At 34.4% G+C, this 144,179-nt stretch overlaps 4 protein-coding genes and 2 pseudogenes across 5 annotated transcripts; 4 read left to right on the top strand and 2 right to left on the bottom strand.

Moving 5' to 3' along the window:
• The first annotated feature begins 4,762 nt into the window (after positions 1-4,762).
• Positions 4,763-9,300, top strand: LOC120180032 (annotated as a pseudogene).
• A 73,392-nt stretch (positions 9,301-82,692) lies between these two features.
• On the top strand, positions 82,693-87,395 carry LOC120180015. The gene is made up of 15 exons (XM_039185451.1): positions 82,693-82,886; positions 83,129-83,206; positions 83,336-83,385; positions 83,474-83,527; positions 83,852-83,904; positions 84,400-84,472; positions 84,815-84,876; positions 85,060-85,128; positions 85,494-85,599; positions 85,721-85,791; positions 85,897-85,997; positions 86,356-86,451; positions 86,551-86,618; positions 86,707-86,752; positions 87,206-87,395. Exons 1-15 carry the CDS (start codon positions 82,818-82,820, stop codon positions 87,293-87,295), a joined length of 1,086 nt encoding a protein of 361 aa, XP_039041382.1. The 5' UTR covers positions 82,693-82,817; the 3' UTR covers positions 87,296-87,395.
• A 1,145-nt stretch (positions 87,396-88,540) lies between these two features.
• On the top strand, positions 88,541-92,225 carry LOC120180007 (tRNA (guanine(37)-N1)-methyltransferase 1). 2 transcript variants are annotated; one of them, XM_039185443.1, is made up of 11 exons: positions 88,541-88,739; positions 88,827-88,924; positions 89,016-89,120; positions 89,232-89,294; positions 89,514-89,587; positions 89,924-90,449; positions 90,527-90,649; positions 90,820-90,963; positions 91,299-91,405; positions 91,622-91,696; positions 91,842-92,225. In XM_039185443.1, exons 1-11 carry the CDS (start codon positions 88,645-88,647, stop codon positions 91,929-91,931), a joined length of 1,500 nt encoding a protein of 499 aa, XP_039041374.1. In that variant the 5' UTR covers positions 88,541-88,644; the 3' UTR covers positions 91,932-92,225. The 2 variants fall into 2 exon arrangements, with proteins under 2 accessions (XP_039041374.1, XP_039041376.1); XM_039185445.1 differs by having other exon boundaries at positions 90,527-90,619; positions 91,842-92,224.
• A 1,045-nt stretch (positions 92,226-93,270) lies between these two features.
• On the top strand, positions 93,271-95,462 carry LOC120180016 (glucan endo-1,3-beta-glucosidase 8-like). The gene is made up of 2 exons (XM_039185452.1): positions 93,271-93,738; positions 94,324-95,462. The coding sequence occupies exons 1-2, from the start codon at positions 93,380-93,382 to the stop codon at positions 95,450-95,452; spliced, it is 1,488 nt and encodes a 495-aa protein (XP_039041383.1). The 5' UTR covers positions 93,271-93,379; the 3' UTR covers positions 95,453-95,462.
• Positions 95,463-113,585: 18,123 nt separating this feature from the next.
• Positions 113,586-116,027, bottom strand: LOC120180029 (annotated as a pseudogene).
• A 1,421-nt stretch (positions 116,028-117,448) lies between these two features.
• Positions 117,449-119,464, bottom strand: LOC120180013 (protein PGR-like). Its single transcript, XM_039185450.1, has 5 exons — positions 119,263-119,464; positions 119,057-119,170; positions 118,442-118,664; positions 117,790-118,038; positions 117,449-117,654 (listed from the first exon to the last, which is right to left on the bottom strand). Exons 1-5 carry the CDS (start codon positions 119,406-119,408, stop codon positions 117,523-117,525), a joined length of 864 nt encoding a protein of 287 aa, XP_039041381.1. The 5' UTR covers positions 119,409-119,464; the 3' UTR covers positions 117,449-117,522.
• Between the last annotated feature and the right edge of the window lie 24,715 nt (positions 119,465-144,179).

The raw sequence follows: 144,179 nt of genomic DNA, 5'->3' as shown, positions 1-144,179 counted from the left end.
TTGGTTTTGGTATTCCGCGTACTTCACGAGCGGAGCACTCATAGGAGGGCTAAACTTGGTAAACCTAGAATCCTTGGAAGAACTTACATGGAGCGACAACTGATGACTTTAGGAGTAAAGTTTTGTCTAATACATGTTTTGGAACTACAAACTCAAATAATGTAGATCTGTTATGGAAAAATATGGAAAATTCCATCAGAGAGGTGGGCAAAAAAACCCTTGGGTTATCGATAGGGAAGGCCAAGGAACATAAAGAATCATGGTAGTGGAACGACGAAGTCCAAACTAAGGTGAAGACAAATCAAACTTGCTTCAAGTCGAGAGCTAAACAAAGATACAAGGAGGCAAAGCGGGAAGCCAAGAAAACGGTGGCTAAAGCAAAGGATAAGGCATACGAGGAAATGTACAAGAGATTAGACACCAAGGAAGGACAAAACACATCTTCAGGCTTGCAAAATCCAGGGAGAATAGGAAAAATAATCTAGGTAGCATTAGGTTTATTAAGGACAACAATTGTGTTCTTTTAGTGAAAGATCATGATATTAAGAGGGTTTGGGTAGTTACTTCTTTGGCTTATTTAATGACGGTGCCTCTTTCTGTAGAGATAATATCGTTGATGGGTCAAGCGACCATCATACTACGACCAATGACTGCCTTACAAGTATGATTGGGTTTGAGGAAGTCAAAATGGCTCTAGAAATATGGGCAGGGACAAAGCTATCAGTCCAGATCAAATTCCTATCACTGTGTGGTTGGCCCTAGGAGAAGAGAGAGTTAAGTGGTTGACCATATCTTTAATATTATTTTAGAGACTACCAAGATGCCAGAGGAGTGAAGAGAGTCTACAGTGATAATCTATAAGAATAAAGGAGATCCCCAATGTTGTGGCAACTACAGAGGTATTAAACTACTCAGCCATACCATGAAGCTATGGGAAAGGGTGATAGAGGTTAGGTTGAGACAGGTTACTAGGGTTTCGGAAAACCAATTTGGCTTTATGCCACGCAGGTCTACTACGGAGGTGATTCATCTACTTCGACGGCTTATGGAGAATATAGGGAAAAAATAGAGATCTTCACATGGCGTTCATTGACCTTGAGAAGGCGTATGATAGCGTTCCCCGTGATACGATCTGAAAGACCTTGGAAACGAGACAAATTCCATCAGCTTATACCCGGGTGATTCGTGATATATATTGTAGATCTACTACACACGTCAGGACTATAGTTGGCGACACCGAGGCATTCCCTATGGAAATCAGACTCCACCAGGGGTCGGCTCTTAGCCCTTATATCTTAGTCCTAGTTGCTGAAACAAAAACTGAGCTGAATAGTAGACTGGCTACCTGGAAGCCTATTTTGGAAGAAAAAGGTCTAAGGATCAATATTGAAAAGACAGAGTATTTATGTTCAAACTTCAGTGGGAACCAAAACGATGAAGATGTAGAAGTATGCATAGAAGGACACGTTCTCCCCTCAAATGATTGTTTCAAGTACCTAGGGTCTATGATACATAAAGATGGGGTGTAGATGATGACGTTACACATCGTATAAAGGCATGATGGTTAAAGTGGAGGGCTGCTACTGGAGTTTTGTGTAACAAGAATGTGCCTCTAAAACTTAAGGGAAAATTTTATAGAATGGAAATAAGACCAGCGCTGCTGTATGGATCAGAATGTTGGGCAATCAAGAATGATCACGTAAGGAGGATGGAGGCCGCAGAAATGAGAATGCTTCGATGGGCATGTGGTAAGACTCTGTGGGATATGACACCAAACTCTTCTATTAGGGTGTCCTTGGGAGTGGTGCCTGTATCCGAAAAATTGAGGGAGGGAAGACTACGGTGATTTGAGCATGTCATTCGGCGACAACCGTCGGATGCGGTCAAGAGGGTAGAGTCGATTACAGTCGACGGTGCCAGAAGGAGAGAACGACCAAGGTGGAAGTGGGAAGACTGCTTGAGATCTGATTTAAAGGATGTAGCCCTTACCGAGGATATGACCTCTGATAGGAAAGTATGGGGACTTAATACTAGGTAGCCGAGTAATGAGGGTCACACCCACATGGTGTATCATCTCTGTCTTCTTTTAATGCCTTTGTAGTAATTTCCATGACTTCTACTTTTTATATGTTTATGTTATTGGAATTTAAGAAGGCTTAGAATTAGGGTGGCGGAGTAGTGTTGCCTTAGTTTAGGTTTTAACACATTTGACTTTAATTCCTTCTCGTACCTTGCTATCGTTGACTTTTGTGTATCATTTCTCTTCAGGTTTCCTCTTTTTAAATTTAGTCGGGTCTTACGTTTCTGTCTATATGCAGAGATTTTTACGCAGGGATTATTCGCATTACAGACGCGCATATGAAGACTGCATATGAAGACTGTTCAAAATTTATTTTTATTTATTTATACATGCATTACATTTTATTATTATTTTAATTTTCTGACTGACGGAGGTCTTCCATGGAAGCTGCTCTCAACCTGTCGTTGGAGGCAGCCTACTACCTTACCTCCCCCCTACCCCATTGCATATGGGAATATGGATTTGTTGTTGTTGTTGTTGTCATAATCTTTTATTATTAAATAATTACATGTCATAATTCCGTTATAAGATTAACAGCCAAGTAACAAAAAAAAGTTCATGTCTTAAATTCAGTGAGCAAATTGAAACATTAAAAGTAAGATGAGTGAAATAGAAGAAAGTAAAATTCACTGAGGAAGAGTGTAATTTGCCCAATAGAAAAGTTAACCTACGGGCGAGAAACATTCAATCACGCGCTGCCACGGAAGCGGTTAAATCACACTCGACATATAGTAAAAAAAAGAAAAGAGAGAGAGAGAGAAGAATCTGTTGCACGTACTTTATTTCCTTGTGTAGCCAGGAGTTGAGCACCCAATCTTGCCTTTTCAGTTGAACGAACAAATCAAACGCGGTCTCACTTCAACGCGTGAGTCACCTCGGAAAAAGTTCCCTGTAAACTACAAGTATCACTAAATTTTAAGTTATTTCACCACGTAACTTTAAAATGCTTCAATCTAAACACTAAATTTTAGTTTCGAGTTTAATTAAAGTATTAAACAGTTAAATCGTTTACAGTTAGATGACATGCTTGGTGCTATGTGAAAGTAAAAAAAGTAAATTTTTATTTCCCCTCATCGATCATTATATTCTTCATAAAAATTAAGTTTTTCACTCATTTTAATCATTATCAGAAATCATCGTTCTCCTATTTCTTTTATAATTATCAAAACAATTTATCTCATTATCCATTATTGGTTTATTAATTTATATTTTCTTAAAATATCTTTAAAATTTATGAAAACAAACACAAAAAATTAATTATTTTGCAGTTTAAGAGCTTTCTCAATTTTGATATGATTATTCAAAAATCTGAAAAAGTAAGAAACATTCCTTTAAGAAGATGAACATCATACATCGCAATTAATCTCATCAAATGACCATCAAAAGAGATTGGAGCATTACAACATTAAATAATTAGATGATTTTTTTATTAATTTCATAAAAAAATTAATTCGGAGAAAAAAGAGTAAGATATGAATATTTTGATATCAATCTTACTACGAATGATGATTAATAATGGTAACGATTCAATAGCAGTGACAAATGATGATGAATTGATGATTTTATGTAGGGATTATATTGATACATAAATTAAAATTTAGTGCTTAAAATTAATTAGTGACAAAATCAATATAAAAACTAAAATTAATAGAAAAAATTGTCATGTCATCACACTCTTAACAATTTAGCGACATAATGAGCTAATAGAACTCGAAACTAAAGTTTAATATTAAAATTGAAGTAATTTAAAGTTAAGTGGTAAAAAAAATATACAGCCTAAACTTAAGTGGTGTTTAGTATAGTTTACCCAAATTTATTTAGCGTCAAAAACTCAAAAAGTTAGCAACTCTTACAAGCTTCTCTCTTCAAAATCCAACTAACACGCAGAGACAGAGACTCCTCGCCTTTATTTTCTCATTGTTTTCCTTTGGATTCAATGACAATATATATATTTTTGGGGTTTTGGCTCTGTTAAAACCCTAATTTCTCCCTCAATCCTCGTTATACGAAGGTACTTTATTTGCTCCTAGATTTGTTTTCTCCCTTTTTTGTATTTTTAAAAAAATTATCAGATGATTCAGATCCGTATTCGTTCGAGTTGCGGGCTTCTTTGCTTCCTTTTGGGTCTGTTAATATAGTTCATGTATATGTACGCATAGCGGCTTTGAATTTACGATCTTTTATTTATCCTACATTTGATCTTTACTTATTTTTGAATTATTGTTCCGGTCTTATTTGGTTTCTTTATCCGTTAACTTATTGTTAACTTCACAGGCATTGTTTGTATTTCGCTATTCAAACGAGCTTTACATCCTGGATTTTGTTTCTGCTTTATTTTATTCTCTTTCTACTGAGTGTTGCATGGCGTAAAGCAATCAATTTTTTGTTTTTAGCTTCTTAATGTAACTTTCAAATGTGGTGGAAAAGCTGGAAAGTTCCTTTTTTAGCCCATGGATTATGCTTTAATTAAAATGTATAAATTTGTTTTGGAGTGAAGCTTTCAATTCGAAGCATAAAGAATGAAATTTTCTTCCACACATAAGTAGGAGGAAAGCTTTTATTGCTCTTTTTTTGTGGGTGGTGGTGGTTCATTAATGATTGGTTGATGATGTAGATTAGGAACTAGTCTAATATTGATAATTCACTGGTATGCTGAATGTTGAAGTTGATTAATTTTGACAGGGGAGAGCTAAGGTTTGCGGGTTTCAACATTTAAATTATGGATTTAGAAGATAAATATCTTGCTTAAGGTATAATCTTCATATTTTCTTCTGTTTATTCTCTAACTTCATGTTCTTATTTCTTTATCTGTTTCTTATGTAACTCGTGTTCTTAAATGGGATTGTTTGTTGAAGATGGTTATATCACTTTAGCTTCACTTTGTTTGTTTTTCATTGTCATTTCTAGTGCTGAAATAACTGATTCTGGACCTTGAGAAATGATGCTTTATGCATCTTGGATTAAAAGGCTCTATAAAGTGTTTATTGAGGCTGATGAAATGGCTTGTATGCAATGGAAAACATTGAGAACCATCTTAAAAAAAATGCGTTCCCGACATTCTCCCTGGCTTCCTGTTTCACATATATATTATGTTACAGTGGATGGTATCATGTTCAGTCATTTGATTTTGATTCTTCCCTATAGTTCCGTGAAAGTTAAACCTCTTTACATATGTTCTTATTTAATTTAAAGTTTGATGATATACTTATGTACAAGGAATTTATTACCACGTGTTTATAAGTAATATTGGTTACAGCTATGCTCTATTGGTAGAGTTTTCTAAGATGATTGTGTTTTTTATGATTGATCACTAATCAAGTTACTAATCTGACACTCTTTGATAATTCAAACCTGTTTGAACCATTGACTGCTTGTATATTCTTTAGATGATCTGATTCAATCCTATAAAATCTGGTCCAATTATATATATATTTATTTCCTTTATGGAGCTTATAAAATATAAATGATTCTCTTGAATCCTAATTGTATTGGATGACTAGGGCTGCTTTGCAATCCTCTGCTGCAGCCTGCACCATTTTCTTATTCTTTCCTTTTGCTGTCAATTTTGTTTCATGTGTGTTATCTTATGCACAAACCATTTGAAATTTCTAGTAAATTCTATGAACATCTGCTTCACTTGGGATGCTATCCTATCATTCTATTTAAAGTTCTACTTTTCTTTCTTTAGTTACATTGCAGAATGACCTTATGTTCAAGATCTGATATGCTCGCATGCAGATAATTATACCATGGGTCCCAAATATCTGAATTTTTATTTGTCTGAGAAGTCTTTTTTAAAAGAATGGACCAGAATTTTTTGTTTTCACCACTTTTCTTTCTATTTTATTTTTTTAGTAGAAATAGGATGCATTGCATCTCATCATGGATATATATATATGTCTGCTAATTCTCAATGAAAATTGTAGGAGTAAATAAAACTAGAGCATTCAACAGCCTAATCTGGGCTGATTTCATTTTTGTTATTGTTCCTTTTGTTTCTAGTTATTTTAGCCTTCAAATTATTGGTACTGCTGTCAGTGCTTAGAATTTAGATACAAATTCCTTGAACTTGCATAGTGTGTCTAGCTCTGTTTATATGCTGTTCATATGCTCTTTTCTTCTTTTTCAATTTTTTCCATTGACTTATTGAAACCATTCGGTTAAATTCTATCTTGGTATTTTTCTTTTGAGAGCTAATTGGCAGCTCTCAATAGCTAATTTGGATAATGAGTTAAAAGACTCCAACTTTTATCATGACTTTTCCCAATAACACAAGTCTTTAGAAAGAGATCATTTGTGAGAGTTACAGATGTCAAGGGGTTGAGAATAGGACCAAAAAGTATATCAAATGGTAGCCCCAAATCTTAGGCTACTTAATATTGAAAGGATGACTCGTAATTGGGGTTGGGGGTTTGCCGGGAGAAGAGGAAGTATATTTTATGCCTATTGACATGGAACACCGAAGCTCAGCTTCTTTCACAACATAATTTATCCACAATATTAGTAGTTTTTCTTATGTAAACTGTCTTTGCAAACTCCAATGTGTGGACGTATATTTTCCTTACCTTAAAACCTTTGTTTTAGTTCCTACCAAGTATTTTCCATCTCACCAATTGATTTCTCACGTTTTTTTTTTCTGTACAGTTTTTGGCTTACAAAGTCTTTCTTCAAGTGTGCAAAGCCATTTAGATGATGCTTCAAGAAGTTCAGAACTCCTACAAGAGTTCCTGAAATCTGGTCCAAGAAAGGAGCTTCTTCGAACCTGTTCTGATAAAGAACAAGAAAAATTTAGCTTCCTCAAAGAGCAAAATGACTGAAGCTTTAAAGTTGTGTAACAAGCTAATCAAGAAGTCAGAGTTAAGAAAGGCCTCAGCCACTGCCAACAGTCAGCCTTCCTCTAGGAAACAAACCAGAAAAAGGGAGAACCCTATGAGGGTGCTTCTAGCTTCTGAGCAGCCTTCAGATAATGGATTGTCTAACGCATGGACCTGTAAAAATTCTGCTTGCAGAGCTGCTTTGTCCATAAATGACACATTTTGCAAGAGATGCTCATGTTGTATCTGTCACTTATTTGATGACAAAAGGATCCCAGTCTTTGGTTGGTATGCACCTCTGAGACTGGTGAGGGGAATTTTTGTGGGTTGTCTTGCCATATTGAGTGTGCGCTTCAACGTGAAAAGGTTGGGGTTGTTGATCTTGGCCAATTAATGCAGCTCGATGGTAGCTATTGTTGTGCTACATGTGGTAAAGTTTCAGGTATACTTGGGTAAGTAACTGGCTTGAATCTCATGCTTCATTCATTTCGCTGGGCCTTAGTCTTACAATCTGCTCTTATTTGCATGGAAGTTATACGAGCCATGTTTCAAGTGGTTGACTTCTTAATTGTTCAGAGAATTTACGTGGTTTCCATGTTTATCACCATGTCAGTTTTTCCTAAATTTGATGTTGAAACTGATTCAACTTGATGAACTTGGTTTCAGAGAATATACTACGTACTTGTTATTCAGCACGGGCTAACAGGATTGTGTGGTTTGTTTGCTTCTGGCAGATGTTGGAAGAAGCAACTAAGTATAGCTAAGGATGCTCGCCGCCTGGATGTACTTTGTTATAGAAATACTTGAGTTACAGACTCCTAGATAAGACTTCTCGCTTTAAAGAATTGCACGAGTTTGTGAAAGACGCAAAGGCTAAACTAGAAGCAGAAGTGGGCACTGTGAATGGGGTTTCTGCTAAAATGGAACGGGGAATTGTCAGTAGGCTTTCTGTTGCTGGTGATATACATAAACTATGCTCTCTTGCAATTGAAAAAGCAGATGAATGGCTTACAACTCTTAACACTAACCCGAAGTGCCAAGGTTAGAAGCAGTGTCTTCTTCCATTTCTTATTGATTATTTTGAAATTAGTAACAGTTTTTTTTTTTTGAAAAAGAAGTTGGTAACAGTTTTTTTAACATATGGGCAGATTCACGTCCTTCTGCTTGCAGGTTTCTTTTTGAAGAAATAACGTCGTCATCTGTTGCAATTATTCTGATTGAAATGTCTACTGCTCATCTAATGAGATTGAGGGCTATAAGCTCTGGTATTTCAAGAGTAGAGACAAGACACATACAAAAGAACCTATCTGTGTCTTTCCGAGAACTCAGAGAAGGATTTCAATAGCTAATCTGCAGCCCTGTACTGAGTATACCTTTCGTATTGTTTCTTATACTGAAGCCGGTGATTTGGGTCATTCTGAGGCTAAATGCTTTACCAAGAGTGTACAGATAATTCACAAGAATCCTAATTCAACCATTGTCATGAATCACAAGAAAGATAATGCCCTTACTGAAGGAAGTTCTTCAGGTTCAAAGGAGCTCACAACAAATGGCTCGTCTGTATTTAAGGTTCGAGACCTTGGAAAGATCATGCGTCTTGCTTGCGCTGAAGAGCAAGGCTACCTTGAAGGGTTTTGCAGCACTGATATAGACAAATGTCGAGGAGCAAGGGAAATTGTCAAACCTGAAACTCGAGAACACGATCACGTGCCATCTGTTTCACGTGAGCTAGACTTAAATGTTGCCTCCGTCCCTGATCTTAACGAAGAACTTACACCTCCATTTGAATCCTCCAGGGATGAAGACAATGGTTGCACTTTAGGACAGGCTGTGGAGGCAGATGATGACGCTGCTTCACATGAAATAGAGACGAACGGATTAGCAAGATCAAACGGCAGTGGTGATTCCCAGACCTGGACTAATGGACCTACTGGGGAAGTGCCTGCCGTTGATTCCCATACAGAGTTGTGCCGGAAAAGAGTTGCAAACTCAAATGAAGAGGCACATGACTGTGATAGCACTCTAATAAACAGTTCACCATTTCGAATCTCAAAATTTTCTACTTCCTTGGATGAGAATTTTGAGTCCTGTGTGAAGATAATCAGATGGCTAGAATGTGAGGGTCATATTAACCAGGAATTCAGATTGAAACTACTAACATGGTTTAGCTTGAGGTCGACGGAGCAAGAACGTAGGGTGGTCAACACATTCATTCAAACCCTGATCGACGATCCAGTAGCTTGGCAGGCCAGTTGGTTGACTCGTTTTCAGATATCATATCTAGCAAGAGGCCACGCAATGGATTCTGTAGTAAGCTGTGGCACTAAATTACTGCTCGGCATTCTAAACTACAGGATTCCAAAGATCATGCGGCAGAAAGATTTGGCTCACAGATTGCTGGCAGGATTCCCAACCTTCGACATACAGGCCTAGGTTGTCTTTTTTGAAGCATTTTTTTATTTCCTAAACATCCTAGTTACATTTGAAGCAGTAGGCTGTTAATCATGGAGAAAATATTTAAGCATGGACAATGGATGCTTTTATTTTTGCCTTCTTTAATTCGAAGAAGGGTATATGTATTATTCTGGAATTTTATCTGCTTATGAATTTGTTCTCAAATTTTGCAAGACCCTGGCATTTTGCACTGTACTCTCTGCTGATTTGGTTCTCTTGTTGATGACTCTCTTTCTTGTATGCACTATGCAGCACAAGGCCTGACCCTCTCGAATTACAATGTATTATCGAAATAGAGGGAAACAAAAGCGGGGCAACGCTGCCAAGTTTTCTTTCGGACCTTCGGCGGTTGTACCTATATTAAATTATATATTTTAAAGGGTAAATTACACATTTAGTATCTAAACTTTCAATTTTTTTTCAAATCATATCTAACGTTTAGTTTTGTTTAGTATCTCACCGTTAAAAACTTAACGGATGGGCTAGTTGGTCGTCACATCTATCAGCATATGAAGTCCAAACTTTTCACGTGATTTCGGCCTCCATTTCATTGGAAAAATGCCTCAATCTCCCCAATCGATGATGGACACTTCGACTTCTTCATCCTTTGATCTTCGTCATGAACCGTTTGATGGGCATAATTGGACTATGTTCGTCGACTCGTCGTTCTGTCATGGTCAGCCGTTTGGATTGGTCGTCCGTCCATTGGAGCTATGCCCCGTCACCCCCTCTATTTAGTTTTTAACGATGGGGCACTGAAATGAAACAAAAACTAGACATTAGGTATGATTTTGAAAAAAATTGAAAGTTCAAGTACTGAAACAGACAAAAACTTATAGTTTAGATAAATGCGTAGTTTACCCAATTTTAACTCTTAAATCTTATATATATAACTTAAATTGTAAATTACATTTTCTTGACAATGTATAAATTAAATTTTATAACTCATATCAAATAATCATATATATATATAATTTTGTATGTTATTTTCAAGTTATCATCACCTACAACACAATCCCTTTTCCCTTGATCAATGGGATTCCAATCTAAAATTTTTGTATCTTATATCTGTACCTATTTTTTGGGGGGTTGTCATTATTACATCACCCTGATGTAGCCCTTATTATAATTACAATTGACACCTCTGCTATGGGATATATTATAAAAACTTTATACTAAGAATATGGATAGAAATAAGTTGAGTTGGATTGAATCTTTTATCGATTCGAATTTAATATGAGTATCTATTTTAATCCGTCACTCGACATGATTTAAATTTAGAAAGATTATACTTATCAAAAATCAAAATAAATTTTGAATGAAATCCGTATTCAAACCAACTCGATACAAAGTATATATATAATTTTTATATTTATTAGATAAAATAGTGACATAATTAAAAAAATATATAAATAAAAGTATCATTATAGTTATTTATGAATATAATATATAAGAGATAATTACACTATTGTCTAAGATCTTTACTATTGTCTAAGATCTTTGGACATAGATTTTTTTATACTAAACTCGAACTTATCTCAATTTTATCCTTTGAAAAATCAAACATAAACTCAAAGTTTTAAAACATATGATCCTGATCATATCAAAATTTATTAGATCTAGATTCCATATCTATAACTAATTAAAAATTTATGTTTAATAAAATTCCAAATTCAAATGTATAATAATCTAATAGGATCTCAATCTTATCCATTCCAACCAAACTTTGCTTATTAAATCAATAATTTAATGAAGGCATGAGGTGGGAAGTGAAAAGGGATTGGATAAAGGAAAGTATCACATATAACAGTTTAATATATAGTTAAGGAAATATATTATCAGAAATATTATTTTTAATATATAGTTAAGGAAATATATTATCAGAAATATTATTTTTTTTAACATTTTCGGTAAAAAATTATCTAAAACATTATTATTTCTATCGGAAATGTTATTATTGTGTGTTTTACCGGATTTATTAACATATCTAATAAAATACTACCTAAAATATTATTTTTTATCAAAAATATTAATATTAGACACTTTACTAAAAATATTAAAATAATAATAATATTTTCGATATCACACTTCATTAACTATATATTAAAACTATACGGGATAACTTCCCATTGGACAACGTGATGGGGCAGACCAAGTTTTAAAAGAATGAAAAAGGTTTGTCTTGGACGTATCCCCCAATTTATACAATTTGTCCAAAATTCCAAATCCACAATACGACAAACGACTCCTTTTTGAGTTTTTATGGGTCAATTACATATTTAACACATAAACTATTAGTTTTAGTCTATTTTAATACTTAAACTTTTAATTTTATAAAATTATACATGATGTTTAATTTTCGTTTCATTTTAGTACCCAACCTTTAAAAATTTAACACGTTTAGTACTTAAACTTTCATTTTTTGTTCAAAACTTAACGTTAAATTTTGAACAAACACTAAAATAAAACAAAACTAAAGTTTTTAATGACGAGATACTAAAATAAAACAAATATTAAACTTTAGGATGATTTTAAAAAATTAAAAGTTAATATACTAAAACGGGTCAAAACTGATAGATTAGACACTAAGCACATAGTTTACCCTTTTTATTAGAGTATTATTTCTTAAATTATTTTAAAAATAATATTTATTCATTTGTATCTGCAAAAATATTTTTTATTGAATAAGTAAAAACAATTTTTATGTGTTTTTATATAATTCCGAGCAATAAATATGATAAAATATGTTTTTATCTTGTATAACACGATGAGTTTATCTAATAAAATATTATTTTTATATTTTTTTATTGCCTTTTAGCTCTAAGGCTTTGTGTTAATTAATTGGACCAACTCAAGTCGCACCCTTGTGGTTTTGGTGGGTGAGTCTCTCAACGGAGATTTTTTTGCATGCACAATGACTCGAACATGAGATCTTATTAAAACGATATCAAGTTGTTTACCACTTAAACCGATCCCGTTAGTATAATTTTTATAAATAATTTGATAAGTTATACCAAATTCCATACTGATTCTCCCATGCAGGGCACGGGGATAGATAGCCAATAGTCATGCTTTCTATTAATGCGTGGGTTTGTGGTTGGCAAGCATGCATTATAATTGGTTCATACGATCTTTTTATTATATACAATATAAACAAAGGTCATAATCTTGAAAAAAAATGTAATTATTACATGTTCACTGATTTATAAAATTTGAAAAGTTAATTTAGTTTTTAATGAACTTTTAAAGGATAAAACAACTTCTAATTATCAAACTTAATTTTTTTAAAGTACATGAGTGGTCCCCGACTATAGGGTATTATTTTATTGAGTCATCCGACTATTAAAATTAATAAAATGGTCCTCTGACTATATAACGTTTTTAAGTCCATTGACTATTAAAAATTACAAAATGATCACTCAACTATTATTTGTGTTCCAAAGTCATCCTTTTTAAAAATATTGATGGCAATTTTGAGTGTAAGTTATCTTGCTAACTAAGATAAGATATAATATGATCCAAAATTCTCAAACTACCATCAATTTTTAACGAAAAATGACGAGTTTGAAAAACAATTAATAGTTGAGTGACCATTTTGTAATTGTTAATAGTTTGGGGACTTAAAAAACAATTTCCTATAGTCAGGGGATTATTTATAACTTTTAATAATTGAAGGACTCAATAAAGTAATAATCTATAGTCGAGGGCTCATTTATGTACGCTGCCCTATTTTTTAACGTAAACTTTAAACTTTGTTTTGTCTAATCGAGTCGAATCTGAATTGGGAATCCAGAACCAAGACTAAACAACTCGCTAATCTATATAACCAAACCTATACCGACGGCAGCCAAAAAAAAAAAAAAAGCTTTTAGCTCAGGTCTTTCTCTGTCTCTGGTTTTTCTCTGTGGATGATGGTGGCACCAGAAACGAGCCTGGCAGCAGCCATGAAAGCGAAATTAGTGGGGACCGGCAGTGAGACAATGGTGCTGGCGCACGGGTTCGGAGGAGACCAATCCGTATGGGACAAAGTCCTGCCTTGCTTTACACAGCATTACCAGGTTGAGGTCTTCGACTGGACCTTTTCGGGCGCTGTTAAAGATCCCAACCTCTTCGATCCTTTGAAATACTCTTCCTACGACGCCTTTGCCGATGACTTGATTGCTCTCAGGAAGAGCTTCACTTGAAACCCTCCGCCTTTGTCGGCCATTCCTGTACGGTATGATCGGTTGCCCTGCTTCCATTAAAAGACCCCAGCTTTTCACCAGGCTTGTTCTTGTATCAGCTTCTCCTAGGTATTTTCATTTTCCCTTTTTCCCCCTCTCTCACGGCCATAGATTTTTAATCTGAATATGAACTCAAGCCTCTCCTTAAATTAAATGTGACACGTCACATGACCCAAAATTTAGGACATGACACTTTAGGAAAAAAAAAATGATCACTCGACAAAATTTAACTAAAAATTCGTTTATATTTTCTCGTATCATCTTAAGAATTCAATTATAATAAGTTATTAAAAATATCAAATTTATAGTATTTACTGGACAATTTTGTTTTTCTATTTATGTTCATCATATTTCCAATCTCACTGAATTTTGATATAAAATATTTGAAGTGTTTCATTTTAATAAAATAACACACCTACATATTTTTTTTAGGATGGCATGAATGAACCATATAACCAACATAAAATTATACTATATATATATATATATATCAATAATTGATACGGTTAACCAATAGGGATTGTTCAAGTGGTAAGCATCTTGATATCGCTTAAGTAAATTCTCAAGTTTGAATTCTTTTGTATGCAGAAAATCCTTACTAGAAGACTTACCCACCAAAACAAGGTGTACAATGCGGGTCAGTTCTAATTAGTCAAAATGAACCCTTAGAATCAAGAGGGCAAAAAAAAAAAAAAAATGATACGGTTCATACAATTACGTATCGGAAAGTATATTTCTTTCTATTTTCTTCTATATTCTGCTTTGGCATTTTCATATAACAAGCCAAAACAAACTTCATAACTCTAATTTTTGTAATATTATAAGTATATTATTATTATTATTTTTTTTTTATTTTTTTACAAGAAAAAATATTTTAAATGACGTTGGAGTCGGCCTAAATATCAAGTTTGATTCAACTCGGTAGCTGGGTTATCAATTCTATAATGTCTTTGTTTATATATAAATGCGTTTAACATCAACATTATAAATAGTGAACCACATAATTATGTTTAGGTAAATTACACGAATGATCATCTAACTATAGGGTATTGATTTATTAAGTCTATCGATTATTAAAAGTTATAAAATGATTCTCTGACTATATTAAGTCCATTGATTATTAAAAGTTACAAAATGTTCATCCGAGCTATTCATTATGTTCCAAACTAGTCATTTTTCATTAAAAATTGACGATTGTCTAAGCTGAGTGTTAACATGATGACTAGATATGATAATCGTTTGAAATTCTAAGATCATATTTTATCATATCATATTCATCATGTTAACGTTCAGCTCAGAATACCATCAATTTTTAACAGTAAATGACGAGTTTGGAACATAATGAATAGTCGAGTGATCATTTTGTAACTTTTAATAATTGAGAGACTCAACAAAGCAAAATTCTATAATTAGAGGATCATTTTATAACTTTTAATAGTCGAGGGACTTAATAAAACAATACTCTATAGCTGGGAGATCATTTGTGTACTTTATCATTATGTTTATATATTCATACTAATGTATTAAAGTGAGGAGTATATAGAACCTTGTTAAATTATGTTAAAATTATCTTTTTAGTCAGAATTTATAGGTAATACAAAATAATTATTAAACTTGTCGAATGAATATAAAATAGTCATTGAATTTATCAAACTATTATAAAATAAACATTAAATTTATTATTATTTATAATATCACAATGATTAGTTTGTAATATTTGAAAGTTTGACAATGAAAAATACTATTTTAATATAATTTAATAACATCTAATAATTTAAACTTTATTAAATAAAAGTTTCTAATTATTTAATTTTGATATTAATTAATACAATATCCATAGTTTCCTTAAACTATGAAAAATCATATTTTATTTAATTAATTTTCATTAACTTATTAATGCGAATTAATTATATTCACAATGTTTAATTTTCGTAGATACATTAACATATGATTACGAAGGTGGATTGGACGAGGCGGTGATTGACGGTATTATATCGAACATGAATCCAACTACGAGAATTGGACATCGAATTTCCCAATGCTCATCGTCAACAATTCAGATTCGGAGTTGATCGAAAATTGAGAAATTGCTTGAAGAGGACGAGGCAAGAGTTTGCCGTCCCTTTAGCGAAGACGGTGTTTCGTAGCGACGAAAGGAGCATCGTCGACAAAGTTACCACACCATGCACTATTATTCAGGCCGCAAATGACATTGTTGTGCCCGGTTCGGTCGCCAACTACATGAAGAAGAAGATTCGGTGGAAGTCACGGTCGAGATAGTCAATACCAATGGCCATTTCCCTCAGTTGACTGCACATCTTGAGTTCCTTGCTGTGCTTGCTAGAGTTTTGGGCTTTGAAATTTGATTCAAAAATAGAGAAGAAGGGATAAGGTTAAAAATAGAGAAAATCGCCTCAGTGACCAAAAAAAAGTTATAATATACGATTTTAACCAACTTTTTTTGGATTTGCCAAAATGACCAACAAAATCGCAACGCGAAATAAAAATCGCAACGCGATCCCCAGAATCGCAAATCAGTTTCCAGAATCGCAAATCAGTTTCCAAAATCGCAACGCGATTCTTGAAAATCGCGATGCGATAGTACAAATTCGCATTGCGATTTTCCATAATCGCAACGTGAATATGAAAATCGCAACGCGAACACATAAATCGCAACGCGTATCCGTAAATCGCAACGTGTATCCGTAAATCGCAACGCGTATGGGTAAATCGCAATGCGTATCCGTATATCGCAACGCGTATCCGTAAATCGCAACGATAATACATAAAATCGCAACGCGTATCCGTAAATCGCAACGCGATATTTAAAGCGCCATTATAATCGCTACGCGTATTTTATTTTCAAATTACAAAAAGAATATTAACAAAATCCCGTAATCGCAACTCATAACCTAAAACCTAAAATCACAACTCAGTCCCATCTCCATCTCTCACTCTCTACGGCGAAGAAATCCGTCCCCATCTCCGAAGATTTCCGTCCCCATCTCCGGCGAAATCCCTCACAACCATTCACGGTCAGAAATCCCTCACAATATTCAGAAATGGAAAATCAACCTCCGAGGGTTAGTTTTTTAATTATTTTTATTTTGAAATGTTTGCATTATTGTAGGTTTTTCATATTGAAACTGATGATAAGTTTACTGGTCATTTCAATAATAGATTAACCATTTCACTTAGATTTCATTTCGCGTTACGATTCTGTCGTTGCGATTTTCATTTCGCGTTGCTATTCTCGTTGCGATTTTCAAGTTAGTATTTGTCTTTGTCTTTGTTCTGTCTTTTGGTTGAAGTAATGCAATCCATTCAAGTTTCAATTTGCAGAAGAGTCGCAACGAGATAAATGAAAATCGCAACGAGAGAATGACTGTCGCAACGAGAGAATCGCAACGCGAAATGAAAATCGCAACGAGAGAATCGCAACGCGAAACCAAAATCGCATTGCGATTTTCATTTCGCGTTGCGATTCTCTCGTTGCGATTTTCATTTCGCGTTGCGATTCTCTCGTTGCGATTGTCATCTCGCGTTGCGATTCTCTCGTTGCGATTTCATTTCAACCAAAAGACAAAACAGTGTTGCAAATTTTAGTTTCAAGAATAAACTACTACTTTTTATGTTTATTGTTTTTGGTATATCTTCACAGTGTAGTTTTTGGTATATCTAACTTGGTATGTTATGTTTTTGTAGAAATTTTTTTCGGCTCAATTGACCTTGAGAAATAAAGTCAGCCTGGCCACTACAATTGCAAAGAAGCTTTCACCTGCTCAAAGACAATTGTTTGAGGAAACCTGCTTCGGGCCATGGCTGAGAGTACAGCATCCAGGTGGAGATGCTAATTTGACCCATTTGTGGCTTCAGACCATGACATCAAATCTACCCGACAGTATACAACGTGGTGAGGAGAGATATGGTTTCATTTTCCACCAGCGTATACTTGCTTTGGGCGGAAGGAGTTCTGCTTAATCATGGTCTACGATTCGGACACGATGATGTAGGCCGGTACACTCGTCATATCGCCCGCCCATCATGGTTATCCCGGGTTTTTCCGGATGAGTCAATGGAGAAGCCGAACCTACATGTCGACGACCTGAAGAAATTATTTAATAAGAAAGCTGGTTTCACTCGGATGGAAGACGTCGATGTTGTCCGAGTATGCCTTCTACTACTTGTGTATGCCGGCTTTTTAGGCAGAGAGGCCAGACAACCTATTCATCGGGAGCTAATAATATTGGTAGAGGACCTGAATGCATGGAATCTGTTTCCGTGGGGTTCGTATATATGGAAAGCTACCTGGACTAAGTTGTCGTCTGCCTTTGATGACCGCAAAAGTTTGCGGGGCGATGGGTCCAATACACTTTGTCAGGCTTTGTTTGGGCCTTTAAGGTAAGAATTTCTATATAATGTTTCTAAAATTATAATTAATTATTTAACAATTACTAATTTTGTTATTATTGTTTGTAGATTTGGATATTCGAGGCTTTCCCCAGCATGCGTACATATGCAATAAAAACGTCAAATGATATTCCCAGGGCTATTTCCTGGAAGAGGAAAACTCTGTTGGATTGGGAAGACTTAATACCATATGCCACAATAAATAATGTAAGTTAACACAAATACTTTCATATAATATATAAACAAGTTATTAATAGTAGACGTTTAACTTTGTTTGAGTTTTTATATTTTAGGAGGCCAACATTCCATTACAAAGACTGACACCCACGGAGGAAGAGCTTGCCACTGATTGGTGGCAAGCTAGTCAGAATTTTTTGATGGCACGGATGATGAGCAGCATCCACTTCCTCCAATTCGAGAGCCATCACCTCACCTAGAGCCATCACCCGATCGACCCGACTATACATCTCTAGAACGAGAGCCATCACCTATCCCGTCACATCATCGAGCCTCTTCTCCACCATCACCTCATGATAGGCGACCGGCAAAGATGCCACGACTCCTATCTCCCTGTTCTCCACCTCCACCTCAACGGGATGAGTCAAGGGAGTTACGGATGAGGTCAATGCCTTGCGTGAGGAGATCGGTACTCTACGCGATAACGATGGTGCTGGCGTGTGGAGGTGTCAACTTTACGTGGTGAGGTTGCCGCTCTACGTGAGATGATAGTATCGTTGCAGAATGAGGTTCATACTCTACGCAACGAGGTAAGTTTAAGATTTTCCATATTTAACTTAATGATAAATTTACTCGTAATTTCACTTAGATTAGCCATTTCACTTAGATTGCTTAGTAATTTATTCGGTTGCTGCCAATTCTACTAAACTGTGTATTCTTTAAACTGTGAATAGTATTGTCTTTGTTTTGTCTTTTGGTTGAAAGTAATTTGTTCGGTTGCTGCCAATTCTGCTAAACTGTGTATTCTTTAACACTGTGAAATGTATTTGTCTTTGTTTTGTCTTTTGGTTGAAAGTAAATTTGTTCGGTTGCTGCCAATTCTGCTAAACTGTGTATTCTTTAACACTGTGAAATAGTATTTGTCTTTGTTTTGTCTTTTGGTTGAAAGTAAATTTGTTCGGTTGCTGCCAATTCTGCTAAACTGTGTATTCTTTAACACTGTGAAATAGTATTTGTCTTTGTTTTGTCTTTTGGTTGAAAGTAAATTTGTTCGGTTGCTGCCAATTCTGCTAAACTGTGTATTCTTTAACCTGTGAAATAGTATTTGTCTTTGTTTTGTTTTGGTTGAAAGTAAATTTATCCATTCAAGTTTCAATTTGCAGAAGAAGAAATAGTTTACTTTCGCAACACGAAACTTAAAATCGCAACGCGAAACCAAAATCGCAACGCGAAATGAAAATCGCAACGACAGAATCGCAACGCGAAACCAAATCGCAACGACAAGATCGCAACGCGAAACCAAAATCGCATTGCGATTTTCATTTCGCGTTGCGATTCTTTCGTTGCGATTTTCATTTCGCATTGCGATTCTGTCATTGCGATTTTCATTTCGCGTTGCGATTTTGGTTTCGCGTTGTCATTTTAAGTTTCGTGTTGCGAAAGTAAACTATTTCTTCTTCTGCAAATTGAAACTTGAATGGATTGCATTACTTCAACCAATAACAAAACAAAGACAAATACTAACTTCAGGGTATTAGTTTGAAACATATTTTTCTTTGTTATCTGATGCATTTTGTGAACTATGATAGAATAATGACTTGGGTGAATACAATGCAAGTTTGAAACATATTTGTCTTTGTTTCACTGTTTAAATATCATGTCTGTTATTTACTGATTTTTGTATTTAATTATTTAGCGGCCCGATAGAGTGGATGCTTTACGTCGGGTTATGCTTGCACGACGGAGTTCACGCATCAGACAGCGTGCACGTGCTATTAAGTCTCCGTACACCCCAATAGTGCGAAGACATCGCAAGAAGAAGCCCGACTCGCCTGTCATCCCTCAAGAGTCCACTCCTATCGTTGAAGAGGCCCCCCATATCATTCCTCGAGAGTCCCCTCCCACCGTTCAAGAGGCCACTGTCATCATTGAAGAGGTCCCTCCCACCATTCAAGAGCCCGATTCACATGGCGTCATATGTAGGCTTCTTGAGAAACCCTCTGACGTGCCGGACATGATGGATTCAAGTTGGCTCTCGTATGAGTTACCGGCCAGTACCATACCGGTATCTGAAGAGGAGAGGGAACAACTACCGGACACAATTTTGGATAACACCCTTTGGGCTAAGACCGCAGTTGATTTTTATCTACATGAGCGGAGCAAGGGGTGTTTCACTGACATATGCAAGCTCACGATGATATCTTTTTGTTGCTTGAACGGCCTTGGTGGGGCGTATTATTAGGGGTCGAAGACAATGGCTATTTCGATGGGGGGGGTAAGTCTTATATTTTTCTTATATTTCAATTTGATTAATTTTTTTTTTAAATTTATGTAAGTCACTAATATATGTTTTTTTGTAAAACAGCATATCGATGCGTGGGTGACACGTCTTCTAATAATAAGAAAACTTAAGAAAAATAAAAATATACGATATACAATAATGCCGACGTCTTTTCACGCCGTTCACTTGAAGAATGCACGAGATGAATCATTTGATTTGGGCAATGGACAAGCTAAACTTTATCCTGCATGGTGGGAGGTCGATAAGGTTAGTATTTATTTTAGATTGAGTTTAAAGGTTTTATGAAATAAGTGCGCAAATGAATGAATTATTACTTATGATTGCAGGTGTTTATCCCTGTTTTGGAACGTAAACATTGGATTCTCGTCGAGCTTCAGCTCCATCCCTTAAGACAATAGGTATGACAGCATGAATTACATATCATTGGCTGATTTAAGAGATGTTATTAAGGGATGGAGCTCTCATTTGGCTAAATTCTTGGATGCGATCAATTATTGGACTCGTTCTGGAAACAAGAAGCCAAAGAAGCTCAATATTACAGTTATTAGAGACGAGACGCGCCACAACAAACGAGCGGAGCCAGAGGAGATTGTGGTCCTCTCGTATGCTTGGCGTTGGAGCGTTTGACGACGGGAAGCATCAAGTATCTACCTCCCACCGATAGAGATAAAGCTGCAGTAGGCTTGTGGTTTCGGCATTATATGGCTAAATCGATATATACGAGACGCTGCCTACCTGCATCCGCGTTATAAAAATGTCCATAAACAATTGGTAAGTTTATATACTTATAAATGAAAATGTTTGGTTAAGTAACTAGAATTCAATAATTTGCTGTTTGTAGGTTTTAGATGTGTAGAAAGTGTTGTTTGAACAAATGTTTGGTTTCTGCAGGTTAATCTCAGAAGTGAACTGCGTGAAATGATGTCGAGCTGCAAAGTTGATTCAATAGTTTAATTGATTGTTTTTTGATTGTTTAATTGATTTGTAAAAGTTGATTCAATAGTAGATGATCGGAAATAAGAATTATTGCTTATTTTTTGATTGTTTAATTGATTTGTAAAAGATGATTTGTAAAAGTTGATTTGTGTAATTGATGCGAACATAATTCTATTTGTGCTTGTTTAATTGATTGAAATGTAATGGTTGATTTTGTTGATTTCAATCTGCATTATGTTGAAGGCAAAAATGACTATCGCAATGCGAAATGAAAATCGCAATGCGAAATGAAAATCGCAACGAGAGAATCGCAATGCGAAATGAAAATCGCAATGCGGAAATGAAAATCGCAATGCGTTTATAATTTCGCATTGCGATTATCTCGTTGCGATTTTCATTTCGCATTGCGATTTTCATTTCGCATTGCGATTCTTTCGTTGCGATTTTCATTTCGCATTGCGATTTTCATTTCGCATTGCGATTTTCTCTTCGCATTGCGATTTTAATTTCGCATTGCGATTCTGTCGTTGCGATTTTCATTTCGCATTGCGATTTTCATTTCGCATTGCGATTCTCTCGTTGCGATTTTCATTTCGCATTGCGATTTCATTTCGCATTGCGATTCTCTCGTTGCGATTTTCATTTCCGCATTGCGATTTTCATGTTGGGATTTTCATTTCGCGTTGCGATTGTATTTCCGTGTTGCGATAGTCAAATGCATGCCTAATAGTGATAACAACTGAATAACAAGAGTTGGTTAAGTCAAAATGGTTGGCCTGAGTCATTAATTCAACTGAAAATGTTAAAAGTTCACACATAAAATCCACATAATACAACGTTTGCATTTAAAAATCACCTAAGTTAACAGTCTCAAAAGGTGAAGCCAATCGTGATTGGGATTTTAAAGATGATTGCCTTTTGCTTGACACCATATGAGCTTTGGATTTGATGAGGATCCATATTTTGGTAGAGGAAAAGATGATTTTGATGGCACTGGTGATCCACATGTCAACCTTGTATGACCACTTTCCTTGCACCGACTACATGTCGATCTTCTTCTCTTCACCCTTAGACGGTATACGATCGTGACTTTTTGGTCGGCCAGGTAGCCTTCTGTCCATGGCTGGTGGCAAAACTGTTTGTAAGTCATCTGGTATGTCCCACTCAGAAGGATGGAATAGGGTAGACAATCTCGGCATAAGTCTGTCGATAAACTTCTGTAGTGTAGCAATCCATAGCGTATGCGCTTGAATCATCTTGGTTTAAATGAAGAGCAACTTTTATAACATGGCCACACGGATAACCAGATGTTTGCCATTTCATACAACTACACGTCTTTGCATTTAGATCGACTAGCCCATTTAAGTTATTATCCAGTACTTGAAACAAAGTGTTTGAACATGGTTCAACTCCATGACGTTGACTTCACAACACGTTTCGTTATCTTTTTTTCAGTCCATGGTGTAACACGATGTTCCAAGTTCCTGTAAATTAAATAAACAATACTTAGTAAATATATAAATATGATAAGTTACGAATTCAAAGAAATAATACCTGCATGGTTTTTTTTTGTAGTACCACTGTTGAATAGAGGCTCGAAAAAACTCCATTAACATAGTAATGGGTAATTTCCGGGAATGACGACTTAGAGCGTTGATTGATTCTGCACTATTAGACGTCATGAAACCATATCTTGCTCCAAGTTGATGTACTCTTGACCATCTTTCAAACCCGACATCTTCTAGTGTTTGAGCACACTGAGGCAAAACACGTCTTAAACAATTTATATGCTTATTGAAATCCACTTCCCGATAAGCTTTTACAGCCTTCCAGTATGTCCATTTGTGCTTTTTTATACAGCAGACCTTGATTTTAGATTTCTATACAGCAGACCTTGATTTTAGATTTCTATACAAATGAACACCAAAGTCCATGAAAAGCATCTGGGAAACACCTTCTAACAGCGTTGTCAATTGAGTTTGCCCTATCGGATATGATTGTCAGATTGCTAATAGGACCTATGCAATCCCTAAGATGCCCCATAAACCATGTCCATGAATCAGAGGTTTCAGATTTGCCAACCCCGTAAGCTATTGGCAATATCCCATTGTTAGCATCCATGGCTACTGCTAATAAGTTTACTCCAAGGTATCGACCTTTCAAATGTGCTCCGTCAACTATAATAACTGGGCGCATGCAAGTAATAAACGAACGAATCTACAAAATATATACACAAGAAATATAATCATTTAAATGTGAAATGCATGTAACTAACAAAAATGAGTCAACAAAATTATATTGATTTACTAACCGTAGCACCAATGGCGATAAACAGCAACTCAAAGCGTCCATCTCTATCTGTTTTGATATGAGTTACCGACCCAGGATTTTTCAGCTTTAAATTGTGACAATAAGCCGGCAGTTGGGCAAACGATGCTTCTGGCGACCCCCTCAACAATTCCAAGGCATAACATTTGGCTCTCCAAGCTTGAGAATATGATATACTAATCTTGAACCGAGCATTCATGTCAGTCATAATTTCATGTCCCCGATATACCCTGCCATTCAAAAACATTAACTCAGCCAGAAAACCACCCAACACCTTTTTGTTTGCCTGTCTATGGTGAGGAAAAACTTGGGTTCTTGAACATGTATGTTATCAATAAAAGTCCTAACTTGAAACATTTGCAATCTTTTATTCTCTTTGCAATCATACGCCACGTACAGTTTTTGTCAATCATACACCTTGTTTCGAAACGATCTTTGCTTGATTTGTTAACTTTTAGTTGATAGCCATCTTCCACACATTTCGTATATAAAGCTATCTTCAAGTCTTCCTTTGTATCAAAACAATCATCTTTCTTGATACGAATAACTTTTGTGTAACAATCAACTGCTTTCTTTATCAACTCTTCTTCCGGTATCTGAAGTAATTCTGGCATATTCCAGTTATACGCCGTGGCATTTTCTTTTCTTCGGGGACTTTTTCTTCTTCTTTTTCTTCTTCAGGATTATATGAATTACAGAATGGATGTTCAACATGTTCATTCACAGTCGTAACTTCCTCCTCATTATCATCAACATTACATTCTTCGGCAACGGCTGTTTCATCATCAAAATTCGGGTATTGACCAATATCAATATCATTACACGCATGGTCTGTTTCTTCTTCTGAAACATCATCAAAATCCGTGTATTGACCAATATCAAAGTCCGGATATTGACCAAGACCAAATTTCGAATACTGACTAGTACTCACAATTTTTCTGTTGGCTCATCATCGTCTAACTGGTCAATACGAAAACCGGAATTTGGTGCTGAAAGTTGATTGGGATTTGGATTAGAGAAAGGTTGTGGGTTTTGAGAAAAACTTAGTTGATTACTACCCGCTACTGACCCAACAATACTACTTCTAGGTTCAACAACATACAATGTAACATCATCTTGTGAAACACTAATGTAAGCAATGAATCGTTCAACATCTTCATTGTCGGTTAACAAATAAACTTTACCATTTCTCTGATAAGATAGCCTAAATCCACTTAGGGGCTCTAAATTCAATTTATTTGAAACACGTAGCATTAGAGTTTCATAAGTTAACTTTTGTAAAGACAATTTTAGTTGAAGATTCATGGGTAAAGACATATATTGTAAAACACCATGAACATTATCCCATGACCCTCCAAAACACAAATCTATCCAAACATGATCAACATTAGATGATTTCATGGTTGTAAATTAATTTACTAAACAGACGAGCTGCGAAACTAAAACCTGTTGCCGGATGGGAAGGATGTCGTTGGATATAGGAACGGATGTCGCCGGAGAGAGTGATAGATGGAGATGGAATGAGTTGCGATTTAGGGATTTAGTTTATGATTTCAGTGTTATATACCCAAATTTCAGTGTTGTGATTTACAGATTCTCGTTGCGATTTACGGATTATCGTTGCGATTTACAGATTCTCGTTGCGATTACGGATTATCGTTGCGATTTACGGATACGCGTTGCGATTTACGGATTATCGTTGCGATTTACGGATACGCGTTGCGATTTACGGATACGCATTGCGATTTACGGATACGCGTTGCGATTTACGGATACACGTTGCGGTTTACGGATACGCGTTGCGATTTACGGATACGCGTTGCGATATACGGATACGCATTGCGATTTACCCATACGCGTTGCGATTTACGGATACACGTTGCGATTTACGGATACGCGTTGCGATTTATGTGTTCGCGTTGCGATTTTCATATTCGCGTGCGATTATGGAAAATCGCAATGCGAATTTGTACTATCGCATCGCGATTTTCAGAATCGCGTTGCGATTTGGAAACTGATTTGCGATTCTGGGGATCGCGTTGCGATTTTTATTTCGCGTTGCGAATTTGTTGGTCATTTTGGCAAATCCAAAAAAAGTTGGTTAAAATCGTATATTATAACTTTTTTTTGGTCACTGAGGCGATTTTCTCTTAAAAATAAATTCTATGGTCAGTGGGATATATTATATTATATTATATTATATTATATTATATTATATTATATTATATTATATTATATTATATTATATATATATATTATATGTGTGTGCACTGTGTGTGGGGTTGGCCTTTTGTAGAGTTTCGATTGGTACTATTAGTTTAGGGTTTAAACTTCAGTTTGTATAAAGTTGATTAGTATGGTTGTATATGTAATATTTATAAAATTACAGAATTGCGGAGGATGAAATCAAAACGGCGCTCAAAGTATTTATCTTAGGGTTAACTATCTGGGTGATCAATTATATTTGTGTTTTATATATTTTTTTTAATGATTTTAAAAAATATAATATATGATCACTTTCGTTTTTATTTAACTAAAATATAGTTACTACGAGTTAATTGTCATTAAGGGTCCTTATGTTTTAATGTAATTGATTTTTTAGAAAATAAAGTCTGGAAAATGAATTACAATTTCAAGAAAATGAATTCTAAAAAGTATTTTCTAGTATTTGGATGATGTTGTGTAATTCATTTTTCACTGTTTAATAATCTTTACTGAAAATATTTTACGGAATTTGTTTCATTGTAATTTTTTTATCTTTTATTTTTAATTGATTTAATTTTAATATTATAAAATTAGTTTTTTTAAAATTGTATATAATATAATACTTTATTTTTTATAAGTACACCGAATTAGTTTAATTTTATTCATTTTTTCTATAAGATTGCATTATAAATATATTCTTTTAGATTTGATAATTTTTATGATTCTTATTTAATGAGATTTTTAATATTATCTTTATATTTTAACAACAACAACAACAAAACCCTATTTTCATATGCAATGGGGTAAGGGGAGGTAGGATAGTAGGCTGCTCCTAACGCCAGGTTGAGACCAGCTTTCGTGGAAGACCTCCAGCAGTCAGAAAATTAAAAATAAAGATAAAATGCAATGCAAGTATAAATAAATAAATAAATACATAGTTGAAACAGTGTTCATATGCAGTCTACATATGCGCGTCTGTAATGAGAAGTAATCCCTGTAAATAAATCCCTACGTAAAAAGCTCTGCATCAGAAAATGTTGATATAATCTCTAAAGTTGCACTATTTAAAAATTTATTTTCATCAGAAAATCTTTATAAATAATGGAAATTGTAATGACAAAAGAAATAAATTGTCGTTTTTAGGTAACTTTGTAAATTTATTCCCAAACAAAACCACCTGTACAGAATTCAACCTACAGACTGAACAACATGTACAAATAAAAAGAAAACAGTATGCTCTACCAAATGATGCAAAGTACAACCTCAACGCCTGCAGTAAAGGCATCAATGTCATAATGCGACTTGAAAGATTAAAACATCACGAACCATAAATAAGATTTATTTAACCCTCATCGTCATCGACGATGTCAATTGAAGAGTTAAAGTGAGGATGCATTACTTCCACTTTAAGATAATTAAAAAAACCAATGAGACGAAATAGTCTTGAAATATAATTGGTAAAGGTTACATGTCAATTTTCTTCGAAACTACAAACTTCACTTTCATCTATGAATGAAGAATTCAAGAGTCATCCTATCATCACTAAAGTATGAACTCGTAACCCCCAAATCCGATTTAAATGAAATCCGGTGGGTTTGAGTATTACACGAGACCACCGAAGTAGCTAACCCAAAATTTTTCTTAAAAAGATTTTAATTTCCAAATCATAATTCATCACATGAAACGCAATAAGATAGAAATAGTCAAGTTTACAAAACCGGGGAGCTCCCAAAATAAATCTCCAAAATAAATCTCAAAATAAATCTCAAAATACAATAATGCAAGAGTTATGTCTCGGATAAAAAAGGGTCTATGAAATAGATGCCCACTAAGATAATCAAGACATACTCTGCAACTGTTGATAAAAAAGGGTTGACAATAATCTCTCGAATCTGGCACCTACTAACCTACGAACGAAAACAATTCCGAACGTTGAGCTACGAGCTCAGTGCCACATAAACGACTGTACTATACTACATGCATTCATTAACTACGAATACTTAGCAAGTTAAGTCATGCTGCAACGAAATGCATCAAGCATAGATCATAGCATAATATTACGTAACAATACTTCATATGAAAGCATAATAAGGCTTGCTATTTGATCACAGAAGTGCCTGAGCACTAATACTAAAGTGCCTTTAGAACTAATACAAAAGTGCCTTAACACTAGGGGAGAAATTCCAGATATCTCTACTCACATATTTGAATAGCACATGCATACGCTCAAGTGACCTAGGTGTCCTAGTTGTTTCCCGAGTGTCAAACAAAGGCTAGTTTTATGCCGCATAAATTAATGTTGTTGTTCTCAATGATTTCAAATAATATTCTCACTTGTAGTCTTATAAAAGAAATATCGATGCCCTCATAACCCCTTTTTCAAGCTAATAAACTTAATGAACTTTTTTGCCCAAATCTAGAGCAGCATAAGAATTTCATAAACACAAGCATGTTGAAGACATGTTACTAAGCAGTAGGTACATGCATGATCTAGATCAAGCGCTGTATACTTAAGGCCTAGCTATCCTATCATTGAAGTAGGGACATGTTTTCCCTAAATTCTCTACTAAGGGCTTAGCCATCAGTACACCTCTAAAGGGTCTCTAACCCTACTGACTGTATATGATGTTCATCATCTAAATGCAATACTGACGTTCTTGTGCATTATTTGAATGCAACACTAACTCTGCTATGCATTATCTGAATGAGATACTGAATATGCTACGCACTATCTGAATGCAATACTGAATTTGCTATGCACTATATGAATGAAATACTGATACTATTATACAACACTCAAGCTGTGGCTAACATTATGGCGCGGCTGAGGGTTCTACATCTCGGAGCTCACACACCCCTTTAGCCTGTCGAAATACGCTTGGGTGCTTGGGTGAGATCCAGAACTGTATCGAAAATGTACACTTGGCCCCTCGGATATATGGGGTGAGATCTGAAGCTGCATCCGAAACATACACCGTGCCAACTTACTCCGTCGAGTCTTAGGGCATCTGCACCCAATTGACATATAAAGTGCCTTGGCATTGACTAGTATATACCTAGACATACTAAAAAATAGGGAAATCGCCCTACTGCTAAAGTAACTTAGGTGTCTTATCTGTTTCCCGAGTGTCACACAAAGGCTAGTTTTATGGCATCTTAGTTGCTACTGTTTCTAGCTCTTCTAAGTTATTACTGATATAGTTTACTATTTTCCCTAGTTGCTATCTCGTTTTTCCTCTAATCTAGAATGTTATACGAAGGTTTATTAGTCTGTTACTACTGATAATCTGCACTGATCTGATTGTTCGCTATTTAAGGGCATTTTAGTTATTCTCTGACTCCAGAGAAGTCTCTACACATTTCGGGACTTCATGACGATTATTGTGTTTGTTGGTTACTGGCTGTGATGCTGGCAAGCTCGATATTTAACTTGGGTTCATTTATGGGTAGTGAAACTTTATTCGCTATTACTATGCTTTCCCTCAATTCTTCCTCAAATTAAAGGGGGTAATTGTATGTCCCACAGTCTTAGTCGTTTTTGCGGTAAATGGCTCTGCTATTTCATAATCTGATTATTTGAGCGTACCGCTTACCAGTACATCCTGCGTAATGATCCTCCATCCATAAATGCTTACTACATGCTCAACTAAAGATACTTGGATGCATTACGCCTGCTTTGGTCACTCTGGTTGTAACCCATTCCCACGAATGTCTATGGGCCCTTTTGGCCATTTACGTCCATCACAGACTAATTTTTATCCTTACGGACCATCACTAGCTCTTACGAACCTTAACTGAATCAAATCTGATAATCTGAGATGGGTAGCATCGATTCTCTACTTGTAATATAGATACTCTAGGGTTAAGTATCAATACTCCTATGAGTATCGATACCAAAAATGTATTATGTTACTGAAATAGTGGCTCAATATTGATACTGTCACCATGAGTATCGATACTGTAAGGTAAATATCGATACGCTCTTGGAAAAATTGACTTTCTCAACTTGATATCCCTAATTTTTGCTCTATTTCATCCAATATCGATACTCGAACATTGAAATGGTTATTTTAGGCTAGGGAAAACACCTAAAATTACTCTAAAGATTATAGTTTGATTCTAAATCATGTACTGATGCTGTGGATAGTTATTTAGGGTATTAAGGTGTCATAAAACACTTGTTTTACAACAAATTCATGATTTATGGCATGAATTAAATATGAAACCCTAAAATGCTCAACTACCAAATCTATGCAAATTCTTGAAATCTATGAAAGCTTAATACTCCAAAGGATTAGAAATACACTACCTTGATTATTGAATCCCGAAATAAAGTTTATTTAGCTAGTAAACACTCTCCTTAAAGCTTCAATAGTATAACCCCTCTTTTTTTTTGTAAAAATAAAAACCCAAAGTTTGAATCTTCATAACGATGTTGCTGGGGTAGTTAGGACGAAAATAAAGTATGAAAAATGTAAGAAATGGTTTAGAGGACTCACATTTGACTTATGGAGTTTTAAAAGGAAGAAGGAAGAAATGGGAAAAAAAGGAAGAAAATGAAATGAGAAATATAAAAGATTTCATCCTTTTAAAAGAAATTTATTTATAATGCCTCACTAAGTGTATACTTAGCGTGTGATGATTTTAACTCGTAGGTAAAGAAGAGCAAACGAAGTAAGAAGCTGAACTTGGTATTAATCAACCAAAAATAATTATAGGTATCAGTAATGACATCCTATTATTTTAATTTCCTAGATGGCATGTATGCGAAAAAGATATGCATGCGATATATTATTATGAATATAAATATGAATCTAAGATATGTGAGTAAAAATTATATTTTTATTAGAATAAGAAACTTTTTAAATTAAATGATTATCGATAATTTATTTTATGATAGAAAACATTATAGAACAATCTAGTTGATGCCTAAAACTATTATTGATTTGGGTGATCTAAATATTATATTATGATTTTACATGACTAATTAATTATATTGAAAGGATTAAATTGGATAAGTTTTAAAGAAGCAAATTTCTATTGATTTTTCAACTATAAAATGTCTGTAAATGTTATGTTACATCTTTGACTTGTATTCGGGTACATATATAGGTTAAGGATGCTATATTTATTGGTATCAGAGCTGTATGTTTAGACGATTCTTGGCCTAAATCAAGTCAATTTTTTGTTGAAAAACATATACTTGCCATTAGGATGTCATCGTTACTGTTATGATGTTTAAACAATTTGATTGAATACCACTACTTACTAATGAAAGTGAATAAGTGAATAATGATAGTAACGCAGTTAATTATGATGCTCATGTTCAGTAGGATTATAATAATGCATTGACACGATAGGAAGTGCCAGTATAAGATTAAAGAAAATGACATTCTGATAGAATTTACCCTAAGTGACATCGGTACGACTAACTCAGTCAGAGTGTGACAGTGAGTCATATTTGTAGATAGTAACTGTCTGTTAAAGATTTAAAGTGTTGAGTTTTGATGGATTTAATAGAGTTAACTAACGCAGAAATAATTTCCATGTTTAATTTGGATCGTTGGATGAAAAATGGCAATATTGAAATTTTAGAAAAGTTGCATGGGCAAAGTTGTAAAGGGTTAATTAATTTGTTGATATTTCACTTTATAAAGATAATAAGGGTTATTTGGCTTGGTATGGATGTAATTATCAAGTTTCATTAATGGTAAATTTGTTATTTCTCATTAAATGAATTTTATATTCATATAAGCTTAAATACATGATAAACTAACATGAAAATTGGTTATCTTTCTACTCCATTTCGTGGCCTTCATACCCTAGGTAAAAGAATTTTTATTTTTCATTTTAAGCCAATTTATTAGGTTTTTGGATTAAGACGTGAAATAGAAAATTGTTCTATTCGATGAGCTATATCATTTGGTACCATTATTGCATGCTAATATTGCTTGAGTTCAAATATCCCAAATTCTAGGGTTTATGGAATTGATGATGGATTTTGAGGATTTAGAATAATTTCCAAGCTTGTTTGATGATTAAATCAAGATCAAACCTCATAGAAATGCATTTGGTAGTTTTGGCCTAACCCTAAAAATCAGGGGAAGTTGTGATTTGATTAAATTTGATCCGACCTTTGATTGTAGAGATTTTATAAGGTTGAATAGAGGTTGATTTCATGCTCGAATTGAATCAAAACCAATTAAAATCATGGAACCCTAGACTTCTACTATTCAAAATTGGCTTTGGAGGATGAGAAAAATTATGGAAAAATTATGTAGGGGCGGGAAACGATGTAGGAAGTATTCTACAAGTCTTAGAAAAATTTAAGGACCATTTTTTTATAACACTTGGGGGACCTATTTAGTAATTATGGAATATGATGGGATGTATATGTAATGGTTCAATAGTTGATGTACTATTCTGAAAATTAATGTTAGAGTGTTAAAATTAATGTCAGAATGTAAAATTGGATCGTTTTGGAAACTTGGTAAGTTTGGTGAGTAGTTTGGAAAGTTTGTAGGGTTTAAAGGTAATTAATTGATGTCAGAATGTGAAATTGGATCATTTTGTAAACTTGGTAAGTTTGGTGAGTAGTTTGGAAAGTTTGTAGGGTTTAAAGGTATTTATGAAATTGTAAATGTACTAGATTGATTATGTTGATTCGATGCTGGAATTTTTAGTATTGAATTTGAATTGAGCGAAGAGTAAAAGACCATTTTGAATGAAACAAAAAAGCTGAGATGAATTTTAAAAGAATTCATAATTTGTGGTTAAAAATGAAAAGTTGAAATTGTTATGTGAAGTTTGATGAATTTAGATAAAAAGGGAATTGAATGGTCAATTTGAAGTATTATGATCAACAACTATGTTGTGAAATGGAATTAGTATCGAATGAGCATCGACAGAATTTTAGGAAATTATTTTCTATTGTGTGCCTATGTTATTAAGATTTTAACATGTTTGCATTTGTATATGTTTGTAATGATGCTCATTTAGATTTTATGTTTGTAATGAATTTAGATTTTAAAAACCAATTGGTCTAGTGGGATAAGGCACTAGGTCCCTTAAGCAAGGTCAGGGGTTCGAATCCTGGCGTTTGTGAATGGAGCAAACTGGGTTGGGAGGGTCGCCCTCACCTCTACAGTACCCGATCTGGATTGGTTGGTCAATAGATCAGATACCAATGATTAATTCAAAAAAAAAAAAAAAAACTAAGGAAAAGCTTAAGGATGGAATGTGAATTTCTAAGGAAGGTTTACAAGCTAAGGACATCAGGTGAGTACAAATTTAATTTGTACTTGTGTTATCGAAAAAACATTGGCTTGCAATGAGCCAGTAATGGAGTTACTATGGTAAGAAATTACTCCTAATTGTTATATGTTTTATGATTCATGCATATTTTTTTCATTTGGTGAGCTAATAGAATTAGTGAATAAGCTGGAAATGCAAATTGGTGAAATTTGCCAGGATTTGTGATCAGAATAGTAAGTTTAGAAAATCATCAAAAATACTACAAAAATAATTAGAGGATGAATCTTACATAGTTGGATACGTATATTATTCTAGTTTTGTTTAAAACAAATGAATACTAATTTCGAGGAGTATACAAAAGGATAAGAATTTGTAAGCGATGATAGGTCAGAAATCAGGGTAGCAGATTCTGCTCAAAACAACTTCTGTAACTCAGCTTTGAAAATTCATTATAAATTATACAAATTGAACTAGAAGAAGTATATTATATGATTAGATTCGTATTTGAGTATAGTTTTCAGTGGTATAAATGTAATAATTTTTAAGTGTGTAGATTAATACAAAATAATATTTCTTTAAAAGTAATGCAAACTGCCAGAGTAGTAATTTACGATAAATTTTGTAAACGAAGTAATCGAAAGCGAAGGAATAAACCTAATGCTTAGTGAGGCTTATATTTTGGACCTATAAATAAAGTGTCAAAGTGAGTGCATTATTTATTTAAGTTACATCTAACTGAGGAAGACTTGTGATAAGTCAGCCTCACATGATTTAAAAGAAAAGTTTGAATTAAATTATGAGATATTTCCATACTAATTAACGAAATGATTTATGATATATTTGGATAATAATTATCCAATATTTTTTATATGACATTTTATGAAAATATATTTGAATGAAATTTCTAAAATGATTTTTAAGCAAGAACAACTCAAAGTATGCTATGTGATATCTGTATTTTTAATTATGGATGATTTCAGGTATGAAATTCAGATATGGTACATTTGGTACATTCTTAATTGCACCGTTGGTACAAAATATGATTGCACTTGGAGTGCATAATCTGAGTTTGATGAAAGCACTGAAGTGCTTATTGCGTATACTCGTCTGACTCATGTACCTTGCATTCTCATAAATATACATTGGGCTATGAATCTGAAAGTAAAGTTATGGATATGAAAGTAAAGCTATGAATATGAAAGTAAAGTTATGAATCTGAAAGTAAAACTATGAATTGAAAGTAAAGCTATGAATATGAAATAAATTTATGAATCTGAAAGTAAAGCTATGAATCTGAAATAAATTTTGAATTTGGAAAATTCTAAATCTGAAAATGAAAGTTCTGAAATATATCCGAATGAAAAGAATATGACGTGATTATTATGTTTGATATTGATTATCATGGTTTTGACAAAATCATGAGATGTTTTTAGGTTTCTGATAAGGAATAGTGGCTTGAATAAGTTGGTTGAATATTTAATGATTTTATTTAAATTCAAGTTTAAAGTTATAAATTATTATAATATTATGAAGTTGTTTTATATATGATATCACTTTAGTTTATTTATAATGCCTCATTAAGTGTATACTTAGTGTGTGATGATTTTCACTCGTAGGTAAAGAAGAGTAAACGATGTAAGGAGTTAAGCTTGGCATCAATCAACCAAGAATAATTATAGGTATCAATAATGACATTCTATTATTTTAATTTCCTAGATGGCATGTATGCAAATAAGATATGCATGCAATATATTGTTATGAATATAATATGAATCTAAGATATGTGAGTAAAAAATTATATTTTTACCAGAATAAGAAACATTTTAAATTAGATGATTGTCGACAATTTATTTTAAGACAAAAAACAATATAGAACTATCAAGTTGATGCCTAAAATCGTTATTAATTTGGGTGATCTAAATATTATATTATGATTTTACGTGACTAATTTATTATATTGAAAATTTGATAAGTTTTAAAGAAGAAAATTTGTACCGATTTTTCAACTATAAAATGTCTGTAAATGTTATGTGAAATCTTTGATTCGTATTCGGTACCCATACGAGTTAAGGGTGTTACAATTATTGGTATCAGAGCTGCAGGTTTAGCCGATTCTCGGCCTAAATCGAGTTAATTTTATGTTGAAAAGCGTATACATGCCATTAGGATGTCATCGTTACTGATATGATGTTTAAACAATTTGATTGAATGCCACTCCTTATTAATGAAAGTGAATAAGTGAATAATGATTATAACGTAGTTAATTACGATCCTCATGTTCAGTAGGATTATAGTAATGCATTGATACAATAGGAAATACCATATAAGATTAAAAAGGGACATTATGATGGAATTGACCCTAAGTGACATGGGTATGGCTAACTCAGTTAGAGTGTGATGGTGAGTCGTATTTGTAGATAGTAACTGTCTGTTAAAGATTTAAAGTGGTGAGTTTTGATGGATTTAATAGAGTTAACTAATGCATAATTTGAGGTAATTTTTAGAATGGATTGATTACCCCTATTATGTCATAATGAATTATCGCTTAAAACGATTGATTTTAAAGACTCCGAGGAATTTTGAGATATTAGTTGTAAGAAAAAGAGTAAATATGTTTCCTAATGTGATTATGGTAGTAACTATTACGAAGTTATTGCTATACGGTTGTTAAGCCTTCTTAGTAGATGAGATGGATACTCAAACTTTCATAGTTAAGTTGAAAGATATTCCAACTGTTTAGGAGTATTCAAATGTGTACCCATAAAGGTTACTTGGATTACTTCCTGATGGAGATTTAGTATAAATAAAATAATATAAAGGAGCTATCTGATACTACGTTTATTTCTATTACCTCGTATTGGTTGGCTCTGATTGAGCTCAGAGGCTTAAAAGGTATAGTTATTAGAATTATTAAGATCCAGTATTTATAAGACCAAGCGTTCATCTAGGGTGCAACATTATTAATTGTGAAAAAGAAAGATGAGTCTATGCAATTATGCATGAATTATTGTCAGTTAAAATGAAATAATAGTAAAAAAGAAGTATCCTCTTCTAAAAATTAATGATCTATTGAGCAGTTAAAAAGGTACATTAGTGTTTCTCAAGTCGGATCTCATATCTGGATATTATTAGTTAAAGATAAAGAAGAAGATCTTCCTAAGACAATTTTTAGATTTCGATATGAACACTACGAGTTTGTTATAATGTCGTTTGGTTGAACGAACATTCCTGCGACACTTATGGATTGGATAAACTGAGTATTTCAGTGATACTTTGATTAATTGGTGGTAGTGTTCATTGATGTTATTGTGATTTGTTGTAAGACCAGGGAAGAACACGATGCATGTCTTTGTATAGATCTTCCAGCTATTCGGGAGAAATATCATGCTAAGTTGACCAAGTATAAATGTTGGTTGTCTAAGGTTGTATTCATTAGCCATGTGGGCTCAGTTGAGGGGATAAAAATATATATCAAGGAAGCACGAGATATAGTCGAATGATAAAGTTCAAAGAATGTTTTCCAATTTCAAAGTTTCTTGGGACTTGTTAGTTATTAACGAAGGTTCGTGAAGAACTTTGCAATGACAGACTTCCCTTTCATCAAGCTGCTAAGTAAAGACGTGTTATTCACTTTGATTGATAAGTGACAAGAAAACTTTGAGATGTTAAAAGAAACTGACACAAGCTCTGACGTCATTATAATCATAATTTGGAAAAGATTATGTGATTTATAGTAATGCATCTCATAATGGTATGAGATGCATGCTTATGCAAGAGGAAAAGTTAAGGTTTATGTTTCAAAGCAACTAGAGAACCATGAAAGAAATTATCCTACCCATGATTTCGAGTTGGCAACAATTGTATGAAAATAAAGGAAATAGATTGAATTCCTTAAAATATGATGATATGCTTACTAACTATCACTAGAAAAGGCTAATGCAGTGACAAATATAATAAAGCTGAAATTTGTTCTGAGAGTTTTGAATGCAAGATTGTCTTTAAAGAAAGAGTGTTTTAATTGTAGAATTAAAGTTAAAGCCTATATTGCTAGATCAAGTAAAGGATTCTCGAAGAAAAGTTGATAATTTTTTTGACAAAAAAAGAACAAATGGAAAAAGTTGAAACCAAAGACCTTGAAGTTAAGTTTGATGGATGCTTGTATTATCGAGATTGGTAGCATGTATGAAAAGAGCTATCACCGAGTTTGTTTCTAAATGTCTGACATGTCAACAAGTTAAAGTAGAGCATTAAGCGTCTTCTAAATTGTTGTAACCGATTTTTATCCCTTATTGGGAATGGAAATGAGTTACAATGGATGTTGTAACAGGTAAAGTTATTCAAGATAACCTCAAGATAGTTGTTGATCAACAACAGTCAATTTGAAAAGAAAAGAGGTTTTCCATTAAGTTGGTGATAAGTATTTCTTTAAGTATCAATAAGATTCATATCATGATATCATATCGGAGAATATTAAGATTCAGTCAAAGTTTGAGTTATAAAATCAGTACTTATTAAAGTTTGCTAAAGAAATCAAAGGCTGAAAAAGCTAACTAGAAAATATAGTAGGATATGAAAAAGTAGTATATTCATCTGTTTACATCATCTGTGTATTGAAAATTCGAGCATGAATTTTCTTAAGGGGAAGAATTGTAATACCCCAAAATTTTAGTTAGTGACCAAAATGTAAATTTTTAAAAATTTAGTAGCCAAAGTATAAAATTGGGAAACGTTTAGGGGCATAAGTGGTAATTTTCCCAAAACAATTATTTCATAAATTTGATAGTTTACTCTAGAGAGTGGGGTTTTATTGAAATCAGATTCTTGATCCGAAATTGGTGTTAAAAACTAGAAATAGTTAAAGTCCGGTAAATATTCGGTAAATCAGATCGAATAGAAATTTTGAAAAAATTTGAAGGATGACAAATTAAGCTTAAAAAATATTATTTTCACATTTTAAAATGATGGAAAATAATATGGAGTGTTGGATTTGAGAAATAATTTCCATGTTCAATTTGGACTGTTGGATGAAAAATGGCAAGATTGAAATTTTGGAAAAGTTGCATGGGCAAAGTTGTAAAGGGTAAATTAATTTGTTTATATTTCAGTTTATAAAGATGATAAGGGTTATGTGGCTTGTTATGAATTTAATTATCAAGTTTCATTAATGGTAAAATTGTTATTTCTTATTAAATGAATTTAATATTCACTTAAGCTTAAATACCTGATAAATTAACATGAAATTACATGAAAACTTGGTCATCTTTCTATGCCATTTCGTGGCCTTCATACCCTAGGTAAGATAATTTTCATTTTTCATTTTAAGCCAATTTATTAGGTTTTTGGATTAAGATGTGAAATATAAAATTATTCTATTCGATGAGCTCTATCATGTGGTACCATCATTGCATGCTAATATTTCTTGAGTTCAAAGATCCTAAATTTTAGGGTTTATGTTCATATTAGGGTTTATGGATTTGATGATTAAATCATGATCAAACCTTCTAGAAATGCATTTGGTAGTTTCAGCCTAACCCTAAAAATTAGGGGAAATTATGATTTGATGAAATTTGATTAGGGATTTGTTTTGTAGAGATTTTATAAGATTGAAAAGAGGTTGATTTCATGCTCGAATCAAATCAAAACAAAGTGAAATCATGGAACCCTAGACTTCTACTATTCGTCCTTAGCTTTTGAGGATGAGAAAAATTATGGAAAAATTATGTAGGGGTGGGAAATGATGTAGGAAATATTCTACAAGCCTCAGAAAAATTTAAAGAACATTTGCAATTTTATGAAAGTTGGGGGACTTATTCAAAAATTATGGAAAATTATGAGATCTATCTGTAATGATTCAATAGTTGATATACTACGCTGGAAATAAATGTTAGAGTGTTGAAAATGATGTCAGAATGTGAAATTGGATCACTTTGGAAACTTGGTAAGTTTGGAGAGTAGTTTGGAAAGTTTACAGGGTTTAAAGGTAATTATGGAATTGTAAATGTACTAGATTGATTATGTTGATTCTATGATGGAATTTTCAGTATTGAATTTGAATTGAGCAAAGAGTAAAAGACTGTTTCGAATGAAATGGAAAAGTTGAGATGAATTTTAAAAGAATTCATAATTTATGGTTAAAAATGTAAAGTTTAAAATGTTATGTGAAGTTTGATGAATTTAGATAAAAAGGGACTTGAATGGTCAATTTGAAGTGTTATGGTCAACAACTATGTCGTGACATTGAATTAGTATCGAATGAGAATCGAAAGAATTTTTAGGAAATTATTTTCTATTGTGTGCCTATGTTAGTAAGATTTTAACATGTGGTTTGAATTTGTATATGTTTGCAATGATGTTCATTTAGATTGTCTTCTTGAAATCAAGATCAAGCAATATTAAAGCTAAGGAAAAACTTAAGGATGGAATGTGAATTTCTAAGGAAGGTTTACAAGCTAAGGAGACCAGGTAAGTGTAAATTTAATTTGTACTTATGTTATCAAACAAACATTGGCTTGCGATGGGCCAGTGACAGATTTACTATGGTAAGAAGTGACTCCTTATTGTTATGTGTTTAGTGGTTCATGCATATTTTTTCATTTGGTGAGCTAATAGAATTAGTGAATAAGCTGGAAATAAAAATTGGTGAAATTTGCCCGAATTTGTGATTGGAATAGTAAGTTTAGAAAATCATTGAAACTTTTACAGAAATAATTAGAGGATGAATCTTACATATTTAGATACGTATACCAGTCTAGTTTTGTTTAAAATAAACGGATACTAATTCCGAGGAGTATACAACATGATATGAATTTTAATCAATGATAGGTCAGAAAACAAGGTAGAAGATTCTGCTCAAGACAACTTTTGTAAGTCAGCTTTGAAAATTCATTATAAATTGTACAAATTGAACTAGAAGAAGTGTGTTATATGGTTAGATTCATATTTGATATAGTTTTCTGTGGTATAAACGAATTTTTTTAAGTGTGTATATTAATACAAAATAATATTTCTTTAAAAGTAGTGCAAACTGCAAGATTAGTAATTTACGATAAATTTTGTAACCGAAGTAATCGAAAGCAAAGGAATAAACCTTATGCTTAGTGAGACTTATATTTTGGACCTATAAATAAAGTGTCAAAGTGATTTCATTATTTATTTAAGTTATATCTAACTGAGGAAGACTTGTGATAAGTCAACCTCATATGATTTAAAAGAAAAGTTTAAATTAAATTATGAGATATTTCCATATTGATTAACGAAATGATTTATGATATATTTGGATATGAAATATCCAATATGTTTTATATGAAATTTTATGAAAATATATTTGAATGAAATTTCTAAAATGATTTTTAAGAAAGAACAACTCAAAGTATGCTATGTGATATCTGTATTTTTAATTATGGATGGTTTCAGGTATGGAATTCTGATATGATACATTCAATACATTTTGTATCGCACCTTAGTACAAATGATATGATTGCACTTGGAGTGCATTATTTGAGTTTGATGAAAGCACTGAAGTGCTTATTGCGCACACTCGTCTGACTCATGTACCTTGCATTCTCATAAATATACATTAGGCTATTAATCTGAAAGTAAAACTTTGAATCTGAAATAAATTATGAATTTGGAAAGTTCTGAATCTGAAAACGAAAGTTCTGAAATATATCTGAATGAAAAAAATATGACATGATTATTATGTTTGATATTGATTAACATGGTTTTGAAAAATCATGAGAATGATGATTTTTAGGTTTCTGATTAGGAATAGCAGCTTGAATAAGTTGGTTTGAATATTTAATGATTTTCTTTAAATTCAAGTTTAAAGTTATAAATTATTATAATATTATTAAGTTGTTTTATATATGATATCTCTTTAGTTTATTTATAATGCCTCACTAAGTGTATACTTAGCGTGTGATGATTTTCATGCGTAGGTAAAGAAGAGAAAACGAAGTAAGGAGTTGAGCTTGACATCAATCAACTAAGAATAATTACAGGTATCAATAATGACATCCTATTATTTTAATTTCCTAGATGGCATGTATGCGAATAAGATATGCATGTGATATATTGTTATGAATATAAATATGAATCAAATATATGTGAGTAAAAAAATATATTTTTATCAGAATAAGAAACATTATAAATTAGATGATTATCGACAATTTATTTTATGATAGAAAACATTATAGAATTATCTAGTTGATGCCTAAAACTGTTATTGATTTGGGTGATCTAAATATTATATTATGATTTTACGTGACTAATTTATTATATTGAAAGGATTAAATTGGATAAGTTTTAAAGAAGAAAATTTGTACCAAATTTTCAACTATAAAATGTCTGTAAATGTTATGTGACATCTTTGACTCGTGTTCGGGTACAAATACGAGTTAAGGGTGTTACACTCTGTGTATCCTGATATCCTATTTTACCTGCTGAACATAGGTAACTTGTAACACCCATAACTCGTATACGTCTCGAGATACGAGTTAAAGATGTTACATCAATATTACAGACCTTCATTTTTCAACTTTAAACTATTTCGTTAATCGTGTAAAATCATAAAATAATATTTAATTGTTCAAAACAAATCTAGTTTTAGGCAATAATTAGACAATTTAATGTTGTTTCTTAAACTATTTAAAATTTTGTAAACACTATTATTTAAAAACCATTTTAATAAATTTTAAACATAAACTCAGATATAAGTAAGCTAGCTAAATAAAATGGTCCTAGTTACAATTATGCCATTTAAAATAAAACTGATAAAACAAACTAACTGACATGATATACATGCCACTAAAAAGTCAGAGATAAGATGTCTTACTGATACTGATATTAGGTATGATTTACTGAAAAAATGCTCAAGAGGCTTCTAACTTCACATTCATTTCTCTATCTAAACCTATACATGAAAATCATCACGTTCTAAGTAAAACCTAGTGAGATAGTAACATAGCTAAAGTAATATAAAACATAAATTTTATAAAGTACTATAACATAAAACTGTAATTTAAATAAAAACATTTAAACTTTCAAACCAAGTTATTCAAGCTGATTTCCTCTTGAAAACATGAAAATCGTCATCTCATGATTTTATCAAAAATCATGTAACTCAACATCAAATATCATAAACAATTCATATTCTTTTCATTCGTACATATTTCATAACTTTCATTTCATTTTCATATTCTTTTCTTTCATATACTTGTCATAATTTTCATCTCTTTACTTTTATAACCCAATGTATATGTAAGAGAATATAAGATACGTGAGTTGAACATAAAATGCGCACTGGGCACTTCACGGTGTCAATCGTAATAATCATTATAAGATGCATTCCAAGTGCAAATAATAACTTGTGCACCAACAGTGTAATTCGTAATGTACACAAATGTACCAACCAAAAGTTCAATACGTAATGTACACGAATGTACCATAACTTGTCTTAACTTGAACTTGACTCAACTTCCTGACATGCCAAGTGTACCTACGACTCTTAGGGTGCATTTGGTTCACGAAATGTAAGATTACCAGTGGGAATGTAAGATTACCAGGGAATAGAATAGGATTACTGGGAATGTTGTATTTTGTGTTTGGTTGGTTTAGCAGGAATATAAGATTACCGTGTTTGGTTAAAGGAATAAAAGATTATTGTAATGTATATTTGACCAAATTTTCCTTATTATATATATTTTTTAACAAGTTGGAAAATTTTTATATATTTTCTTTAAAAAATTTAAATTCATAAAATTTATATATATATTTTTTACAAAATGTAAAATGGTTTAATGAAAGGGTAAAATTTTATTTTAACCCCAGAACTTCATATAAAATTTTAATTATAGGCTTTTTTTGTAAATCTAAAATAGTTTAAGGATAAAATTTAACCTTCGTAGAATTTTTTTTATTCAATGACAGAAGAAGGATATTTTTGAAAAAAATAATTTAAGGGCATTTTAGTCCAAAACGCCGGTAATCCAACAATACCTAAGGAAAGGGAGGTAATGACATTCTAGGTAATATATCCCAAAAAATCTACTATTGGTAATAAAACATTACCGGGAATGAGATTCCCAACCAATCAAACATGGGAATGTGGATTCCATTCCCATGGGAATCTCACATTCCTTGATCCAAACACACCTTAGTTCAACATACAATGGGCTTTCATATAATAACATATTCATTTAATAATCAACATTTCCAAACGAGAGCATTTCAACTTATGGTGATAAAAATCTTACATTGGGCAGTTCATACCCCAAAACCATTTGTAAAACTTTTAAATAAATATTATGGAAATAATTCATATTTAAATTAGAAAACGTACTTTAAAATAATATGAGGTTAACTTATAACAAGTCATTCTCATTCAGATTAATTAAATAAACTAACTGTACTCACTTTGACAATTTACTTATAAATCAGAATATATGCCTTACTAAGCTTTAGGTGTAATCCTTTACTTTCGATTGCTTCAACTACAAAATTTATCAAAACTCCATACTCGGGCAATTTGCATTACCTTCAAAAAATTATTATTCTGTATTAATATATGTACTTAAAAATTATTCCATTTATACCAATGGAAACTAGACTCGAGTATAAATCTAACCATATAAGACACTTCTTCTAGTTAACTTGTATAATTTATAGCGACTTTTCAAAGCTGACTTACAGAAACTGTTTTGAGCATAATATGTTGTCCTATTTTCTGACCTATCATCGATTAAAAATTCATATCTTTTTGTATCCACCTCGAAATCAGTAGTCGTTTGTTTTAAAAGAAACTAGACTGGTATACAAATAGACTGGTATACAAATCCAACGGTATAAAGATCACTCTCTAATTACTTCTGTATAATTTATGGTGATTTTCTAAACTTATTGTTCAAATCATAATTTCTAGGCAACTTTCCCTAATTAGCATTCTTAGCTCATTCCATAATTCTATTAGCTTATCAAATGAACACACATGCATGAATCACAAATCACATAATATTTAGGAGTCACTTTTTACTATAGTAACTTCGTCACTAGCTCATCGCAATTCGATAACATAAGTACAATTTAAATATGCACTCACATTTGCTTTACTATCGAACCTTCTCCATGATAATCTTCTCAATCCCGCACTTTTTCCTCCCCTTTTGAGTTACTTAGATCACTAGATTTATTGTGGTTTGGCGATGTCATATAATAACATAAAACATTCAAATTATATGTTAGTATCGTACTAACATAATCTAAACTTAATAATATAAAAGTCTATAGAAATAAAATCGATACTTAATTGATATAAAACTAAATCATATTTTCATAATAAATTTAAAACATTCCAAAATCCTCATTCTATTTCATAAATATTTATTTTCATCATCAACCCTTCAACTTTTGCCCATTTCACAATCAAGCCACCAATTTTGAATTCTTTTTAGAATTCATATCAACCTTTCTATTTAATTCATAACGATCCTCCAACATTATGATCATTTCACATAATTTACTAAAATTTCCAGCACCTTGATAATATACTCACATCAATCCTCGAATATTTGAAAACTTATAATTTCATCCTCAATTTCTTTAAACTTTTCAAACTCAATAATCCACTCTAATAAACTTGTAATTTGATCCAAAACCAATATGTAAACTAAAAATCAACATGCTAATAAAATTTCCAGCGTTGAAATTTTGTTAACAAAATAATACCATCACATTTACAAACTTACAATCAAGTCTCTAAATTCCTAGGACCTTTCGAATTTAACCCTCAAATTTTACCAAATTTGTAATTTGGTTCCAAACAACTTTCTAACTTAAAATTCCAACATTTCAAATATTCAACATTGAACACCCACAATTATTTATGCAATAATATCCCACATTTCTTAAAACTTGTAAAATAACCCTTTTCCTATTTCAAGCCTCCAAATTGATCTCTAGAACACATATAACACTTCTAATATCAATTCTAGGCCATAGAAAAATTTTCAACAAATTTTCCTAATTATTTCCCTATGGCCAAAAAACATAAAGTAGCTAGGGTAAACTTTTCATTCAATTTCAAGTATGAATTCAACCTCCTACTATTAAATTCATGCTAAATTTCACTGGTCTAAAATATGGAAATAATATTTTCAACCTTTATCTAACATCCATCAAATTTTCTTGAAATTTTGATTCGATCAGATTATCCGATTTCTATACCGAACTTTATCGCTTTAGCTTTTAATACAAATCTCATAACGAAAATCTGATTCCCAAATAAATTATTGTTTTAAGACAAACTATTCATTTAACGGCTAAAATATATAACTTTTCAAAATCATATTTTTGGTCCTTAAACTTTTATAAAGTTTATACTTTAGCCATTAAACTTTCAAAACTTATATTTTAGTTACTAACCAAAATTTGGGGTATTACAAACTCATCTAGCTATACCCTAAGATCTTATAGCACTTGCCAACACTGTCTCGATACCAACTACTGAAGATATTATGATAATTCTTGACTAACATTGATCTCTATGCTTATGCTGCGCAACTCTAATTCAATATTCATCCACAGTACCTTATTGTTTCTCATTTACTTTACGACTTACATACACTCTACTCACCTGATCGAGCGCACATAAGGTGCTCATAACTGGAAATCGACCATTTGTCGAATGAAACTAGAAACAACTGGCTCTCCCTTAGAGCATGCCTCATAAAGTGGAGATTTGTCGCAACTGCACTCTGATTAAGGATTTTGAGACTCCGCGTCTGACACTCACTATCGCTTACCACTACTGAGTTATTTGATGACGGCCATCCCTAGTCATACGATGCTTAACAAACTTGACTTCCTTTAATCTGAACCACCCAAAATCTACGATACTATGCAACGTTGCGTATTGTTGGGTGTGATATATAACTCGCGCTAATATACCACACGAAGAAACTACTGACGAGGCTTAGCTCACATAGCTGATTCACTTAGTGTTCAAGCAAGAAGACAACTTGGTGACGCCTGATGGTTCAGTACACCTCGAGACTCACAACTCACTATAACACCTATAGTACCTCTAGAATATGGGGTGAAATTCCAAAACTGTTGCATTAGAATATACACATGCTAACTTACTCCCTGCGAGTACTTGAGGCATTTGTACTCAGTTAGTAACTGAAGTGCCTTGGCACTTGCTGAGACATATTCTGAGTTTTCTGATAACCGGGTGATCGTTGTACTAGAAAGAGTAACCTGAGTACTCTTAACACTATCATGGAGATCTCTACCTCCAAGACTGAACCTGGGATTACTAATTCTCTGCTGGTCGATCATACGAACCCTCTATTAATGATGTAAAGATTTCCTTATAGTATTGTATCTAATTTTGACAACCCACAAGAATATGCCCCTAGGGAACACATAAAGGTGAAAGATTCTAAGGCTAAACATTTTCTTTGAGTTGATCTTCAACTCAACAAGGAACAACCACCTATTCTACTGACTCTGAATCTTAAAATCCTGAGGTTAAGCAACACTTGTGCTAACAACTTCCCTTGGGTCGACTATCGATTCTGATCTAAGCCCTTAATGACTACCTAAGGTAACCTTGTTTAATCCATTAAGGTCTACCTACTAGCCACTTGGATCCGTACTTTTGGATTATCTATCCAACACCTCATTTGCAACATTAATGTCTTGACCCTGACTCTCTAAAATATATCGAACTGAATAGAGAACTGGTCGATCTGCTTCACTACTCTCTTATTTGAGCATAGAACTAACACCTTCCTGTGAAGGTTCTTTATCACACTGAACAGCTGGGATCACATCCCTCAATCGAACTAAAATATCACTCCTTGAACTAGGGTAACCCCTTACCACTTGCATCAAGGATCCACATCCATAACACTCCATTAAAGCTTAAAGCACCTTATTCGCTGATTTTTGCCACAACGCTTGCGCTCTAGATAATCAAAAACTCTATTGGAGCTTTAAAAGCTCTCCATTGATAGTGGAACTAACTGTCTCATATTAGACCCTATAACTGACCTATAACTCAGCTAGAATGACTGTACTAACATTACTCTTCTCTTCTCACTCGAACCTTTGGTTCTCCTGGCCACTAATTGAGATAGATCTACTGATACACAAGTCCTTAAACTCAAGGTGCTTGACTCACCCAATAACTCATCCTCGTGCTCTATATTGAAACACTCTAAGTGGGTCTACCACTAACTGCACACTGATATCCAAATGAAGCCCCTCAAGGGACCTCTTACACTTTGAGGACTCGGTCACAACCAGGCTGGAGCACAACGACTCCACCTAAGGGGGTCATATCTCTCGTATTCGTACACTAAGCGATCTCTCTAACTAGATGATGAAATTGCACTATCAAATCATCCATACAAGACTCACTAATATACTTTCTCTTAACTCGCCAGGAAACTGATTCCACGTAGGCACCTCTGGCTGTAGGGCCATTTCTAAAGTCTTCCATCAATAATAATATTCACTTGAGCGAAACGGTGATGCACTCTCTAACTTACCCTCATGGGTAAGGTGAAGTTGCATCAAGGTCTTTATGGTCTCTCTCAACATTAATCGACTGAAATCGAGTCTTTATCACTTGAACCAAAGGAGTCAACTGTCTGATACCTCCTTAGCCTCTCTACCGGGGATTCTGTTGGCACTAACGTACCTAGGTGGTTAGCTAAACCGTATGCACTCTAAGAATAACACCCACTATCTCTCTGGGAGTAGGAGTTATACCTCTAAACAAGGTTGTCTTTACGACACCCGTGCCCGACAGAACTCGAATAATCTTTATCCTTGGTAGTAATCCCTTACTGACTTTATCGGGGTTCCAAACTTATACAAGTACTTTCTGTATCTAGGGGCATGTATTCACTGTCACTTTACTAAAACTGACCATTGGGTCATAGGATCGACTCAACTTGATGCTTTGATACCACTAAATATAACACACTAAACTCAATTAGGCCTAAAAAGTCACATTAGGCTACTGAGGTAACCCTTGATTTTTAAAACTTGTTCATTTTTTTTCAAACACGATGAATTGTATCATAATTAAACATAATAACTGTTATAAAATATTTGACAAAACTAGAGCTCTGTAACACATAATTTAAATCAAAATAATACAAATCTGAATTTAATAAACTGAATACATGAGTAAGGTTCTATGAATAGATATGTACGCTAAGCTACGGTACAATACTCTAAAGGAGATGCTAGAAGTCCTACTGAAACGGTGCTCCATGAGCTGCTCATGCTACTAATATGCTAACGAAAAATATTCGAATACTGAGCTTATAAAGACCAAAATATAATCACTAATCTAGAGCAGCATAAGAATTTCATAAACACAAGCATGCTGAAGACATGACACTAAGTAATAGGTATATGCGTTATCTAGATCAAGTGCTACCCAATTGAAGCTTAGTTGTCCTATCACTGAAGTAGGGGTCTCATACTTTCCTAAATTCTCTGCTAAGAACTTAGCCATGAGTATATCTCTAAAATGTCTTTAACCCTAGATACTATATCTGATACGCATTATTTAAATGCAATACTGACGTTCATGTGCATTATCTGAATGTAACATAACTCTGATGTGCATCATCTAAATGCAACACTGACTCTGTTGTGCATTATCTGAATGCAACACTAACTCTGCTATGCATTATCTGAATGTGATATTGAATCTTCTATGCACTATTTGAATGCAATATTGAATCTACTATGCACTATCTGAATAAAATGCTGATACTACTATGCAACATACAAGTTATGGATGACATCATGGTGCGGCTGATGGTTTTGTATCTTGGAACTCACACACCCCTCTAGCCTGTCGGAATACGCTTGGGTGCCTGGGTGAGATCCGGACACCTAGCCCCTTGGATAAATGGGGTGAGATCAGGAGCTGCATCTGAAACGTACACCCCTCCAACTTACTCCGTCAAGTCTTGGGGCATCTGCGCCCAACTGGCATATGAAGTTCCTTGGCACTGACTGATATATACCCGAACATACTAATAAACAAAATAATCGCCCTACTGCTAAAGTAACTCGGGTGCCATGTTTGTTTCTCGAGTGTCACAAAAAGGCTAGTTTTATGACATCTTAGTTGTTACTATTTCTGTTATGAGTTATTACTGATCTCGTTTACTATTTTCCCTAGTTGCTATCTCATCGTCCTCTTATCTAGAATGTTATGTGAAGGTTTATTAGTCCGTTAATCTATATTGAACAGTTGTTCACTACTAAGGGCATTTTAGTTATTCTCAGACTCTAGAGATGTCTTTACATGTTACAGGTCATCACGACGAATATAGTGTTTTTTAGTTACTTGTTGCGATACTGGCTAGCCCGATATCTAAATCAAGTTCATTCATAGGTAGTGAAACTCTATTAGCTATTACTACTTGTTGAATCTATATTTTGATATAACAAATAAGGATAAAATGTTTGTTGGACTAAATTGAATTTATTCAGTTTTTCAAAAATAATTCAAAGTCCAAATAAATTTGAAAAATATGTTTTAAATATTTTCTAACTTTGTCAAACTTTTAAATATTATTTTAAAGCTCAAAACTCTTGAAATTAGCCAAAAATCCTTGTCAGTCTCGAGACCAAAGTTCCAGTAGACGTTAGAGTTTTGAAACTTCACAAGAGTTTCAAAGTTTTCCTTGTAGTTTCAAAACTTTGTGTATCAACAACTATATTTTTTTAATGTTTTCATGCTCAGTCTCGAGACCAACTTCATGACCTCGATACCAAAGTTGGAGGTGAGCATTTAATGCTCAAAATTAAGGCTTCCAATGACTCCATATCAACCCAACGGTTAGAAACGGATAGCAACTCATTCCAATGTATAAAAACAAGTTAATGACTCTTGAAGAAGGTCACAACAACTATCCAAGCAATCCACATAAAGAGAAAAGCTACTTCAGTCTTATTTTTACCTTTCTCTTGTAAATAGAGTGTTTGAGTGAGCTAAATTGTGTAAACACCTTCCTTTGAGAGGTTTATTGTTTATAATTATTTATCCTTTTGTAAAAGGGGCCTTGGTTCTATCTTAGCAATTGAAAATATAGGTATTTGTAAAGTTACTCTTGAGCATAGAAAAAGAAGAACAAATTAGTGAATTTGTTAGAAAATCCTTAGTGTGGAGCTAAGGTAGTGGAGACTTAGTTCAAAAGTAGAACCACTCTAAATCTTGTGCCTAATATCTATCTTTCTTTACTCCAATCCCTAAAATTTTTATATGGCAAATTTACACTCTCTTGGATGTTTTCAGTTGATTGATCGAGCCTAATAATTGATATCAGAGTGGGTCAATATTTTCAGTTTAACAACCTTGTTAAGAGCATAGGAAAACTCTATCAACCTCTACAATCAATCGATAAAGATGGCTTTAACCTTCAGCTCCTACTACATTGAAGATTCTCAACCGATCAACAAGCCACCTTATTTCAATGGAGCAAATTATGCCTATTGGAAGAATATGATGATGCTCTTCATTCAAGCAAGTGATCTAGAGGCTTGGGACTATATAATGATAGGTCACTCTACTCCAATCAATAAGATAGAAGATTGGAGTGAAGAAGAGAATAAGAAGTTCCAAAAAAATGTCAAGGCCATGCACATTCTATTTTGTGCATTAGGCTCGGATGAATAAAGAAGATTTTTTTATTGTTCAAATGCTAAGGAGATTTTGGACAAGCTCTAAGTCACTCATGAAGGAACCAATGAAGTAAGGGAAACAAAAACTGATCTTCTCAACCATAGCTATAAAAATTGCAAGATGAAACTGGATGAAGATATCAAAGCTATGATAGATAGATTTTTCGTGATTGTCAATGGCCTCAAGGGATATGGAGTGATCATCCCTAATGAAAAACTTATGAAGAAGATGATTTATTCTCTTTCAAAATCTTGGCTATCGAAAAAGACGACAATTATCAAACTGAAGAACCTAAAGTCTCTCCTCTTGATGAGCTTATTAGTTCCTTGCTCACTCATGAGTTGATGGTAAAAGAAGAGGATCAAGAAGAAGAAAATAAAGAAGAGAATAATAAGAAAAAGAATGAGGTAAAAATCATCTTCAAATCCACTTATGAGAATAATCAAGAATCAAATGAAGATGTCGATGAAAATGAAGAGATGACCAAGCTCTTCAAAAGATTCAAACGATTCATGACATCCAAAGAAGATAAGAAGCATGAATCAAGCAAGAAGAAAGGTCCCTTGGTGTGCTTTGAAAGCCAAAGGACAGGATATGTCAAGTATGAATGCCCTCTCCTAAAGAAGAAGGGATCAAGCAAAACAAAGACATTTGTGACAGCTTGGAGTGATGAAGATGACTCCAATGATGAAAATGAAATAGCTAACTTATGTCTCACGACGATCGAAGAAGATTCAATGGTAACTTCTAACTCTTTGATTTATATTCTTATTCAATTAAAGAGTTACAAGATGACTGTGATGAGTTGTATTTGGAATTTGAGATAATGAATTCAAATATAAGAAATTAATTTCAAAATTAAAAGTTGAAAAATGATTTGATTTTGAAAGTAAAGTTTGATTTTGAAAAACAAAATAAAGTTTTGAAAAATGATTTAAGCTTTCAAAAATAAAAATCAATGATTTAGACAAAGAAAATTTTAATTTAAAAGTTAAGCTTGAAAGTTAAATAAAAAAAAATTAATTTCTCAAAACAATTCATCATGTCTAAAAATGGAAAAATGCTCACATTGCCATTTCTATGGTTAGAAGGAACATACTTGTCCTTTAAAACTTAGATTTTTTTTTAAATTAGGCAAGTATGGGCTCCTATGGGAAAAATGACAATAACACTAACAATCAAGGATCCAAAGCAACTTGGATACCAAAATCCAAATAAATGTCTCTTGTAGGTGTGTGAAAGTAATGATGACAAAAGTGAATAAATTCAAATGCTCTAGCCACACAAGATGAGGAATGGGTAACCTCTAAACATAATATTTTTTTATCTTACATTATTGGTTGCCTATTTGTTTTATGCATGCATGAGTTTTTAAACATAAATGATTATTTGTTATTTCTTAATCTCATGTATGTTAAAATGTATTATGATGAACATTTTAAAGCTTTTAATGTTTTTCATAAATTTTTGTTCATCATAATGAGTTTTGGTCAAATTTGTTTTTCATGTTGTATTAAACAAAATTTTCTTATTTTTGACCTTAACTTTAAATGTTTATGCATGTGATTTTATTGCAAATGATATATCTCTAACAATTGATATCAATTTTTCAAATGCATAACATTTTTTAATAAATTTATGCATATGAACTTTAATGTCTCATGTTAATATTGCATAAAATATTTTAGACTTGGATTTATTGAATTTCATGTGTTACTAACATTTTTGTTCATCTTTGTTGAAATTCAATAGTTTTTAAGTGTCAATTTTTTAAAGTTAAAATGTTTTTGGAATACATTTGTTGAGGGGGAGCTTTTGATTTTTTTTAAAATGACTTTTTTGTTAAATTTTTTACTTACTCTCCATTGTTATTTTGTACCTTAAAGGTTGAATTATTTTTGATATAACAAAAAGGGGGAGAAGTATCGGTTTGAAAAATTCAATTTCAAGAATGAAATAGGGGGAGCTTAAATATTTTCCAAATTGTTTCTCCTATTCAACCCTTGTTTCAATAAGGGGAGTTTTTTCCAAAAACTATTTTTCAAAAGTTTTGTTATATAAAAAAAAGGGAGATTGTTGAATCAATATTTTGATATAACAAATAAGGACAAAATGTTTGTTGGACTAAATTGAATTTATTCAATGTTCTAAAAAACAATTCAAAGTCCAAATAAATTTGAAAAATATGTTTTAAATGTTTTCTAACTTTTTCAAACTTCTAAATATTGTTTTAAAACTCAAAACTCTTAAAATTAGCCAAAAACCCTTGTTAGTCTCGAGACCAACATGGCAGCCTTGAGACCGAAATTCATGTAGACGTTAGAGTTTTGGAACTTCACAAGAGTTTCAAAACTTTGACAAGAGTTTTAAAACTTTCCTTGTAGTTTCGAAACTTCAGGTTTCAACAGCTATATTTTTAATGTTTTCATGCTCGGTCTTGAGACCAACTTCTCGATCTCAATACCAAAGTTGCATGTGAGCATTTAATGCTCAAAATTAAGGCTTCCAACTGCTCCATATCATCCCCAATGGTTAGAAATGGCTAGGAACTCATTATAACATATAAAAAAAGTTTAGGACACTTGAAGAAGGTTACAACACCTATCCAACCAATCCACATAAAGAGAAAAGCTCTTTCAATCTTATTTTTCCTTTTATCTTGTAAATAGAGTGTTTGAGTGAGAAAAATTGTGTAAACACCTTCCTTTGAGAGTTTCTTGTTTATAATTATTTATACTTTTATAAAAGGGTCTTGGTTCTATCTTAGCCATTGAAAAGATAGAGATTTGTAAAGGTTACTCTTAAACCTAGAAAAAGAAAGAATAAATTAGTGAATTTGTTAGAAAATCCTTAGTGTGGAGCTAAGGTAGTGGAAGAAGACTTAGTTGAAAAGTCAAACCACTCTAAATATTACGTCTATTGTCTATTTTTCTTTACTCCATTCCCTAAAATTTGTATTTCGCCAATTCATCCCTTCTTGGCAGTTTTCGATTGATCGATCGAGCCTAACACTACGCTTTCCCTCAATTCACCCTCGAATTAAATGGGTAATTGTATGTCCCATAATCTCAATCGTTCTTGCAGTAAACGACTATGCTATTTCATAATCTAATTATTTGATCATACCACTTACTGGGACACCCTGTGTAATGATCCTCTATCTGTGGATGTTCACTACATGCTCAACTGAAGATACTTGGATGCATTATGGTTACCCTGGTTGTAACCCATTCCCACGAATATCTTTGGGCCTCTTTGGCAATTTATATCCATCACAGACTAAGTTTTATCCTTACGGACCATCCCTAGCTTGTACAGACCTTAACCAGATCAAATCTGATCATCTGAGATGGGTTGTATCGATACTTGTAATATCTATACTCTGGGGTCAAGTATCAGAACTCCAATGAGTATCGTACCAAAAATCTATTATGTTGCTAAATGGGGCTCAGTATCGATACTACCACCCTGAGTATCGATATTGTAGGGGAAATATCGATACTTCCTCGAAAATCCCTAATTTTTGCCCAAATTCATCCAGTATCGATACTTGAACCTTGAAATGGTTATTTTAGGCTTAGAAAAGCACCTAAAATACTCTAAAGACTATAGTTTGATTCTAAATCATTTATGATGATCTGGGTAGTTATTTAGGGTATAAAAGTGTCATAAAACACATGCTTTACAACAAATTCATGATTTATCGCATGAATCAAACATGAAACCCTAAAATGCTCAACTACTAAATCTTAGCAAATTCTTTGAAATCTATGAAAGCTTAATACTCCAAAGTATTAGAAATATATTACCTTGATGATTGAATCCTGAAATAAAGGTTCTTTAGCTAGAAAAAATCTCCTTAAAGCTTGGATGATAAAACCCCTCTTTTTATTACAAAAATAATACCCAAAGCTTGAATCTTCATAACAATGTTGCTGGGGGTAGTTAGGATGAAAATGAAGTATGAAAAATGTAAGAAATGGTTTAGAGGACTCACTTTTGGCTTATGGAGTTTGAGAAGCAAGAAGGAAGAAATGGAAATAAAAGGAAAAAATGAAATGAGAGATATAAAACCTCTCATCCTCTAAAATGGGTCATTATGCTTTTGGGGTTTAAGATTTAGAGTTTAAGGTTTAGAGTATCGATACTCCCAGCTTGAAATCCCTAATTTTACCACAATTCATCTAGTATCAATATTGTTCATCCCAGTATCGATACTTGAATCTTGAAATGGTTATTTTAGGCTCGAGAAAACACCTAAAATACGCTAAAGACTATAGTTTGATTCTAAATCACGTACTAATAATGTGGGTAGTTATTTAGGGCATGAATGTGTCATAAAACACATGCTTTTAACAAATTCGTGATTTATGGCATGAATCAAACATGAAACCCCAAAATGCTCAACTACTAAATCTTAGCAAATTCTTGAAATCTATGAAAGATTAATACTCCAAAGTATTATAAATATACTACCTTGATGATTGAATCCCAAAATAAAGCTTCTTTAGCTAGCAAACACTCTCCTTAAAGCTTGGATGATAAAACCACTCTTTTTCTTACAAAAATAAAAACCCAAAGCTTGAATCTTCATAACAATGTTGCTGAGGGTAGTTAGGATGAAAATGAAGTATGAAAAATGTAAGAAATGGTTTAGAGGACTCACTTTTGGCTTATGGAGTTTGAGAAGAAAGAAGGAAGAAATGGAAATAAAAGGAAAAAAATAAAATGAGAAATATAAAACCTCTCATCCTTAAAATGGGTAATTATATTTTTTAGGGTTTAGGATTTAGAGTTTAGGGTTTACAATATCGATACTCCTAGCTTAAATCCTTATTTTTACCCTAATTCATCCAGTATCGATATTATTCATCCTAGTATCGATACTTGAACATTGAAATGGTTATTTTAGGCTCGGGAAAACACCTAAAATACTCTAAAGACTATAGTTTGATTCTAAATCATGTACTGATGTTGTAGATAGTTATATAGGGTATTAAGGTTTCATAAAACACATGTTTTACAAAAAATTCATGATTTATGGCATGAATCAAATGTGAAATCCTAAAATGCTCAACTACTGAATTAAGCAAATTCTTGAAATCTATGAAAGTTTAATACTCCAAAGGATGAGAAATACACTACCTTGATGATTGAATCCTGAAATAAAGCTTTTTTAGCTAGCAAAATCTCTCCTTAAGGCTTAGATGATAAAAACCCCTTTTTTCTTGTAAAAATAAAAACCCAAAGCTTGAATCTTCATAACAATGTTGTTGGGGTAGTTAGGATGAAAATGAAGTATGAAAAATGTAAGAAATGGTTCAGAGGACTCACCTTTTTCTTATGGAGTTTGAGAAGGAAGAATGAAGAAATGGAAATAAAAGGAAGAAAATGAAATAAGAGATATAAAACCTCTTATCCTCTAAAATGGGGTAATTATGCTTTTGGACCTTCCTCATTTTTCTAGCATTCAAAAATATCTTTTTATGACCAGTTGGGCCAATTCTAACCTAATTAAATCCAATGACTTAATTTAAAAATTTTGCGGGGTCCATTTACCTCTCGGGAAAACCCGAAACTGCTAGCCATGAATTTAGGGTGTTACATATACTACCCCGAGTATCGATACCAAAATCAGCTTGGATGTTTCAAAATAATTCCCATTATCGATACACTGATAGGGAGTATCGAAACTCTACCCTCGATATCGTTACTCTCATGAGTACCGATACAAAAAATGGCTACTAGAATCTGTAAATTGTTCCGGTATTAATACTACCCATCGAGTATCAATACCTACTATGTAGTATCGATACTACTAGCCTAAAATACACTCTTCTTAAGGCTATACGAAGGGTAGTATCGGTACTGTTCATCGAGTACCGGTACCCCTACTTGAAAATATCTTATTTAGTCATGAAAGTGACTTCTTAAAGAGGTATTTCAACACAACAAGGACAACATGAATTTGTGACCTACATGTGGTAGAAAGGAGTTATCTATGTGTTACTTAACTCTAGCTGATGGAAGAAGGCTCCAAGAATCACCCAAGCACTAACATGTCCTTGTTTTTAGCCTTTGAACACTCTCCCAAATCTTCACTAATCATAAGAAAACAAAGGGATTAAAATCTCGTTTTAAAGCTCTAAGTAATTAGAAATATGTTTCTAAACACTTTGAACAATTTAGAGACACTCACAAGCCTTAAAACAAAACCTCTATAAAACTATACTTTGGCCACCATGGCCAAACCTCAAGATTTTGAGTTAGAAATGAAGCTCTAAAGGAAGAGATTACCTTTCTTACCTTTAACAATTCGTGATGAGAATGTAAGAAAACAAAGTTTCTACCTTTGGGAGTTTTGAGAGAGGAGGAATGAGGAAGAAAAGAGGAAGGAGGAAGAAAAGATGAAGGAGAAGAAGACAAAGTGTAAGCTATTCCCAACGTGAGTGACACAAGCACAATTAAGGGGAATCAACTTTTGAATCAAACTATGGGTCAATTACTCCCTTTGTCTCCCTCATTTTGCCACAAATTCAAAAATACCTTTTTTAACATCTTATGGGTTTTTCCTTAAGCCCAAATTCTCTTTCTCTTGGCCCAAATAATTTAATTAGCCTTAATTAAGCACTCTTAGCCCAACGTTAATACCCGAAACTACTGTCGCTATTTGTGAGTACTATATATGGGTGCAAAAATATATACAAGAATACACAATCGAATAAGTAATACAATGATAAGTGAGTATCGTTCTCCACCGGGATTGGGGGAAATCAAATAAGTTTGTCACGACACTTTACTTTGTCACCTAAGTAAAGTTAGTGATGGTATTTGCCAATTAAAATGTTGTGGCAAAATGAATGGATATTGTGGAAATTGTCTGATGGTGATATGGTAGTAAATTGAGATGTTATGGCAAATTGAATTGTGCTGAGTGCAATCAAATGAAAATGTAAAGGCAAAATAAAATGTAAATACTGGATTTGCTTATAAGAACTTTAGACTCCTCACACGACAAGCTACCATGGGAATGAATGATAGGAGTTACTTAAGAAAATCTAAGTCTACTTCTCAGAATGGTCTTACTTTATGCCTTATATGCCCGACAGAGTTTACTAAGGGTGCCCTATGTTATCTCTAGTTAAGGGACTTGACAGATTTAAGATGCCTTGGCAAAACCGATTGGCGTTAGCTACTACAGGGATCCTATTGGTCCAGATAACAATATATGTCTCGGCAATACCTTTTTGCGGCAATATTAACATCTAACCTATCGCTCATGCACAACTCCCTTTAGTCTAATGAAATCCTAGCCTTATCTCTAAGGTGGATTAGGCCTAGTTACTATCTAGAACCCCTTGCTTATGTAGTTCCTCCCTAGTTTCTCTCGAATACTAAGGATATGTACTTAGGCATTCTCTCGAACACTAAGTAATCACCTAAGGAATGGCTACTCTCATAGCTCCTACAACCTTAAGGCATTAAAATTCATAAGCAAAACAGATTATAACATAGAAAAACAATCATTGATCAAAGTAAATCTTAAATATTCAAAATAAACTCCCACCAAATAGGATTAGTTCATGGTAGGGTTCGAAATAAGCAAGCACAAAGCAAGTTAATCTGTTCCTTACAACCCAAAAGATAAATATAAAAGCAAAGAGCAAAGGGAAGGAGGAAAAGCCTTCGACGTGCACTGCTGAAGCTTCCCTCGACCACCACGAACTGTCCCAACGATCTAGCTCCTCTCGGACTCTAGTTCGCCACTCCCTCTAGCTTGTCAGCAGAGGAATGCCACGGCAAAAACGATTGACAAAAAAGAGAGAACTTTTTCTCTAAATTTTTAGGCTCTTAGCGACTGTCTAAAATCTCCTCGTCTCATTAAAAAGTCAGGCTTCATCTTCTATTTATAGGGGAGAATAAACCTAGGGTTTTGTGTTAAAATTACATTAGTACCATGAAGTTCATTCCTTTTGTGTGAGAGTTGGTGCAAAAATGGTAACTGGCCCCTCCATTATGGCTGATTACAGAAAACACTTTTTATTCCATGACAGCTAGCTCTTACTAAAAATATATTCTTTGACTTTTTCTGCCCAAAATGCCGTCTGAGATGTCGCGACAATCGCATTTTGCTCAGTAGTCTCATCATGTCATGGAAATTCCCTTTTGCTTATCTTTTCTCCCAAATCCTGCACATCATTAAACAAAACACCTTCCCCATAACGCAACACTGATTACAAAATAAAATGAGGCGACAAACAAAATTTCACCACATGCAACTATATGCTCCTAAATGCATCTATATGATCCTATATGATCTCTTAGACAGTTAATAACTTAAGTGAAAAGGTCCCAAATATGACCTTTTTACGGAGTTATCACACCCCCAAACTTAAGCTATTGCTTGTCCTCAAGCAATGGAATATTATTAAGCAAAATAAAAATACCATGGCAAGTTCAGAAGCAGAATAATAGTATGGGATAGAATTTCAGCCCTCAGAACATTTGGCTTCAACATGCTAGACTAGTTTGAGAAATCATGTACTGTCCCCTAGGGCAAGATTATTTGTGTGGGTGTGTGCGTGTTTGTATCCAGTCCATGCTTAACAAACCTAAAAATTTTCTAAGCAAGTTTTCTTGTTTTGCCACGACATTTACAATTTTTACTCCCACATTGTTTTCTTTTACTTTTTGCTTTTTTTTACACTGCTATGAGGGGAGTCAGCCCATCACACCTACCATCCCACACTCTAGGTGAAAGGGAGCATACCTTCCACCCCCGAGCTAGTCAAGTAGAGTCATCCCGTGACTACTTTCATTCACTCATATACCATAGTTTTCATTTATTTTTTTTAGTTTCCAGGAAATGCCATGTCATAGCGGAGTGTCCCTCTATAGATATGCCGAAGCATTTATTCACAACTTTAATTTTTTTTACAAAGTGAGGTTTTCATCGATTATGCCAAGACATGCAAGAGTTCTCTTATAAAAAATTTCTAAGTTCCTTAAGCATGAAAAACATACAATCATGTATTCAAAGGTTTCAAAGAAGCAAGTCCTAGATTTGGTTCTATCATCCTCAACAGTCATGTACATTCAATCCTAGCCATCAAGAATTCATCATCATCGGTCATCCTTAATTTATACCAGAAAACCAATTCAATCACTTACTAATGTCATGACATATTCATTCTACTAATACTATCATGCAATGATTTAAGAACCCTACCTCCCCCAAACTTGAGAGAAGCATTGTCCTCAATGCTAAATTAAAACTAATAAAAATCTAAACTACATGCTATGAAATTCAATGCAATGCAAGGTACCTTGACTTTACGCTTGTGGTGGTGCGGCGGTCGTACGACGTGTGCGCTTTTGAAATTATGTGGGGCTGGAGTGTTCATGATTTGATGCTGGTACGGTTGAAATCTGGATGGACCCTAACCTTGTAAATAAAAATAAAATAGTAAATTAAAAGGAAATTGAATAAAAACAATAACAAAATAACCATTTATTTATGCACAGGAGTAAAACTAAAATGCCACGGCATCCTTAAGATGTCTGGCCTGTATCAACTTCATGCAAGAGAAGTGCAATCTTGTCACACAATGGTGAGACTCCTTGGTAAGCCTTCAGGCGCTATCCATTGACTTTAAAGATGGGCCCATCGTCCATGTTCTTGATATCAACAGCGCCGTACGAGTAAACATGGTGGACTTCGAATGGTCCCGACCAACGTGACTTTAATTTGCCCGGGAAGAGTTTGAGCCTAGAGTTAAACAACAACACTTTTTGGCCCACATGAAAATGTCGTGGCAAAAACATTTTGTCATGCCACTTCTTGTTTTTTTCCTTGTAGAGCTTGGCATTTTCATATGCTTGCGCTCAAAACTCCTCCACTTCATTCAGATCGAGCAATCATTTCTCCCCAACGAGTTACACGTCAAAGTTTAGTTTCTTTATCGCCCAATATGCCTTGTGTTCTAGCTCAATTGGTAGGTGACAGGCTTTTCCATATACCATCTTGAAGGGCGACATTCCCAAAGGTGTTTTAAATGCCATCCGGTATGCCCAGAGTGCTTCATCGAGTTTTAGGGACTAATCTTTCCTTCGAGGGTTCACCACCTTCTTGAGAATCTGCTTGACTTCACGGTTGGACACTTCAGTTTTCCCATTTGTTTGTGGGTGATATGCTGTGGCAATTTTATGTCGCACTCCGTATTTCTGTAATGCCTTGGCAATTAGCTTGTTATCAAAGTGGGTGCCCTCATCACTGATGATGGCTCTCGGTACTCCAAATCGAGTAAAGATATTCTTGTGAAGGAGCTTGAGTAGCGTCTTAGAGTCATTCCTCGGTGTGGCAATAGCTTCAACCACTTGGATATGTAGTCCACCGCGAGTAAAATGTATAAGTTTCCAAAATAGGATGGGAACGGTCCCATAAAATTGATGCCCCAAACATCGAATAGCTCTATCTCCAAAATATTTTGTAGCGGCATTTCGTGTTGTCTGGAAATGTTCCCAGTACGTGGCATCTGTCGCAGGCCTTGCAAAATTTGTAGGCATCCTTAAATAGAGATGGCCAGTAGAAGCCTGATTGGAGGACCTTGGCAGCAGTCCTCGCACCTCCAAAATGCCCTCCACAGGGTGCTATGTGGGAATGGTGTAAGATATCACATTGTTCCTCTTCGGGGACACACCATCGAATCATTTGATCGACACATTGCTGAACAAGTACGGCTCATCCCAAAAATAGAACTTGGCATCATGCATAAACTTTTCTTGCCCTGACTATTCAATTCATAAGGAAAAACACCACTAACAAGAAAATTAACAAGGTCAGCGTACCACAGAATTGCCGTGGAATATAAAATTTTCTCATCAGGGAATTCTTCCTTAATATCAAAAATGTCATGGCATTCTGAAATATTTTCTAGCCTAGATAAATGGTCTGCAACCTGGTTTTTAGTACCTTTCCTATCGATTACCTCTAAGTCGAACTCCCGCAACAGTAATATCCACCTAATAAGTCTAGGCTTGGCATCTTTCTTGTTCACTAAGTATTTTATAGCTGAGTGATCGGTGTGAACTATGACTTTGGTGCATATCAAGTATGGCCTAAACTTGTCAAATGCAAATATCACGGCAAGTAATTCTTTCTCAGTGGTAGTATAGTTCAATTGTGCCTCATTCAAGGTACGACTAGCATAGTAAATGACATAGAAAATTTTACCTCTTCGTTGCCAAGCACAGCTCCCACGGAAAAATCACTTGCATCACACATCAACTCAAATGGTGATGTCCAATCTGGGGGAACCACAATCGATACAGAGATAAGTCTTTTCTTCAGCTCTTTGAATGCGCCATGGCATTTCTGATCGAACACAACGGCTGGTTCTGTTGCAGCAGGGTGCACAAGGTCTTGGATATTATGGAGAAGTCCTTGATGAATCTTCTATAAAATCCAGCATGTCCAAGGAAACTCTGAATGCCCTTGATAGAATTTGGTGGGGTAACTTCTCGATCACCTCGATCTTTGCTTTGTCCACCTCAATGCCCTTTACAGAAATTTTATGGCAAAGAACAATGCCCTCGATCACCATGAAGTGGCATTTTTCCCAGTTCAGCACGAGATCGACCTCCTCCTATCACTTCAATACCTTCGCCAAATTACCGAGGCATTTTTGAAAATCATCTCCAGAAATGAAAAATCATCCATAAAAATTTCAGAAAGTCCTCAACCATGTCTGAAAATATGGCTTACATGCAGCGCTGAAAAGTTACCGGGGCATTACAGAGTCCAAAAGGCATTCTTCGAAAAGCATACGTGCCATAGGGACACGTGAATATTGTCTTCTCTTGGTCCTCCGATGCGATGGCAATCTGATTATACCCCGAGTATCCGTCCAAGAAACAATAAAATGCTTACCAGCAAGTCGATCCAGCATTTGATAGATGAATGGCAAAGGGAAATGATCCTTCTTGGTGGCCTTGTTGAGCTTGCAGTAGTCCATGCAAATCCGCCACCCGGTGACAGTGCGTGTAGGTAGTAACTTGTGGTCTTCGCTTGCCACCACAGTCGTGCCTCCTTTCTTTGGCACACATTGGACGGACTCACCCAAGAACTATCCGAAATAGGGTAAATCACTCCAGCGTCAAGCCATTTGAGAATCTATTTCATCACGACTTGCTTCATGATTGGATTTAATCTTCGTTGTGCTCTATGGATTTGTCATGGCATTCTTCTAGTAGGATTTTATGCATGCATATTGTTGGACTTATTCCCTTCAAATATGCCATCGTCCATCCTAACGCTTTCTTATGCTGTGACAAAACACTTAACAAACTATATTATTGGTTAGTAGTAAGGGCAGAGAAATAATCACATACAAAGTTTTATTACTACCCAGATAAGCATATTTAAGATGATGTGGCAAATTCTTAAGTTCTAGGGTAGAGCATGTTGTAATGAGGGCTTGGGAGGAACAAACTCTTCAAAATTCAAAGGTTCAAAACGCGTACCTAGGCTAGCTTTAAGGAAGCTAGCCTACTGTTCCTCGGATGAAAAATCATTAGGCTCTCCGACCTCTAAGTCTTCCAATAGCCCCTCATCAGGTCCCAACTGAATGAAATTATCCTGGCAAAATTGATATGCTTCTTTTATAATTATTGTATCCACTTCAAAAATGCTTTGGCATTCTTCAGAATCATCCATGTACTTGAGAGATCGGAAGAAGTTCACAGAACATGTTGATCGGCCACTCGCATAGTCAACTCTCCCCTCTCGCAGTCTATGAGAATATGAGCGGTTGCTAAGAAGGGTCTCCCGAAGATTATGGGTGCTGTGGCATCGACCTCACAGTCCAGAATCAGAAAATCAATAGGAAAAACGAACTTGTCAACCCTCACGATGACATCTTCGATTCGTCCTTTGGGACAAAAATGCGAACGATCGGCTAATTTCAAGATAACAGAAGTGGGTCTCGCATTTCCTATCCCAAGCTTTACAAAGATTGACTTATGCATCAAGTTCACGCTTGAGCTAAGGTCACATAATGCCTTCCCAATAAATTTGTCTCCTATCGAACATGGGATGATAAAACTACCCAGATCATGTCTCTTTGGTTGCAGCTTGGTTAATGAAGAGCAAAATTCTTTTGCCATGGCAATTGTCTCGTACTGCTCAACTTTTCTCTTCTTGGTCACAATCTCCTTGAGGAACTTAGCATATGTAGGCATTTGTTCCATAGCCTCTAGAAAAGGAACATTGATTTGAATTGACTCAGAATGTCAACAAACTTTCTGAATTGGATATCTTCATTATGCTTCTTCAGTTTTGCGGAAAAAGAGGTGGGGGTCTGGCTTCCTGTACTGACGGGGTGTGAACAGAAGTTGCCTTGGCATTTTTATTTACCCCCCTCAATTTCTTTACTTGACGAACCCTCAGCCTTATCCTCTTTCTTTGGTGCTTCTTCCGGTACTTCTTGATCAACTTGTACAGTTACAAGGGGTGAATCATCCTTTTGTCTTCCCCCAAACTTATCTTCGACATTATTTTGTGTACCACTTCAGAGAGTTAGCACACTGCACTGTTCTTTGCCATGAGGTTTTGTGACTTCAGTGTCACTCAGCAGATGTCATGGTACATTCTTGTAATGCCGCGACAATCTGACCAACCTGACTCTCTAATGCCTTCAACGACGAACTATGGCTTTGGAGTAGGGCTCTTTGGTTTTTGATGGAGGTTGCATGGTCTTACATCATTGTCTTCGTTGTTGCTATGCACTCTTGCATAGTGGCCTCCAAAGAACTGGTGTTAGATGAAGATGGTCCTCCCTTGTTAGAATTATGCCATGGCATATTCGATTGATAACCCTGGGAGTCATTGAAATTCTGCTGCCGAACCGGTTGATGAGCATTGTTGGTTCCTTAGTTTCCCCATGAAAACTTTGGATGTTGATGCCATCCCGGATTATATGTATTAGAATAGGGGTTGTTGTTACCTTGGTTGAAGTTGCCTATAAAGTTGATGGATTCTTGATTGGTCGGGCAGTCACTCTCATTGTGATTGCCGTGGCATAATAAACATGCTGAATGGGCTGCCTTCACTTCTCTCACCTCATTTGGCCTTTGCAAGTTCTTCAACATGTTGGTGATAGCAGCAAGTTGGACGGACACCGAATCTTTAGAATCTAACTCGAAAGCTCCATGAGATTTTCGCCCAACGCCAAGCCTTGTGGATAGAAACTGATAATCATTAGTGGCAATCCTATCCAGAATGTCAAATGCTTCTGCTGGTGCTTTATCAAGTAACGTCCCATTTGCTGAGGCATCTAGCATCATCATCGTGGGTGCATTAACTCCATTATAGAACATCACCACTTGTGTCCAATCCTGAAAACCATGATTCAAACATTTGTGAAGCAATCCCTTATATCGATCCCAGCATTCATACATCGACTCGTCACCAGCTTGATGAAAAGAAGCAATGTCGTTCCTAAGTTGGGTGTTCATGTTTGGAGGATTATACCGCATCAAAAAATATTTGCACAGATCTGTCCATAATTCCATTGAACCCGCTGGAATGCCACTCATCCAAGCCCTTGATCGGTCACGCAGAGAATAAGGAAACAACTTTAGTTTCAAAACATCTTCGTGCACTCCTTGTTGGCAAAAAGAATCGCACACCTCCAAGAAGTTACGAATATACTGCCTGGCATCTTTATTTGGCATGCCCCCGAATTACCCTATGAAATTTAGCAAATTGAACATGACAGGTTTGAGATCGAAGTGGGCTGCCTGAATTTTCTGGTGCCATAATTCCAGGACTTAAGTAATCCAGGATCGGGTTTAAGTGATCACGAATGGCATGAGATCGGGCTACATTCCCAGCAATTGGAATTGCCCCGGCATTCTGATCTTCCTTATGGCCAATGCCTTGATTTCCGATTTGATACATATTTGCACGTTGAGCACGCCTTCTTTGCCTAAAAAGCCTCTCGATACCAGGTTCAACTGGTTCTAATGGCTCGTTTGAATGTCTTCTGGTAATATATCGCGAAAAACCTGAAATAGATAAAGAAAATAAAAGTAAATCTATCTAAAAAAAGGAAAAATAAACAAGTAAAATAAAAATGCTATGACAAAACAAATTAACTTCCAGTTACCAATCCCCGACAACGGCGCCAAAAACTTGTTTGCTATTTGTGAGTATTATATATGGGTGCGGAAATATGTGCAAGTATACACAATCGAACAAGTAATACAGTGATGAGTGAGTATCGTTCTCCACAGGGATTAGGGGAAATCAAATAAGTTTGTCATGGCACTTTACTTTGTCACCTAAGTAAAGTTAGTGATGGTATTTGCCAATTAAAATGATGTGGCAAAATGAATGGATATTGTGGAAATTGTCTGATCGTGATATGGTAGTAAGTTGAGATGTTATGGCAAATTGAATTGTGCTGAGTGCAATCAAATGAAAATGTAAAGGCAAAATAAACTGTAAATACTGGATTTGTTTATAAGAACTTTAGACTCCTCACACGACAAGCTACTATGGGAATGAATGATAGGAGTTACTTAAGAAAATCTAAGTCTACTTCTCAGAATGGTCTTACTTCTATGCCTTATCTGCTTGACAGAGTTTACTAAGGGTGACCTATGCTATCTCTAGTTAAGGGACTTGATAGATTTAAGATGCATTGGAAAAACCGATTGGCGTTAGCTACTACAGGGATCCTATTGGTCCATATAACAGGATATGTCTCGACAATACCTTTTTGCGGCATCATTAACATCTAACCTATCGCTCATGCACAACTCCCTTTAGTCTAATGAAATCCTAGCCTTATCTAAGGTGGATTAGGCCTAGTTACTATCTAGAACCCCTTGCTTATGTAGTTCCTCCCTAGTTTCTCTCGAATACTAAGGATATGTTACTCAGGCATTCTCTCGAACACTAAGTAATCACCTAAGGAATGGCTACTCTCATAGCTCCTACAACCTTAAGGCATTAAAATTCATAAGCAAAGCAGATTATAACATAGAAAAACAATCATTCATTAAAGCAAATCTTAAATATCCAAAATGAACTCCCACCAAATAGGATTAGTTCATGGTGGGGTTCGAAATAAGCAAGCACAAAGCAAGTTAATCCGTTCCTTACAATCCAAAAGATAAATATGAAAGCAAAGATCAAAGGGAAGGAGAAAAAGCCTTCGACGTGCACTGCCGGAGCTTCCCTCGGCCACCACGAACTGTCCCAGCGATCTAGCTCCTCTCGGACGCCTAGTTCACCACTCCCTCTAGCTTGTCAGCGGAGGAATGCCACGTCAAAAATGATTGACAAAAAAGAGAACTTTTTCTCTGAATTTTTAGGCTCTTGGCGGCTGTCTAAAATCTCCTCGTCTCATTAAAAAGTCAGGCTTCATCATCTATTTATAGGGGAGAATGAACCTAGGGTTTTGTGTTAAAATTACATTAGTACCCTAAAGTTTATTCCTTTTGTATGAGAGTCGGTGCAAAGATGGTGACCGACCCCTCCATTATGGCTGATTGTAGAAAGCACTTTTTATGCCATGACAGCTGGCTCTTACTAAAAATATATTCTTTGACTTTTTCTGCCCAGAAATGCCGTCCGAGATATCGCGACAATCGTATTTTGCTCAGTAGTGTCATCATGTCATGGCAATTCCCTTTTGCTTATCTTTGCTCCCAAATTCTGCACATCATTAAACAAAACACCTTCCCCATAACGTAGCACTGATTACAAAATAAAATGCCACGACAAACAAAATTTCACCACATGCAACTATATGCTCCTAAATGCATCTATATGATCCTATATGAGCTCTTAGACATTCAATAACTTAAGTGAAAATGTCCCAAATATGACCTTTTTACGGAGTTATCAACTACTAACCCGATTTTTGGGGTGTTACAACTCTCTTCTTCTAAAAATAATTTTGTCCTTGAAATTTACCTGATTCGAATAAGTGTGGGTATTGTAGTTACACAGCTTTTTTCATTTCCCAAGTTGCTTCCTCCGCTCCGTGATTCCTCCATAGAACCTTAACTAGAGGAATCACCATGTTCCCCAGCTCCTTGACCTCTCAGGCAAAAATCTATAATGGTTACTCAATATAGGACATGTTTGGGTGCACCTCGATCCATTCCAACAGAATCACAAGCGACAGGTCTGATCGGTACCTCTGAAACATGAACACATGGAACACATTATAGATAAGCTTCATCTTAGGTGGTAAGGCTAGACGATAAGCTACGGGACCGACTATATCAAGAATCTTGTAAGGCCTAATAAAACGTAGGGTCAATTTTCCCTTTTGGCCAAATTAAAGAACCTTTCTCCAAGGTGACACTTTAAGAAACACCTTTCCGCTTACACTGAACTCGATGTCCTTCTGCTTTATATTCGCATAAGACATTTGTCTGTCAAAACTTCCTTTAACCGACCCTAAATCAATCGTACTTTATCCTCTACCTCTCGAATAAACTCCTGACCAACTAACTTCTTTTTACTAAGTTCGGTCCAACACAAGGGAGTCCTACATTTTCGCCTATACAACGCTTCGTAAGGCACCATCTAAATGCTGGAAAACTCGACCAATGGAAGGTGATCATCCCAACTACTTACAAGATCAATGATGCAACAGCGCAATATATCTTCCAAAATTTGAATCACCCGCTCTGATTGTCCATCCATCTGAGGCTGAAAGGCAATTTTAAAATGTAACTGAGTACCAAAGCTTTGTGCAATGCTTTCCAAAATCTTGAAGTAAACCGCGGGTCTATCAGAAATGATTAAAGTGGGTACCCTATAAAGTCTAACAATCTCCCAGATGTAGAGCTACACTAACCTTTCCAAAGTGAAATCTATTCATACTGGTAGAATATGGAAAATTTGGTTAGTTGGTCCACAACTACCCAAACAACATCATGCTTTTGACGAGTCCTCGGTAACCCAATAACGAAGTCTATGATCACCTATCCCATTTCCATTGAGGTTTTTGAATTGACTGGCGTAAACTGGAGGAAACCTGGTGTTCCGCCTTAACTTTCTAACAAGCTAAGCACTTGGATACGAATTCATATACATCTCGCTACATACCTGATCACCAATATAGGTGTCGAAGTTCTCGGTACATCTTGTCACTTTCGGGGTGCACATAAAGTGGACTACAATGGGCCTCACTAAGGAACTTTGCCTTCAGCTCCGTATTAGCTTACACACAAAGTCGATTTTGGAAATACATCACATCCCCATCTCTCAACTCAAATCCCGGTAGCTCGCCTCGACAGACTCACTATGTCCTAACCATCAAACGCTCATATATCGTATGTAAATACTTTACTTTATTAACAAAATCTGGCTCAACTCAGAGTTCTGCTACTAAAACTCCATCTGGGGTTAAGCTTATCCTAGCTAATAGCGCTCCAAGGTCTGACATCGACTTGCAGTTCAACGTATCAAGAACCACATTAATTTTTCCCAACTGATAGTCTATGATGCAATTATAACCCTTAAGTAACTCAACCTAATGTCGTTATCTCAGATTCAATTATTTCTGAGTAAGCATATATTTAAGGCTCTTTTGGTCTATGAAAATGTATCACTTTTCCCCGAAGAGGCAATGCCTCCAAATTTTCAAAGCAAAGACTACTACGATAAACTCTAAGTCATAGGTGGGGTAGTTACATTCGTACGATTTAAGCTATCACAAAGCGTATGCCACTACCTTTCCATCTTGCATAAGGACACACCCTAGTCCATTTAACGAAGTGTCACTAAACACGATGTATTTCTTTTTAGGATCGGGTTGTGCTAGGATTGGTGTCTAAATAAAAATTTCCTTTAACTTTTCAAAGCTATGATGGCACTGTTCATTCCAAATGAAAGGCTCATTTTTAAGAAGTTTGGACATAGGAGCGACAATCATGGAGAATTCTTTCACAAACCGACGGTAATACCCGACAATTCCAAGAAAACTATGTACCTCGGATATGTTCTTCTGTTGCTCCTACTCTAACACAACTTGAATCTTTTAGGGATCTATTTGAATACCCACAATGATTACCATGTGGCCTAAAAAGGATACTTTGGACAACCAAAACTCACACTTATTGAACTTGACATACAACTGACGTTCCTTGAGTGTTTGGAGTACAATTCGAAGGTGGCAGTCGTGATCATTCTCTAAACGAGAGTAAACTAAGATGTCATCAATTAATACAACGATGAACTGGTCTAAGGGTGGAACACTCGATTCATCAAGTCCATAAAAGTTACGAGTGCATTTGTAGTCCAAATGGCATTACTAGGAATTCGTAGTGCCCATATTTGGTCCTAAACTCTATCTTGGCCACATCACCATTGTTGACCTTCAACTAGTAGTAACCTAACCTTAGATCTATCTTGGAGAATACTCTGGCTCCTTTAAGTTGATTGAACAAATCATCAATCTTTGGGAGCGGATATTGATTCTTGATCATTAACTTGTTTAGTTGACGATAGTCGATGCATAGCCTCATCAAATCATCTTTCTTCTTTACGAATAACATCGACACTCCCCATGGTCATAAACTTAGATGAATGAACCCTCGTTACAAAATTTTATGAATTTGAGCCTTGATCGCTTTTATCTCAGTCGGTGCCATGCAATACGAAACGATGAACACTAGGGTCGATCCGGGTAACACTTCGATGCTGAACTCCAACTCACAATCTGGAGGTAATCTGGCAACTCCTCAAGAAATACCTCGAGGTAGCCTCTCACAGTGTGAATGTCCTCGAGCCTTGGGCTCGAAACTCGAGTATTCATCACATGAGCCAGAAATGCATCATAACTATGACTAACCAATCTTTGTGTGCCTAACCCTGAGATTATCGTAGAGGTACCACGAAATATGCTACTTGCCATCACCACTTTAGTACCATCCTCACATCTAAGTTTGAGTTGCCTAGCATTACACTTTAACCTCACATCATGCTTCGTCAACAAATCTATTCCAAGGATCACATCGAACTCTCAAAAGGGTAGCACCATAATGTCAGCGGAGAAGACTTAACCTTGAATTTCTACTGGACACCTACGGTGGACCTTGTTCATAAGCACATCAAGTCCTAAGGGGCTCGAAACTCTCATCTTAGCCTCAAGGTCATCGACCGGAATACCCTACTATTGGATAAGCTCATGAAACAAGTATGAATGAGTAGAACTATGATGAATCAATAATGTAACTAGAGATTCATAAATAGTAAAGATACCTGAGATAAAATCTATTGGCTCGTAATCCTCATGGGCTCTCACTACATACTGCCTCGAAATGACCCTAACCTCAGGATCGACTACAAGTCGGGTAGTACCCCTACTCTGTTACCCTGATGCTGAGCTACCACCTCTGAGGACAGATCCTCGGCCCCTCTGAATCGACTGCGTCTATCTTTGGGAGGCTGGTGGCGCAATGTTGCATGCCTCAGGGCAGTCTCAAACAAAGTGCTATAGTGACCCACAAATGAAGAAAGCCTTTGAAACTCGGTAATACTCCCCTAAATGCCAATTGCCTTAATACTTGCACTGTAGGGGCTATGACCCTCTACCAGAACCTCTGATGCTTGCCACCGAGACTGGTGTCAAAGGTGTCCTACACTGCTCTAATCCCTAGATATGCCTTGAACTCTGCCTAATCCTCATAGACTATGATGGTGGGGACATTCTCTCTCCTCGGGAGTCCATGGTTCTCTTGTTCGAAGACTGAGATGGTCATACAAAATCTAGTACTATCTGGCTATGGCCTCCCAAACTACTCATCAAATTGGCCCTCCTCAATAAAACCTTCTCAATCGCCTTGGCCTAACGGGTCAGCTCTGTAAAAACTCACGGGGGATTAGTAGCTAACTGCGTGAGGATGTCAATGTAGAGTCCCTGTCTAAATCTCCTACAATGGTGGTCTTCAGTCGCCACTAACTCAGGCACATAGCGACTCAAACGAAGGAAGTCGCACTGATACTCCATTACAGATCAGTCTCCATAGACAAAATGGGTAAATTGGTCTCTAAAATCGTTAGTATGTGCCTCCCCAGTATTATTTATGTCTGAACTCCTCCAAGAAATGCTCACATGTTGATCTCGTCGAATCTCAAGCTAACTCGACTGTCTACCAGTAGTTGATGACATTACCCTTCAACAGGGCGATGATGCACTCGAGCTTACCCTTTAGGGTAAGGTGTAATGTTTTAGAGTACGGAGGGTCGCACGGGCCCTAGTCAACGGCTATCGGATTATCATCTCTAGTACCATAAAATTTTATGGTCTTATAGCATCAAGTCGTTTTATAAGTGATCATGGGTGCACGGTGGTGGTACGGGTGCGGAGGTGCAACAGGTGCTCTCAAAATAGCTCGAGTGATGTTCCTAAGGGAATCTATGATGTTCTAAAAAAGGTGGCCTCATCATCCCTGCGCCTTCTGGGATGCCATATCCTCAGAGTCTAAACAAACTCATCGGTAGTATCTCTGACGAGTAAAACGTGACTCTCATTGTGACCTTCTTAGCTGTGAGCTGGGACGTCGGCCATATCCTACAATGTTCAAAGAAGTGAGTTATTATCTTAATTCCAGATAACCAAGTATACTAACACTCTAGGGGCATGTACATCACTGACTCTAGCCCGCGGGGTCCTGGGAAGGACTGAACCTGACGCTATGATACCACTAAATGTAACACCTAAATCCTATTTAAACGAAACCCGATGGCTTTGAGTATTATATGTGACCACCGATAACCCAAATTTTTTCTTAAAATATTTTAATTTCCAAATCATAATTCATCACATGAAACGAAATAAGATAGAAATAGTTACAAAACAAGGGAGCTCCCAAAGTAAATCTCAAAATACAATAATCCCAGAGTTATGACTCGAATACAAAAGGGTCTATAAAATACATGCCCACTAAGATATCAAGTTACTCTCAGCTGCTGATATCTGAAAATCTGATTGGCCGACGATAAGCTCTCGAATCAGAACCTACTAACTTGCAAACGGAAACAATTTACTCTACAGCATTGAGCAACGAGCTCAGTGCCTTAATACTATATTAAAGTGTCTCAGCACTTATACGAAAGTGCATTCGAACTGATACAAAAGTGAGGCACTGAGGGAGAAAATCCAAATATTTACTTACATATTCGAATAGCACATGCATACGCTCAAGTGACCTAAGTGTCCTCATTGTTTCCCGAGTGTTAAACAAATGCTAGTTTTACACCACATAAATTAATGTTATTCTCAATGCTTTCAAAAAATATTCTCACTTATAGTCTTATTAAAGAAATCTTGATGCCCACATAACCCCTATTTTAAGCTTACAAACTTAATGAACTTTTTTGCCCAAATCAGGATGCAATACCGATACTAGGTTTGTCAGTATCGATACTGTCCTGTGGTACCGATACTACCTCGAGTATTGATACCAAAATCAGCTTTGATGTTTCAAAATAATTCCAGTATCGATACCTGATAACTCTGTGAAAATGCCATATTTAAGACATTTTCACTTAAGTTATTGAGTGTCTAAGAGCTCATATAAGATCATACAGATGCATTTAGGAGAATATAGTCTTATTAAAGAAATCTTGATGCCCTCATAACCCCTATTTTAAGCTTACAAACTTAATGAACTTTTTTGCCCAAATCAGGATGACAATACCGATACTAGGTTTGTCAGTATCGATACTGTCCTTGGTACCGATACTACCTCGAGTATTGATACCAAAATCAGCTTTGATGTTTCAAAATAATTCCAGTATCGATACCTGATAACTCTGTGAAAATGCCATATTTAAGACATTTTCACTTAAGTTATTGAGTGTCTAAGAGCTCATATAAGATCATACAGATGCATTTAGGAGAATATAGTTGCATATGGTGGAAATAAAATTTTTTGTGGCATTTTAATTGTAATTGGTGCTACGTTATGGGGAAGGTGTTTTGTCTGATGATGTGCAGGATTTGGGAGCAAGGATAATCAAAAGGGAATTGCCGTCACATGATGAGATTGCTGAGCAAAATGAAAATGCCAACTCGGACGACATTTTGAAAGCGAAAAGATGAAATATGATATTTCAAGATCCAATTGTCTTATAAATAGGAGATGAAGCCACCAGATTTAGAAGAGAGACTTTACAGCCTTTTTGAGCTTAATTTCAGAAAGAAAAACGTCTCTCCTTTTTCATCATTTGTTTTTACCATGGTATTCCTCCATTAACAAGCTAGAGGAGTGGCGAGCTAGGCGTCCAAGAGAAGCTAACAAGCTAGGGCAGCTCGTGGTGGCGAGGGCAGCTACGACAGTGCACGTTGAAGGCTTTTCCTCCATCCCTTTCCTGTTTGCTTTCATTTATCTTAGTTGGGTTGTATGGAATGAATTAATTTCATGCCTTGTTGTTTGGAATATTCAAACCCCACTATGAACTAGTCTTATTTGGTGGGAGTTCCTTATGGATAATTAAGTTTTTTTAATGGACGGTTGTTTCTTGCATGCTGTTATTTGTTTTTCCTATGATGTTTAATGCCTTAAGGTTGAAGGAGCTATGAGAGTAGACATTCCTTAAGAGAATGCTTAGTGTTCGAGAGAATGCCTAAGAATCATATCTTTTAGTGTTTGAGAGAAACTAGAAAACATAAGCAAGGGGTTCTAGGTAGTAATTATACCTAATTTAAGCTTAGACATAAGGTTAGGATTTCAAACGACTAAAATGGGTAATGCTCGGTCGAAAGGTTAGATGCTAGTGTTGATGCTGAGTAGTATTATTAAATTAGATGCTATTAGTATTACCGTGACATATTATATTATCTGAACCAATAGGATCCCTGCACCTACTAACACCAAGAGGTATCGCCAAGGAATCCTTAACCTGTCGAGTCCCTTGACTAGAGATAGCATAGGGAACCTTTAGTAAACTCTGTTGGGCAAGTAAGACATAGAAGTAAGGTCATCCTGAAAAGATAGACTTAAGTTTCCTAAGTGACTCCTATCATTCATTCCCATAGTAGCTTGTTGTGTGAGGAGTCTAAAGTCATTTTAATTAAATCCAGTGTTTACATTTTATTTTTCCTTTTCATTTTAAATTGATTCCACTATACTCAATTTAGTTTTGCGATGACATCTCCATTTGCTACCATATTACATTACACCATCATTTCATTCCCACCGACATCCATTCATTTTGCCACAACATCTCATTTGTACATACCATCACTAACTATACTTAGGTAAAATAGATAATTGCTTTGATTGAACTTATAAATTCATCCAATCACTGTGGTTGCGATACTCACTCATCACTGTATTACTTGTTCGATTGTGTGTACTTGCACATATTTTCGTGACCATATTAGTAGTCACAATTCGCAGACAGGCGTTGTCGGGGATTGGCAACTGGAAGTTAATTAGTTTTGTCATATAATTTTTATTTTACTTGTTTATTTTTTATATAGTTTTACTTGTTATTTTCCTTGACTTTTTCAGGTTTTTCTTGGTGTATGACCAGAAGACACTCTAACGAGTCATTAGAACAAATTGAACCTGAGATTGTGAGGCTATTTAGGAAAAGAAGTCATGCTCAACGTGCAAACATGTATCAAATTAGAAATCAAGGTATTGGTCATGAGGAAGCTCAGAATGCCGAGTCAATTCCGAATGCTGGGAATGCAGCCAAACTCATGCCATTCGTGATCATTTAAATCATATATTGGACGACTTAAATCCAGGAATCGTGGTACCCGAGATTCAAGTAGCCCATGTCGAGCTCAAACACATCATGATCAATATGTTAAATTCTATAGGGTAATTTGGGGCCATGCCAAATGAAGATGTCAGACAACATATACGTAACTTCTTGGAGGTGTGTGATTTATTTCGTCAACAAGGAGTGCACGAAGATGTATTAAAGTTAAAGTTATTTCCATATTCTCTGTGTAACTGAGGAAGGGCTTGGTTGAGTGGTGTTATAGCGGGTTCGATGAAGTCTTGGACTGATATGTGCAAAAGTTTTTTGTTGCGGTATAATCCACTGAACATGAACACCCAACTGAGGAACGACATCAGTTTTTTTCGTTAAGCTGATGACAAGTCAATGTATGAATGTTGGGATCAGTATAAAAGATTGCTTCGTAAATGCTCAAATCATGGTATTCAAGATTGGACTCAAGTGGTAATGTTCTATAATGGGGTAAATGTGCCCACGAGGATGATGATAGAAGCCTAAACAAATGGAATATTGCTCGATAAATCACCTGCAGAGGCATTCGACATTCTAGATAGGATTGCCAACAATGATTATCAATTCTCATCTACAAAGCTTGGAATTGGGCGAAAATCATATGGAGCATTCGAGTTAGACGCTAGGGATTCTGTGTCCGTCCAACTTGCTGCTATCACCAATATATTAAAGAATTTGTAAAGACCAAGTGAGGTGAAAGAAGTGAAGGCAACCAATTGAACATGTTTTTTATGACATGGAAATCACCATGAGAGCGAGTGCCCAACTAATCAAGAATCCATCAACTATGAAGGAAACTATAATCGATGAACCAACAACCCCTATTCTAACACATATAATCTCGGATGGCGTCAACATCCAAACTTCTCATGGGGAAATAAAGAAACCAACAATGCTAGTCAGCCCTTACGCAACATAATTTCAATAACTCCTAAGGTTTCAAATGATATGCCATGGCATAATTCTAACAAGAAAATGCCATCTTCATCCAACACTAGTTCTTTGGAGGGCCACAATGCAAGATTTTATAGCAACCACGAAGACCATGCTGCAAGACATGTAACCTCTATAAAAAACCAAGAAGCTTTGCTTCAAAGACAAGCTATCTATGAGGGTATTGGAGATTAGGTTAATCAAATTGTTGCAGTATTACAAGAACATCAACAAGGTCATCTGTCGAGTGACACTAAAGTCACCAAACCTCATGTCAAGGAGCAATGTAGTGCAATCACTCTATGGAGTGGCACCTAAATCAATGTACAAGGCAAGTTTGGGGGAAGACCGAAGAATGATTTACCCCCTGTAACAGTGCAAGCTGAGAGTGAAATGCCAGAAGAGACACAATAGAGGATAAGGATGAGGGTTCATCTAGTAAAGCAACTGAGGTAGAAAACAAAAATGCCTCTTGAACGGATATTAGGGGTTAAATTAAATTGCCATCACACCAGACGACCAAGAGAAGACTACGTTCACGTTTCTATATGCACTTATGCTTTATAGAGGATGCCTTTTGGACTCTGTAATGCCCTGACAACCTTTCAACGCTGCATGCAAGCTATATTTTCTAACATGGTTGAGGATTTTCTAGAAATCTTTATGGATGACTTCTCCGTTTCTGGAGATGACTTTGAGAAATGCCTCGGCAGTTTGGTAAAGGTACTCAAACGATGTGAGGAGGTCGATCTCGTGCTAAATTAGGAAAAATGTCACTTCATGGTGACCGAAGGCATTGTGCTAGGATATAATATCTCACATAAGGGCATTGAAGTGGACAAAGCCAAAATCGAGGTGATTAAGAAGCTACCTCCACCAACTTCTATTAAGGGCATTATGAGTTTCCTTGGACATGTTGGATTCTATAGAAGATTCATCAAGGACTTCTCCACGATATCCAAGCCCTTATACACACTGCTGCAACAAAATCAACCCTTCGTATTCGATAAAAATTGCCATGGCACATTTACTGAGCTAAAATAAAGACTTATCTCTACATCCATCGTAGTTCCACCCGATTGGATCTATAAAAGGAAAAGGGAAGTGATCATTCTTGGTGGCCTTGTTTAGTTTGTGGCAATCAATGCATATCCTTCATCCAGTGACAATGCGTGTTGGTAACAACTCATTGTCCTTGCTAGTCACTACAGTCGTGCCTCCCTTCTTTGGCACACATTGGACGAGACTCACCCAAGAACTATTAGATATAAGGTAAATTACTCCAACATCAAGCTATTTAAGGATTTCTTTCATCACTATTTTCTTCATGATTGGGTTTAGTATTCTTTGTGGCTTTATGGATTTGCCATGGCATTCTTCCTGCAGCATCTTATACATGCAAATGGTGGGACTTATCCCCTTCAGATCCTCCATAGTTCATCCTAACGCTTTCTTGCGCTGTAAAAAAACACTTAACAAACTACAGTCTTAGTTAGAAGTAATGGTAGGGGAAATAATAACAGGTAATGTTTTACTACTACCTAGGTAAGCATATTTAAGATGTTGTGACAAATTCTTTAACTCTAGGGTAGGTGTATACTGTAATGAGGGCTTAGGAGGAACAAACTCATCAAAATTAAGATGTTCAAAAATGTGTACCTAGGCTAGCTATGAGGTAGCTAGCCTGCTGCTCCTCCAAAGAAAAGTCATTGGGCTTCTCGGTACTTTCTTCTTCAATAAGCCTCTCATAATTTTTCAACTGAATGAAATTGTCATGGTAAAATTGATCAACTTCTCCTACTATCAATGAATCCGCTTCGAAAATGATCTGACATTCTTCAGACTCATCCATGTACTTGAGAGTACGAAAAACATTAATGGTGACACATTGGTCGGCTACTCTCATGGTGAGCTCACCCTTCTCACAGTCAATAAGAATACGCTCGGTAGTTAGGAAATATCTCCCCAAGATTATGGGTGTTGTGGCATCAACCTCGCAATCCAGTATAAGAAAGTTGATTGGAAACACAAATTTGTCCACCTTTACAATAAAATCCTCGACTCGCCCCTCGGGACGAACATGGGTGCGATCGGCTAGTTGCAAGATAACAGAGGTGGGTCTCGCATTTCCTATTCCAAGCTTCACGAAGATTGACTTAGGCATTAAATTCACACTTGAGCCAAGGTCATGTGGGTGACCCATAATCTTGATGTTTTTACTTACATATTTAAATATCACATGCATACGCTCAAGTGACCCGATGTCCTCATTGTTTCCCGAGTGTCAAACAAAGGTTAGTTTTACACCACATAAATTAATGTTGTTCTCAATGGTTTTAAATAATATTATCACTTGTAGTCTTATTAAAGAAATCTTGATGCCCTCATAACCCCTATTTTAAGCTTACAAACTTAATGAACTTTTCTGCCCAAATCAGGATGACAGTAACGATACTAGGCATGTCAGTATCGATACTGGCCTTATGGTATCGATACTACCTCGAGTATCGATACCAAAATCAACTTTGATGTTTTAAAATAATTCCCAGTATCGATACCCCGATAGGGAGTATGAGTACTGATACCAAAAATGGCTACTAGAATCTATAAATTATTCTAGGTATCAATACTACCCCTCGAGTATCGATACCTACTATGAAGTATCGATACTTATTAAATGAGTATGGGTACTACAAGCCTAAAATTCACTTTTCTTAAGGCTATATGAAAGGTAGTATCGGTGTTGTTCATCGAGTACTAATACCCATACTCGAAAATGTATTGTTTAGGCACGAAAGTGACTTCCTAAAGTTCCTTACAAGCCCCTCTAAGGCTACCAAATATTTGTTAAGTCTTATCGGGTTTATTAGCATCATAAAGAGTCATTTCAACACAACAAGGACAACAAATTAGCATGCTACAATTAAAATCCACCAAGACCCATTTTTCACCATGAACACAACAAGCAAGCAAAACGTGACATATGGTAGATAGGAGTTATCTATGTGTTACCTTAACTCTATTGATGGAAGAAGGCTCTAAGAATCACCCAAGCATAGACTTATCCTTGTTTTTAACTTTTGAACACTATCCCAACTCTTTCACTAATCAAAGCAAACAAAGGGATTAAAATCTCTTTTTAAATCTCTAAGTGATTAGAAACATGTTTCTAAACACTTAAAGATTTAGAGACACTTTCAAGCCCTCAAACAAAACCTCTCTAAAACCCATACTTTGGTCTCCATGGCCAAACCTCAAGATTTAGACCTAGAAATGAAGCTCTAAGGGGGAGATTACCTTTCTTACTTCACAAATCCATGTTGAGAATACAAGACAACAATGTTTCTAACTTTGGGAGTTTTGGAAGAGGAGAAATGAGGAAGAAAAGATGAAAGAGAATAAGACAAAGTGCAAGCTCTTCCCAACGTGAGTGATACAAGCACAATTAAGGGGAATCAACTTTTGATTCAAACTATGGGTAAATTACTCCTTTGGTCTCGATCATTTTGCCTCAAATTCAAAAATATCATTTTAACACCTTATGGGCTTTTCCTTAAGCTCAATTCTCTACCTCCTGGCCCAAATGATTTAATTAGCCTTAGCACTCTTAGTCCAACTTAATACCCGAAACTACTAACCTGATTTCAATGTTACAAACCTTCACACCTTGACAATATATATATCAACTACAAATAATTTCAAAATCACTATATACATTATCAAAAGTTTTTCAGCAAGCATCCAATCGTATGTTACTCACTAAATAAGCATAAAGAAAATATATGAAAGTATCATCTGGACCAATATTAATTGGTGACATTGTTGTCACTTTTTTATCTTTGAAAATTTACACAAACTTAAACATCAACAACAAAGCATTCTGGTTAGCCATCACACCAACAGAAAGAAAAAGAAACAAAGCCAAAATCATGAACATATTCCATTATTCAACGTTTTAAATTTATAAGAGAATTGCTTACCCAAATATTTGAAGGATACACCATATAAAAAAAGGATTCAAACTAAACAATCAACTCAAAACCTTTTTTATTACACTATAATAGTTGATTGAAAATCATTCAACCACCGACAAAAGTATCTAGCAAGCAATAATCATAGAAATAATTTAATTAAAACAAAGAAAATCATAGACAAACTACTGAACATGCAAATTTAGAACATATTAAACTAATAAAACCATCAAAAGATAGTTTTTAATGAACCACATAGATATGCCGAAAAATGAAAGAATCATAATTCAAACAAAAATCCACTTTAATTTAAGTTAAAAAGCACAATTGAACCAATCAAACAACTACAATCGTAAATTAAGAAAATAACAAAGATGAAATGAAAGAAAGTTACCTTTCAAAACATGATATTCAGACAAATTGAAGAATCAACATAAAAACCACAGAGAATTAGATAACTCTACTCTACCAAGAATCTTATAAGTTCAAGATTAACACCTAGCTAACACAATTAAACTCAAAATCAGATTCATGCTCTTTGATTTCATGGGTATTTTTTCAGTTGGGCTAACAAAGAAGCATCTCAATGATTTTAGAGAAAGATGTGAAATGTCTATGGCATAAAAGGTGGGATTTTGAAGTTTGGTGGAGATTAAGGATTGTAAAATTAGGAATTTGATGAATTTGAAGAGAATTCAAAGGGATCTTGAATTTTGATGGGTTTGAAATGTTGAATTGCTTTAGAATAAGAGTTTTAAAAAAAATAGAGGGTATGAAAGATAAATATTTACCAGTTGTTACCATCAATAGTGAAAGAATGATGTGTTGCTGCCACCGACGATGAAAGAATGGAGATGTTGTTGCCACAGACGGTGAACAAGAAAGAAAGTGATGGAATGACTTTGTGAGAAGGTAGTCAGGAAGTGTGTGTAAAATAACTTACCGAAAAAAAATTTCACGTGCGACAGTCTTAATATACGATTAAGAAAATGTATTATCAGTTTTATTATTATTTTTTTTAACAAAATCGGTAAAAAAATTACCGAAAATATTATTATATCTATTGGTTTTGTTTTTATTTGGTGTTTTACCAGTTTTGTTAACATATCTGGTAAAGCGTTACTTAAAATATTATTTTTCTACCGATTTTTTTTATTATTAGGTATTTTACCAGAAATATTAAAAAAATTAATGTTTTAGGTAAAAATAATAATATTTTAGATAATCTTTTACTGATTTTATTAAAAATAATAACAAAATTGATAATATATTTCCTTAACAGTATATTAAGAAGATAAAACTTCCCGAAAATAAAAGGGTAAGTCATTTTACGAGAAAAGCTTTAAATTTTCCGGTTGACTTGTAAAATAAATTGCTTTGACGCAATTTATTTTACTTTGCCAAACACAGGAAAGTAGGTATATCAATTTCCGTAAAACCAAATCCCTCAAACAAACCGACCTTAAATATCTTTGTATAATCACATATTTAATCTTTATTATTTATATATTCTCTCAATTTAGTCATATTTTTAATAAGTTAAAATAAATTTAATCATCTAATCTAAATGATGTCAGATCACTTGTATCATGTTTCGTGTCATATGTTATCATTCGATTGGATGATAAATTTTATTTTATTTTAATATATTTACTAAAATATTTTATTATTAACTTAATAATAAATTAAAATAAAGTTAGTCCTACAACTGAATGGTGACACATGATATCATTTGATTAGAAGATTAAATTTATTTTAATTTATTAAAAGTATGATTAAAATGAGAGAATATGTAAATAATAAGGACCAAATGTGTAATTATACCAAATTACCACATCACCTAATTAAAGGTAATTAACATGTGGTGACCACATCTTAATTAAATAAATACGAAAGTGACCATATCTTAATTAAAATAAAAACGAAAGTGATCATATATTATTTTTTTAAAATTAGTGAAAAAATTGAATAAAATACAAACATAAGTGATCAATCATGTAATTAACCCTTTATTTTAATATTCAGTTAACTCATTTTTATTTTTCTATTCCCTCCTGTTTATAATTTTCTTTTGCTTTGACCCCGCGTTCCCTCCTCTATATTTCGCTTATTTTATTACAGCTCTATCCATTTTTGCACTCAATTCGCCAACGTTTCCGCCGGTTCTCCGCTGCCGCTCAACCGGAATCTTTCGGGACAGATTACGTGTGGAAGCATGGCTTGCTATTCCGAAACTCCTTCGCCAACTATCCGAACTATTACCATATCTTATGACGAACTCAAGGTGAGTTCCTAATCATCGTTGTTCGCTGAGTTGGCTCGTTTTGTTCTGGATCTCAAACTGAATTGATCACGACCATGTGGTATGAGGTTCTTAGTGTCCTTTTCCTTTTCCTGCAGTTTCTTGGCAACCAAACAGAGTTATTGATTAGATTACTGGATTTTGCGTGTACGTATGTGCATGCGTCAGATTTTATTACGGTTATTGTTTTTCCCCGCCTCATTTATGGAAATGTACTGAAACAGGACAAGGATGCTGATCTATCGTTGAAAATTGAAGAAGGATTTGGACCAAATGGACTTGGAATTCTATCAATTACTGATGTATGCGTTTTTCTTCCCTCTCTTCTATAGAAATTTGTTCACGAGTTTACTTTCATTTGCAATTATTTTCTTTATGATTTTATTTTATTTTTATTGTCCGACTTTGTAATCATTAGTAGGTTATTACAGGTTCCAGATTTTCCTTCATTACGTCGAAACCTTCTATGCCTCTCAGCTAGGTACAGTATGAGTTCCAAAAACAAAATTATCTTATGACTCATCAAGGAAGAGAATTGAAATAAATTCTATAAATTCCCTTCTTAACAGATTAGCTGCCTTGCCTGAAGATGTGAAGAAGGAACTTGAGGATCCTGAGAGTAGGTAATTATTTTGCGTCTTTTCTTTTTCGTTTACTTTTCCTAATAATCGAGATGTTTTTATTGTAATCGTCGAAAGAAAAGAAGCTCTAACCATTTAGGAAAGAATCAAGCAACGATACATTATCTCTAATTTCATGCATCCTAATTATATCACAATCTTTATATATCTAATTACATTTATTGCTCTCACAGTCACTCTAATAATCCCCTGAGAAACTTATTTATTAAAAATGCATGACTGTTGCTCTTAAATAGAGTGCCGAGGCATCATGTTGGAGACTGTTTTCTTTATGCACTGTTCTTCTTAACTGTTTCTTACCTGTAGGTACAATTTTGGCTGGAGTCATGGGAAAGAGCAGCTTGAATCTGGGAAACTTGGTAAATGTGTACACACTTTGTATTTTACTACTCAAGATGTTTACAAGAGTCGATAGCACGCAGTTTTGTTGATTTTCTTCGTAATTGTATGTAATCCTAGAACATAAAGAACCCAATAGCTGATATAAAGTAGGCCACTCAAACATTCTAGTTTAACTCAATACTAAAACATTAAACTGCTTATAGCTTTAACGTTATGTGTATGCCCTCTTTGTTGCCAATATGTTCTATTGTAAGTTACATTTAGAGGAGAAAGGCTCTTTCAATAAGTTTAATGTCAGATCTGAAACAAAATTAAGAGACTAAGGTTCGTTACATGTTGGCATAATTTTAGATCTAGGTGTTTGCTCGAACTGCCTTGAAAAAGTCTACTTCCTATTTAATTGATTTCGACATATCTATTTAGTTTACACTCAATTAGTTTTTCTTCTTGGGTCATTTAAATTTTCTTTGCCTTACAATGATTTCAACTTATTTCTCTTTAATGCTTTGAAGATCTTCTGAAAGGTTCATTCTATGCAAATCCCCTACTTGATGTGCCAACCAATGATGCGTCCTTGATTCAGAGGTAAATGTGAAAGAAAGGCAGTGACGAGTTCCATATTTGCATTTTCCTTCTGTAGCATTGTATTGCATTGGCTTAGAGAGGAATCAACACACTCACACACGCCTATTTGTAGGCTCTTATATTATTCAATACGTGATTTATTTGCATCAATGAGTACCATACATGAAAAGAACATTGATGAGTGCAGTATTTGCATTTCCCTTATGAACTCAGAGACCAACCAATCCCTTATTTATATTGTTCTCGTAGGATCTTATTATTATATAGCATGTGCACGATGTGGCTATGCCATATGTGATTGAGCTCAGATGTTTAATCGATCACCTATGCTCTGCCTTGTAGGTATGCATCATATTGCGGAGCAAATATTTGGCCTCAGGCTGCTTTGCCAGAACTTGAAGTGGGTATGTCCACTTTTCTTCTTAAAAAAATAATGAAAATTTAAGCATGTCATGGTCTTTTTGTAAGTTGCGAACTGCTCTGAAGAAATAATATCAAACATTTGTTTATTTTATCATCAAGCTCCATCTTATAGATCATCTGACATAGGATTTTCTAAATGTTGATTATTGGACCCTGCTCTGTAGCTTTCAAAGCTCTGGGAAAGCTGATATTTGATGTTGGGTTGCTGGTGGCATATCACTGTGATCGCTATGGTAAATTTCCTTTGAATTCCAGTTTCTACTTTCTAGATACGGATAATATGAAATTGTATAGTTGCATGAGGACCTAAATTGTACAGACCAGCTTCACTGATTGATCAGTCTTTTATAGCCGAGATTAGACCTTTGAAAATTGAAGGGTGGCCACATTTCAACATTTTGAAATTCATATATTTAGATTTGAGTCATCTGACACTATACCATGATATGTGCTGGATTGATCCTAGTCCTTTTGAGTAAACTGGAAACTGTACATATTTTCTTGATTCTATAACCTGTTAAATTTACCTTAAACAGAGGACAAGGTCTTTTTGATCGCCGTCTTGAGTTTCTCTTTAACTTCATCATTGCATGATCAGTATCTAGGGGGATGAAAACGCAGAAGGATGAAGGTCTTGAACAAATACTTCTTCACTCTCGTTGTCATAAAGGGCGTTTGCTTTATTACTTTCCTGCCCAACTGAGGTACCTCCCCTCCCCCCAGTAGTTTTCTGTTTATATATCTTTCCACAGTCCAACAGTTAAGTTTCTCTCTCTAGCTTCTAGAATGTATGAACTATGAAGTAATATATGATTTTACTTGCAGTAATCATGAAGAAAATGGTGATTCCATGTCTTCTTGGTGCGGATGGCATACTGACCATGGCTCATTGACAGGTGATGAGTCTTTAGTCTGATCTTTTCATAGCCTTGCAAAAGGACTGAAATCATTGTCGTCAGTTTTATGCATATCCATGACTTCGGCTTCAATTTAATCTGTAGGTCTGACATGTGGCATGTTTAAGAGGAGTGGTATAGAAATTTCTTGTCCTGATAGTGCAGCTGGCCTTTACATAAGAACACGGAGTGGTGAAATCGTCAAAGTATGCACTTGGTCACAGTACTCATCAATAATCGCATTACATGATCATGCAAATCTATAGTGTCTTGTTTTCATAATTTCCTGTCTACGACTTTTAGCTAATTTTATTTTAAAGGGCTTCATATTACCTGATGGGATAAAAATTGAGTTAAATTATTTGAAGTTCCTTCAAGTAAGGGGGGATATTAAATTAAAAAATGCTAACAATGAAGTGCTTGTAATTCGAGAAATCAGAAAATGGCTTTCCGAAGCAATAGTGCGGTTCAACCAATAATTTCAAGCACCATTGAAAACGTCGACCTTCTATTTCCTATGATTTCCACATATTTATTCTATTAACTTGTGCTCCTATGCACCAGGCTATTTTTGGAGAAGATGAAATAGCATACCAAATTGGCGAGACCACTGAAATACTTTCTCAAGGTTATCTTTGTGCAACACCTCATTGTGTTCAGGTATTTTCTCTTCTGCCGGGGCAAAAATATCGTTTAGTATCTATTGTCCATTTATTCTACCCTTACTTTATAACATCCTTTATTCATTGATTCTGTTAGGCACCAAAAGGAAAGGAGTCTTCTGGCATTGATCGTTCAACATTTGCACTGTTTATGCAACCCGATTGGTACGTGTCGATAATGAGTAGAAATGGCTATTAACATTTGGCTAGGAAAATCAGTTCCATTTAAGGATCTTTGTTTTTAAATTTGCAGGGATGAAAAACTTAATTTTCCTGAGGACATTCATATTCATAAGGAGGTATGTGCTCTATATTTCTACCATTGTTGGAAGTGAATTTCAATTTCACCGGTAATTGGGTTTAGAAGAAGCTTAGTTCTAGAAGTATGCTTTAACTTTCAAAAGCATGTGCATGACATGTGCTGTTAAAGAGAATATTGAACTTTTATGATTTTATCAGTCACCTAAATTGAGAGTTTAAACGAGACACCTATGCTCGTAAGTTATTCGGGTTCAACCCAAAGTAAGAAAATCCATCTCAGTCATTGTCAAGTTGAGCTTGAATAACCTGAGCTACTGAGCAAGCGAGCAAACTTCAACAGTTTGATTTTTATGTCGAATCAAGCTCGAAACTCTCACAGCTTGAATTTGATTTGATTACAGGGAAAAAATGTTCGTATTATTATTAATGTGTATGGGGCCTCACTCTCGCACACTAGCTAATGCTGAAGTTTTGTTGTGCGATGGTTTCAGCTGATACCACCAAATGGCAGTCTTACTTTTGGAGAGTATTCTGAGATGCTCCTCGACAAATATTACCACAAGAAAAACATTAAGAACTGAAAATTTCATCCCATAATGCCCGTAGGTGCGCCTCGAAATTCAATAATCAATAATATTGCTTGGTAAGCTTCAGGTTCGTTTCATAAGAACAAAACAAATTCATAGCTCTTCGGGTGCAATTTGATTTATATGTATGTATGTGTGGATAAAAGCATGCATGCATGCATGTATGAATATTGGTCTACCGATCTTCTATGATCATGAAAAACCAGGAGTAGTGGTTTAACCAAACAAGTAACTGAGACGAAGAAGATGGTGCTGAAAATTAGAAAATCTAATGCCTCGCCCCTTTGAAAATACAGGGTGGGTTCCAAATTGGGAATAATGTTCCTGTGTGCCTAAAATTTCCAATCAAACAACGGCGGCAGTCGAAAAATATGGAAAATCTAATTGACGTTTACTGTCCTTTTATTGGATGTCTGGAGTGGACGGGCTGGCAGCAAATGTAACAAAAATAATTAACATTCTCTGGTCCGTCAGTCTTAATTTGTTAAAAAATATAAATAAATAAATAAATAAGCAAACATGTTTTTGCAACATTAAAACTCAATTCATTAACTCGTTTCTTTTCTTTGTTGAGTCCAAAACAATTGCCGGCCACCAATATTATTCCATGGGACATGTTGAAACTACAATGGGAAAGCTAAAGCTAAAGAGGGAGTGATTTTGAAGTTAGATTCCAAAGATCGAACTTTTCATTGACATCATAATGTGCACCTTTTGACCACTAACATCAAACAATAATATTTTTAGAACACTAGGAATTGAGATATCGGGATCCAACATTAAAAAGTTGTAAATTATTAAAACCTTTTTTATCATAAAGATAATAATGAGATTAAAATCCGCATGTTCACGGAGATTGAAACTCGTTTATACTTTAATCAGAGACGAATTTTGATCGTACAATTTAAGAAAAACTTTAAAATTTTTATAAGTCCAATTATCTTTTAAAATGAAAAGTTTATCGATAATTTTTAAAATGTTTTTGAAGCTAATTAAAATTTTTAGAGATTTAAAAATACTTGAATGTTTTTAATTGAGGGTTTTAAATATTTATAAGGCCGAATGATTTTTCAATATCTTGATAGGGCAAGGGACCTCCCCCGCCCACGTTATCAAGCCCAACTCAACTATCAAGTTGTGCACCGAAAACGACGCCATTTCAATCACATACTTCACCACCCTAAACCCTAAAACTAAAAAACCCAGAATGTATCAACCTTACTATTTCCCCCTATTATTTTGAATTAAAATCCATTATTTCTCTTCCATTCCGCAGTTATTTTTTTTAGCAGAACTGGGTTTTTCATTGGAGTTCAAAGTCAAATTAACTGCGAATTTAAGCAATGTTGGACGAAAGTCAGTTCGATGTAAATCTCAAATTGTTAGCACTTCGAATCCCTCGCGAGCTCTGCACGAAAGCCACTCGTTTGCTTAATGGGTACGCCTCTTTTTCTCTTCTTCCAAATTTAATTCCCATTTCAGTGTTTTTCCCTTCTTTTTCGAAGCTTAGATTTTGGTATTGTAGATACTTGCTGGAAAAGCCTCGTGTTAAACCTATAACTGAAGATCCAACAAGTGAGAAGACCCGTTACGTGATTTTATCTGAGATAGTTCAGAATCCTGGTAAGAAACAAACCATTGTAAAATTTTCCTACCTGTTGTGTTTTTCCTCCCTTAACTAGTAGGAATTTATTTATTTTCTGAAATAGAGCAGATTTATCCGATATTCAAAGCCAAATACTTGATGAACTCAAGAAGTTATGTGAGATTGAAGTTGTTCCTTATTCATTGACACTCGGATATTCCTATTGGACTGCTGGTCAGCTGCCTTCTTCTCATTAATTAATGCATGTCTACATCAATTCTCTTTGATTTTTGTATATGTTTTAGTTTTAATCCTGAGTTAAAGGGTATTTTTATGAATTTGTAGATCATATATTGAAGCAGATTCTGCCTCCTGGGGTAGAGGTACCTTCATCTTTCGAAACAATAGTTAAGTTTTTAACTAACCCTGCATTTTAGCCTTCCCTTTTTTAACTAACCCGGGTGAATGCCAGATACACTATTATTCCAATGCATGAATGTTTTCATATCCTTGTACCTGTGTCCGGAATCAGGATATATTTTGGACATGGGTACTTCAGGGAAAATGAAAGTCCATATAAAATGATTCAATACCATTGACGGCTAACATTTCATCTGACCTCTGCAGGTCATGTTGCACATCTAAATATACACGATGAATTACTTCCTTTCAAAGAAGTGATTGCAAAAGTCATTTATGATGTGAGTTTTCATTTGTCTCTGATCTGAACATTTCATCATTCTTCACTTCCATTGCCTATAAATAAGGTGCTTTAACTTATTATATTTGGTTGGACTTTGACCCTTGATCTAAAACTTTCCCTTGCTAGTAGTTACTTCAAACCTTCATTCTGCAGGGATTCTTGAACTGATATTAATACTACTGGGGTCTGTTTTCCTGTTCTTTTGTTGGTCATATCTTTTAATGTGTGCAGTTTTTTAACATTTTAGTTACTGTTGTATTATGATTGCTATTATTACTTTGCTTCTAGTTGTCCTTATCTGGTATTGGTTGCTTGAAATTTTATCTTTTGGCAGAAAAATTACCCAAGAATTAAAACAGTAGTTAATAAAGTTGGAACAATCACAAATGAGTTTCGAGTGCCAAAATTTGAAATTTTGGCAGGTGAAAGTGATATGGTTACCGAAGTGAAGCAATATGGTGCAACATTCAAGCTAGATTACAGCTTGGTTTATTGGAATTCAAGATTGGAACATGAACACATAAGGCTTGTGTCTCTGTTCCGTCCAGGGGAGACAATTTGTGACATGTTTGCTGGTATTGGACCATTTGCAATTCCAGCAGCACTGAAAGGATGCTTAGTGTATGCAAATGACTTAAATCCTGACAGCATTCACTATTTGAAGATCAATGCCAAAATCAATAAGGTTGATGATTGTGTTGTTGCATACAATATGGATGCTAGGAAATTCATTGCCCAATTGATGGCAGTACCGGTTTGTGAATCTAATTTACAATCTGATAATTCCATGGTCAAAGCTTGTGACACTTGCACCGTAAAAGATATTGATGATGCAAAGGAAGAAGGCACAAAGCTTGATGGTACTATATTATTATTTTATGCATCATCTTCCTTTGAGCCATGTATATGTTTATCAGTATATTCCTTTCTTTTTCAGTTAGGGAGAAAGAAGTAACTGGTACTGATGTCAAAAATGAAGTGGAAGATGTGCAAAATTCTTATAAGACTGTGGATAGTTCTGTAGTTGCAGGTAAAAGACCTCCAGATTGTTTCATAGAAGGTATGACAATAATGTAAACTGGGAATTAGGTTATAACTGAAGAACTTGTAGTAATCAAATATTTGTACTTCTTTATATCACCAACCTGGAAGCTAGAATCGCTATATATTTAGTTATTTCATTATCTTCTTAGAATTAAACGAGTGAGAATTTTTGCACTGATATTGCAGAGAGTGGAAATGTCAACAGTGGTCATAAGAAAAAAGGAAATGCGCATAAGAGGATGAAAGCCTCTACTCTGCCTAAAACTAAGTCCTGGGAGCATGTTGACCATGTTATTATGAATCTTCCTGCTTCCGCTTTACAGTTTCTAGGTACATATTCTGTTCCAGTGTGATATTTGTATATCCATATATTTGTCAATGTGTCTTCGTGTGTGTTTGAGCCTGTACTTTAGACAACTGGTCAAGCATTCCCTAACTTTAATTTGGCTGATCGGGTGGAAATATTTGTTGATTTTTATTGTACCTCAACTTCACTGATTACAATTGTAATCATTATTGCTCTGTTTTCTTGAATTGATTTTTTGGGTACTATTGTGTGTATATTACTGCCCTTTCCTACACATGCTACCTGCTTATTATTTTTTCTGCATAACACCCTTCTGCTTGAAGATTTAGTTTAAGAAATATATATTTTTTATCCTCAGATGCTTTCAGAGCTATCATCTCAAGGAAGAACTGGCAAGGACTGCTTCCATTGGTTCATTGCTATTGCTTCATACGAGCAAATGAAACCACAGAATCAATAATATCAGTAAGTCTGCTGTGCTATGATTTGTGTTTCTTTAATTGCTACTGTCAGTCAAAACCTGGATGATATTATTTCCCACCATTATCTTGTTCTTTACATAAGCCACTTTTAATCCAGTTCATTTGGCAAGTTCCATAGGATGGACAAACTTATCGTGAATCTATGGTTATTTTATTCTTGCTGTTAAAACTGCGTTTTGATTTCTCAAATCTTTTACAGGAGGCAGAGTCTGCCCTAAATGCCAAAATAAAAGATCCAGTATTTCATAGGGTTAGGGATGTTGCTCCGAACAAGGTACACAAACTACCATATAATTTTAATCTGTTCTTTATTTTATAATTCCCATCTCTTTCCACCAAAGCCATTTTTGTCATCAAGGGTAGATGAGTTTGCGTGGATTTCCAATGGCCTCCACTGAACCATGCATTTGGTGGTGCAGGCAATGTTTTGCTTAAGCTTTAGGCTGCCAGAAGCATGCTTTATTGAAGACATCGTTGACTCTACATGTCATGCCACTGGTGGGTTATGAGTTATGACCCAAAGACATCCAATTTTTGAGCACTTGAACTTTTGTTGTAACTTGTAAGACACCAGATTTCGTCCATCACCAGACTTCACCGATTTGACATTAAAAATGTAGTGTTAGTATTGGCTGGGGGAAAAACCGATTCACAAAATTTGCCCTTTTATTATTGAAAAACAAGTAGCTTGCAGATAAAGAAAGGGTTAAGATTCGGACATTCAATTTGTTGGATGGTCATACTTTTAGGTGTAATTGTATGAATCAATTGGATCAAAGTTTCGAATTCACAAGTTTATTCATTGATCTCTCCTCCCTTGTATGAATGTTCAGGCATCGAGATGCATCTCTCGGCTCTCTTCGAAGTCGGGGATAAAATCTTGCCGAGTATGTTGCTCTTTATGGCAACGGCATCTAAAGAAGACAATACGTTGACATTATTAGCACAATGCTATAAGGGGTCGTTTTTAAGTGCAACAACACTCGCAAAGAATAATACATCAGTATTTAGAGGATTCTCTTCTCCTTGCATTGTAAATTAAAAAGGAAAAAAGGGCGGTCAATGGGGTTTCTTTATCCCTTTCTTCTCTGTAAAGTGTAAAGCTAAATGACATCTTTATGTCACTACGCGTTGACTCCCAAGTCAATACGAATCTTGCTTCCTACGAACTCATCTTGTAAAAGAAAATGATAAATGCGCCCTAAATTGGATTCGACTTAGTCCGCTCGAGAACATTTCAAGATAAAATCTTTTCAATAAACGTACTTTTAGATTTGAATTTAAGTAATAGTAGTGTATAGAGATAAATTTGGACTTAAAGAACCAAACAAGATTAATCAATGCATTCCATTGATTTCATGTGTCGTTAGTTATTATATTGGTGGTTTTATACTTTTCCATTACATATCCAAGCTCAGTCTTGGAATACTTATCAGCAAGCTCTGGAAGAAAGGGTTTTAACAAACTGAATTAAGAAAGGAATCTTTACATTCCTTTTGCTTTTCTTTTCCTCTGGCTTTTGTGTATTATAAAGTCACTCCACTACAAAAACCTCGGTTTGTATCGAAAACCCTAAGATTTCTTCATTGTCGATAATCTTATTTCTCTCTTGATTATAAAAATTAACATTACTATTAAATCAAAATCTCGACTTTATCATATATATAATAAAATATAAAATACGCAGTGAAACGAACATGAAGTATAGAACAGATTTATATAGTTGTGATATATTTTAATTATTGTTTTTTCAATATCAACTAGAGAAGTGAAAAAAGAATGTCCTCATCATACATTACTCGTTTCCCTTCTTTCCCAAGGCCTATAAAATCAAGAATAAGCACCAGAGCTACTTCCCTTTCCCGGTCATCATAATTCCTCTCTTGATTCTTTCTGGATCCAAGAAAGATCATTATTTCGAGAGAATCCCATTAAAGAAGGAACAGAAAATAGAAAAATGTCACCAAAAAGAATGTTAAACGGCCAGTTTTATCATCTATTGCCACTGTTATTTCTTGCCTCAGCGACCCTGCTTCATAGTGGAAACGGTATCGGGGTGAACTGGGGAACCATGACGACCCACCAGCTCCCGCCGGATAAAGTGGTGAAAATGCTGAGAGATAATGGGGTTCACAAGCTGAAGCTCTTCGAGTACAATGAAAGGATTATGACGGCTCTAATTGGGACGGATATTGAAGTGATGGTGGGGATTCCGAATAGCATGTTGAAACAGATGAGTGAAGATCCTGGAGCCGCCGATTCTTGGGTTTATAATAACGTCACTGGTTATTGCTATGACGGCGGAGTATATATCAAGTAATCGAGTTATATATATATAACAGTTTCTTGGCTTTGCATTTCTTCATGCATGCACTGTTCTTGAACTGTTTCATTCATTAATCTTCATTTCATTGCTTAATCTTCAATGAATTTCTTGAATGGGGTTTATTATCTTTAGTTCATTTCTTTGCTAGTGATGATCGTTAGTGTTTTTAAGCTCGAACTCCCTGTGTTTCTTTAGGTCATTTTGAGCCTTTGGGATATAGAGAAAGCCTAGGCTTTGGGGATCTTGGGGAATGTGACTTACTACTAAAAGAAGTTCCATTCGGTAGGCTAAACCCATATTCTGGGAATTTTGGAGTCCAACTTTTCCTTAAAGTTGGATTTTCATGTTAGTGGTGACTCGTATCTCTGGCTAGGGGTTCAACTTGGATGGCTTAGTTCATTTGCATACCTAGTTTAACTAGAAAAGGGTGGCCGAGGGCATATTATCGCCTTCGGAAATGTTCTAGCTCAGTAATGTCTTTGATATAGTCTCATTTCTGAGCTTTAGAACAAGCTGCATATGTATCAGTCTTTTTTAGTGTATGTGGCATAATTTGCTTTGATTTGTTTTGTCAGGTATGTTGCAGTGGGAAATGAACCTTTCCTTCAAACATACAATGGCACCTATCTACAATACACATTACCAGCTCTCAAAAACATCCAGAGAGCGCTTGATGAATCCGGGGTTAAATGTCAGTACAAAACCACGGTTCCATTCAATGCCGACATCTATAACTCCCCGGAGTCCAATCCAGTTCCGTCTGCAGGTGACTTTCGGCCTGAGGTCAAGGATCTCACGATTGAAATAGTCCAGTTCCTGTATTTACATGATGCGCCTTTCACTGTCAATATCTACCCTTACCTCAGCCTTTACGGAAACGATTACTTCCCCGTGGAGTTTGCGTTTTTCGACGGATTAAGCAAGCCTCTCAGAGATAGTAATAGAGTTTATAAAAATGCATTTGATGCTAACCTTGATACTCTGGTTTATGCTTTGAGTAGAGCTGGATTCCCTGACATGGAGGTCATAGTTGGAGAGGTTGGTTGGCCAACCGATGGTGACAAAAATGCCAATACCAGAAATGCAAAGAGGTTTAACCAAGGATTAATCAAGCATGCTTTGAGTGGAGATGGAACCCCAGCCCGGAAAGGAAAGATCGAAGTTTATCTATTCAGCCTCATCGATGAAAATGCTAAAAGCGTCGAGCCTGGTGGATTTGAGAGACACTGGGGGATTTTCGAGTTCGATGGAAAGCCGAAGTATCAGCTCGATTTAACAGGTTTAGAACTTGAAAAAGGGCTAGCTCCGGTGGAAGATGTGAAGTACCAACTCAAAAGATGGTGCGTTTTGGATCCTAAAGCGACCGATTTGGATGAGTTGCCTGAAAGTGTTAGCTATGCTTGCAGTTTATCGGATTGTACTACTTTGGGTTATGGTTCTTCATGCAATCACTTATCTGCTAAAGGAAATGCTTCTTATGCTTTCAACATGTACTATCAAGTGAATAACCAGCACATTTGGGACTGTGATTTCTCCGGTTTGGCTATTGTCACCGACGATAATCCATCGGAGGAGGGTTGCCAGTTCCTGGTCATGATAGCTTTTGCTCATTCTTCATTGCTGCTTCACAACTATGATAGTCTTTTGGATGTTTTACTGAGAATTATTGGAGGATTTGTTGTTCTATTTTCAATTCTGATATGAAAGATCTTATGAGAATTAGTTTCCATGGTAAAGCACTCATCATGTTATACAACGAATATTACTTAAAACTATAGAGGCAGAATATCCCCCCAGAAAATCTAATCTTAAAAACATTGTGTGATGCACTAGCTATTTTACAGTGATAAGTTCTAATATTAGATTATTAACATACCATAACTCAAATATAATATGGTGACCAAAACAGAAAAGCGCAAATAGATAAATGACGATCCTTTTTTATGTTTAAGAGTAAAAGTAATTCTCGAAACGGATCGGACTTGACCGCATAGCGCGTCTGACTTTGGATCAGATGGTCGATATTTTGTTCTTCAGAATATGTAAGCTTTGCTAAAATCAATCAAAAGCCTTTTTGAAGTAAAACAAATCCTGCTTCTGTAATTTAGATCATTGCCAAAAGCTCCGCGTTGGTTGTTTTACCCATTGCTGATGGTATATTATTCGAAGAACATGATGATCATAATAAGTGTTTTGAATAGATAAATGAAATGATAATCCCAGGAAACAGAATGACTGTTATTGTTCTCTGTGGACTGTGGTCCAATCGTGGCTCGATGACAGCAAAGCCGAATATGCTGGCAAGGGTTTTAACCGTAAGCATCGGAGTAGTTGTGGATGTAAATTGCTTTTCTATTGGGTTCTTAAACTTGTTTAAATTTTATTCTTCACCATTGTCAACAATGTGAAGTACGTTGGTTGGACCCTTGAGGTATGTATACCTCTTGTTTTTTTCTTTCATTCCCACTCCTAGTGAGCCTACTTTGGGTTAATCAATCTTTTCAGTTTGAGAGAGGATATGTATCATTTTGGTATCTCTCTCGTTGCCGCCTTCTAAACCTTTTCTTTCAAATTTCATCTTTTCATTCCATCTTTATCTTTTTGTTTGTACCGAGTTTACAAAGTATTGAGAATTGAATCCATGACACAAAGGAATTAAAATATAATAATGTTAATAGTTTAAGGGTTAATATAAAATGTTAGAATATGATCATAGTTTAGGATATCTTACGTAATTATCTCATAATGTAAACTCCATCGATACGTGCCCGTCCCTAGTTCTTAACTGCAGTACCAAGGAAAGCCCGTCTAGCTCAGTCGGTAGAGCGCAAGGCTCTTTGTAACACCTCCAACCCGTATTCAACCCAAATACGAGTCCGAGGTGTCACATTGACTTTTCAAAACTTTGTCTTTACAAATCTACAAAATATTAAAATTTTCTATTTATAAAAATATGAGTACTTTTCATTAATAAATACAATCAAATTGTTTTTCAAACCGATCAAAGCATATTCAATCCAAATATTGTAATTACATGCCAACAAAATAAATATAATCCATATGTTTCTGATCTGACCTTCGGTAAGGAGGACTGACCTGTCCAGTTCCACATTGCTCTTTACTCTTCTCACTTCTGTAACTCAATCACACGCTAAGTCTATGACTTAGTAAGGCATAAAAAACGCATCTAATGAAATTCATACCCACAAATAATGCATGACTGTTTTATGTTATCAAATCATACCACTCATATACTTTTATCATATAACAATTACATACTTGTACACATACATGTCATTATTTATGTTTTATCATACTCTTACACTATTATATTTTATATCTCTTATTTCTTGTTCATATGATCTCTTTCGTTCATATTCTATATCTTTTAACAAATTCTTATATCATTATATAAGACATTTATACTCATTCACATATACATCAACATATATTCATGTATATCATGTAACAGATACAATAATCCATATCACACATATATCATATCATGCAATTCATATCACACATCATATACATATATCACATACATTGTTTTCACAATTATCTCTTTATTAGCCCATGTACACATGTGAGAACTATAGATATGTGAGTCTATAGAGGTTGTGCACTAATGATGTCACCACAGCTCGTATAAATACATCGAAGTGCCACGTAGAATTGCACCGTAGTGCCGCGTAGAAATGCACCAAAGTGCCATATAAGGTTGTCCCTAAGGACCACGTAGAAAATTCCTTAAGAATGATATACATATGCCAAGGATCAAGTATGTGTCTCAAAAGACCTCACACATGTTCCAAAGAATACATATATGTCCCGAAGGACCGCGTAGACCCTCGACTCTTGGCATGCCAACTATACCTCTAGCTCTCATGTCACATAACATGGGCATTAATATTTATGTTAGCATAGATTCACATATACACATAGACACATGGTTCACGTATCACAAAGCTTATCACATATAATTGTATTATTTTTCATATAATCACATAGTCATTTAATATTTCATATGACATATACTTTTTCTTTCATATATCTCATGTCCACGTATCATATCTTGTGATCATGTAATCATGTTACTTATAATCACATAACTTCTACTCATAGGGTTCAACATCATTAAACTTAGCCCCCTTCCCATATGATCATTCATTTATATAATCTTATATGTTCTATCATTAACCTATAAACTTACTCATATATACTCTTTAATATAATTTATATAATAAGGTTCTATAATTGTATCATATACTGAGTTTACCTAAGTCTTCTTTTATAAAGTTTATACTACTAGTTCAAATAGTCTCATTCTATCCTATACATAGTTTCTATTTATCTTATCTCACTTCCCCTTTCACTCACATGAATCATCTATATACTAGTTTTATCTATTTATTTAATTCAATTTCCATGACTTCTATAATACTCTTTCAGAAAGTTTTGTAATTCTTCACTTTATAACTCATAACCCGTAGTTTCCTTTAAGTATTTAAATCTTCCCTATATAACTTATGTATCATTACTTATGTTTATGCCCTCAAATTCATATTATCCTCATAGAGTCTCTTAACCTTTCTTGTGTCATCACTTATACCATATAATATTACTTATACTTGGTTATCTTACGTTCACACACACACACACACACACACACACACACACATATATATATATATATATATATATATATATATATCAATGGTTCATTAACTTATAGCTTATGTCACATGTTCATTTCATTCTTTATGTCTTTATCATATAACGTCTTTCATGTTCTTCCATTATTACATAATAATGTTTTACACAAATCATATAGCATATACAAAGGGACAACCATATAGCATATACAAAGCATATCAATATCTTTAGTCATGTATACATATAATTAATGTAATACATATAATCACATATAATCATAACAACCACATAATCATGTTCATGAGTTCATGCATATTACTTTAGGAAATAGATTCATCGTAAGTCTTATTTCCATTATACACTATATGTCACTAATATGTACTCACATGGCCTCACTAGTCAATACCAATCTCTTATTTTTCCCCTAGATTGATCTTACTTGTCAATGATTCCGGAACTCGATTAAGCTCTGAATCTACATAGTAATATATTGATACATATCAGTATACTAATTAATATATTCTAAACTATCAATTCTTAGCCTAAAGGAAACTTTTTTCATCTTTTAATAAAGGAGTGTATCGATGCACTCTACAGTGTATCAATGCATTCCTTAACGGGTGCATCGATGCACTACCCGTGCATCGATACACAAATCACCTTCGATATTTTTTTTCGTAAGGGGATGCATCGATGCACTCCTTATGCATCGATGCACTAATTGCATTCGATGTTCATTTATTTGAGAGTGCATCGGTACACAATGAATGTGTATCGATGCACATAACCCAGAAATTCCAGTTAGAGCACAAAATTCACTTTCTTTTCAGCTCAAATCTTTATCTTTCGCCTCATTTAATATTCCTAACTTTCATACACATACTTGCACTCATTTCTACTCAATAATCACTTCTTTAACCTGTATATCCTCTCCTCCTTATGAAATTCAAGAATCATACCCAAATTTTAACATGTTACAAATCTAATTCTAACACTTCATACAGGTTAATTAGATTGATGACAAGTCAAATTCACTCTTAAACCTCATTAAAGAACTTTGGTGGCTGTGTCCCTTTTTCTTTTCTAGGTTTGATGGTTTTCTTATAACCATCACCGGTGATGGCTTTGGATCGGGTAAAGGGTGGCTGTTTGGTGAGTCACCGAGATATGTGGTGACTCACCCTAATAGCTGCGACGTGTGGGGCAGCTAGCTCTTCTGGAAAGCTCGGCGAGGCTTGAGGCGTGACAGCAGCGTCGGCAAGGTAGCTGGAGATGGACGAACGGCGGCCATGTGGCCTTAGGGTATCATAAATGGGTTTAGGGTTTGTAGTTAGGTCGATCTGGGTTGGGTTCTTGTAATTGGGTCAGTCTGATTTTGGGCCTGAAATGATATTTGTAATTATTTAATAACAATGATAAAAATATATAATAATAATAATAATAATAATAATAATAATAAAAATATAAATAATATTCAAATGAAAAAAACGAGTATCTTCATATACCTCAATGCATAAATATATTATATGGAAAATAAGATGTTCCAAATCAGATTCAACCTATTTTATCCCATTGAAAAGTGAGAAACATACCTTTTTGGCATTTTGAAGAGCTTCTAAATAAGAAGGTGATACAGATTGGATGGCAGCAGAAAAGGAAACCTCCCATGCTTAACATCTTGTTCAACCATAACTGCTTCAAACTGTCTACCATTCCTCAGTATCAATTCGACAATCTTATTAACCACTCTCTTATCAACCAGAACTGCGGTCTCTCAAGGCACTGCAAATAGTTGTAATGGCCTAAACCATGAAGTGGCCTTACTTTAGAGATCATGATGCATATTCTACAACACTAAAGTGGTTGGATATTCCAATGTAGGAAAGAATCGTAATGGTGGAAAGTATTATTGGCATTCAAGGTTTCTTAATTTCTTTGGAGTAATTATACACAGCGAAAAAAGTGCCACTGGAATTCAAACATCATGCCCTATTAATTTTAGGTGAAGCAGCTGCTCTCAGGACTTCTACCCTCTGCTGAACTGTTTTACCATCATAACAAAAACTGCTTGGAAATCACTAGTCTAAAAAGCACTAAAAAGTTCACAGTTGACCTTTACTAATCAATGAAAGTGGCTTCCCTCGGTAAGACCATTTCTTCTATAACAACCCTTCTGGTTAGTCATTCAAAAAAAAAACCCTTCTGGTTAGAGGTTAAAAACCACTATTCTTCCATGTAACTTGCCTGACTTTAATTCTATCAAGTTCAATAACTGAACATATTAATTATAGAAAAATGCTAACAACCTAATTATGGTATTAAATAGGACTAATCAATCTACGGATACAGCAAATCTACTATGTCCAATAACTTAATTTTTATAAAGCATTCTCATTCCTTCCATATTTTTCCTTTTCTTTTAGGTCTTTCAAAAATGCCCCTCTGTTTAGAATGCACTTTCCAATAATTGCTTCGTATTAGGTTAATCATTTTCTTTCTTAGGTATACCACTTATGAATCAGGGTTAGGAAACATAATGGATTTTATTTAAAATACAAAAAATAAAAGACTTTTAAGGATGAGCTCACAGTGCATATTGTCATAAACTCATACTAGATACCTCAAATACGTGGGGAGTGCACACATACAAACAGAGAGTGAGGGGGGGGGGAACTTTGGTCTTAATACCTTGTCATAGCATAGTCCCTAAAGACGTTAATCAGCTAGCAAGTTTCAAGTGTGTCGATGCATCCTCGTGGACGAGATTCCTCGCCATTCACAACTTTCTTCCATGTCACAAACAATGGGCTTAAAACAGAAGATGATTTGTATCAGACGAAAGCATCATTTTCAAAGTAAATATAAATAAAATGAGAAGAAAAAGAAACCAAAAATGCCGGAGACAGTTTAATGACCATCTATTGTATACCAGAACCCACCAGCAAAAGAAAACTGAATAGAAGCAATAAAAGGTAAAAAGAAAAACTGCAACACTATTGAAATTCTCTATTTGATTGTGAAAAGCAACCAGAATAATAACTACAGAATCTCACATATATTCAGATAAGCACAAAGATCAAGAAATAGAGAACTCTTAGGAAATGGGATTTTATGAAGCAAGAGTAAAAGAGAGAGACTTAAATTTTGAGCCTTGATGTTGATTGGCGGCGCGATGATGGTGATGTTGCAGTTGTGGTGATGCCGTGTCATAATCATTTTTTTTAAAAATAATTATGATTTTATTAAAAAATTGACGATTTTGAATTAATTTAAAAATTTTGAATTGTAGTCACCATCGATTTTTGAGTTAGGTAGGTCGAATACCTAAAAACGTCTTTTAAAACTATTTAGAAAAATAATTTAAAAGACAAAAGTTGATATGCGTTTACTAAAAATTTGATTTAGCGGGTTCAGGAGTCGATTACGCGTGAGGAAGGATTATCACCCCACAACGCCCAAAATTGATACTTAATCGCTTATATATTGTCACGGTAGTGGAAATTATAAATCAAATATAAAGTTAAAAAATAATCCATTTATTAAAGTTTAACTAATTTGCTTCGAATTATTTATTAGAAAAAATCATTTAATTCGAAAAGAAATATCGAGATTTGCTCATCCTCCGATGGGATGACTATGTCTTTTATTTCTTGTCTAAAAAGAATATTCTCTCCTCAATAAAAAACGTAAATCGAATATAAATTGAATATCGGTATTTTCATAAAATAAAATATTAAAAAACACGCATTGCTTCATTTTAATAAAAACGAATTAATTAGCACTTTAAAAAATAAATTTGATTTATTTCGAGTTCACTTTTCGTTCGAATGTCGTATCGGATTGCACTACTTAGACCAAGCAGTGCTTTCTACGCCCATTCTACAAATAAGTGTTCTTGAAAATATTAGAATAAAAAAGTGTTAAAAATGTAACTAAAATTAAATTATAGAAGTAAAATAAACAGATAATAAAACATAATAATTAAACGAATAAAATTAAAGTACTGGAAAATATAGAGACGAAAAATAAACGATTAGAAAATTAAAGGAAATAAAATTTAAATACTAAAATTAAATAAAGAAAAAAAACATAAATTTAAAAGTGCATAAAGTTAAATAGCAGAATTAAAATGTAATAAAATAAAATGTTATTATCGAATTTTATCATGTATCCCGTACCGTAAATGAGGCGAGTCATATCTCGGGATGAATTGTCGCAAGGTCATACATGGTTTGAACATGAAATAAAACAAACAAATAAATAAAAGATTAACAATTAGTAATTAGCGGTTAGAAATGTTAGTTGTTAGAAAAGTTAGCGGTTAGCAGAGTCCGAATCATAATAATGTGGATCATACCTCAGATCGGGTCACCACAAGGTCGAATCAAACATTATAAATAATAAATAAATAAATAATGGTTAGAATGCAATAAAATAAAAGTCAGTAGTTAGTAGACTCCGAACAATAATAATGAGGATCATACCCCGGATCGAGTCACCACAAGGTCGAATTGAATATTAGAAACAATAAATAAATAAATAAAAATGGTTAAAGTGTGATAAAATAAAAGTTAGTAGTTAACAGAGTATGAACCATAATAATGCGGATCATACCCAAGATCTGGTCACCACAAGGTCAAATCGAAAAATAGAAACCATAAATAAATAAATAAACAATGGTTAGAATGCAATAAAATAAAAGTCAGTAGTTAATATGCAATAAAATAAAAGTTAATAGTTAGAAATAAATAACACAGCAGAATAGTGACCAGATTAAAAGTTAGAAATATTTGTATACATATTCGAAATAAATAAAAAAATGAGTGGTTGAAGTGCAAAAGGACTAAAACACAGGAGCTTAAAGGTAATTTTCCCCTGATACTGACAAAGTGTAAAATAAGCTGGAGCTGGGAGGAACTGTGGGTGATTTACCCACTGAATAGGTAACTAAAACGCAAGGAAAATCTAAAACTCGAGAACCTATGGGTAATTTGCCCAAAAAAAAAACACAAACAGACACTTCCATTCTTCTCTCTTTTCTGCTCGCACGACCGGCCACAAGGGCCCCCTCTCACTGGCCAAACGACGACCACCATAATCGATGATCCTCACATACCCCAACCAACCCCGAATCAAACCGTGAAACCCAAACCGACTAAAAAAGAAACCAAAACCCCCTTTACCTTACTCTAACTCCTCGATTGAACTCAAACACCCTATTTGGGTATCGTTCATCTTTCTGACCACCATCCATAGTGGTCGGGACGTTACACTGGAACCACTGGTGACCCATAACCACAACCAATGCTTACACCCCACCACATTTACGTAACGGGAAAAAAATAATGAAAGAGAGAACCAGAGCCCTCTTTTTTATTTATGTTTTAAGACTTACAAAATGGGAGGGGGCTAAAATCTGCTTTTGGATTGGCTTTTAAAGCCCCCAAATTACAATTGAGAAATATTACAAACTTGGTCCCTGTATTTTGTTTCTTCTTTTATTTTAAGAAAAAATTAGGGTATTACAGCTCCCTCTTTGCTCGTCTGTTGTGTAAACAATGACGAAACAAAGACAAATAATGGCCTAATTTTGTCTAGCTACGATGTTTGCTTCGTATCTGGAGCTCCAATTCTTTGTCTGAAAATAGAGGATTTAAAAATGACATTGTTCCTTCATGTTGAGGATGTCGGGTCAATCTGGAGATAATTTGGTGTTGAAGACAACATTACTGATACATGTTGAAGAGTTCTGGTTGCTTTCAGGTAAATTGTTTGCTGAAGATGACACTATTCCTTCTCGTTGAGGAAGTCGAGTCAATCTTGAGATAATTTGGTGTTGAAGACTACACTGCTCATACATGTTGAAGAGTTACAGCCGTTTTCAAGTAAATTGTTTACTGAAGATGACACTATTCATTCTCGTTGAGGAAGTCGGGTCAATCTGGAGATAATTTTGTTATTGAAGACGACACTGCTCATCCACGATGAAGAGTTCTAGTCATTTTTAGGTAATTTTGGAGACAACACGGTTCCTATGTGATGAGGAAATCTGGTTATCTAAAGGTGACGCTGCTCCTATGTAATGAAGAGATATGGTCGGTAGATGAAACTATTCCTACGTGAATAGGACGTCTGGCCATCTTTAGGGATAATAGAGATAACACGGTTCCTACGTGATGAGGAAGTTTGGCTATCTAAGGGTGAAGTGACTCCTACGTGACGAGGAGATTTTGTTGGTGGATGACACTGTTCCTACGTGATGAGGACGTTTGGTCATCATTAGGGATAATGGAGATAACGCAATTCCTACATGATGAGGAAGTCTGGTTATCTAAGGGTGACACTACTTCTACGTGATGAGGAGATCTGCTCAGTGGATGACATTGTTCCTACCTGATGAGGAAATTTGGCCATCTTTAGGGATAATTTGTTTCAAGAGAAACTGTCTCAAGGGAGACAAAACTTGTTCCAAGAGAAACAATCTCAATGTTTTTATGTTTCGATATAAATTGTCTCAAGAGAAACAAAATTTGTTTCAAGGGAAATAATCTCAAAGATTTATGTTTCAAGAGAAACTGTCTCAAGAGAGACGAAATTTGTTTCAAGGAAAACAATCTCAATGTTTTTATGTTTCGAGAGAAACTGTCTCAAGAGAGACGAAATTTGTTTCAAGGGAAACAATCTCAAAGAGATGGAATTTGTTTTGAGGAAAAACAATATCAAATGTTCGTATCTTAAGAAAGACTATCTCAAGTGAGACAAAGTTTGTTTTGAGAGAAACTGTCTCAAGCGAGACAATATTTGTTTTTAGAGAAAACTTGTCTCTAACGAGATGACACTTTGTTTCGAGAGAAACAATCTCAAAGGCTACAGACAATATGCATGCTCCTGCATGTTGAGGAAATGCATTTAGAAGATTTTATCTTTGACTTCAGGATGTCAAATCTATGGATGACATTGTTCCTTAAAGTTAGACACATCTGGTCATTTCCAAACTTTTATTTCCTGAAAGATCAATAAAATAATATGCATTTATGAATGACTATATTGGATGTTATAATGGATGTCGAGATGAAGTTTATTTTATGTGTTTGATTTGATGAATTATTGAATTTGTTCTCATGAGAGGCAAAATGTCTTTAATAGAGACAAGATTTCAAGTGATTTTTTTTAAAAGTATCCTCATGAGAGGGAAAATCAAATCCTTTATTGCACATGATGATGAATGTTTGATACAAATATGCAAATTTCATGTAACATGTATGTATATGTTGATGTATGTTTTATTGATCAATGGTGGGAATGATTGCATGGACAATCTTCATTCTTTGCTTGCACCAGCGTGCATCCTGGCAAATATGGATTCGTGACAATTTCTTCTTGTCCCAGTAAATTTTGCCCCTGATGAATTTGGCTTCCTTTGTCTGGACTTGTATATAAATCCAGTATAGCTTCCCTCATAATACCATCATCATCCCTGCCAGATGGTTTTGAAAAGAGAATATATCATTTCAAGCTTCATAGATTGTGTACGCACAGTTGTCCTAACAGGAAATCAAAGACCACTGCTTGGAGCTGGCTACTGCAGCAATTGATAGAATATTAGACTGCCCCAGAAAACCATGAGACATATCTCTATACCAAGGATGATAGTTGGAACACTAGAAACAACTGTAACTGAATGTTGTTTGCTCAATTGTTGATATCGAATTCAGTCCTCCAAGCTTTGCATTGATTTTTTTTAGAAACAAATTTGTAAGGTACTGATCATTGATCCTAGTTAGAGCCATATACTGTGTGACTCTGTCAAACTCGACAAGACTCATAGATATCAGAATTTTCCTTATCAGATGAAACACAAAGGAGGAACTATGGAGCTCCATGAAGTTTGGATGTTCTCAAATATTCGACAACTTATTCATCTTTTCATGTGGCTTCTGTCTAGACTTTTCAACCAAGGAAGCTCTTCGCATTGTGTCCAGTGCTTTTGTATAGCGTTGCAGGGACACCAAAGAACAAATATCAGTGGGAATATAAGTGGGACTCTTTGGTTTACAATCATTAATGCATGGGAAATCACCAGAATAATGCAATTGTATGTTGTGATAATGGACAAAACTGTTATATATTAACCCTCACTGTCTCTGCTTCACCATTTTCATTCTTCTCACATTATTCTAACTCATTGATGTATGCACAATTCAATGATGTTGTACTCCTAGATGACACGAGCCTCCAAAAATACCCCAACATTCATCATTTCTTGCTTCAACATTGATTCTAAGCATGAGCTTTGTGTCTGAGAGTCACATGTCAACTGCCAAGATCTACTCCAGAGAGATTGTCTTGTTTGAAAATGTTTTTCTTCTCCTTTTATTTTAAAAATTTTGAAAAATATCAATTAAAATAATTTTGAAAAATGTTTAATCACAATTTTTGAAAAAATATTACCCATTTTCTAGATTTCTCAATTGAAACAAATCATAAAACAAGAGTTCATTGGATATCAAAGAATTAATTACACTTTTAATCCTTCAAAATAAAGTATAGCTATTTGTCAAGTGTTAGGATTAATGCTATCTTTGAGGTATGGTTAAGTAATGAGAGGATAAAATGTCTCAGGCTGATGTCTTTGGTCAAGGGTTTGGTATTCTCGTTTCTTTGATGTTCACTAATCTGATGGAGTAGCTTCTGTGTTTATCTACCATAAGTGTTCTCCGGCTCTCAGCTCTCATGAGCACATTCAGGTTATGCAATGTCTTATCAAGGGATTTACGAGATCGCCTTCTATACAACAGCTACACAGTCTTTATATTCGAGTCATATGTTCAGTTTTGAACTCGAATCCTCCTTTGGTTTCAAGACGTTATTCAAAATTTTATGTCTTGAACCCCTATTTGTCATTTTTTTCTCTATCATGCATTAAAGATTTTAGAAAAACCTTTTGTAAATAAAAGATTAATCCTGATGGGCGGGATGAAATCTAAAGATAGTCTCTTATGTTTAGAAATCCATATATGATTAGAAAGAACTTTTAAGGCACGTAATGTAGGCTATGGTTCACGGTTACGAAAGAAATGGATAAATTGGCCCAAACAAGTGCTTAAGAGTAATTAAACCAATGATCAATTCATTCTGATGCATTCAATCTTGTCTTGCTCGATTTGAGTCTACTCGCATGCGTCCTTTATTTTCTCTGGATGTTCTATGATCTTCTAGTGAATTGGATCTTTGAACTATTTGTACTTGATCAATCTTATGGTTTGAAGCTCGATGCGTCATTTGACTCGAGGGAATCTTTGCATGTGCTTCTTGTCTTTTTTTTCTTTCTTATTTCTTTATTTTTTTCTCTTTGCTTTTTTTCTTTTCTTCTTTTCTCTTTGCTTTGATTTAATCTTTACACTTTTCATTTGGTTCACATTTCGGTATCTTTTCTGGATTGGTGGTCTTCACTCATGCGAGCAGATTTTCTTCATATGGCCCCTAGTGTAGAGAGTGATCCTTGGTTAGGGTTGAATCAAAAGAAAATATAATTCAACCTCAAATGGGGACACAAGGGATATATATTTTCTCGTTTTATGAATGGATAATGAAAGAAAGTCATTCATCATTTCATACACAGAAGTCCTTGCAGGAGAGGTATCCCCAGGGGGATAGATTTTCAAGATTAAATTTATTCATGTGAGAACAATGTAATTAATGCATGATAAAATTATTTTGAATTAATTTCCTCTCTTTTTTCTTCTTATTGCTTCTAGCATGTCTCTATTTTTCAGGCTCATTTTCAGAAAATTGATGCGAGATGCCCCCACGTTGTGTCTTCTTGTAGGAAGGTTCACGTTCAAGTGAACATCTTGTACCCAATACCTTAGGTTTTATTAGTAGAAAATGTCGATGTTGCGTCTAAGAAGACGATGGTGTGACTTTATTGGCTCAACAAAAGGTAAGGGTATGACTTTTTGTGTCTCAAAAGAGATAAAGGCAATGTTTAAAAGTCTCAAATAAAGGTAATGTCAAAATTTGGTCTTTTGGTATGACCATAAATTATTTCAGGTAAAGAATTAGGAGATTTTATTTATGGTTTTAGATGGTATAAAAAATGTCTAATCTTTTCATATGTAAAAAAATATAATTCTTGAAGAATTAAGAGAATCCGTAATTCATTTGATATTTGAAGAACTACAAGATTAAAACTCGTTCAATTATTCAACCTTAGAAGGTAACATAAGTTCAATCATCAAAAGATTTTAAAAAAATATTTAAGCTAATATTAAAGACAGAACAAAAAAACAATTTCAAACAAAACAATGCTCTTAATGCAAGTGCAAGGAAGATTCATGATAGATGCAAAGATCTCTTCTTGATTAACATCAAAATGCCCCAACATTCTTCGAATGTCCATGCCCCTGAATTAGTAAGGTTCTGGACCTTACTTCATTGTCTCACACTTCTCAATAGAATATCCTAAGCTTCCTATGTGATAGCTGCATACGAAATCAACATCGTAGCCCTCAGGATATGGGGACCTTTTTTTTTGCTTGGACTAAAAGAGAGTCACAAGATTCTTCTCAACCAGCGTTGGAAGTAATTCCTCTTAGGTAATTGGAATTGGATCAAATTGACTCTTTTCTCAACTCATCTTATAAGGGTCAGCCCTATGACCGACTAAATATGCTCCCACCGTACTGATTTTAGCTTATTCCTTTAATTGTTCGAATCTTGCTTCCATTCTCAATGTGGTGTCACGTGATCAGGATCACATCCATCGAATTCTCCATGAATTAATCCCCATGTGCTCGTGAATGATGCATGTGAAAATATGCAAGTGCATATGCAAAAAGTATTGATCCCAACAATGAATATCATAGAATAATTTTCACCAAAGATAAAAGTCTTCACATTACAAGACAATCCATGTTACAGACATGCTTTCGCCTAGATGTTGAGTCTGAAGTGGGTCAATTCTTCGTCTCGGATCTTCGTCCTTGAAAATGATACCCTTCAAGCGCTATGTAACCTAACTCCGTTAATGCCCCTACGGTGCTGAAGTGAGTGCGTCACTATTTGGTGGTTAGCGATGAAACGATCATAGATAAGACTCTACTGCTGGATTACTCCTAGGATCAATGTATCATCTTTCTAGTCTCGAATATTGCACGATCTTCGAGCAAGTCTCCTTCTTCTACTCTCTGAACTTCTTTTAGCCTTCGATGCATGTCTGTGTACGCGACTACTTGATTGAAAACTTTTACCTCTCCCTATGAAAATTTTCTCTTAAATATCCCCTTGCAGACCAACACTTTTGCATTATATGCAATGCAAAAAGGATGAAAAATGACACAAACAAAAGAAAAGAAATAAGTTAGTACGGGCAAGATAATCAATAAAATTAAAAGATGCTATAAAAATAAATACAACACCTACCCAATCATGGCATCTACCCAAGCATGCTTGTATTATATAGTAATCCTACCGAACATGTTTTCTACCCAAAATGATTTATTTTCAAGAAAATAATCCTAACCGCATGGTATCTAGTTAGCATGTTTTTATTCGGAAAAAAAAAATATTCTATGAACTTAAAGCAAAAAGTAAAGGTTTAGAAATGCTCCTCATTCGTGTATAACTATTTTGGGTACCTACTGATGAACAGAGGTTTGATATGGCTATACCTAGGGTGACCTTTCTACGGTTCACTATATGCATGATTTCGGCTCTATGAGGAAAGGGTACTCGAATTGTCCTTGATGTCGGTGTCCCCTTGGGCTACCAAACCCTCAATCCTAACCCATTACAGACATAAATGGACCGAGTTCAATTCGAGGGGATTCACTTCCTTATACCCATACGAGGAATAAATCCCTACGAATGTATAAGACATATGTATCTCAGAGGTTATTTGCTAAAACTCATACGAAGAATAAATTCTTATGAGAGGAAATCATTCACCCCAACTTATTTGGAACGAAGCTCTAGTCTAGAGCTCATGTCATGTAAATTCTTGTGATGTGTCTAAGAAGGAATGTACAAACCTTTGACTCAAAATAAAAAGAGAAAAAATATTGATAAAAACCTTGACAAAGCTGAAAACATAAATTAAACGTTACTGAGATAAAAATACAGAAATTAAAAAATGTTTCAATAAATGAATCATAAGCTAACTATAGACTTAAACTCATAATTTCCACCACAACGACAATATGTAAGCGACTTACAGCCTGACTCTCTAAAGTGTCCCCAGGAGAGTCGTCAAACTGTCATAAATTTTTTTTTTAAACAATTAAGTTTAAAAAACAATTATAACTTTATTAAAAAATTGGCAATTTTATTTTGAATTAATTTGAAATTTTTGAATTAGAGTCGCCATCGACCTTTGGGTTAGGTAGGTCGAATACCTAAAAACATCTTTTAAAACAATTTAGAAAACAATTTAAAAGACAAAAGTTGGTATGCGTTTACCAAAAATTCGATTTAACAGGTCAGGGAGTCGATTACGCGTTGGGAAGGATTAGCACCCCACAGCGCCCAAAATTGGTACTTAGTCGCTTATATATTGTCGTTGTAATGGAAATTATAAATCGAATATAAAGTTAGAAAATAATCCATTTATTAAAGTTTAACTAATTTGTTTCGAATTATTTATTAGGAAAAATCATTTAATTCGAAAAGAAATATCGAGATTTGCTCATCCTCTGATGGGATGACTATCTCTTCTATTTCTTGTCTAAAAAGAATATTCCCTCCTCGATAAAAAAATGCGAATCGAATATAAATTGAATATCGGCATTTGCATAAAATAAAATATTAAAAAAACATGCATTGCGTCATTTGAATAAAAACGAATTAATTAGCACTTTAAAAAATAAATTTGATTTATTTCGAGTTCACTTTGACCAAGTAGTGTTTTCCACGCCCATTCTACAAATAAGTGTTCTTGAAATATTAGAATAAAAAAAGCGTTAAAAATAAATGAAACAATCATTTTGTACAATCAATTCGAAACCAATTCCCAAGAACAAAGAATATATACATACATAAATAACACGAATAAATATATAATATCCATACATGGTAAAAATGTAAGGAAATAATATCTAACTAAGCACAAACTAAATTATAGAAGTAAAAAAATGGATAATAAAACACAATTATTAAACGAATAAAATTAAAGTATTGAAAAATAAAGAGACAAAAATAAATGATTAGAACATTAAAGCAAATAAAATGTAAATACTAAAATTAAATAAAGAAAAAAAAATATAAATTTAAAAGTACATAAAGTTAAATGGAAGAAATAAAATGCAATAAAATAGAATGTTATTATTTTATTATGTATCCTGTACCGTAAATGAGACGAGTCATACCCCGGGAAGAATTGTCGCAAGGTCGTACATGGTTCGAACATGAAATAAAACAACAAATAAATAAAATGTTAACAATTAGTAATTAGCGGTTAAAAATGTTAGTTGTTAGACAAGTTAGCGGTTAGCAGAGTCCGAACCATAATAATGTGGATCATACCCCAAATCAGGTCACTACAAGGTAGAATTAAATATTAGAAATAAATAAATAAACAATGGTTAGAATGCAATAAAATAAAAGTAAATAGTTAGTTGAGTCTCAACCATAATAATGTGGATCATACCCTAGATCGAGTCACCACAAGGTCGAATCGAATATTAGAAACAATAAATAAATAAATAACAATGATTAAAGTGCAATAAAATAAAAGTTAATAGTTAGCAGAGTCCGAACCATAATAATGCAGATCATACCCCGGATCTGGTCACCACAAGGTCGAATCGAAAAATAGAAACCATAAATAAATAAATAAACAATGGTTAGAATGCAATAAAGTAAAAGTCAGTAGTTAATATGCAATAAAAGAAAAATTAGTAGTTAGAAATAAATAACGTAGCATAATAGTGATCAAATTAAAAGTTAGTAAAATTTGCATGTATATTCGATATAAATAAAAAATGAGTGACTGAAGTGCAAAAGGACTAAAATATGGGGGGCTTAGAGGTAATTTTTCCCTCATAGTGACCAAGTGTAAAATAAACTGGAGCTGGGAGGACCTGTGAGTGATTTACCCATTGAATAGGTAACTAAAACGCAAAGAAAATCTAAAACTCGAGGACATATGGGTAATTTACCCAAAAAAACACAAACAGACACTTCTCTTCTTCTCTCTTTTCTGCTCGCACGACCAGCCACAAGGGCCCCTTCTCATCGGCCAAACGACAACCACCATAACCAGTAGTCCTCACATACCCCAACCAACATCGAATCAAACCGTGAAACCGAACCGACTAAAAAAGAATCCAAAACCCCCTTTAACTTACTCTAACTCCTCGGTCGAACTCAAACACCCTATTTGGGTATCGTTCGTCTTTCCGACCACCATCCATGGTGGTCGAGATGTTACACTAGAACCACCAGCGACACATAACCACAATCAATGCCTACACCCCACCACATTTACGTAACAAAAATAAAAAAATGAAAGAAAGCAAAACGTGAAGGAGAGAATCAAAGCCTTTTTTTAATTTATGTTTTAAGACTTACAAAATTGGGGGGGGGGGTGAAATCTGCTTTTGGATTAGTTTTTAAAGCCCCCAAATTACAATAGGGAAATATTACAAACTTGGTTCCTATACTTTGTTCTTTCTTTTATTTTAAGACAAAATTAGGGTATTACAGGCTGTACGGTGGTGGCTTCATTGCGATGGCTAGGCATTAGAGGAAAATTAGGAAAAATGAGAATGAAACAATTAGAGATTTGGAACCTGGTAGGTTAAAAAGATTGTACAATTGTGGCGTTTATTACAAAAACACAGCTAAAGTACATGATTATTGCGGCGTTTATAAAAAATGCCGTTAAAATGCATGAATATTGTGGCATTTACTGTAAAAACGCTATTGCGGTGTTTATTACAAAAATACCACTAATGTAAATGACTATTACGGCGTTTATAAAAAAAATCACTAAAGTACATAACTATTGTGGCGTTTATTACAAAAACACTGCTAAGATGCATAACTATTGCAATTGCAGGGTTTATTATGAAAAACGTCACCTTATAAGAGTCAATCGTCGCTAATGTCTTTATTTTGTGGCATTTTACCCGTAAACGCCGCTTTATGTTCAAATTTTATGGCGTCTTATTTAAAAGCACCGTTACATAACAATATTACTGTAATGACTGCGACTTACCAGCCCAAATGTATTTATCGGGCGATCGGTATTCTCTCTGATCCGCGCTGATAACCTCCAAAACCTGTCGATGAGCTCCAAATTAAGGAAGGCCTCTTTTGGACCCTCAGCTTCCGACGTGGTTAGCACTGTCCCTCCAAAGAAAGGTACTAAAAGCACGTAACCTCGGACCAGAACCGGAGCCAAATCAGGTGAACCAGCCCTAGCTGGACCGCTTAGTTATGAGAGATATTACCACCGGCTGAGCTACCCGATATGAACACCTTGCTAAAATCCGCTACATCATCTGAACACGGATCAGGATTCGCAGCCAGAGCTTGCGCTTGGAGCCATTTCACTGCCGTGTAACCATCCTCAATGGCTGCCGGAAGCCTATTCTCCGGAGCCAAGCGATAATCCGGCAAAATCACAACAGCTTCCTCCGAAGCAAGGCGGAAGCAGTAGTTTTGACAGTTAGGCCATGCGCGTGACCCAAATGCAAAAACGACATCTTTCCACACGATGGAGCCATCATCGTCAACGGGAGCATAGTAGATGAAGAAGGTGAGGATGGCTTATAGAGCCTAAGCTGAAGGTCGTGATGAGGATCAAAGATGACATCTTTCCACACGATGGAGCCATCATCGTCGACGGGAACGTTGAAGCTTGGCTTAGAAGAACGCCAAATGGAGCCGTCTCTGTAAACACGAAGGCTCCTCGGCATTCATCGACTTCATAGGGAGGGGTAGCCATGTTTAGATATCTTTGCTCTTTCAGCTGGTATTTTGAGAGGTTAATAAGAAGAGTAAAGGGAATGAAGGAGAAAGTGGGAACAAAGAAAAAGTTAAAACGGAGGCGTCTATTTTCCGGTAAGGGCTGCCTTTAACTTGGCCAATGGCGATTTGTTCTTGTAGTTTTCTGCTGGTAGGTTTAGTACGACAATTGGCTTTAACTATCACGTCACTGTCAATTTGGTTCTTGAAATTGAAAAATTTCATACGAATTATTATAATTAATTATTTCGTTCATTAGATATTAAACTATCAACATCAGTTGATATCACATGACAGAAAAATAACACAAATTTAGCAGTCAAACGATATGGTAATCTTCATCTAAAAGCATAATAAAATGACAAAACTGTTTTCCCAGTATGTTGAGTACACCAAATATGAAGTTCATGGTGCGAATCAGCGAATGGGATGGATATACATTTTCTCAGGCTTGTTTTCAGAAAATGAACACAGGCAATCGAAGTCAGCAACGTGGTCAGTAGTATCGAGAAGAGGTCCACGGCATTGTTGTCGAGACAGTTAAGGCCTGAAATCTTCCTCACCCTTGGCCCAGTCTTTCCAACAACCTGCAATGAGATTAAACAACAAATCATATATATTGGTGCCGCTGGGACATTGTTTCCCATTTTCATGGCCTATTTGCATCGGACATACCTTGTTTTGGACGGGGCAGAAGCCGCGGAATTGAAGGGCTCCTCCCAGCGGAGAATCTATGACGCTTCCGAAGAGTCCGGCCACGGCAGAAACGGGTATAACCAATAGCTGCTTCATGGCCGGTCCATCTGAACAGCTTGTGGTGAAAATTTGGACAAGGACAAATGTTAAACCGATGGTAGTCCCCGCAGACAATGCTTATAGGAGTCCTATTTCCGTCACACCTCCGTTTGTGCCCCTTTGACCACCCTGATAATCATTTACTGTTACATTAGATAACCATATCCAGAACAATAAGGTCTTAAATAAGATTTGGGAAGAAGGAATATCTACCTTAAAAGTGGTGATCAACCGCGGTCGGGCAATCCTGAGAAACCCTATCTCCGAGGACCAAGAATCGCCATTGCGGCAAGACTAATGACCGATTATACCGCCGATTAATACCGTGACAAGAGTCGACTCTTTCGAGTCCAGGCAATTGTCCTCCCATCCAGTTAGGTTCCCAAGTCCCACACACAGAGCTGCCGCAACACCACTATTGAACAAGATTTGTATCCTGAAAATGAAGAAATCGGGGAATTGCAAGTTCAATTGAATATATCCATCATCATATATATTGAAGTTCAATTGTTCAAATCATTGTGAAAGAGAGTTATGAATGTACCAGTTTCTTTTTCCACCTTCCTTAAAATCAGAGCCAAATCTGCTTAACTTGGACGAAGTAATGATGAAGACCAGCAACATTGCACCGAACTTGAAATTCCAGTTTCTTGACGACTTTCTTGGCAGCCAAACAATGTAAAGAAGAAGAAAATAAAAAAGAAAGGACAGGACCTGTATCCGGCAGCGAGGTGAACAGTCATGAGGGGAAATAGGGCGAAAGCTCCGGGAAATCAAGGTACTTGATTCTCAAGTATCTAAACGCCACTAAGGAAGAGTATGAAACAGCGATCAATGGCTCGATTAGACTTCTCTCCATCTTCTTTCTTGCTTCAATCTTCACTCCAAACAACCGTTTATATAGTTGGTGTCGGTTGGGAAAATGATAGATATAGTTATAACGGTTTGTTTATTGTTTCACGCTGACGTTGTATATAATATTTTGATAAAATATCAATTTAGTCCTCCCTCTTTCTTTACAATCAAAAAGCAAAGCTCGTCCATTTGGTTGAGAGCATTTAAGACTGATATTATTTTATAATCATCTTAGCTTAATAAAAAAAAAAAAACTCATCCAGTTTCCTTCTTCATCTGCCATCGCTAGCTGAAGCACACGCTTTGGTCTCACTCCACCACTACCGACGTTACTACCGCTCTCAGTCCAACGCCTTTCTAAGGCTAACCCATTGTCGATCTCCATTCTCCATTCTTATCACGAATCCGTCAATCAACCTTTCTCTAAATTCAAGTTGGAACTTGGATTAGTTATATGAGTTGTTGTCGGGACTAAATTAATAATATATCTAAAATTTATGAGTTAAATTAAAATTAATTTTTTTTGTTAACATGTCTAATGGGAGTTAACACTTCGATGATTAAATTATAATTTATGGATAACATAAATAGCTGAAAACATAACATTTAAAAGTTGGATAAATGACGTCCATTATAGTTTATCCAGATAAATATGTATATATATCCACATAGTTTACTCCATTACATTCTTATCGTATGTATAATACATATATAATATTTGCATTCTATATACATAATTGTTGTATATATATTATAGTTATATTTAAATATTTATTTAAAATATGTTTGTATAATACTCGCGTATATTGTATACAGTACATAATTTTTAATAAACATAACTAAAAACCATTACCTCAATGTACTTAATAATGGAATACAAGATCAATATAAATTTATAAACAAACTCTTTACCATCATTACCTAAAATATGAAATGTTTTCTTTCACACCTGGTGTGTGTGTATAATCAAACTTATTATTGATCTCATGACAGATTTTGGTGTCACACGTTAGGTGTGCTAACTCACTCGATAAATGACTAAAAATCTTCATTTTGAATAGTAGTAATTAATATACTTATTTCACATTATTATAATACTTTTTTGGATAAATATGAATATTTTGACCAAAATTAACTCAAAACTGTACATCACAACAACTAACAAGCCCAACCCTATAACTATGCATGAATCCCACTCTATACAGAAGACCCGACTAAACCGACTCCAAATCTTTCCTTCATGCCCATGAGCTTCAGCCTCACCACCTCTTAATAATATTATTGTTATCCTTTTCATATTTTTATATAAAATAACTAAAAATCATCATTTAAAGATTAAACATAGATTTAAAATCTTTATTTTTAATAGCAATTAACATACTTCGAACATAAATAGTATTTTAGAAGTTCATGATAAAAATGGGATATATTTTATCAGATTCTTTCAACATTCTCGCAAGAGTATGCTGTGCTGTCTACGCTTAAACAGAATCAAGGAATCAGAAAATGTACACGCAGGCAATTGACGTCAGCAGTGTGGTCAGTAGTACCGAGACGAGGTTCACGGCATTGTTGTCGAGAAGGTTAAGGCCTGAAATCTTCCTCACTGTTGGTCCAGGTTTTCCGACAACCTGCAAAGAGACTTTAAAAATGAAATCATGATGGAAGAAAAGCTTATGGTTTACTTATCATGGCATGCTGGGAGATCTTTTTGCATTTTAAAGGCCCGTGTTTTAAAAAAATCTTCGGCATTGCATTCGATATACCTTGTTTCGGACAGTGCAGAACCCACTGAATTGAAGGGTTGCTCCCAGCAGAGAATCTATGAGACTTCCTAAAAGTCCAGCCACTGCTGAAAGGGGTATAACCAATAGCTGTTTCACGGCCATTCCATCTGAACATCTTGTAGTGAAAAATCCGAAAACAACAAATGTTAAACCGATGACACTCCCTGCTGCCAAAGCTGCTAGAAGACCTGTTTTCGTCACACCTCCATTTGTGCCTTTTCGAACAGGCTGATATACACACACAACAAGAGAAGCAAAGTCTTTTCCCATTATATCAGGTTGGTGATTATGCATTTAAGACAATATCCAAGTGATCAAGAATGCCTATTCACTTATAATTGTTCCTTGAAATAACCAAATTGACTTCATCAATAACATGACAACGAAGGTTGCAACCTGGAGTAGAATGTCAACTGGATAGTTGCTTTAACTTAAAAGGAAAAACCACCAGATACATTTCTCCAGAATAGATTCTGATTTGATCTTCAGAAAAACAATATGTTAGGGGAAACGTTGTTGGTAACTTAGAGCAGGCCACAGTGGAGACTGGAGAGGAGGGTAATGCGACTCTAGATAGACAACAATCCAAAACAATATGTTCCTACACGAAATTTGGGGAAAGAATACCTACCTTAAAAGTTGTGATCAACCGAGGCTGGTCTTCGCTAAGAACCCCAAGCTCTGAGGACCAAGTATCCCCATTGCAGCAAGAATAGTGACCAATAATACCACCAATTAAGGACGTGATAAGAACCGACTCTTTCGAGTCCAGGCACTTGTCCTCCCATCCAGCGAGGTTACCAATAGCCAGAGACAAAACTGCTGCAATGCCGCTGTTGAAAAAAACTTGTATCCTGAAATGACGAAAAATAGGAATTACACAGTCAAAAGAAAGAATCTACAAACCAATATACCCTTTTCTACTACAAATATATCACAAATTCTTACTCAGATTCATCATAAAAGGAACTTCAAATCATTGCTCTTGAATATTTCCTCTTTTTATCTCATCAAAAATTTCAACCCTGACCTACCAAGATTAGCTCATTCAATTCCTGGTAAATTTCATTAGGCAATGACTATCTCTAAATTTACAAATCATCCTTCCATCAACAACACGTGATTCATTATTACTGCAAAAAGCTAAACACTTCCATTCCCTTTTTGCTCAATCTTTTTACCCACTTGACTTTCACAACCAATTTTGAAATAAAAATTCGTTGATTTTAAGAGAGCTATGATCTACCAGTTCCTTTGCCCTCCTTCCTTAAAATCAGCGTCAACTTGTCGCTTCTTCTCTTCTCCAACTTTGGTAAGCTTCGATGAGGTAAAGAAGAAGGCAAGCAACATTGCACCGAACCTGAAATTCCCATTTATTGATGACTTCCTTAGCAGCCAAACAAAAAATATACAAGTAAAGAAAAAAGAAGAAGAAGAAGAAGAAGAAAAGACCTGTATCCAACGGCGAAGTGAATAGTCATGACGAGAAATCCGGCGAGAGCTCCGGATAAATCGAGAGACTTTCTTCTATAGGATCTAATCGCGATTAAGGAAGAGATTAAAACAGCAATTACCGGTTGTATTAGAGCTTTCTCCATCCTCTTTCTTGGCCCTCTCAAACTGGGAAAAGGGAATGTAATGTAGCAGATGATTTTCAACGATTCAAGGTCAAAAATGTCACGCCATGGTCCAGTCTTCTACTAAATCACTATATATTATCTAATACCTATACAATTAAGATATCAAAAGGGTACACTACATGACCACCCAACTATGGACAAGAACTCTAAATTACCATAATTTTTAAATTTGTATTAATATGACCCTTAAACTATTTAAATGCTTTCATATAGCTACCAACCGTTAACATTTAACGAAAGTTATATATACGCGACGTTGGAACCTTACTTTGTTTTCTTCCATTTTAGTCATTACTTGTATATAACGTTTCTTTGGATTTTCATTTAATACAATTTAATCTTGATTCTGTTTTTAATTTCTCTAATGCCTTAATTTGAGCACTAACCTTAAAATCTTTTATTTTAGTCATGTATTAAATTTATAGATTAAATCCACTATATTTTAGAATTTATTAATTTGATCACCAACATTAACTTTAATTCTTAATTTTTAATTAGGTCCTAATTTTAATTTAATTTAATAAATTTATTTCTCCAATCAAATTGTGACACATGTCACAATCTGATTTGAGGGTTCTTTTAATTTAATTTAATAAATTTTCAATCTAATCAAAAGGTGACACATGTGACCTTTTGAATTGAAGTGAAAATAAATGAAGATGAGTTTTGATACCCAAAGGAATCCAACTTGGGTCCCAAAGGGTAATCTACACATGCCTTAACAATTGAGCTAATTCTAACACTTGTTATTAAGATAATACATATGTTATATAAATGTTCAAGTTTAGGCAGAAAAAAAATTAAAATAACTTAATTGGATTTGAACCCAAAATGAATTAGTAACCAAACAAGCCTTAACCAATAAGCTAAATCTAATATTTAGAAATCAATTATAATATATATATATATATATATATATATATATATATATATATATATATATATATATATATATATATATATATATATATTAGTTAATGATAAAAAAATAAAAACGGGTAAGTGAGAACTTTCATCTAGGCCAATTGAGAATATGCCAACACTTAAATAACTAAAATAAATTTAATAGTTTATTTATAATTGATTTAAGATTTTAATATTTTTAAACTACATTTATTGTTTTTATATTTATTTTTTAATGATTATATATATTTAATTATTAAAAATAATTTAATATTCAACTTATAATCTTAAGAAAAAATTATTTTAAATTGTGCTCGTGAGTTTGGATATGTTAAATAAATTTTTAATTTAATTTTAAATATAATTTCATATATATATATAATCATTAATAAATAAATATAAAATAAATAAATTTAATTTAAAAATATTAAAATCATAAATTAATTATAAATAATATATTAGATTTTTTAACAATTTAAGTGTTATTATATTCTCAATTGGCCTAGATTTAAGTCCTCACTTGTCTATTTTTATTTCCATCATTAAATATAATATATAATATATAATATATAAATATATTTTAATTGATCTTGATTACTAATTGATCTTGGTTACTAAATAATCTTGGGTTCAAATACAATTAAGTTATTTTAGTTTTATTTTTTTGCCTAAACCTGAACAAGTTATATAACATATGTATTATATTGATAACAAGTGCGAGAGTTGGCTCAGTGATTAATTCTAAAATATAGGGGATTTAATCTATAAATTTAATACATGACTAGAATAAAAGATTTTAAAGTTAATGCTCAAATTAAGCGTTAGATAAATTAAAAACAGAATCATGATCAAATTGCATTAAATGAAAATTCAAGGAAACAAATAATATACAAGTAGTGACCAAAATGGAAGAAAACAAACAAGGGTGTCGGCGCTGCAAATATGTGCAAATATGTAACTTTACAAGGACCCATGCTCTAATTATATTAATTTTGTTAACTGCCACGTAAACACCTCCGTTAAATGTTACGGTAGGTGCCTATATTGAAACCATTTATATATTTCAGTGGTCATATTAACACAAATTAAAAATAGTGGTTATTTCGAGACCAATCCCCATAGTTGGGGGTCGTTTATGTAGTATACCCTAAAATGTGACATATGTCTATATTTCACAACTTTCGAAGGATATTTTTTTGAATAAGTCAAAAGTGAAAAACAACATTTAAACAAGAATTAGAAAATACTTGTGTAAAGTATAAATGATATGACGTTATTTTGTTAAGTCTCTTATTATTAAAAATTATAAAATGATATTTCAATTATAATACATATTAGTTTTATTTGGTCTTTCAACTATTAAAAGTTATACATAGTCATTCAATTATTCATATGTTTCAAACTCACCCTTTATCATATAACAATCAGTATGCTTACATTCAACTGAGACTATCGTCAATTTTTAACAGAAAATGACGGATTTAGAACATATAGATATTTAAGTGATTATTTTGTAATTTTTCATAGTCGAGATATTCAACAATATAATATCTATAGTCAAAGGATCATTTCATAATTTTTAATAATCGAAGACTCAACAAAACAGTATCTCATCTTATAATCAAATGACTATTTGTATATTCTATCCAAAATACTATAACAAATAAGTGAGAGAAACATATAGCATCGGAACAATGGAAACACAGCCGCCCAACCAAAAAAAAAAAAAAAGCACCAGATTAAATAACACCGATCACTCCGTCTAAGTAGATAATTTTTGGGTAAACTACTTGAATGATCATTCAATTATAAAGTTGGTATCAAAATTACCATTATTTTTAAATTTATGTCAATATGACCATTAAACTATTTAAGTGTTATCATTTAAGTCACCTACTATTAAAATCTAATGGAGGGTGATGTGACAGTTAACAAAAATTTATATAATTATACATATAATCCTCAATACTTGTATATTATATTAATTTAGTTCTAATTTAAATTTAATTTTATATATTAACCCTTCCATCGAGAGGTAACACGTTTCAATACATGATTATGCCACATGTCACTAGTGCCACATGTTACCACCTAATTGGAAGAATTTTTTTATTAATTTTAATTTATTTAATTAAATAGATAATAACTTACATTTGTGGGGTTTGAACTGGAGTTCTCAAGGGTGGAAATGGGTTGCCCAAACCATCATGTCAACTGCTCTATTTGTTTTGGTAATTACTAATTACACTAACATTTATTGATCTCATAAAATTATTAATGATATAAAAATAAAGACATAAAAATATTCAAATGATATTTAAATTTCAATATTTTTTATATTTTTTAAAACAAATCAACTTCAGTTTAGTATTTTATTTTTAAAACCAAATTTAATATTTTGTTTTATATTTTTAATCAAAATTTATGAAGGAAATCATGTAATATAAAAATATTTTTATAAATTTAAACAAAATAAATTTTATATTTTTATATTTTTAAATAATTGAATTTAATGTGAAATTTAGAATTAAAGAGAAAATTAATTTCTTATTTTATTTTAAAAAATTTAAAATACTTAATACAAAATTAAAAAAAATTATGGAAAAAGCCATGTAAGATATAAAAATATTTTTGTTTTTATATTTAATACAAGATTTAAAATTAAAATTAATTTTCTTTTTAATTCTAAATTTTATATTAAATTCATTTATTTAAAATATAAAAATTTATTTTTTTTTAAAAATTTATAATAATATTTTTATATTAAATTATTTCTTACATAAATTTTATTTAAAAATATAAAATATTGAATTTGATTTTAAAAATAAATATTAAACTTATTTCAATTTGTTTTAAAATATAAAAATATTGAAAGTTAGATATCAATTGAACATTTTTATTTCTTTATTTTTATATCACGAATGATATTATGAGATAAATAAATGTTGGTGTAATAATCAAACTATAGTCACTCATTTTCGCTCGGGGTGCTATTTAATATATATAAAAACATATATAATATATAGTTTTTGAAAACGTTTTGAAAACATATATATAATATATAGTTTTTGATTTTTTTTCGAAAATATCTATTATATAGTTTTTGAAAACATTTTTAATATATATATATATATATATATATATATATAATATAGATTTTGAAAATATTTTGAAAAAAATATGTAATATATATTTTTTGAAAACATTTTGAAAATATATATTATATAGTTTTTAAAAATATTTATATATTATATTATAGTATATTATTTTTATTTTCTTTCTATTTGTTTTGTTATTTGGTCCAAATAGAGAATCCAAAATCCAAGTCCAAGGTTCAAGTCCAAATCCATAAAGGATGAAGGAGCTCAATCGGTTGACAGGCCTGACCCAGCAAACAAGGGGTTTCAACTTAAGTAAAAGCACCGCACGATTCTTAGCCGTGGGATCAGGCATCAATCGAAGGGCCCAGATCGCATATCAACTAGGGTTTCTAAAACCCTAAGAATGTTATCATGCATCGGACGATCTCGAGCCGTTGGATCTGCAGTCAATCCAAAGGCCTGAAATAGAGACTAGTCTTAGGTTCTTCAACAGCCCTCAATCGTCGAGCAAAGTGGAGTTCGGTCGATTTGAAGAAATCATCCCCTAGTGTGAAACTATTTTTCCAGTAACAACAATAATCAACCCAACAACGTGATTCCATAGAATTCAAAAACATGTATTTCTATCCTAATGAAACACTAAATCGAATGTAAAATAAGAGACTTCTAATGCTATAAATCCTTGCAAAATCAAACAAAAAACAGGTTAGAATCAAGAAAAATAGCACTTGTAACTCGAAAGGAAATCAATAAAAAAAGGTATTCTTCTTCTCGGCTTGCTTGAATGTGGTATTCTTTAGGATTTTATTTGTTTTTTTATTTTCGAAAGGGAGTAGCCAATGATCGGGGGAGGGTTTTTCTAGAAATCTTTCTCAAATCTAGCCCTCCCTTAGGCTTTTTTGTGAAAACAAAGTGGATTTTCGAGAAGAAGGGATCAAGGGCTTTCGAAAGATATAATTTTTTTTGAGTTTTGCCGTCGATGAATGACGGTCGGCGCCGATCTATGGCGGCCGGTAAGGCGGAGCATAGTCGGATTCTGGGTTTCGGTTGAATGTTCTTCGTGTCATGAAGAACACGAAGAACATTTCGGAGAAATTTTAAAGCTCTCTTTGATCTATTTTGAGGGAGGAGAAGAAAATGAAACTTGTTTATGATTTTTGAGCTTTATAGCCAACCCGAAAACCCGACCGGATCCCCTAAGGATCCGCGTGTTTTCACACAGATTTTAATCGTTCTTTTATTTTTATTTTTTTTATTTCTAGTCCCTAATTTATTTTTAAAACTTGTTTTGTGCCTTAAATTCGATTTTAGTTCCAATTTTTCTTTTAAATCCACCCCTCACTGTATTTTATTTTTCAATTTGGTCCTTCCTTTATTTATTTCATGTTTTATTTAATTATATTTAAAAGATTACCACGCTTTATGAGTCATTAATCCGATAATAATCGTTCTTTTATTTTTATTTTTTTATTATTTCTTTTATTCTTATCTTAATTTTAGTAATTTTGTCTTTGTTTGTATTTAATTTTGCAATTGACATTTTTTTTATTTTAATTGACTTTTTATTTACATTATTTTTTATTACTTTGTGTTTTCAATACGTGTGATTCGTTTTTTTCTATTTATTTCAATTTTCCATTATGTTAATTTCTATTTTTCGGCATGTATATATTTCTTTTTCTGTTTTTTTTTCTAAATTATTATAATTTACTTTTTGTTTCTTTTTCTTTTGATCAATTTAGTACTTCATTTTTTAATATCTTTTTTACTTTTTAGGAGTACTCTTAAATCAATTAAAGGTAAGTAATTTGGATCGAATTTTTTACTTTTTAATTTAACTTATAATTTTATTAATTAAGACAACTGGAAATTAAATTAGTACCGAAAGGGTAGTACAAGGGTGCTAATCCTTCATTGACTGTAACTGACTCCCGAATCTGATATATTTCTGGTAAAACGCAGATCATGTAAGATGGTGTCTGATCAACCTAAATAATTTTTTAAAATGATCGGTGGCGGTTCTAACCCATTTATTCAAGTCGAATCCCAATTTCGGGCCTAACCCGAAAGACGGTCGCGACAGCTTGGTAACTCTGCTGGAGACAAGTAAGTAAGTCAGGCTAAAGCTAATTTTCGGTTGCCATTTTAGGTGAAAATTGTAAGTTTAAATTTTAAGTTAATATTTTCGATCCTTATTACTTACCTTTGATTATTAATTTTTAATAAATAGTTGTACTAACGTTTTTTAATGGTTTCAGATTATTAAACATTTTTCATCTCATGCTCTATACCCGAGCTCCAAACCTTTTCTTAAGTGAATGTGAAAGCGACGCCTTCATGGGAATTTATTCTTCGTATAGGCCTAACAAGTAACCTTCGGGATTCATATACCTCCATGTCATCGTGTGAATTTATTCTCCGTATAAATGTAAGGGAATGTATCCTCTCGAGTTTAACTTGGTCCACATAGGCTTGTAATGGGCTTAGGACTGAGGGTCTGGCAAGCCCAAGGGGGCATCAGGAAGGAGAACTCGGGTACCTTCTTTAGAACATAAACCGGGAGACTATAGAGAATTAGAGCCCACCCCGAAACTCCATTTCAAAACTTAGGATGTTTTACTTCTTTGTTCAAAACATACAATTTATCTTTTTTTTATTATATTATTTATATCTTACTAACTGATTTTTCTTTCACTTTTTTTTCATTTGCATCATAAAAAATAGGTAATTGATCCACAAAAAAGTGTTTGTTACACACAAATAATCTGCATTAATGGACAAAGGGATTGTAATGCAAGAGGTGAAAAACGCCGGAACAACTATGGTCTAAAAAAACTCAGAAAGAAAAGGGAGACAGTCTGCAAGAAAACTATGTGTCGGATCTGGTTGGCTATGCTTCTGTCAGCCTAAAGCAAAATGATGTTCAAGAACTACAAAGCATTTGGGATAGCTGGAAAAATAACCAGAAAAGGAGGTTCTGCCAGCGATATGATGATACTGCACTTCTACTCTATGTCAAGACAGATAAGCCCCTAATTCAAGCCCTAGTACAATTTTGGAATCTGGGGTACAACTGCTTCACATTTAACCAAGAAGGCATGGTACCCACAATGGAAGAATATGCCGCTTTGCTGCATTGCACATGAATCAGAATGGACCAGGTTTACATCAAGCACATTAAGAGTCAGCCTTTCAAGAACGGGTTGGAAAATATCATGGGGGTAGATGAGGAATGGGTAATTGACCGGATTCAACATAAAGGTAGCGGGGAAGGATTTGCTTGGACCTATATCAAGCAACTAATGAAAAATCACCCCGATGAATGGAAGGCAATGAACCTTTCCGTACTGGGCATTTATGGTTTGGTTATTTCCCCAAAGACTTTAGGATACATTAAGGCGGCTGTGGTGGAATTATTCGAACAGCTCTTGAAACGAGTAAATACAACACCGGTAATTTTAGCTGAAACTTTTCGCTCTCTCAATCATTGTAGAAAGAATGGAGGAGGAAGATTTATAGGGTGTATGCAGCTTTTCTAAGTTTGGATCCATTGTCACTTTTGGAAGACTAACGGGATTTCTTACCACCGATTCAACACCACTTATTCTCTTTTGGGGGAATTCTTCACCTTGAAATGGCAAGAAGGTTTCCCAAAAGAAAAATGGATGAAAGTATTCACACACCTTCATGATAGGGATATTGTCTGGAGATCCCCCTGGTTAACCTTTCTGATACTCTCCACTTGTGGCACTTCAACAATATGGGGCACACCATTTTGTCCCAACAACACATGGAATATCTGGATCAGAACTTGTATATGATGGGGAAAACTACAAGAAAAAGGTCAAAGAAGTAATTGAGTCATGGAAGAAAATGTTTCGTATGGATGTCGTGGCCGCTAAAGACATGCTTACTCCAGACTATTTGGAATGGCAGAGGATAAAGAAAAATGACACCATCTCCGTTCCATGTCATGAAGACACTCAAACCATGGAAGAACATCTTAAGCATGTTCCCTCTAAGCTAGAGATAGCAAGGAAAGAGTTTGAAGATGAAAAATAGGAGTTGAAACAAAGTCTAAGGGAACTCGAGGCTGAAAGATTCTAGTGGAAGTTGGATGCTGATACCCAGAAGGATCGAGATGACAAGTTAGAGAGGGAACAGAAGAAAATTTGTTTTGAGCTTGAGGATTTGAGAAAAGGATACCAAGAACAAGTTCAGAACAATTACAATATGAAAAGGTCTTCTGAGTACTGGAAAAGTGAAGCTAGCAATCTGAAAATGAAGTTTGAAGGGAAGGATGAAAGAGAGACCCTGAAAGAACATCTGAAGACTGCTCAGAGATGTTTGTTAGACAACCAACACCAGAATAAGAGTTTGAGGATCCAGACAACTGATTTAGAGACATCTCTTTAGAAGCAACAAGAGCGGGATGACAAAACTATAGCTGAGTTGGAGGTAATTATGGATGGGTTCAAGAAACAAGTAAGTGAGCTTCAGATAGTTTTTTTTATGGGGGATTTCAATGGCGTTTTCGTTGGGAACAGGCCCAACAAAAGGTGAAAGCTAGAGATATAGTTATCCGAGATTTCTTGGAATAAGTACAAAAAGTAGCTCGTCTCTTGCACGGTTTAGCAAGGGACGCCGGAGTGGTCCGACAAGGTATTCAACCAATGACAGATGAAGGAAGAAGACTTGTCAACCTGTTAAAACTTGTTTGGGGTTTAGAGGACTTAGTTAGAATATACCTTTAAGATATTTATGTCTCTTTAAAAATAAAACACTTTTGTCTCAATAAAGATTATTTATAATAACAAAACACATTTCTGGATCAATGCCTCTAATTCTCATGCATCATGCATTATTTTCATACCTTGCATTTCATTTTTTTTTATTTTCCATATTTTTACATTCACAATAACTAACATAAAATGTCTCATAAGAAGAGGGAACAAACACCGGTTATACCTCCACAATCCTTGGAAACACGTCATCCTTACAACACCCGTACAAAGAAAAGACAAATGAAAGCCAAAATTGCTCAACTCGAAATGAACATGTTGAGGTTGCAGAGGGAGTTAGAAGAAAATATAAGCTAGAATAACCAAAGTACTCTGGAAACAATCACTAAAAGGCAAGAGTCTTTGGTTGATCAAATTGTTGCCAGGTTATCTGGCTTGAATTAGGCAATCACGCTTGGGGCAAGGTCATCTGAAGGGGTAGCTATGCAACATACCTCGCAGGTGGTTATCTCATCTGGAATTTTACCAGGACTACAAGGGGACTTATCCGCTGCAAAAGCGAAAGCCTCGTCTTCTATAAAGGTACAAACTTATGTATCTAACCTTGAGAATAATCCGAATGATTACCATATACCAGATTTTGATGAAGAAGACAAGACAAAGAAAATGAAAGAAAAGATCAAAATGTTGGAAGACCAAATGAAGGTGGTTAAGGGGACTATGATTATTATGGAGTCGATGCTCTAGAGTTGAGCTTAGTCGTAAATTTGGTGCTTCCACCAAAATTCAAAGTCCCCGAGCTTGTGAAATTTGATGAGAATAGTTTCCCGTCAGCTCACATTACCATGTTCTTCGAAAAATGACAGGATATATAGGAAATGATCAGCTCCTGATTTATTAATTCCAGAAGAGTCTGTCTAGTTCAGCCATTCGGTGGTACAATCAGCTGAATTGATCTCATATCAAGAACTGGAAAGATCTAGCTAAGTCATTCTTGGAACAATACAAGCACATAAACGATATGAGACTAGATCGAGTCACGCTACAAAGCATGGAGAAGAAGAATAATGAGAGTTTCAGACAATGTGCACAGAGATGGAGGGATTTAGCTGTGCAAGTTCATCCACCCTTAGATTAGAAGGAAACCAGGAAGATCTTTGTGCAAACCCTGAAAACTCCTTACTTCGAGCACCTGGTTGCAATTACATTAGGAAATTTCTCTGATTTAGTTATGGATGGGGAGATAATTGAAATGGTCATAAAACAAGGCAAGATAAAGGGAGGGAAATCAAGCAAGAAACCTCCTATGAAGAAGAAAGATGGAAAGATTAATAACATCAACACCTACCAAGCCAAAAAAGGTGTTACAATATCCAACTCAAAAACAATTGCAGTTATACCATCAAGTACTTCTAGTCAAAACCCGAGGGAACCCAGGAAAGAAAGAGAAAAAGAGAATTTCGATCCTATTCCCGTGATGTACAAGGAACTGTATCAACAACTATTTGACAGTCATGTAGTTTCACCATACCCGGTGGAACCTATGAAGTCCCCATACCCCAGATGGTATGATGAGAACGCTCACTGTGAATATCATGGTGGTATGTCGGGGCATACCATTGAGAATTGCCTCGCATTCAAGAGGATCGTGCAAAGAATGTGTAACAAGAATTGGATCCACTTCGAATCAGGAGTACCAAATGTTTCACAAAATCCTTTGTCTAATCATCAAGAGACTGAGATTAATGTAGTTACTACAGATAAAAACAAGAAAATTAAGACTGGTGTTTCTGAAATAAAGTCTCCTTTGGCTTGGGTATGGAGACAAATGGTGAAGGCAGCGTTTCTTACACCACATTGTGATACATCAAGGAGTAGAGAGGGTAACCACTGTTGTTACTACAATAAAGAAGGGTATGAAGTGCAAGATTGTCTGGAGTTTAAAGATTTGATCTAGCACATGATGAATATGAAAGATCTGGAATTCTATAATGAAATCCAAGACACTCTAGAGGCAGATGTTTGTGCGCTTGGAGAGTTATCTAAAAGAAGATATGGAAGGGGTCATTCTTTGGTAATTACCCCTAAAGTGACAATAGAAAAGGCACAAGCAAATGTGGTATCATAGTACCCTGACCTTTTTCTTACAAGGACAATAAGCAAGCACCTTGGAAGTATGAGTGTCAAGTAAGCACTATGAAGGAAGATTACAACAAAGTGGGGCATGTTGTGGGGAAATGCTAATCCCAAGAGACTAAATCCCCCCAAAGACCGCTTAAACCCTTCAAATGGGATGTGCTAACAATAAACGAGCTAATAAAGGAGGAAGAGACTATAGAGTTTCTGAAATTTTTAAAGCACATCGAGTACAACATCATAGACCAATTACATAGCCTGTCGACACGTATTCTAATGTTAACGCTGCTGCTAAATTCAGAAGCACACAGGGAGGCACTTTTAAAGGTCCTAAATCAAAAGTTTGTACCACAAGACATACCCTGTCAGCAAGATGGATCGACTTGTTAACAATATTCAAGCTGATAATCTCATCTCATTTTCTGATAATGAGATTCCATATGGGAGGTAGAGGTCGAGCCAAGGCATTATACATCACCAGTCATTGTAAGGGGCACACCTTACCGAGTATATTAATTGACAATGGTTCGGCCCTTAATGTGATACCTTTGGTTGCATTGAAAAGGCTGCCAATAGATGTTTCCCACATGAGAACATGACAGAGTATGGTCTGAGCATTTGATGGAACCAAGAAGAAGGTAATTGGAAAGATTGAACTGCCTTTAACCATCAGACCTGCTACTTACAATATTGAATTTTTTATAATGGACATCATGCCTTCCTACAACTGCCTTTTGGGAAGGCCCTGGATCCATCAAGTTGGAGCATTACCATCTATGCTACACCAGAAAGTCAAGTTTGTCATTTACGGGGCTCTTGTAACTGTTAATGTTGAAGCAGATATCGCGACGAGTATGACTACTGACTCCCCATACATATAAGTAAATGATGAAGTGGTATAATGCTCATTCCGCTCCTTAGAATTTGTGAATGCCATATTTATGGCCGAGGGAGGAAGGATTCCCAATCTACGGCTCTCTGAATGCACTAAAATGGAGATCAAGCATACCTTGGGAAGATGTACCAAGGTAGAAAGAGGATTTTGGAATTAGTTGCAAGGAAGGATCAACCCCATCCTTCCTATAACAAAGCTAGACCAGTTCGGAAAAAGAATGAAATCCAGAAAGGCCGAGACAGAAGGTTGGCTAGATTGAACGGGATAGATTTTCAATGGGAACCCATGGTTTTTCCAACTCTTTATGAAACATTTAGATCCGATGGTTATGAGTTTGGGACCACCTTACCATATTTGGAAGATGCTTTGAAAGATTGGAGTATTAATGCTATAACCACAGAGAATGTCGAAAATACAGACATGTCAGGAATCTTCCCTTTACCATCTGGGTCGGTGTTTAGCAACTGGATGGCTGAAGAATTACCTGTGGTTTTCAAATTTCTTTCAGAGTAATACTCAAACTATCCCTATTCACCTACACTCACGGCAATAGGTGATCTTTTGTAAGGGTGAATAAATGTTTTTTAAATTCAATAAAAGATGCAGTTTCTTTCACGGCAAACATTTTTTCTTATTTCATTTCTTTTGAATTCAATTTTCTTTCATTCAATACTTTTCTTTTGAATTGAATTTTCTTTCATTCAATACTTCATTTTATCCTCTTTAGAATTTAACTTTCGATCATTCCATGTGGGATATTTTTACTCTTACACATACACATTTCATTTCTCCATCAGGTCCCAAGATAATGATAATGCAGAAGCTGATGATACTGACTCATAAGTGGATTTTGAATAGTTTATTTTTGCCAGTGTCACTCAGTCCACTATTTGTAAGTTCTTGAAAAAAAGATCATATGTCGGTATGATTTACCTAAAAGAATCATTACCGATAATGCCACGAACCTAAACAATAAGATGATGGACGCTGCTTGTGAACAATTTAACATAAAGCATCACAACTCTATTGTTTATAGACTGAAGATGAATGGAGCAGTAGAAGCGGTAAATAAAAACATCAAGAAGATAGTGGAGAAAACAATTAAGACATACAAGGATTGGCACGAGAAATTACTTTTTGCTTTGTTTACTTACCGAACCTCGACTGGGCAACCACATTCTCATTAGCATATGAGATGGAGACAGTACTGCCCATTGAGGTAGAGATTCCGTCACTTCAGGTCTTGTCAGAAGTTAAACTAGATGATGCAGAATGAGTCCAAACTCTATATGATCAGTTGAACCTAATAGAGGAAAAGAGGTTAAAAGCCATTCACCATGTCAACTATACCAAAAATGAATGATTCAGACACATAATAAAAAGGTGCTCCCAAGAGTATTCCACGAAGGAGATCTTGTACTAAAGAGGATTTGGCTCATTCAAAAAGATTTTAGAGGAAAATGGATGCCAAATTGGGAATGTCCTTATGTCGTAAAGAAGGCTATGGATAGGCTGAAATTGCCAAATCCCTTTAATTCGGATGCAGTCAAAAAATATTTCGCTGAGAGTAAAATCCCGAAAGGGCACCCTAAGTTTGAAAAAAAAACGTTTAAGGTAAAAACCCGAAAGGGTGCATTGAATTGAAATTGAAAAAAGGGTGGGTCCAAGATGAAAGCCCACAAAGGGCATCTTAAAACCAATGATGGATCCAAGTTGAAAACTCGAAAGGGCAATTTGGATGAGGATTCAGGAAAAATTATGCGTCATGACATCCAAATCTTATGCAGACTTAACAATTCATAGAAATGTGACTCTTCTGAACATTGTCGCATTTTCAAAGTCCCTTGACAAAGGTTATAATCAAAAGTCATCTTACGGCGTATCAGTTCAAAAGCACCCGTATTATTGAGATCTAAGGCATATGCTTATGTTTCTTTTATTGACTTTCCAGAATGTTTGTCATATACTTTGTTCATTTTTCCTTATAAATGACTTTCCAGAATGTTTGTCATATACTCTGTTCATTTTTCCTTATAAATAAATATGGTTGTTTCTCTAAATCAATTCCTTTTAAGCATATTGGGTTGAATTTAAACTTAATGATTTATTCACATTTGAAAAGATAATTGTGTATTTTTGTACATAGATTTTTTTTGAAAGGTACAGATATTCGGAAGCCGCTCAAGGCTTATGCACCATACTTTATATAACTGAAAAACATTGCCCCAACAAAGACTATAAATAACATTATGTACATCGGATTTAAGCATGGTGAAGAATCCAAGATCAAGATCAGAAATTCAAGATTCCAGAATCAAGAGTCATCAAGATTGAGAACCAGAAATTGAGATTTCTCTTCAAATCCTAAAATAACATATTTCACTTATGCATTTTAGGCACACATAAGAGCATTGCATCCATAGCATCGCATATATGCATAATTCTACATGTTCTTGTTAAAGTCAATTTCAACTTCACAACGAAAGATATTGAACTCATTTACAAGATTGGATTCCAACTTCACAACGAAGGACATCCCATTCAAAGCTCAACTTCACATCGAATGAGCCACCACAATTTCAACTTCACAACGAAAACGATGCAATTTACAAGATTGGATTTGAACTTCACAACGAAGGACATCCAATTCAAATCTCAACTTCACAGTGAAGGAGCCACCTACGATTTCAACTTCACGAAGAAGTATATCGTATGGATTAACCTAGTGTCACAACAAATGAGTCATCTGCAACAACAGGGGGTTATCTCTCAACTTAGTACATCATAACTCAAGGTGAGAAGAGTTATCTGTTAACAAGAACTTTTGAGTTCGATTCCTTTCAGCTCGAGGACGTACTTACCATAAGACATCAACAAGGAAATACTTTCCGATCAAATTTTCATACTAAGGTGTTTAAACCAAGGAGAAGGCCAAGGTTGACTAAGAAGCCACTTTCTGATTCAAATTTCAAATTATGATTTCAACTTCCCAATGAAGAATATCATTGCTCAAAAACAATTCCTGAGTCATCCACAGTATAGCTCAACAACAGGAAGTCGTCCCTCTCTATTCTCGATTCCACAGCATAGAGTAGTTGATAAGAATTCAACGGCAACCTTAAGTTGAAATTTCAAGCTCAGAAGTCAACCATTCTCACAATAGCAGACTACCCATATGCACCGAACGAAAATTTGTGCCTTTTTTTTTGTCTTTTTCCTATTTTCATTACACGATAATGGGTAAAGAGGGGCAGCTATAGTCACTCATTTTCGCCCGGGGTGCTATTTAATAAATAATATATATATATATAACATATATAATATATAGTTTTTGAAAACGTTTTGAAAACATATATATAATATATAGATTTTTAAATATTTTGAAAATATATATAATATATAATCTTTGAAAACATTTTGAAAGCATATATATAATATATAGTTTTTGAAGATATTTTGAAAATATATATAATATATAGTTTTTGAAAACATTTTGAAAATATATATTATATAGTTTTTGAAAACATTTTGAAAATATATATATAATATATAGTTTTTGAAAATATTTTGAAAAAATATGTAATATATTGTTTTTGAAAACATTTTGAAAATATATATATAGTTTTTAAAAATATTTATATATTATATTATAGTATATTATTTTTATTTTCATTTTCTTTCTATTTATTTATTTATTGTTATTTGGTCTAAATAGGGAATCCAAAATCCAAGTCCAAGGTTCAAGTCCAAATCCAGAAATGATAAAGGAGCCCAACCGGTTGGGTAGGCCTGGCCCAACAAACTAGGGGTTTCAACTTAAGTAAAAGCGCCACACAATTCTCAGCCGTGGGATCAGGCATCAATCAAAGGGCCCAGATCGCATATTTCCTAGGGTTTGTGAAACCCTAAGAATTTTATCACGCGTCGCACGATCCTGAGCCGTTGGATCTACAGCCAATTCAACGGCCCAAAACATAGACCGACCTTAGGTTTTTCAACAGCCCTCAACCGCCTAGCAAAGTGGAGTTTGGTCAATTTGAAGAAATCATCCCCTAGTGGGAAACTATTTTTCCAGCAACAACAACAATCAACCCAACAACGTAATTCCATAGGATTCAAAAACATGTATTTCTATCCTAATGAAACACTAAACTGAATGTAAAATAAGGGACTCCTAATGCTATAAATCCCTACAAAATCAAACAAAAAATAGGTTAGAATCAAGCAAAATAACACTTGTAACTCTAAAGGAAATCAATAAAGAATGTATTCTTCTTCTCGACTTGCTTGTATGTGGTATTGTTTGGGATTTTATTTGGATTTTTTTTTATTTTTGAAAGGGAGTAGTCGATGATCGGAGAAGGGTTTTTCGAGAAATCTTTCTCAGATCTAGCCCTCCTCGAGGCTTTTTTATGAAAACAAAGTGGATTTTTGAGTAGAGGGGGTCAAGGGCTTTCAAAAGGTATAAGTTTTTTTGAGTTTTGTCGTCGATGAACTACGGCCGGCGAGCCGGAGCATGGGTGGATTCTGGGTTTCGGTTGAATGTTCTTCGTGTCATGAAGAACACGAAGAACATTTTAGAGAAAATTTTAAAGCTCTCTTTTATCTGTTTTGAGGGAAGAGAGAAAAATGAAACTTGTTTATGAGTTTTGGGCTTTATAGCCAACCCGAAAACCCAACCGGATCCCATAAGGATCCGCGTGTTTTCACACGGGTAGGGGCTAATTGTAGAGCTAATTCCTGGTTTATTTTTAAAACATGTTTTGCGCCTTAAATTCAATTTTAGTTCCGATTTTTCTTTTAAATTCACCGCTCACTGTATTTTATTTTTCAAGTTGGTCAATCCTTTATTTATTTCATGCTTTATTTAATTATATTTAAAATATTACCACACTTTATGAGTCATTAATCTGATAATAATCGTTCTTTATTTTTATTTTTTATCATATCTTTTATTCTTATCTTAAATTAAGTAATTTTGTCTTTGTTTGTATTTAATTTTGCAATTGACATTTTTTATTTAAATTGACTTTTTATTTACATTATTTTTTATTACTTTGTGTTTTCAATATTTGTGATTCGTTTTTGTTCTATTTATTTCAATTTTCCATTATGTTAATTTCTATTTTTCGGCATATATATATTTCTTTTTCTGTTTTGTCTAAAGTATTATAATTTAATTTTTTATTTCTTTTCTTTTGATCAATTCAGTACTTCATTTTTTTTAAATATCTTTTTAACCTTTTAGGGGTACTCTTAAATCAATTAAAGATAAGTAATTTGGATCGATTTTTTTTATTTTTTAATTTAACTTATAATTTTTTTAATTAAGATAACTGGAAATTAAATTAGTACCGAAAGAGCTGTACAAGGGTGCTAATCATTCATTGACTGTAACCGACTCCTGAATCCAATATATTTCTTGTAAAATGCAGATAAGGAAAATGGTGTCTAATCAACCTAAATAATTTTTTAAAAATGATCGGTGGAGGCTCTAACCCATTTATTCAAGTCGAATCCCAATTCTAGGCCCAACCTGAAAGACGGTCATGACACAAACCAAATGGAGTAGTTAGCTCAATAGTTTGGGCATCCTATTTTCATCCTATAGAAATCAAGTGCGAACGTGCCAAACCCAAGTTGTCATCTATTTATTTTCTTTCCAATCAAAAGTTATAGAGATAAAAATAAATTTAATCAAATAAATTAAAATTAATAAAAAAAACTTCCTCCAATTAGGTGGTGACATATGTCACTAATGACATGTGTCTTGACCATGTATTGAAACTTGTCATCTCTTGATTGAAGGGTTAATTTATAAAATTAAATTTAAATTAAGACTAAATTAAAAGAATATACAAGTGTTGAGGAGAAAATGTATAATTATACAAATTTTTGTTAATTGCCACAACATCTCTCCGTTAGATTTTAACGGCAAGTGGCTTAAATGATATCACTTAAATAGTTTAGTGGTCATATTGACGCAAATTTGAAAATGGTGGTCATTTGGATACCAATATGATAGTTGGGTGGTCATTCGAGTAGTTTATCAATAATTTTATTCAATTTAAATTTTAGGTTAAATTACGCATTTAGTACCTAAACTATAAATTTTGTTCCATTTTATTACCTAAATTTTCAATTTTTTAAAATCACACCAATGTGTAATTTCCATTTCATTTTCCCAACATTAAAAAAATTAACAGGTTTCATACCTGAACTATCAATTTTGGTCCATTTTAACACTTTAATTGTAATCCCCAAAATTTTGACAAATGACTAAAATCTAAATTTTGAAAGTTTAGGGACCAAAGTGTAAAGTTGGAAAAGTTTAGGGATTAAAAATTTAAACTTTTAAAAGTTATATTTTGAGTATGTAAATAAGTAGTTCAATCCAAAAAAATTATTTTAGTGGTTTCAGAATTTTGATATGAAATTTACATAAAAATTATTAAAGCACAAAGATCAGAAAGATATTCGAATAGTCGGATCGAATCAAAAGTTCAAAAAAATTGAAGACAGGTAGATTTGGGTTAGAAAAATTATATTGATATTTTTAATTAGTATTATTTGATGTGGATTAGTGGAATTTGCACTATAAAGTGAAATAGTGTAATTTAGTGACTAAATTGAATTTTTAAAAAATTGGAAGGACATAGAGGGAAATTGATAAGTGAGATTTTTATATTACTTAATAATATTTAATTGGAGATAAAAGGATGGCATGAAGATAAATTTTAAGATTCATTAATGACAATTTTGAAATTTAGGCCAAAATGAATTTTTAATTAGAAGATATTTGGCAAGAAAATTATAAAAAAAATCACTTCACCTTCTCAGCTGACCGTAACCTCCATAGCCAAATTGAGTTTGATTTTCATTTTCATTTGTGATCCATTTTAATTAGAATTTGTACTATAGTGTGAAATAGCAAAATGTTATCCACTAAATACTCTTTCTTTTGGTATAACTTTTGCATGATTTCATGCATAAGTAGTGAAATGGTTTTTTATGGTGATCGAAGAAGAGGTATTAATCAATGAAATAAGATTGGATTTTGATTTTAGGAGTGTTGTGGAAACAATTACAAGCTAAAAACTTAATTAAAACCACTAAGGGACCAACTTGGAAGATTCGGTCATATATGGGTTTTATGAGAAATGTTAATTTTTAATTGTTTTTTATATAGAAATGATTAGAAATTAATGGAAAAGAGTTGTACGTTACTAAACCAAGCTTGAATAAAATTGGAGACCATTAAGGAAAGATTTCAAAACTTTCAGCCTTAAGGAAGAAAAGTAAGAAATTTATGCAAAAATTTCTTTAGGGTTTGGATTAGATAGAAGAATGATTTCATGTGATTAGAATTAAGTTTTGGATCAATTTGGAGTAAATTTATGGGACCTTTTTGCAAGCTTGGTGAAGTTGAAAGATTATTAGGTAACTGTTGGGAAATTGAATTACTATGCTGGAAATTGGTGTTAAAATAATGGTTTGGACAATTTTGGAGAATTGAACAAGATGGAGGACTAAGTTGGAAATCTACGGGAAGCTGATGATGAAATGGTAATGTCGACACCGTTTTGTTTGCCCAGGCGGGGAAAAACTTAGTACGACTTGGAGGTTTTTCTTTGAAAAGGTTTTTGCAACCTTTTGGGTTAGGCAGGTCGAATACCTAAAAATTGCCTTTTAAAAGAGTTTTTAAGAAAACCTCATTTTAAAAGATTCACCAATCTACGTGTAACCAGAGATTTATTCTTTTTTGTAATAAAAAGGGGTTCGGGTTCGATTAAGTATGGGAAGGATAAACACCCCCACAACGCCCAAATTGGTATCCCATCGATTATAAATTGTCTCTAATAGTGGAAATCTAAGAATTCAAATATAAATTTAAGTTACAATCTTATTATTCTAAATTCAACCATACAATTTTTATTTAACGAGAAATTCTAAGGAGAAATAGAAAATATTCTAATATTTCCAATCGAAGATAAAATATCCCTAAATACTTATGACGGATATTTCTATTTCCAACTGAAATAAAAAGAATATAATAATTTATCCCCAAGAATTCGAAATTAAAATAATTTGATTCGACCAAAGAAAGAAATTAAGCCAATTTATACAAATTATATATGATTAGAAAAGATAAGGGATGTTCAATTATTTAAAAATATCGAGACATAATCACTAATAAAATTAGGCGAATTGTCTCGATAAGTTTAAATAAGCGAATATTTCCTTTTCCCTTCAAACTTGATTAATTTCAGCATACTCGATTTTTAGGTTCTTTAAGTAAGGTATTTATTTTTTTTAAAATATCAAAATAGGACATCTAGTTACTTTAAGACAATCTCTTATTAATATTTTAAAATAAATAAATATTACCTTTAATCTATGTAATCGGTTAAGTTATGCTTATGAGGCTTTCATATATATTCGAAATATCTAGATCTATATGCACAAACAAATTTACATGGCAAAAGCTAAAATTAAAAATACTCATTAGGAACAAATAAATGAAAATTAAACCAAAGATAAAAATTAAATGTTATTCAATGCTGGAAATAAAATTTAACTAAATTAACAAGTGCATACTTTAAAGTATAAATATTACGTTAAATAAGTAAGCAAAATATAATTACTAAAATGAACATTACAAAAAATAAAGTGCTAAATAATAAAGCTTAAATACTAAATACTAAAATGAACATTACAAATGTAAATAAAGAAATTAAAGTACTTAAGTTAAAAAAACATAAAATTGTACATTCACCTAAATTATAAATATTAAAATATAAAACAAATGATTCACTTAAAATACACACTACATGTTTTACAAGTAAAATATAATACACCACAACTAGGTACTGAAATAGAATATTACAAATTATATGCCAAATGTGAATTAAATCATAACATGAAGACAACAATCAAAATATAACTATAACAGTGACCTAAATAAAAATAATAAAATTAACAGAACAAATCGAAACAAATAAATAATATATAGCAAGTGACCAGAATAAAATGCAACAAAACCTACAGGCTTAAATCAAAACTAACAAATAAAGATGAATCTAGTGACCTAAATGTAAAACACGACATGATACAAAGGACTCAAGGGAGATTTTCCCACGAACAAATGCCCAAAATGCTACCTATACTAAAGACAAGGACCCAAACCGTGATTTAACCTTAAATTAGTGACCAGAATGACATGAAATTCCTAAAGTGAGGTGACCTATACGTAACAAACCCACTATTTAGTGAACTAAAAGAAACACGCTAAAGGTTAAAGGACCTTAGCGTGGTTTGCCCAAAAACCCTAAATATACTCTATTTTCTTCCCTCAACTCTCATTATGCCCGATATTTTCCTAAATCCCTAGCCCCCATTATTCTCGTCCCTCTTCACGCACGCAGTGGCCAAAGCAACCGACCCTCCGACGAGCCAGAGCAAACAACGCCTCGGCCACCCTGCATGAGTGGTCATTCTCCTCCAAACTGCAACCTATCAGACGTAGAAATCCCACCAGACCACTTCTAATCATCAACCATACCCACCCGAATTCCTCTCCTCGAGCGAGAACCAAGCCAGGAAACGACCACCATACGGGGTATTCTGGCGACCCCAACTCAACCCTGACTAACCTATCATCTCCCCGATGACCTTGCTACTCCAACGAAGCCAACGGTAGCTAGGTAAACTCATTTCTTATCCCTATTTATTTATTTTTAAAAACACCGAATTAACATAGAACGAAAGAAAAAGGAAAAAAATAAATTAGAATACCTTAGGTTCTCATTTTGAATGTTGAGTAATTGTGTTTTTTGCTAAAAAAAACCTTCCCCTTACATTGTTTGTTTTTGGGTTATATACCCTTACATAAGAAAATAAAATAAAAATCAAATGTGTGATTGCTTTTTCTTGATTGATCGTTCGGTGGTGCCAGTGTAAGGTCTCGGTATGGTGACTGGAAGAAAGTGACACAGGGTATGGCAGGCGCGGGGCATGGTGAGTTGTTGGTGGCAGGGTAAGCTCTTTTCACTTTTAATTTTTCTTAGGGTAAAATTGGTGATTACAACTGCCCCTCTTTGCTTGTTGCTATGAAACAAGAATAGAGAAAAGACATAAGGCACCAATTTTCATATGTTTGGTCAATCAGTGAAATTTTGAGTTCCAAGTTCTTCTTATTTTCATTCTTCTATTCGTATGAGTTATTATCATTATGAACCCTTCCATTGAAATGTATATCCACCTCCTTCTGTGATGGTTGACCCAAGGTGATGCTGATCCAACTTCTTATGTGATGGATTTGACTGAAATAAAAATGTTGATCCACCTCCTTCTGTGATGAAATCGAACGAAATGTTGGTGTCGTTCCAACTCCTTATGCGATGGAAACAAGCTAAGGTTGAACAAGTTTTTCTCATTATAAACTTTTTCTCTCTTATCGGATGAGTTCTTCTCATTATGAACTCTCCCCTGGACATGTTGATCCCTCGAATGAGGAGTTGCTGATTTAACTCAATATGTGATGAATTGAGCTAAGGTTGAACAAGTTCTTCGCATTATGAACTTCTTCTCCTTCATCGGATGAGTTCTTCTCATTATGAACTCTCCACTGGAAATGTTCATTCCTCGAGTGAGGTGTTGCTGATTCAACTCCATATGTGATGAATCTAGCTAAGATTGAACAAATTCTTCTCATTATGAACTTCTTCTCCTTCATCAGATGAGTTCTTATCATTCTGAACTATGCACTGGAAATGTTGATCCCTCGAGTGAGGTGTTGCTGATACAACTCCATATGTGATTAATCAAGCTAAGGTTGAACAAGTTCTTCTTATTATGAACTTCTTCTCCTCTGTCAGATGAGTTTTTCTCATTACGAACTCTCTATTTGAAATGTTGATCGGTTCATCATCTCTTTGAAAATTTTTAAACCTGTAAAAGATTATCATGTGTCAGTGATTTGATGTTTGAAGAAGAAGAATTGATTCAAAGGTCTTCAAATTTTTTTGAGATCCAATTCTTTCAAAAATGGAGACGTGAATTGATTCTTTACTGAAATCTTCTTCTTCAACATGGAATTGTGAAATGAAACCTCTTCTAACTTTGGAATTCCTGTCAAATATTCAACATCTGGATGAAAATGAATAAGAAACTTGTTTTAAGAGAAGCTCTTTCGAGTGCGATAAATTTTGTTTTGAGGAAAATGTCTCAAGTGAGACGAAGTTGGTTTTAAGAAAAATCATCTCGAGTTAGATAAATTTTGTTTCAAGGGAAAATTATCTCAAGCGGGACGAAGTTGGTTTTAAGAAAAACCATCTCAAATGAGATACATTTTGTTTCAAGGGAAAACTGTCTCAAGCGAGACGAAGTTGGTTTTAAGAAAAACCATCTCGAGTGAGATAAAATTTCTTGTTTCAAGGGAAACTGTCTCTAGTGAGACGAAGTTGGTTTTAAGAAAAATCATCTCAAGTGACATACATTTTTGTTTCGAGTGAAACTGTCTCAAGTGAGACAAAGTTTGTTTTAAGAAAAACAATCTTGAATGAGATAAAATTTTATTTCAAGTGAAACTATCTCAAGCGATATGAAGTTTGTTGATCCCTCAAGTGAGGCATCGCTGATTCAAAATGTCGTGAATCAAGCAAAAGAAATGTTGAAAACATTCTGCCCGAAGGTCTTATGGATGACCTGAAAGACTTAAGCTGATTCGAAGTGTTGTGAATCTAGCAATATGAAATGTTAACCCCTCTGGTGGGGCGTTGCTGATTCGAAGTGTTGTGAATCGACCAAAGGAAATGTTGAAAACATCCTGCCCGAAGGTCTTATGGATGGCCCGAAGGACTTTAGCTGATTCGAAGTGTTGTGAATTGAGCAATATGAAATGTTAACCCCCCTGGTGAGGCGTTGATGATTTAAAGTGTTGTGAATCAAGTAAAGGAAATGTTGAAAACATCATGCCCGAAGGTCTTATGGATGGCTCAAAGGACTTATCATCTTGCTCGAAAGACTTATAGATAGCCCGAAGGACTTACACATCATGCTCGAAATAATTACTGATGGCCCGAATAACTTACTCATCAAGAAACCCTTGAAAATCAAGCTTAGTTTCTTAGTTGTCATCAAGAAACCCCTAAAACTTAGGCTTAGCTTCTATAAAAATTCATTTAAAACATCAAGAAACCACTGAAAATCAGGCTTAGCTTTTATAAAATTCATTTAAAATCATCAAGAAAACACTAAAAATTAGGCTTATCTTCTTTTAAATTCATTTGAAAACATCAAGAAACCCCTAAAAATTAGGCTTAGCTTATTTTAAATCCATTGGAAATAATCAAGAAATCCTTGAAAATCAGGCTTAGCTTCTTTCAAATTCATTTGAAAACATCAAGAAACCCCTAAAAATTAGGCTTAGCTTTTTTAAAATTCATTTGAAAACACCAAGAAACCCATGAAAATCAAGCTTAATTTCTTTCAAAAATTCATCATGTCAAGAAACCTCTGAAAATCAAACTTAGTTTCTTAGAAAGTTCATTTAAAAATCATTAAGAAACTTCTAAAAATCAGACTTAGTTTCTTTAAAAGCTCATTTAAAAATAATCAAGAAACTTCCATAAATCGGACTTAGTTTCTTTAAAAACTCATTTAAAAATAATCAAGAAACTTTCAAAAATCAGACTTATTTTCTTTAAAAACTCATTTAAAAATAATCAAGAAACTTCCAAAAATCAGACTCAGTTTCTTTAAAAAAATCACGTTAACCGAGTAGCATTCCCCTACTTCAAAAGTGATGATTGTTCTGTGTATTGAGTTCTTCAATTCTTGAGGTGCTTCCACTATTAATGTAATTCCCTCCATTTGAGGCTTGAATTCTAATTTTTTTCTTCTCTTTCTCTTATTTTCTTGGAGAATCTGTAAGAATTATGTATGTATGAAT

This window comes from Hibiscus syriacus, unplaced genomic scaffold, assembly GCF_006381635.1.
Source record: "Hibiscus syriacus cultivar Baekdansim isolate YM2019G1 unplaced genomic scaffold, ASM638163v2 tig00112487_pilon, whole genome shotgun sequence".
Lineage (NCBI taxonomy): Eukaryota > Viridiplantae > Streptophyta > Magnoliopsida > Malvales > Malvaceae > Hibiscus > Hibiscus syriacus.
The sequence above is the reverse complement of the archived record's forward strand: the minus strand, read 5'-3'. Positions and strand labels throughout refer to the sequence as shown.

Bases quoted from the DNA above. Each gene is read 5' to 3' on its own strand.
- LOC120180015 (XM_039185451.1), top strand. From the start codon at position 82,818: ATGGCTTGCTATTCCGAAACTCCTTCGCCAACTATCCGAACTATTACC. The intron at 84,473-84,814 runs GTAAATGTGAAA...TCTGCCTTGTAG, and splicing joins GATGCGTCCTTGATTCAGAG to GTATGCATCATATTGCGGAG. The intron at 85,129-85,493 runs GTAAATTTCCTT...TTGCATGATCAG, and splicing joins ATATCACTGTGATCGCTATG to TATCTAGGGGGATGAAAACG.
- LOC120180007 (XM_039185443.1), top strand. From the start codon at position 88,645: ATGTTGGACGAAAGTCAGTTCGATGTAAATCTCAAATTGTTAGCACTT. The intron at 88,740-88,826 runs GTACGCCTCTTT...TTGGTATTGTAG, and splicing joins GCCACTCGTTTGCTTAATGG to ATACTTGCTGGAAAAGCCTC. The intron at 89,121-89,231 runs GTCAGCTGCCTT...ATGAATTTGTAG, and splicing joins ATATTCCTATTGGACTGCTG to ATCATATATTGAAGCAGATT.
- LOC120180013 (XM_039185450.1), bottom strand. From the start codon at position 119,408: ATGGAGAAAGCTCTAATACAACCGGTAATTGCTGTTTTAATCTCTTCC. The intron at 119,171-119,262 runs GTCTTTTCTTCT...TGGGAATTTCAG, and splicing joins CACTTCGCCGTTGGATACAG to GTTCGGTGCAATGTTGCTTG. The intron at 118,665-119,056 runs GTAGATCATAGC...TCGTCATTTCAG, and splicing joins GAAGGAGGGCAAAGGAACTG to GATACAAGTTTTTTTCAACA.
- LOC120180016 (XM_039185452.1), top strand. From the start codon at position 93,380: ATGTCACCAAAAAGAATGTTAAACGGCCAGTTTTATCATCTATTGCCA. The intron at 93,739-94,323 runs GTAATCGAGTTA...TTGTTTTGTCAG, and splicing joins GACGGCGGAGTATATATCAA to GTATGTTGCAGTGGGAAATG.